Source organism: Eupeodes corollae, chromosome 3 (assembly GCF_945859685.1).
Source record: "Eupeodes corollae chromosome 3, idEupCoro1.1, whole genome shotgun sequence".
In the NCBI taxonomy this organism is placed as follows: domain Eukaryota; kingdom Metazoa; phylum Arthropoda; class Insecta; order Diptera; family Syrphidae; genus Eupeodes; species Eupeodes corollae.
Window position 1 is genome coordinate 100,011,110 of NC_079149.1, and position 144,179 is coordinate 100,155,288.

The 144,179-nt window shown below is 35.2% G+C and overlaps 4 protein-coding genes across 5 annotated transcripts in view; all 4 read right to left on the bottom strand.

Annotated features, from left to right (window-relative positions):
- Positions 1-52,865: 52,865 nt before the first annotated feature.
- LOC129951407 (odorant receptor 22c-like) lies at positions 52,866-54,547 on the bottom strand. 2 transcript variants are annotated; one of them, XM_056063532.1, is made up of 7 exons: positions 54,185-54,547; positions 53,929-54,121; positions 53,665-53,870; positions 53,477-53,610; positions 53,271-53,369; positions 53,046-53,198; positions 52,866-52,983 (listed from the first exon to the last, which is right to left on the bottom strand). In XM_056063532.1, exons 1-7 carry the CDS (start codon positions 54,522-54,524, stop codon positions 52,933-52,935), a joined length of 1,176 nt encoding a protein of 391 aa, XP_055919507.1. In that variant the 5' UTR covers positions 54,525-54,547; the 3' UTR covers positions 52,866-52,932. The 2 variants fall into 2 exon arrangements, with proteins under 2 accessions (XP_055919507.1, XP_055919506.1); XM_056063531.1 differs by having other exon boundaries at positions 53,435-53,610.
- A 26,302-nt stretch (positions 54,548-80,849) lies between these two features.
- Positions 80,850-82,929, bottom strand: LOC129951427 (odorant receptor 22c-like). Its single transcript, XM_056063563.1, has 7 exons — positions 82,581-82,929; positions 82,333-82,525; positions 82,067-82,269; positions 81,606-81,775; positions 81,446-81,544; positions 81,232-81,384; positions 80,850-81,137 (listed from the first exon to the last, which is right to left on the bottom strand). Exons 1-7 carry the CDS (start codon positions 82,918-82,920, stop codon positions 81,087-81,089), a joined length of 1,209 nt encoding a protein of 402 aa, XP_055919538.1. The 5' UTR covers positions 82,921-82,929; the 3' UTR covers positions 80,850-81,086.
- A 10,815-nt stretch (positions 82,930-93,744) lies between these two features.
- Positions 93,745-102,063, bottom strand: LOC129951369 (odorant receptor 22c-like). Its single transcript, XM_056063480.1, has 7 exons — positions 101,628-102,063; positions 101,370-101,553; positions 94,920-95,110; positions 94,581-94,762; positions 94,359-94,457; positions 94,071-94,223; positions 93,745-93,927 (listed from the first exon to the last, which is right to left on the bottom strand). The coding sequence occupies exons 1-7, from the start codon at positions 101,962-101,964 to the stop codon at positions 93,877-93,879; spliced, it is 1,197 nt and encodes a 398-aa protein (XP_055919455.1). The 5' UTR covers positions 101,965-102,063; the 3' UTR covers positions 93,745-93,876.
- A 24,008-nt stretch (positions 102,064-126,071) lies between these two features.
- Positions 126,072-144,179, bottom strand: part of LOC129952449 (zwei Ig domain protein zig-8-like) — a 180,068-nt gene continuing 161,960 nt past the window's right edge. Inside the window, exons 5-7 of the mRNA XM_056065032.1 lie at positions 126,690-126,936; positions 126,484-126,581; positions 126,072-126,372 (exon numbers count right to left, since the gene is read on the bottom strand). Of these exons, the coding sequence (XP_055921007.1) occupies positions 126,245-126,372; positions 126,484-126,581; positions 126,690-126,936 (473 nt within the window). The 3' untranslated portion in view covers positions 126,072-126,244. The remainder of the gene's footprint in view (positions 126,373-126,483; positions 126,582-126,689; positions 126,937-144,179) is intronic.

Below are 144,179 nucleotides of genomic sequence, written 5' to 3' on the forward strand. Positions count from 1 at the left end.
ATATTTTTGTAGAAGTTATTAAAGGAGGGTGATATTTAAATTTTTAATAACTACTCTTGTACACAACACACATCATCAGGCACCCAGCAACCAGCACCCTTTATAGCATCAACAACCCTTGCACATTTTGCAAACTTACCCTAAAGTCTGAAGTCTAAAGGCTTGCAATGGCAATCTAGAAGGATATAACATCTCACATTATTTTTGTAAACAAATTTGAATAATTTAACTTGCTTATTTTACGCTAATTAAGGTTTTAGTATTTATTCTGTGGCTGATGTGTGCCTCCGAAAAATGCTATATGTGAGTGGAAAAGTTGAAATTCGCTGTGTCTGAAAAATATGGCTTACCAAAGATATGAACGAAGGATTTTGTAGGTATCGGATGGTGGGAAAATATACGAAAACTCTACAATATGCCTGAGCTTATGCCTTTTCTTGTGCCTGGGCCTGATGCTTATGCCTTTTGGATTCATGTGATTTTATAACAAATGGGAAAAGTTCGTTTCAAGAGAAAGTTTTAGCCAAGTTATTATTATATTGTTAATCATAAAACAACAATAACAGCAACCGAACATATAGAAAGAAAAGTTAAGTTAGACTCGAAAAAGCAAGAATTGTATAAGACTCCATGATGCAATATTTTGCTTTTGTTACTGTTAGTTCTCTTTGTTGATGTTGTTATTTTGTGGAGTTAAAGTACTTTATTAGGAGTTTCAAATTATTTGTAAGGATAAATAAAAATAATTGAAATGATTTTGCATCGACAATTTGTCAAGGGCCTTATACTTTATTGTTACAGGTATATGAATGTGCTTTGTATTCAAAACCTTTTAAAACAGTTTGATCAATGGAAATAGAACTTGAGTCAATAGTGTGGTTGATATAACTTTGTGTTTGAAGATTAATTCATGCAAATATTGGCCGGCGGAGTGCCTCAAATGGTCCATCGACTTAGCCCATTTTTGACAAAAAATCTTTATTAAATTTCAGCCGGTATCACGCGATTAAATACTTCATTCTTGGCTTCCAGTCCATCAAACGAAGCAGGCTTGTTGCTATAGACATGAAGCTTAACATAGCCCCATACAAAATAGAAGACTGTCAAGTTAGAACTATATTTTTTGGAATTTAAAAAACTCTTGGAAGATATAGTTTAGAGGCGTTAAATCGCACGATCTAGACATCCAATTGACCCAGTCCTAACGCGAAATAAACTATTCTACGAGCCCGTCTCTAAATTGGTCAGTTGTTAATCGAGGTGCTGTAGGTATCATAGGTGACACCGTTTTTGGAAACCGTCATCAAGTTTTTTCAGAAAATAAGTTTTAAGAGAAGAAATAGGCAAACAAAAGTGGTATGTACGTTCCCAAGTATCAGAAAATGTTAAAAAAGTTATTTTGAAAAGCAATCCAGAAGTCAACTTAGCATATAAGTCCAATCAGACAGTTGTTTCCCTATTTACCCGACTAAAGACGAAAATGGAAAAGGATCGCCGCTCAGAAATACAAAAAACAAAACAACTTCTACGACAAATAATGTCCAACCACAAGTCAGACATTTGTTTGAAAAACTCTTAGAGAATATCACTGGCGTGCTACATTGTCGGTTTGATGACCCACCAGACTTTGAAATAGTGCAAATTCTTGAAACAACCAGGGCTGCAAAGTGTTACCAATTTTGTTCTTACTTGTTATCGGCTTGTAAATGGATCAAAGATAGACCATTGACACTAACACCTTGGCTGGAACAATAGGACCTGTATCACACACCACGCCTTTGTCTCTACGGGTAAAATCCTCAGAGTAACGTAGACCACTGATAAAGAGACAAAGGCACGGTTACCATGTGTTCCAAAGTTGTATTACTAAACCTTATTAACTAGTTGAAAATAGAATTTTCCGCTACGGTGGACTTAAAATGTCGAGAAATGTCAACATTTTTAATCGGAAGTTAAAAATATCTAAAGCCTGTTTTTAGCAGAGTTTAAATGTCAACAAACAAAATTGTCAATTTTAGGATGACAAAATCTTAAAGTAGTTACTATTTGGTTAGGATTTTCAGCTCGAAGTGTCATCAGTCCATATTTAATTGATATTGTTGGAACCTTCGTTGGATTACTAACATCAACGGTACGCACGATTGTAGGTTAGATGATTTTGAGATCCAAAACGTTTTGCTTATGATAAGTGATACATTGCACGCAGCTTTGACAAGTTGCGGAGGGATCCAATGGATTTTAACAACTTATTTAAGGCACTCGAATTACGCGGACGATATTCTATGCCTCTATCAAATACCAACAAGTGTGGAGACAGAAGCAGAAATCATGCAACTAAAAATTAATTCCGGCAAAATATAATTGAAATTCCCTCGAAACCCGGAGAAAGTGAAGAACTTTCAATACCTTGGAAGAATTTTTTCCATCGAAGACGGAACCAAACACGACGTCAACCACAGCATCGGCAAAACAAAATTGGCGTTCTACCGAATTTGCTGTCGGAAATTTGGAAGAATAACTCTATCAGCTTAAAAACGAAGCTACTCGTACACGGTTTCTTTATGGGTGCAGTACCTGGAAGGTTATATAAGCCATAAAAAGGAAGCTTCAAACCTTTGTGAATAGATGACTTCGCAACATCCTAAAGATTTTCTGGCCAAACCGAATAACTTATGAGTTTCTTCATAATAGGACAAATCAGGATCAGGCATAAGTGGCAATGGATTGGACACACGCTTCGAAAAGGCAACGACTGCTTTGCAGGCTAAGCAAAGCATTGGAATTCGCTTACACATGGAGGAAAAAGAGCTGGAGAGCTGAGAAGCACATGCGTCACTAAGGAAAAGTTGGATGTTCTAAAACATATCTCCAGAAACCACATACAATGGCGCGTTGAAGTAGTAGAGGCCCTATGCCCCTTAAGGGGTCCCCAACGCACTTAAGAGGTTTGAGAACCTAAGTAAGTTAAATAAGTAACCGTCAATGACTACTAACATCAAGCTTAATTAGGAATAGTGGGCAATCGATTCGGAAGAATTTCTGAATTTTGTCCTTTACAGAATGATCACAATATTCGACATTATCAAATATTTCTGCAATTTTTAAGTTACTTTTAGGAAATACTGCTGAAATTTCCGTCGTAACACGCTAGAATACAGTGATATTACATCAATGAATTTTTCGATTTCTAAGTGAATGTTTCAGTCCTGGTCCTGATGAAATACCATAATTTATTTTGAAAACATTGATTCTTCTTTTTAACGAGTATCAGAAATGTTTTCAATTCTCTGATCTTTGGAAATATTCATACGTAACGCCAGTAAACAGCAACTACCGTCCGATTTGTAAATTGTCGTGTATTCCAATACTTTTCGAGAAATTGATATATGAAAAACTAACATTTCTAGTTAAGGAACACATTTCATCGCTACAACATGGTTTCGTTGCAGGAAGATTAACAACGACTAATCTTTCTATTTTCTCCAATTTCATTTTAAAGAATCTCAAAGAAGGACTCAAATTGATGTAATTTATACCGACTTTTGAAAGGTGTTTGATAGAGTAAGTCACTCAATTTTAATTAAGAAACCAAAAAACTTTGGAGTTTTTGAAATGGTTGGAATCTTATCTCAAAACCAATTTTGGTTTCATCTGGTGTACCCCAAGGTAGCCATCTTGGACCCCTTCCTTTTCTAATTTTTATAAATGACTTACCTAAAATCTATTTATCACTGTCATCTCTTACAAGACGATTTTTCGAAACTATAGCAATGGTGCAAGAAAAACCAATTATATTTTTCTTTTTGTCGCAACTTTTCTGAAATCATCTTTGCATACAAAATTGAGAATCAAGTTCTAGAAAGAGTAAGTGAGAGGAAGTTTTTGGTGTAGTTTTTGACATTAAACTTAACTTTGATAATCACATTGAATTTAGTGTAACCAAAGCAAATTCCATGTTCGGTTTTATCAAACGCAAAAGCATAGACTTTAATGCACCATCACCTCCGGAAGAGGAGTGCAAAATCATAACCGAAGCTAAAATCAAAAAATCAAACCTTCTGAATGGAGGCGACGCAAATGCTCGGCATACTCTTTGGGGAAGTTCTGAGATCAACGAACGAGGTGAGTCACTTTTTCATTTTATTATTGAATATAATATGACCATTTGTAACAGAGGCAATACTCCCACTTTTGTCTTTCCGAGCTTGATGTTACTTTAGTAAACAACCGTAATTTATTAGTGGAGAATTGGAGAGTTTCCCCTTTGAATTCGTTTTCGGATCATAAGTGGATTCTTTTTCAAATTAATTTCGAGTCGAAAAACACTCCACCTTATACAAATCCCAAAAGAACTGACTGGAAGAAATTCAGTCAAATTGCTAATTCCAAACGAAGCAAACTACCGAATCTAACTGAATCGATAGGAGACCTTGAATCAAAGGTGAAAACCTTTGAAACTTCTATAAGTACAGATTTAAGAGTCTCTTGCCCAGTTAAATATAGCCGTAAAACCCTTCCTTCTTGGTGAATTGAAGAACTGTCCAGTCTTAGGAAAATGAGGAGGACAATTTTCAATATCCGCCACAAACATTAGTTTTACCAACCGTATAAAGACTCCCTTAAAACTTACAAGCAAGCCCTGTCATCAGCCAAAAGAAAAGGCTGGAGAGAATACTGTCAATCAATCGAAGACATAAAATACTCCGCAAGGTTCAGCAAAGTTTTATCTAAGCAACAGTGTAATCCTTCATTTCTAAAAAAGCCTGATGGAACCTGGACAGCCTCTTCAGCCGAATCTCTTGAGCTACTGATGAAGACGCACTTTCCGGGTTGCGAGAGTGATAACCCCGAACCGGTTGAAACCACAGATCTAAACGTAGCTCATGTGGAGCAAGTCAATTCCGTTATAACCATATTTTAAGGGCAAATCTACGGAGACTGCCCTCCATGAGGTAGTGCGTACTGTAGAACAAACAATCCATTATAAAGAATTTACTCTTGCCACCTTCCTAGACATAGAAGGTGCTTTTAACAAGGTCCTTACCGAATCCATAGAAGAATCGCTCGTTAAGTTCGGTGTAGAAGACTTCATTCGAGAATGGATTATTTCCATGCTCAGTGGTAGGAAGATTCAAGCCACTCTAGGCAATACAATCGCATCAAAACTCGTCAGTAGGGGAACACCCCAGGGTGGTGTCCTTTCGCCTCTTCTATGGCTTCTGATCATGGATACAATTCTCGTTAAATTAGAGAGATGTGGAGGGAAGGCGGGAGCCTATATGCGGATGATTTGGTGCTATTGGTGTCAGAAAAGTACACCTCTGTGATTAGTTAAATCACGGAGTCAGCTTTGAAGAAAGTTAGCAGCTGTACCACCAGTTGTGAACTAGGAGTTAACCAAAGTAACACTGAACTGTTGCTCTTTACCACCAAAACTAAAGTACCGCCCTTCACGCTACCTCGACTCAACGTTCAAATCCTATCATTGTCTTCCAGTGCAAAATACTTGTCAGTAATACTCGACCCTAAACTGAACTGGAAACTAAATATTGAAGTACGGGTCAAGAAGGCCTGTGTTGCCTTCTACGCCTGCAGCAAAACTTTCGGAAAAAAATGAGAACTTTAGTCGAAGATGATTTTATGGACGTACACAGCCGTCCATTCCATTAAAGTCCATTCTGGTGTACCTCAAGGGAGTCACCTTGGTCCATTGCTGTTTATTTTGTTTATTAATGACTTACATTCTCTTTTAATTTATTGTATACCTATTGCGAATCTTTTTAGACGATTTAGAGAGAGATAGACGAGACTCCATCAAGGATTGTAAAGAAGTTTTGGTAATTGTGCAATAAAAATCGTTAGATTTTAAATGTCGACAAATGTAAGACGTTGAGTTTTACACTTAAAAGTAGTTATAACGAATTATGATTATATTAGAATTCGTCACGTTTGAATAGAGAATCCAGGTTAAGATTTATTTACATGAGTATTGCATACTTTATATAATACAATACTTAAACTTCCAGAAACGCACAATACTTTACTAAAGCTAGTTTTTGAACTGTACAGAGATTCTTTTTTAAGCAAAACATCAAGAATGTGGAACGTTCTATCAAATCTTGTTTTCGCTCTTATTTTGTTACAACAAAACTTTAAGGCATCTTCTCTTAAATCTTTTCTTGTTTTTCTAACACCTACAATATGCGAGCCTTTAAAAGTAAATATGGGAGTCCAAGTCAGAACCTCTTAAGTATGCTTAAAATAAAAGGAAATTAATTTTGGTAAAATGTGATAAATCGAATTTATATAACGTTTTAATAAAACAAAGTTGACCTCAGGTTTATTGGCTTTTGTAGCAACCTCAAGTAACCTTTGTCACTTTGCAGTTGTAATTAATTGCATGTCAATTCAATTTTCAAAATCTCATTCCAAAAGATCGATTGGAATTTTATTTATTTTCATTGTAATTGTTTTCTTGTTACATATGCACAATTTTTTGTTGGTTTTTGAAAAAAGCAACAAATTATTTATTTAATCCAACTTGATGCAAAACCAATTTTATCCTGTTTTACAAAATTAATCAGTCCTAACAATAAATCATTTGGCATAAGCAAAGCTCATCTGCTTCAGCCACCTGTCGCACATAAAATGATAAACTTCCAAGAGTGCCCTTGTGGAATTCCTGATGATGATGGAAATGGTGTTTTGTTCTTTGTGCTCTTACCACAATCCTGCCCTACACAGTTTTAACAATTTTTGTGTGTTTTTTTTTTTTTAAATTTTTGGTGTGAGCTTTCTAAGGAGGAGATTCTGGGAATTCTGAAACACATTCAAACAAACAATTGAAAAACCTTAAGACCTATTTGAATTTTCACCTGTGTAATAAATTATCCAATTAGATTTTTCTACTTCACTCAAAATGCCCCCAAAAGCCACGCGAAGCGTATACAACTTGCGTCGTCATCATAGTCTTGTTGTCGTCGTTGTCTCGTTTTTCTTCTAATAACACTCCCCCCACGCCCACCAAAAATTTTGCTCTTAAGATGAAGGCAATATAAATTCTCACTAAACTAATGGGAGGAATGAATGAGGAGTATTTGTTGGTGGGAATAAAAGACCAAATGCCACACACAATTTATACCGTTGTAATTCTAGTGGAATGCGTGCGTCAAGGAAAAAGAACAAGGATATCTTTTTATTTGGAGTGTCCTTGGAAGCTGTTGCTAGTTTACCTTTCTTCTCTGTTTTTGTGTGTCTGTTTTATTTTTTTATTTTGTGTACCAATCTACTTATAAATTTAAAATTTAAATTCATCTGCGATACCGTATGTTGCGAGTCCTTAAATAATTTTCTTTCCCACACTAATTCACAAAAATAGCATCCTAAATAAAATGAAATAAATACAAAAAAAAGGAAGCTTAAATTAAATAAATAAAATTATGCAAAAGAGGGCTGCTGCTGGTGGCGGGCGCCCGGTGATCCGTTTTATTAGTTTTTTTAATTTTTTTGTTTTAACTTAAATTATTTTTTTACATAAAAACAAAATTTAAAGTCTTTCATTAAGATGCCGGACAAAATAAATTAATTAAAGGATTTTTTCGTCTAAAATTATTATGTGGCTTTGAGTTCGGAAAGAGCCTTTTTCACATGAAAAGATCTTTTTCACTTGTCTCTCTTTGCAGAATCTAATGTTGGTGATAAAGTAGCTGATAAAGCTTTCACATTCTCTTGACCTTTGAGGACCCTGATTTTTGTTTAAAACGTATACCTGTTAAAAATACTTCTGAGTTATCAGTGTTTCTTTGAAACCTCAAGGAATGTTCATAACTTTACCTTTGATAATAATCTTAAACGTTTTGTCAAGTAGAGAGTTTCTTTTTTAACTGCACATCGAGAATGTGGAATACTTTAATTCTGTCATCTACTCCTTTGATATGATGTTCAAAACCTTAAGATCAATGTGCACTGGTATTTCTTCATTAATTCTTTCCTATTTTCTTAAAAAGCGTTTGCTGCACATTCTTAATGTTTATTGTTATTTCAAATTTTTTTTAAATAATTATTGTGTCCGGTCATTAATAATCATGATATGCGTTGACATTGAAAATGGTATTTTTTGTTATTAGGCTTTTCAAGTGGAATATGGAAAAAGGTGAAATCTGCAGAAGCTGAGAATCACGCGTTGTTTATCGTAAAACTTCTTCTACTTTGAACGTCAAACTTGTCGAGTTGTAAAAGCTGAGTAAGGTCAATGATTCTCGAGAATTTTCTCCAAACGAGTCCTGAAACTACCTTTCCAAAATCATCAGCCCCTCCCACATAAACAAGGCATACAAACCAACGCTTATGTCACCCAATCTTATCCCACCTCCCACGTTGAAATTGTGAAAAAGTTAGACAGCGCTCCTCTTCCTAGGTAACCTAGCTCAATTGCTGTTTACCAATCCTAATCATTTCCTAACATATCAACATGATGTTCTTAACATCAACTGACTCCTTACCTTATCTCTATCTCTTCCTCGGGACCAAGAATGAATAACAAAAAAGATAAAAAATTATGAGACCGGTATCTTTTCAAGCCTGTTGCCAACAAAGAAAAGGGAGGAGTGGCAATCGATGGACCCCCTTCTGCTGTTGGCAGCAACGAGGGTAGGAAGGTAGCGACACCTAATTCCAGTAGTAGCAGGGTTGTGAAGAGGGTCTTTATAGGAGCGCCATTGTGGTACTCAATAAAGAATCCTTGGCTCCTTTAGCCCTAAACGAGGGCTCCATAAACTATGGCTTCGAAACCATTAAAATTCGAATTTATAAAAAAGGTGAGGCCTCCAAAAACTACCGGAGGTGAACTTGCGGTTGGTGAACCTGGGACGTTGTCTTCTCTCCTAACAGAGGCTGACGATGCACCCTCTCCAATCGCGACTGCACCCTCTACAAAAGTCGTAGACAGTCCATCCTTAATGGAGACTGAGGACGACCTTAACATGATCCTTCTGAGCGAGGACGAACTTTTGGGTTCATCCTCAGACTCAGAGGATCAGAACAAAACGGTGGTGGAGGTTGAGACATTGTCCTGATCCATGGATTGTAGCATCCGTTGTTTGAGGACTCAGGACTCCTGGATACTACACACTTTGTGTGACAGATAAAGGTGAACCTAGATCTTCCATACTAGTGAAACGTAGCATTAATGTATTTTTACTCCATCGTTTCAGTGACAAAGATACCACCGTAGCTAGGCTGGAAACAACCAAAGGAAGTTTCTGGCCTTTATCGGCGTATCCTGGGCATAACCACCTTGGCCCTCTCCCTGGAAAAACCCTGGAGAAAGTCGTCGCTGAAGCGGAAAGGCAAAGGATCCGCCTAATTATTTGGAGCGATGCTAACGCTCATCATACTGTATGGGGGAGTTAACCTCTTAGTAAGTAATGTTGGTAATGAACCAACCTTCATAACTAAGACTCGACAAGAAGTCTTAGACATAACTCTTGTCTCAGATAGTATACACCATATGATCTTGGACTGGAAAGTATCCAAAGAACACTCGTTCTCTGATCATAGATATAGCCAGTTCAATATAAATGTGGATGATAACCCGAGTCCATTGACTTTTCGAAACTATCGGAAAACTGACTGGGCTTTATACAGGAACTCATTTCAGAGTTTACTAGAACCTGGACTATCTAGTCCTTCCTCTAACGCTAACGAACTTGACAACAAAGTCAATGACCTTACCTCAGCTATGAACACATCGCTAGAAATTGCTTGTCCACTTATACACATAAGAGGAAAGAGGAAACCACAATGGTGGGCCTCAGAGCTTGACTCGCTCAGGAAGGAATGCAGGAAACTTTTCAACCGGGCCAAAGCTGCAAGACTAGCCTCTCATTGGGACTCTTACCTAGAATACCTAAGAATCTACAAGAAGGCACTAAGGAAATCCAAGCGATCTTCTTGGCGATCCTTCTGTGGCATGATAGAGGAAACTTCTGAAGCCTCTAGGTTACGGAAAATTCTTTCAACTAATCCAGCTATGCCAAGCTGCTTGAAAAATACAGACGGCTCCTGGAAAATTTCAAGTAATGAATCGCTGAACTTACTATTGGACACTCACGTTCCTGGTAGTTCTCTTACCGAAACTTGCAACAGTTTTATACGTTCAAGTTCAAATACAACATATCCACAAGGTCTGATCACAAAAGATAAGCTACAATGGGCTCTCAACAGCTTCAAACCATTTAAAGCTGCAGGACCAGATGATATAATACCAGCCGAATTACAAAAGGCTTCTGATATAATTGCACCAATCCTTGAGGCAATTTTTACCAGCTGTCTTTACCTGGTCCATGTTCCCTCGGCATGGAGAGAAATTAAAGTTGTTTTTATACCTAAAGCAGGTAAATGCTCCCAAGTCAATCCTAAAGATCTACGACCTATCAGAATCAAGCATTTGCATACACATCGGTAATTAGACCGATTTTAATGTGTGGCAGTATGGTGGATTGCTTAAGAAAAAGCCATAAACCGTGACAAATTAAATAAATTTCAACGTTCAGCTTGTCTATGTATCTGCGGCACTGGACACCTTACTCTACCTAGCCCCTCTTGATATATTTAGCAAACAAACAGGTGCAAGTTCTGCTATTCGCCTCAAAGCTTCGTCGCAGTGGACTAACAACAACATTGGCCACTCCGTAATTCTTATGTTATTAGAATCAATCCCAAAGCACGCAGACTACACCATCCCCCAACTGCAATTCGACAGAAACTTCCCGCAAGTTGAAAATATAAAGATTCTAAAACTTTTTAGTATAACATACGGAATTTGGGTAGAAACAATTGTAGTTCTTCAAGTATCTATTTCATTTCCGTTCCTTGTCAACATATATGAACATGATTTGTACTTCTTCATTATGCCTCTCTAGGTAGAGCAAAACGATGGCTTCACTCTTTAATAGCCATTGAACAATAATAAGTTCCCAGGAAGTGATGACATTTCCGTTGCAATATCTTTCACATTTTTATAACACCTTACACGATAGCTCTTGGATTCCAACGAGTTTTAATAAAGCTTTTCTATTTTCAATATTTAAGAGAGGTGATCCTAGCTTACCTTAAAGTTATACAGGAGTTTTAATATTTAACCCCTATATCCTAGACTTATCAGTTGGGTAGAAGGGTTTTCAAAGATTGACTATATTTTTACTTTATCGAGTATAGTTTAAAAAATTCTGCTTTAAAGAAAAAGAAGATGTATGCTTGCTTCATTGACTTTAAACCTGCAATTGATGTTGTAATAGATAATCTCTTATCCATAAAATGCCCTTACTTTGATTATATAGAAAGTTTCTAAATAGCTACGAAAAGATGGGATGGGTCAGAGATTTCAAATTGGTTACAAACGGCTTAGCGTGGTGTTCCCCAAGGATGTATACTCAGCCCAGTGTTGTTTGGTTTATGATATATCTGATAAATTTGTAGGTGGATTTTTTTCGATATTTATATAAATTTACTTCTTTTTACGGATAGCCCATTTTTCGTCAGCTTTAAATGTATAGAAATTAACAATCTGCAATATCTGTAGTACCCGTGGCATGATGGTTAGTGCGTTGGACTGTCATGCAAGGGGTCTTGGGTTCAATCCCTGCCTGTGCCACCTTAATTTAAAAAAAAAAATAATTTTCGCGGGTACTGCCTCTTGCGAGGAATTGACAATTCCTTCAAGAGTAATTCTTGTCATGAAAAAGTGCTTTCTCAAATTAGCCGTTCGGATTCGGCCTTAAATTGTAGGTCCCTTCCATTCCTGACAACAGTACTCGCACACAGGAATGGTTGAGAGTTGTAAGTCACTAGGCCCTGGTTCACAACGGACTGTTGCGCCACCCCATTTGATTTGAATATCTGGGACCTTAAAATAAACTCGGAGAAAAAAAATATGATGGTGTCTGAGGCTAGGAGTTGTAAAAGGCTGTAGCCTTAATAAACACGTTCAGCATAAAAATTAACAAGATAATAAAATGTAGCCAAATTTTTTTTGGAAACCAAAATATACAATTATTATTTTAATACCGGGCTTTCTAAGCAACCGTTAATACTTGGTTGTCCGACAGTCTTCAAATATCTGCACAAAGCTTCTTCAAAGTATTGGAATTCATACATACAACACCTTTTTTAAAAAAGATTATTTTGATTGCCTACAGTTTTTTTCCGGTTGTCTTTTCCTTTGACGTATCTCATTACCATTGTCTTCGTTTTCTTGACCCTAATATCTAGATTCCAAGCTTTGTAATATGTTCAAAGTTATTTACTTGGAGTTAAAGTCAAAATTGGTTGTGAGAGCACCTCAGTGAGATTTTCACCAAAAATTATTTCACCAGGAAGATTATCCCAAATATCATCAATAAAAAGTGAAAAAGTAAAGGACTAAGAAAGCACCCCTGTGGAACACATTCAGATTAAAATTAGGGCTTTCAAGAGACTGGATAATGCATAGTCTTAAATAACAACAGGGTTGAAGAATTATAAAGTGATGATTTTGACTAGTTCGTCGCTGTTTTGAAAAATTCAACTGGATCTTTTCTAATTTAAGATCGAAAGTTGGTGAGAACATATATTTTCATATATTTAACTAGAGCATCATCATCGTCGATAAGGGAAATTTATAGAAATTGTTGACACTCCTTAAATACTTAAACCATAAATTATTTAAATAATTGACTTTCTGTGAAGTTTGCTTTTCTCACAAAGGAAGGTTAAGTAAACACGACAATCTAAGGTAAGACAATTAGTTGCATTGACTTATCATAGGGACCTTTGTATGTCAATTCGTTCTCAAGTTAAGTGGGAATCTTTTTCGTTAAAGTCGAGTCGGGAAGTTTTAGCCTTTTAATGTAATATTTCAAATATTTATTGTAGGCAACCGCCGGGATAAGAGCATTGATTGCAAAGAAATATAACACAACTTTCGTATATTTTGAAGTTTGGATGTTTAATCTCAGTTTAAAAACAAATAAATAACAAGTGTTTGAAAAAGTAAAATAAAATACTTAATATTTTAGCAAATTTCGGTAGGCGGCTTCTGCTCCTGTCGGCGTTTATACAAAAAGTGCAAAATTATGGTAAGCTAAAGTAGTACCACGTAAAAGTAAAAACTAAAAGATGTAGTCCGCGCGCCAATTTATCTGACAGTTGAAAAGATCTGTTTGACCGAACGAAGCAGAACTACCTTCCGAACCATAAAGATCTGTTTACATGTACAATTATTTAACAATTATCTTTTATCTTGTGATATATGCCCTTTGAATGCTTTGTAGTGCTCTTAAAAACCTAGCAAATAAAGGTTGTACGTGTAAAACAAAAAATTTTACGTTAAGTATGTTTTCCTGTTTTTAAAGTATACGTAAGGTACAAGTGTCTTCTTACGTACATTTTTTATGGCAACGTAATGAAATTCCTGTTTTTTTTTTAAATGTTTGTAATTAAATTTTAACTCTAACTTTAATCAAATTTAATCTACACTTTTCAACAAAATGGTTGTGTTAAAAATAATGTTTAACAATCACTTTTAAATAACATAACAAATTAAGTAGTATTTTGACACTGACAGTTGATTTAGAAATATGACAGAAAGTCTGTGCAATGACGTATTGCGTTTTTAAAATGTTTCGGTCGAAATAAAGCACCTACCACATTTTTATTGGAATTTAGGATAACTTTCAAAACCCATGAAATAAATAATACGTGCTATAAAATTTAGTTTTAAACTCAGTTTTAATTACTTTCAAACAAAATCATATTTCTTAGGAACCATACCAAAAACAGAATTATAATCAATTTCAACCTTCAAATCTTTACAAAAATGTTTGCAATAATGTAAAATATGATCCAGATGTTTGTATAATCTGAAAGTAAACATAAATTAAAAATTTAGTGGTTTTGAAATCAATTTCTTACCGAAGAAAAAAGTGGTAATGATGGTGGAAAAAATGGCACACTCATCAAACTTCCCCTTTGACTTTCAAGTAATACAAAATTAATCAAAGATTTTACCCTCTTATCGTATCTATACCAATCGCAAAAGTATAAAGTCTCAGATATCTGTAAATACTTTTAAAAAGGAAAACATCGTGTTAAGTCAATAATGAAAAGTGCACAAAATCAAAATAACAGAGTAAAAGGATAAAAAGGATGCAATTGATATCAAGTCAAAATAATCAAAATATTTTAAAATACACTTTAACGTTAATGGAGATCGAAATGGTAGACAATGCAACTTTCCCTTAAAGTTCTTAATCTCAAAATAAGAGGAAAACATAATTAAAAACTTTCACATTCTTGATGTGCTGCTGAAGAGAGAATCTCTTAAATATGAGTGTACGTCCAAGTTAAAGCTCAAGTTTTACTAAAGAGTATTCCTGGAAATTCGAAAGAGTTAGGTACAGAATTTTACATTCTTGATGTGTGGTTAAAAAAAAAATCTCTATATTTCTGGAAATACAAATATAACGGTTACTGGCTACTACGTTGGACAATAAACATTGTGGTGGTTTTTAAGCGATGTTCTAAAAGTTTCAATTAGGTGTTGATCACAGAGGTTTTGAAGCACTTAATTCTATGCTCTTACATTTGTATTTACATGTTCCGCTCCATAACAATAAGTGTATAGTTGAGTACAAGCTCCAAAAACAAAAGTAATATTTACTATTTTTGTCATTCCAGTTGTCTAAAATTATAGTTTTTATTAATAAATAAATATATTTTTACAATAATAAAAATAAACAATTATTTACCAATTGCACATTCATTAAAACAATTCCCATATTTATGCTGGCAAATAGAAAATGTCCAAAAATCATAAATTTATAAACATGATTAAGACTATTGAACATTTTTATAACATTTTGTTGTCTTTTAACAATAGCACTTAATTTTCCATAAACTATATTATTTATTTTTACATTTATTTCTGAAAAACAAAATTTACAAAAATTAATATGAATGATTTTGAAAGTATATCGTAGCCTTATACCAACCAGCTTGACTGTAATCCTTAAAAGTCTTCTTAAAATCCTCTTGTAAACATTGATAGCAATTCGAAATATACATACACATGGACATGAACATTCCATCAGCTCCGGGAAATCCAAAAATTGTAACATTTCCCGAATGTACCAAAAAGATATAAACAATTGAGTACAAAAATTTGCTATCGAGTTGAGTCATATCCGAATATGGTAAACTTTAAAGAAAGTACAAAAGAAATACAAATTTTAAGTATTTTTTCAAAAATGAAAATATATTTGTTTTAAAATAATAATTACGCAGCTTGAAAAGGTAGAGAAATCCATTTATCGTTGATTCCATTGATAAACCGATGATACGTCCAAATAATAATGGGCTTAAAAACGTAGAGACAATTTACAGAAATTCCAAAAAAATACAAAATCATCCACCAAATGTGTATTAAAAATGTAACCCTGGTAATCATGGAGTTTTTAAGTTTGTCCTTGGTATCTTTAAGAAAGTTAGATAAATTATTGAAAAAAATTAATTGATTTTCTATTGGTTTATCAATTCATGGTAAATTAAAAAAACTGCACGACTGGATCGCACGAACCTGCTCCTATATGCAAAGGGTCTAAGATTTAAAAATGTAAATGTAAAATAAGTTTGTCTTCAAAGATATAAATGCCATTTGATTTGTCAAAAACACCTCCATTTTTCAACTTTTATAAAGGTACAAATTTTCCATTTTTCTGGACGAATTATCATCATACATATTATTTCGTTAGCATGTCTCCCTTTTTCGGCTCTCATACGGAGCTAATTTTAACAAATAAGGTGTCAAAACAAAGAGAATTTTCCGAAGACTATGCGAAAAGCATGTTATTGAATATTATTTTATAATTTGTTGAAAAAACTTTACTTTTTATTATAATAAAAATATTAAATAATCGGAAAATATTGTGTTAAGGGAAATGGTTTGTGTATTGGGCATGAACTTATCGAATACACACCATATTTTGTCGGTAAGCTAGTTTCATCCCAAGACACACTCATCCTAGGACAACTCATCCCGGAAATGAAATATGCTTGTAAGCATAATTAACGAAAACAATTGTTTGTGTATTCAACTAATTCGTTCAAAGCTTTTTCCTTTGGATAGCTTTATTTTAATTTTATATTGAAAGAACCAGGATAGAAAATAAATTATCTGAAGAAAGGAAAGAGAAAGAAAATAAATGTTTTAATTATAAAGCCTTTTGGTTGTGTAGTAAGGTAGGTGTCTAAAACGAATTAAGAATAGTTTCTTGGCGTGCTCAGCTTTATGCAGAAAGATAGATAAAGACATGTTTATGATGATAATGAAGGAATGTTATTAGGTAGAAGGTACTTAATACAATTTAATTTCAGCGCATACATGGAGTTATTACGTTTAGTTTATTTTTGCATCAATTTGGTTAAGAGAAAAAAGACTCATGCACTCATGCTCTACATTTGAATTTCGTAAAAAAAATTGAACCGTTTTTGAGAGCGTAAATGATTCTATGGGACGAATCTTCTCTCGCACTCGTGCAGTTGCAAGAGTACTGAAAGACCTTGACATACACAAATCCGCTAGCCCGGATAGTATCTCCCCAATTGTTCTGAAGAGGTGTTCTTCATCGCTGGCAAAACCACTGCGTAAACTTTTCCATCTTTCCTACTCTACAGGTCTCTTTCCGAGCGGATGGAAAATAGCATTTGTCAAGACTGTCCCTAAAAAAGGCGGAAACGCTGATAACTTATCAGCTCAAGAAATATCTCGAAGAACGGAAGCTTCTAAATGACCGACGGTATGGTTTTCGTATCAATAGGTCCACTGGTGATCTCATGGTTTATCTCACCGAACAGTGGAACAAATCTTTAGATCGTTTTGGAGAGAGTAAGATTATTGCACTTGATATTTCGAAAGCATTTGATAGAGTTTGGCACCAAGCTCTCTTATAGAAAATGCGTGCTTTTTGTATTGATGAATCACTTCTTCGTTGGATTAGAAATTACCTTTCTAACCGTTCAATACAAGTTGTATTGGATGGTTACAAGTCTGAATCTCATAAAATAAAAGCTGGTGTTCCCCAGGGCTCCGTTTTGTCTCCGACTCTCTTTCTTATATTCATAAATGATCTTATGTCTGCCACTTCTAATCCATTAACCTGTTTCGCCAACAACAGTACCCTCAGCTTCTCATACTCGTTTATAGATGCACATCCTTGTTGTTCGGATGTGGAACTTAAACGCAGCGTATGATAAGCTCATTAAATTCTGATCTTGACATGATTGTACAATGGGGAATCAAAAAGCGTGTAAAATTTAATGCTTCGAAAACTTAATGCTGTCTCCTGTCGTTAAAGCGTAACAAACCCCCGATGCCACTATCTATGCGTGGCACTTGCATCCAAGAAACTAATCAACTGTCAATACTTGGTATGTGTATCACAGATCACCTCTTATGAAATGATCACATATTTGATATTGCCAAAAATGCTGCCAGGTGCTTAGGATTTCTCCAACGGAGCCAGAAATATTTCACCCCTTCTAATCTTGCTGTAACTTACAAAGCCTTCATCCGTCCAAAGCTTGAATATAATTCGCATATCTGGGCAGGTGCCCCTAAAACAAGTTTAAATCTCTTGGATATAATACAAAAAAGGGCTTTAAAAATGATTAAATGATTAGAACACGGCAGCAATGTTTCATGCCTTTTGTTGTTTTATCGATATTAGCCATCAGTTTACCCTTGAGCTCAATTTCGGGCGTACTGTCAAGTATAGAGATCCTTTCTTAAATCACACATCGAGAATGTGGAATGCTTTGGCTAACTCTGTTTTTCCCTCCCATTTCGATGTTCAGAACTTTAAGACCAAATCCTTCCCTATTTTCCTAATGCTCGCACTGTGTTTAAAGATAAATATATAAAGGGTACCTACTAATAACCACTTGAGTGCCTTTAAATTATAAAAAAAAAAGTATTTTTTTTTTACATCCAAACAAAAAAAAATTGTACTTTTGATAATCAAATATTGTTATATAGCTTGTTCAAAAAAAAGTTATTGAAATCAGTTCATAAGTTGCTGCGAAAATTAAAAAAAAAAAAACGGTTCTATGAGTGGTACCTTTCCGGAGCAATACAAAAATATGTATTGTATATGTAGGAGCGTGGACAGACAGGCAGTACAGACGGACGGAATCGCGGGACCCACTTTTTCGACTTCTCTACAATCGTAATATCATGTTTGATTAAAATCTCAAGTTCAAAATTTTGCACGAATGAAAAACTTGCCATATATGAAGTTCCTATGTGTCGCAAGTAAAAAGTACGTATACGCCTCAGTGTACCATCATAATTTTTGTATGGGTGAATACATTAAAGCCCGGTTTAATCATAGATTTTTGGTTTTAGTCCACTCATTTTATCTATTTTAGAACCCAATCTTCGGAAAAATTCCTAGTGAACTGAATTCACCTTCATATACACCTTTATTACGGCATTGTAATGAAGAGGTGAAAAATCGACATTGATATCGTGTCGGCTAAAAAAGTTATAGAGGTCAATAGGTCACGAAAATCAGTTTTTGGCAAATATCTCGCTATCTATTGCTCAGAGGTCAATAAAGGTCATAATAAAAATTGTTTGTCGTGAAATTGTCTACAAAAAATGTCTTATGCATTCTTCTGTAGAATTAACCGTTTTTGGAGGAGAGTAGAATGCACTCACATACGGTATTGTATATCAAGGCGTACACCCTATTGCTTTTTATTCATGTTTGTAAGTGTGTTGTTAGGCGTGGTTTTCAGGTATTTTTAATATTTTGATACTGTGACTTTTGTAAGTGTTCAAAACAATTGTCGTAAAAATTATACTAACACGACGCTAAGAAGAACCGAATAAATCAATATCTCCACGTAAGAAAAGAATCAGCTCTTTTGATTTCAAAAAATTACATTTGTTTTGTGGAGAAGAAGCGAGCATTGTATATTAATTTGAATAGTACTATTATGAGATGTTCAAATGGTAGACATGTGCATTCAAGAGGACACAAGCGTCCACAGGTTTTTCTCAAAACCCACCTCTGTCTATCAACTCCTACCCTCACCTCCCCGCGGTGAACATCGGGTGCCTAGTACCTCAACTGGAGATTGGGTTCCAACCCCAGTGGAAAGTTGTTGGGGGCAGCAAACGAGAGAGGGGGGGAGAGGTGTTTCCACTAAGGCACCTCTCCTTATCCAGGCGGCAGCGGACGAATTCTCGAGATAGAATCAACGGTGGCGTCTACAGTTCCAGTAAGGTCGAACTACTTAGTGAACACCTTATAGGGCTTCTTCGACATATTCGGAGCCCAGGCCTATAAGGAGCGGTTCATCCGGCTCCCCTTCCTTGGAGTTATACTAAGGATCTGGCCCTCCAGGTTGGGGGTTGTGCCGTCGGGGTGACTTCCTGGCCACGTAAAAACATCATAGTTTCGAAGCAACAACAAGCCTCGGATACGGACGGATTCACTGTTGACAACCCACGCAAACGAAATAAGGACAACGAACTTCGGATATGTACGTGGAATGTTAGGTCCCTTAACAGACCACGTGCAGCCGAACAATTAGCGGAAGCCCTAAACTGCTGCAAGGCAGATATTACAGCCATCCAAGAAGTGCGATGGGATGGACCGGGTAAACGCAAACTAAAAGACTGCGATATCTACTACGGCGACTGCTACCGAGAACAAAGACAGCGTCTATTTGGGTGTGGATTTGTTGTTGGAACTAGGCTCAGGCAAAAAGTCTTGAGTTTCAACAGTGTGAGCGAGCGCATCACGACAATCCGCATCAAGGCTAAATTCGCCAACATAAGCCTAATATGCGCGCATGCCCCAACAGAGGAGAAAGATGAAGACACCAAAGATATGTTCTTCGAGCTCTTGGACAAGACATATGAGCAGTGCCCTGGCTATGACATTAAAATTGTCTTAGGAGATTTTAATGCCAAGCTAGGAAGAGAAGACATCTTTGGTGGCATAATCGGGAGATACAGCCTGCACGACACCACCTCCGACAACGGATTCAGGCTGGTCGATTTCGCTGCGGGGCGAGACGTTCTGGTAGCTAGTACGCAGTTCACGCATCTTAATATCCACAAGGGGACATGGAAATCTCCTGATCAATCAACCGTCAACCAGATTGACCACATTGCGATCGACGCACGACACTTCTCCAGTATCCAGGATATCCGAACATTCCGAGAGGCCAACATTGACTCGGACCACTACCTCGTTGTAGCCAAGGTACGGCTACGGATATCCCGATCCAAGCCAAAACAAGGAGGTACTGTGAGAAGATTCGACGTTAGACGGCTACAATCGCAAGAGACTGCCATGTCCTTTTCCGATCGAGTCTCTAGTAACCTCCTAAGGAGTCCTATGCTTCCTGCATTAAGCATTGAAAACCAGTGGCAACATTGCCTTGCAGCCATCAGAGATGCCGCCTCTGAAGTGCTAGGTTTCACACGGCCACCACAGCGAAACCCCTGGTTTGACGACGAATGCCGGCAAGCGCACGCAGCGAAACAAGAGGCATACAAAACGGCGCTGCACAAAAGGACTAGAGCTGCTCGCGAGCTCTACGAGCAGAAGAGGAGAGAGGAACACCGGCTTCTTAGACGAAAAAAAAGAGAGCATGAGAAGCGCGCGATCGAGGAGATAGAGGGATGTCACAACAGGAATGAGGTTCGTAAGTTTTACCAAAAGGTAAAAAAAACCTCCCAAGGGTACCAGCCACGAACCGAAGCCTGTAAAGACGATCAAGGGAACATCGTAGTAGAACCACAGTCGATGCTGAGAATATGGAAAGATCACTTCTCCAAATTATATAACGGCGATGACGAACCGAACTCCGCTGTAAGGGAGATAGAACCACTCAACCTCGGCGACGCAGATCAACAATTCCGCCTACCCGACCTTGACGAAGTGAAGATAGCTATATCTAAACTTAAGTCAAACAAAGCTGCTGGAGCTGACGGCATCACCGCCGAACTATTCAAAGCAGCAGGCGATGACTTGGTAGGGAGCATGCACCAACTCATCTGCAAAATTTGGTCGGAAGAAAGCATGCCCGATGAGTGGAATCTCAGCATAGTGTGCCCGATACATAAGAAAGGAGACCCTCTAAACTGCGCCAACTACAGAGGCATCAGTCTCCTTAACATTGCGTATAAGATCCTCTCTGCCGTATTATGTGAACGTCTGAAGCCATTCGTCAACAACCTGATTGGTCCTTATCAGTGTGGCTTCAGACCAGGAAAGTCCACTATCGACCAAATATTCACAATACGGCAGATCTTGGAAAAAACCCAGGAGCTTCAAATCGATACCCACCATCTCTTTATCGATTTTAAAGCCGCGTATGACAGCATCTATAGGGAAGAGCTCTACCGAGCAATGTCTAGTTTTGGCATCCCTGTCAAACTTATCCGTTTGTGCAGAATGACGATGGAGAATGCACGCTGCTCTATCAAGGTCGGAAAAGATCTTACCGATGCATTTGATGTCAAAAAAGGTTTTAGACAAGGCGATGCACTGTCATGCGACTTCTTCAACATCGTTCTGGAAAGAATTGTGCAAAACTCAACCGTAAACACTAGAGGCACAATCTTCCAAAGATCCATCCAATTACTCGGATACGCAGATGATATTGACATAATTGGAAGATCAAAGCGTGATGTCAGTGGAGCGTTTTTGAGCATTGCGAAGGAAGCGAAGAAGATGGGTTTAGTGGTCAATGAGGGCAAGACCAAGTATATGCTGTCATCAAAAAAGGACACTGAACGACGACGTCTTGGACAAAACGTCACCATGGACAGCTATAACTTTGAGGTAGTTAAGGACTTTGTCTACCTAGGCACCGCTATTAATGCAGACAACAACGCCAGCGCTGAAATCAAACGAAGAATAACTCTTGGAAATCGCTGCTTCTTTGGACTGTTTTAGAAGGCAATTGAGAAGTAAAGTCCTCTCTCGAGCATGTAAAATCACCATCTATAAGACACTCATCATCCCGGTTCTCATTTATGGCGCTAAGGCCTGGACCCTGTCAAAGAAAGATGAGAGCGTCCTAGGATGCTTCGAGAGAAAAATTCTTCGGGCTATTTTTGGTCCCGTACGCATAGATGGAGAATGGAGGAGAAGATATAACGACGAGCTGTACGGGCTGTACAGCGACACTGACCTAGTTAGCAGAATCAAAGTCCAACGGCTTAGATGGCTAGGTCATGTAGAGCGGATGGACATCAACGCTCCAGCCCGGAAGGTCTTCGAATCCAAACCCGAGGGACGGCGCAGTGGAGGAAGACCGCGACTCAGGTGGCGCACCCAGGTGGGAGAGGACCTCAACCAACTTGGCGTGCGAAACTGGAGACAGCTAGCTAGGGACCGAGCTGGCTGGAGACGCTTGTTGGTTGAGGCCCAGGTCCGCCCCGGACTGTAGCGCCACCTTAAGTAAGTAAGTAAGTAAGTACTATTATGAAACACAATATTTTGGTACGAAAGGTGTACCATGGGGGCGCTGCCTGTACCAAAATTAAGTGTGGAATCTAAGAGCGACTGGAATTATAAAAATATAGAAATAAATAAATTACTCAAATGTAAACAAAAATCAGTCGTTGCTAACGTTACCTGAGATTTGTTTTATTCATACTTATCAATGTATAGAAGATATGCATATACAATACATTTAGTTGTATGTGTTTTAGATTTGTTAGCAGAAAATTGTATTCCTTTGATTTAAGATTTTCTATTTTTGTGAAATCTGAAAATTTAAAAGCAACGTTTTTAAATTTAAGTTTTGATACAATGCTTCGTTGCCATATTTTGAATTTTTCCACAGCAAATACATTCGATGTAGGTATTTTTTAAAATTTGTTTTTTTTTGTATTGTAATGTGGGTAGGTATGTAGAATAGTAAGTATTATGGAGGTTGGTGTGTATTAAGCTGAATTGTAAAGACTTAAATCGTTTCGTAAATGGAGTGAAGTCATGACTCAAGCTAGAATTAAACAATCAACTTAAAGGGCCAACGTTTACAGCGTCAATGCTTAAGATGTTGACTATCCTACGATAAAACAAAATAATATATATTTTTTTCATATTAGGGTGTGAAAGAATGTTAAAATGGCTCCCGGAAGTTACGCCAGAAATTTTTTTTTTGAAAAAACGCCAGAAAATGTTTTCTGCTTCAAATTGGAAAAAGAAGCAGAATTTTTTGTGGAAAATAAGCCAGAAACATTGGAAATTGTGCCAGAAATAAATAGAAACAGAAACCAAAATTAAAATTAGGCCAGAAAACCAATTGATATATTCTGGCCTAATTTCCTAATATCAATTTGGAAAAAAGCCAGAAAATGTTTTACATTTTAAAGTGGCTCCCTGAAATTACGCCATAGGAAATTACGCCAAAAACTGTTTTGGAAAAAAAGCCCAAACAATTTTGGCGTAAAAAATAGGAAAAAGCGCCCAAAAACAAAAAGGAAAATACGCCAAAAAGTGTGGAAATTACGCCAAACTTTTGGAAAAAGAGCCAAAATACTAAAATGGAAAAAACGCCAAAAAAATAAGAACTTTTTGGTGTAATTTCCAAATTAGTATTGGAAATTAAGCCTTTAAAGAATGAACAGAGCCTTTTCTGGATTAATTTCCAAAATTAATTTGGAATTAAAGCCCAAAAAGTCTATAAAAGAATCTGAACGTACGACGTAACATGGAGCGGCGCGGTGCAACCCGCCGCAACGCGCCGCAACGGCGAACGCGACGCGTACGCGCTGCCTCCCCCGCCGTTGATTATATCATAGGTACTTGTGCATTTGTTTTGTAGAACACATTTTCTTATAACTTTGTTTATTTCAATTTGTCAATTTTTGTATAGGTATTAAATGTAAACCTGAAGGACATCTGCCACATTTTCCCGACAACACGGACATTGGTCAATGAAGTTCTTTGATTTTACACACAATCCATCACTTTTTACTTTCATTTTAGCACCACAATTGTTAATAAATATAACAAATGTAAAGAACATCTTTTTTATACACACATTTTTTTTTTGTGTATTTGTTTTTGTTCTGTTACGTACAAAAGTTTGCTATTTTTTTGTTTACCACTTATAATTTCATAATCAAAACTTTCCATTTTGACCATCGCTTTATCAAAATGCTCTTCTAGTAACGGTATGGAAACAACAAACTATCAATCACTACTGATCACGTTAAAAAATTTAACAAAATATGCTCTTCAAAATTCGTGAAAAACATGTAAAATACTGTTATTTGCCGTTATATAATTTTGTATACCATATGAATACATTCGACAAACATGTACTTTTTTGTTTTTGATTTCGAAGAATAAACGGTTAATTTTCTGACTTTTTATCCTTATTTGATTAGGAAAAAAGCCAAAAAGTTTGTATTGTGGCGTTTTTTGCTTTAAGATTTGGAAAAAAACTAAAAAGTTTATTTTTGGTCGTTTTTTTCCTTTTTTGTTTGGAAAAAAAGTCCAAAAGCAAATTTTTGGCGTTTTTTCCAAACAAAAATTGTTTTTCCTTTTTTCATTATTCTAAAAGGAAAAAACGCCAAGAAATTTTCGGAAAATATAGCCAAAAAATCCGGAATTAACACCAAACTCTTTGAGTTCTTTTTCCTAGGAAAAAAAGCCAAAAAATTGTATGGAGAATTTTTGGCGTTTTTTCCATTTTATTTTTTTGGCGTAATTTCCTATGGCGTAATTTCAGGGAGCCTTTAAAGTCGCTACTTGGTCAATATTGTAGACATTTTATCACACCAAAAAAAAACAGCCCCTATCATGCACCGGCGGGGGGGGAGAGCGGAAAAAAGTCTGTAAAATCTGAACGGTTCAACGGATTTAAATAAAATTTGGCATACATGTTAAGATTAGTCTTATACATATTTGGTCAAAATTTGGTTGAAAAAACAAAATTATAAACAAAGTTATTGACATTTTTCTAAAATTTGAGGGTTTTTGATTTTTGTATGGGAGAGCGGAAAAATTTTTGTAAAATCTGAACTATTAAACGAATTTTAATGAAATTTTTAAATCATTTTAAGATTAGTCTTATAGATGTTTGGTCAAAATTTGGTCAAGAAGAAATTATTAGAAAAAAAGTTATTGGCATTTTTCTAAAATTTGAGGGTTTTTGATTTTTGTATGGGAGAGCGGAAAAAAGTCTGTAAAATCTGAACTTCTAAACGAATTTTAATGAAATTTTAAACACATGTTAAGATTAGTCTTATACATGCTTGGTCAAAATTTGGTCAAGAAAAAATTATTAGAAAAAAAGTTATTGACATTTTTCTAAAATTTGAGGCTTTTGATGTTATATTTAAATAAAAGTTTTTTTTTAGTAAAATCTTAACTTTTTATTTTGAACAAAATATTATTACTAACTATGTATATTATAAAATTAAATAAATAAATAGATAAATACATACAAAAAATAAATAAAAAACAATTATGAAGTAGTAATTTTATGACGCTAAAATGAGATTTTTAGCGTCTGCGCTGATTGGAAGTATTTTCTTTTTTGCCTGTGGCCTTAAGCCTGTTATTATTGGATCTGAGGATATGAGTATGTGATGCATCACATCTTCATTCGTCGCAATTCTGCTGCATTTTCTCGAATGAAACCTGCGGTAGGCTTTATAATCCTTATTTCGGCATTCTTGGGCTTCCTCGGAGAGCGATCCAACAGGAAATGCAAAGCTTTTAAATATTTCTTCTCCATGGATCAAAATCTTATGTACGGTTGCTGGCATATTGTACCATTTATATTTCTCAACAAACAGTTCAGCAGTTTCCCACATGTAAGCTGCACTTTTTTTTAAATCTAATTTTTCATTCGACGTTATTACTTCAAGGACAACAGCAAACCGCCGAATTAGGGATTCACTAACTCCAGTGATTTCTGAAGTCATGGTTGGATTTGCAAAAAATCTTCTGGAGGTGTTGCCGTCATTACTTGTCCCCGTACCTTGTTTTACAAGATCGACAATGATGCCCAGTTTTTCACGAAACTCCTGCTGAATTTTTGTTCTTCTGAGCATCTCTAATATGGCGGGTCTCATTGTTGGTTCTCCATGCTTTAAATGGCAAATTGTAGGCAACATGGAGGATACACTCCATAAATTTTATCCGAGCGTGAAGAGGAGACATTCCCATTTTCAAAGCTTCCCTGTTTACAGCTTTGGTTCTTATATTTGTCAATTTATTCATTCCAGAAGTTGTAGTTCCACATATGAAACAGGAAGAAGCTGCAGGAGTTTCTGTTATAGATTGAGCTGTCTTCCCGTCCAGCATTGTGAACATGAGTTCGTGTTTGATTGTAAACTGACGTTCGCCTATTTGAATTATCGTCTGAGTTAAATTACTGATTTCCGTATCTATTCTTTGTTTCTCGTTTCGTATGATTTCTGCAGTTTCTTTAACAAAAGAAAATTGGATGGCTCTGCAGTATCTTGTAGAGGATGGTCGATCGTTGTTCCATACAATAATATCCCTGTTATCCTCCATAGCCATTTGCATTGGTATCAAAGATGTCATAAACATATTAGCGTCCGAAGTTTCTTCATTGTCAAATGTTTGACTGTATTGTGGTTGTCCAGAGGCATAATCACATCCCCATTTAATGTACAATGTTAAAGACTGTCCTTCAATTCTGGTTATCTCCTCTGATGTCTTTCCTTCTAATAACCTTGTTGCAGTGTGGTCTAACAATTTTTGTAGTGGCACACTTGCTGAGCTTTCCGTAATGCTTATATCTAAAGGATAGCACTTTTTTTTTGCTTCCAGTAATTTGATATAAGGTGGAAAAACATCATGTCCTTCATCTTTTAGGGCATGTCTTAATACTTCATATTGGCGTTTCGACAATTCTGCTTGTATAAATAATGCAAGAGCCTTATCCGGATCAAATTGTGAGCAGGAAAAGCTCTCTGATGTTGCTGCATAGTTTATCTCTTCTTGAGGAAATATATTTCTAATTTCGTCCCTCTTATACCTTTTAGCTCGATCACAGCATTCGTCAAAACTCTTTCGTGGTCTTCCCATATTAGTTGACGTTTCGGCCAATACACTTTGGGGTAGTTCTACTTCGAAAACTCCTTAGAGCCAATGAGTGTATTTTTTTTCAAAATGACTTTTTTTTCTATGAACTGCGTTAAATCGACTCAAAAAATGAGGCACAAAACGTTTATTTAATTCTGACAGCACAGTTTCTATTTGCTCAGAAATTAAGTTGGGGTATTCCCTTTCAAAATATGGTAGAAGATTTTGAACATCATGTCCATTAGTGATAAGTTCACTACACAACACCGAATAAGGAATTTCGATTGAATGCATTTTAATGTATTGAATTCACTATTCACTATATGTATATTTGTTATTATATTTCACTTCACTTTCACTTATTGATTGATCAGAGTAAACATTTTTCTTAAACAACTTGCACAAATGGTCAATAACTCAATACTGACTTTTTTTAAATTAATCCTTTATATATATAGATTTAAGTAAGAGATTTTATTCTAATAAGACAGGTAATACAAAATTACGCAATACACAACAAAAACAAAGCAATAAAACTTTAAAAATAACACCTTTTTTATTTCTACCTGCCCTACTTTTAGCAAAAAACTAAAAAAATAAAGGATTATCCCTAATCCTTTTCTTTATTTTTTTTAAGCTCTATCATATAATTTAAAATATCATAAAACTATATTGCTTTTCGTGTGTTCTTTCCAAGAAAATTGAGTTCAAAGTTGAAAAAATTTTCCGGGCAGAAATAAATGGTTTCGCAAAAATCGAAATTCTCAGACCTGTGTCAATGTATTAATTTTGTTTTATTTTTAAAAAAAAGTTTGACATTTTTTCTTAAAATAATGGGCTTAAACAGTTCATTCTGACAATTAATAACGAAGAAATCAAACTTTTTGGTAAACACCACCGTCAAAACGCAGTTTTTTGAAATCCGATTCAGTGAAACATTTTTGATCATAACTTCCACATCTGCACGTATCTGCAGCTGATTTTTTCTGTGCTTTTACATAAATGCATGGAGCATATGCTGGCATACTTACTTTCTTGGAGTCTTTTGGAGCTTTTTTTTTAAATCAAAAAGTTTAAAAAAAACACATTTTTTCCTAGTACTTAAGCTTCAGACTACTTATAGAAGGTATCTTTTATAAATAATCATTTTTTTTATTTTAGATAATCGAAAATAGACCAATTAAATTATTTAAGAAGCTAGAGAATTTATTTAAAGGAACTTCGGAAAAAAACATCTCAAAATTTGTTGAAAATACGGTTCGCGATTTGAGTAAAATTATTTTTCAACTTTGAGGGCTTGTAAATCAGAACATACAATATATATGTTGAAAAATACTTTTAAATCATACGCTCGGGTTATATAAGAGTACTTAAACATAAAATTTAAAAGGATAAATATAACTTCTTAAAAAGACTTTTTTCCGCTCTCGCACCACTGTGCGGCGTGGCTGCCACGCAAAAAATTACTAAAGTTTTCAATAATTATTTTTATTTGTAACAATTTATTTAACAAAATAGAAAAGAACAAACTATTTTTACAAAATGTAAACTTGCAAAGTGTCTGCTACGATTTCCCGGCATGCAGCATGGACATTTGTAATTTTCGTTTCAATCAGCAACTGCTTGAGCTTGCAACTTTAAGTTGCACTCCAAGCTTATTTTCATATGTCACACACAACATTTATTGGAAGGAAATGACATATAATACATAATATTACATTTGATTCTTTAACGTCTTCAGGATGTTCCTTTGCTTCTTCTTCCTCGTCAGAGTAAACGATGATAGAGACAAAGAATGTGTAATAAAACTGTTTATTTATTACAACAATTTATACAAAATACAGTTTTCTGGCGTTTTTTTCCTAAACATGAAAGGAAAAAACGTCAGAAATTTTATTTATGGCTTTTTTCCAAATATTTTTTTTGCCTTATTTTTCCATTTCTGTAAATGGAAAAAACGCCAGACAATTTTTAGGAAAAAATGCCTGAAATTCCGAAATTTTGCCAGAAAAATTTGAGATTTTTTCCTAGGAAAAAAAGTCAGAATTTTGTATGAAGAATTTTCTGGCGTTTTTTCCAAAAAAAATTCTGGGCTAATTTCTTATGGTGTAATTTCCGGGATCCAAAAAGAGTTTTTAAATAAGTGACCATTAAAGCTGTTATTTGATCATGAATATATTTTCAATATTGCGGCTGTGATGCAACCCACACTGATAACTTCCAATTCCGATTAATTACTTAACTGTTGGATTTTAATAAAAATTAGGTAAATGTCGCAAATACTATTTTCTGTGATATAAAATTGGTTTGAAGCCAATGTTTTTAAATTTTGAAAAGGTATTTCAGTTAAAAGTACATTTTTATCAAGTTTTAGTATTGTTTTTTTTTTTTTAATTTTTTTTTACAAAAACTGTCAATTTAATTTTTCTCATAATTTTACCAGATGTAAAAAACGATATTTTTCGTTACATAAAATCATTTTTTTTTGTAAGTTTTCTGGGTGAAAAATATTTTGTTTTTCAGTTTTTTTGATTTATAAAAAAACCGTTAATTGGAATTTTTCCAAGAAATTTATTTGTTTGATATAGTTCGTGAGATATATAGGGTTAACCAAAATGTTCACCTTTTTTTTAAACTGCTATGGTAAAAAAACCACCCACGCATTTTTCTTGAGAGCCCTTTTTAAATTTATTTGCATTGAAGTCGATATCTCTACTGGTTCTTAAGCTGTGGACGACGAAAAAACGTCGTACACACACGTTCCCAGAAATATTTCTAAAAATATTTTATTTCGACTCTAGGGACCTTGAAACGTCGAGAAATGTCACAACTTTCAATTCGACAAATCGGACCTATTACAATAACTTTTTATTGGAAGTTAAAAAACCCACATTGTGAAAATAAACCCGTTTTTTAAAAACTCTGTATACAAGACGCTTCAATTAGTTTATTTTGAATTAAGTTTAAAAACAAAACATCTTCTTTTTGAATTTGTTTTTAAATTTTAACTCGACAGTAATAAAGCTGAAAATGATAGTCTCTACAAGAGGTTTTTGCTTTTTTTGTGCTCTTGTTTTGAAATCCAAATTTTCTTTATTAACTTATTCAAATTAACAACATTTTCTAATAATTCCAATGAAAAAGATTGTAATATGTATTTTATATAAACTCACCTTCCTTAATATGTTTCAAAAAATCATTCAATAATATAGCCAATTCCTTTCTATAGATCAAAAAACACACTAACTTCAGCCATGTTACCAGTTTTGTTAAACACGGACAAAGTGCATCGAGTGCTTCAAGCAAATCATCTCGTATTATCCATGAAAAACGGAGTTCTCCAATTATTGCAGTTAACAAAACAATTAAATTAATTATAATTTTCAAAATTGTTAATCGATTCAAAGGATCTAATGGCCAAAAACCAATGAATCCTAAAACCCATTTGGCCATTCGAAAATAAACTTCAACTAAATTATCCGATAAATCACTAGAAGTCATTTTTATTTTTTTTTATTTTCGGTATTAACGTTATTTTAATGATGCTTATACCAACCCTAGCTGCCGCCGATATGTAAGCCTTTTTATATGCAAGATTCTGATATAAAATATAATCGAAATTTAATAAGTATACTTGAGCAGGAAAAAAACGGAATAAAAATTGCACCTATTATACGTGTAATTAGGATTAAATATGAATATGATTTTATCAGGCTTCAATGCACTCGATTATGGGTTATGAGGATTATGTATCATAGCCCGTCTACAACAAAATGGATAACCTATAAAATATTAAAACGTGTAAAAGTAGTTTTTAGCCAAAAATCGTGATTGATGGTTGGTGTGGTTATTTTTTTGTTCGTAATTTTGTTGTCACAAAAATGTGTTTTTTAAGCATGCATAAATTCATGCCTTGCAGCTTGCTTGCAAATACCAGGTAGCCATGGAATAGAGCAGGTGATATATCAAAAAACAACAGTTTAGAAAATCGTTCAAATCCTTGCAATGTGTTAGAAGGTAGGACATATAAAAAAGATCAGCGATTCAGTAGAAATTGGAGTTCAAATATATGGAAAAACGAAAAACAAGTATGGAAAATATCTAAGGTTTAAAAATTCAATTTCTAAAATTCGAGCACCATTTTGTGAAAGATTATTACCCGTGGCGTGATGGGTAGTGCATAGAGCTGTCATGCCAGAGGTCTTACGTTCAATCTTTGGCACGGCACAGGTAGCGCGGGTACAGCTTCTGGCGAAGAATTGACTTTTTAGAGTACAGTACCCCTAAAATTACTCGAAGAAGTTGGTGTACCAGAAGGAAGTGTAATAGGACCAACCTTTTATCTTTTATATACAAGACATAGTATATTGAATTTCAATAATGCAATATGGGTGCAAAATAGATCAACAAGGGCTTTATAAAAATTGAATTATGAAGTCCATAAAGATAGCGTTTGAACGAAAAAAATTTAGCTGTGTCATGTGACTAGAGAACATTTCTGGACATTCGTTAAAAACGTGCAAAATCGTGCACCATTTTGTGTAAGATAATTAACCGTGGCGTGATGGTTAGTGCATAGGGCTATCATGCCAGAGGGCTTAGGTTTACGGCAGCACGGGTACAGCCTCTGTCGAAGAATTGACAAATCCTCTAATAGTAATTCTTGTCATGAAAAGTGCTTTCTCAAATTAGCCGTGCAGACTCGACTTTAAGCTGTAGAACCCCTCCATCCCTAAAAACTTTACTCGAACACAGATAGCATTCTACATTCGTGTAGTGCGGCTTAGGAAAGAATATTATCTTCCTATAGGAAGTTTTTGTAATGGGTCCGATTTGTCGAATTGAAAATTTTTACATTTATCAACGGTTCAAGGTCCTCAGAGTCCTCAAATACATTTTTTTTAGAAAGATGACTGTGCGTGTGTTACGTTCGCGACGGTTTTTTCGTCGTCCATAGCTCAATAACAAGAAGAGATATTGACTTCAAATAAATTTTGTTACACAGATAATAATGCAGACAAAAACAAAAAGGGCTTTCAAGAAAATTACGTAGGTGGTTACAACCGTTTATACCAAAGCAGTTTAGAAAAAATGTGAACATTTTGGTTAACCCTAAATATCTCATGAACCCATGACGCTAGAGACTTAGATTAAATTTTATATTAAATATTGTAACGTGATACCAAACAAGTATATTATTTGAAAAAAAATCCAATTAATGGTTTTTTTATAAATCAAAAACACTGAAAAAAAAAAATTGTCACCTCGAAAATTTTACCAAAGCAATATGGTTTTATCTCCAAAACAATTTTGTGCAACGAAAAATAACGTTTTTAAGTAAAATTTGGAGAAAAATCGAATTGACAGTTTTTTTTAATAAAAAATAAAACCATAAAAAAAAACATTACTCAAAGTTGGTGAAAATTGATTTTCGACTTTAATATCATTGCCTCTATGTCTTTATCCATGTTAGTCCACCAATAATATCCACGAGCAAGAGATTTCATTTTGGTCATACCGAAATGCGGAGAATGTAGCTCGTTAAGAACTCGATTTCTTAAAGTTGGTGGTATGTAAACTCTTATGTTTCTCATCGAACAGCCCCTCTGTAGTGCAAATTCGGTTTGTTCGATTCCAAAACGATCTCTCGTTTCGCATTCTTGACCAAAGACAATAGCATAGGCTTCACGATCGATTTGACTGTATCGTTGTTGAAGTTCGGATAATGTCTGTGACGCGTATTGTATTGGACGTTCTGATCCATCACTAAAAATGTGACTTAAGACTGCACCCACTCCATATGGACTTGCGTCCGTAGCTAGTACTAATGGCAGTTGTGGGTCATAATGTACCAATACTACATCGGATTGCATTTGTCGCTTGACTTCTAAAAACGCACGTTCACTTTGCTGCACCAGATAAACTTTGTATTGTTTTTTAGCAAATTATTTATTGGATATAAAATTGTACTCAAATTTTGTAGGAAACGGCCATAATAATTTATGAGTCCAATAAATGATCGCACTCCTTATTTTCAGGTTTTTTCATGTCTTCCTTGTTTTTAGGTTGTTTCATGTCTTCTATGTCTTCAATTTATTTTTTCATCTTTTTAATTCCGTGACAATCGATGACATAACCACAATACTCAATCTGGTCAACCATGAACTCGGATTTGTCTAAATTTATCCGCATAACGGTGTAACCTTTGTAAAACTTAATCCAAACGAGTTAAATGTATGGCATCATTCGGTGCCGTAATCGTTATGTCATCCAAAAATACCGTAACTCCATCCATGTCACTCAAAATCTGTTCCATCAGACGTTGCCATTTCGCAGGTGCGGATGCAATACCGAACATTATTCATTTCGGCATATAGAGTCTCTTTTGAGTGTTCAATGTTAACAAAATTTGGTCGTCCGGATGAATTTCAAGTTAAAGATATGCTTTTGAAAGATATATTTTAGTAAATTTCTTACCTCCAGATATTGAGGCGAACAACTCGTCGATTGAAGGTAGTGGGTACTTATCGATAAACAAACAAGGATTTAACGTGATCTTGTAATCTCCGCAAATTCGGATTTTATTATTACTTTTTCTTACGGCAACAATCGGTGTTGCCCATTCGCATGTTTCGACTTTTACCAAAACATCTTCTTGAACCAACTTGTCTAGCTCATCTTCAACAGCTTGCATTAGTGAAAACGGTATACAGGTTTCACATTTTCCTTAAGTGTAATCGAGCTTGCAATTCGAAAATCTTTCCCGTAGATTTCGAGAACACCTTCTCATATTTTTGAAGCAATTTCTTAATTTCATCCTTAGCATCAAGCCTCACCATTTTTTCTAACTGCATTACCTCATTCAGTTTATCATCCAAAATCTTTTTTCAATCTATCCTAATTTGATGTAACCATTCTCGTCCAACTAATGGATTCAAGTTTGTTTTGTTGCCACAATAACTGACGAGTTCAATGTCACTTTTCTCAACTCGAAGATTGCCAAAATGTCTTCGCGCATCTGCCAAGCCAACCACGGTCAAGGGTGATCTGGTATCTATTTCAAAAGTAAAGGGAAAATCATTAATGAAGAGTTCAAAAAGAATTTTGGAACGACAAGTTATTGGTGATGCTTCTCCAATTTGATATATCTCTTCCAGATATGCCAGTTCATCAAGCTGTACTGTTTCATCTTCTTCTTCCAAGGGATTCGTGGTTCCAACACCCGACCTCTTCGCTCTAAAACAGACCTTCTTCAGATGTCCTTTTTGGCCACAACCATGCCACACTGAGTCTCCAAATCTAAATTTATTCGCCAAATGACTTGTATGTATATCCACATCGAAAGCATTTTCTTACAAATTTGGTATTAGCTGGAGTTTTTCTTTTGGTTTTTCTATTTGAAGAAGTTAACATCGGCTTCCTTCACCGATGTAAAATGCTGTCAAGGTTCAGACGATTTCTTCGTATGCCTTCTCCAATGATTTTGCAGGTGAAAGTTTGTCGCACAATGTGTTGTTAGCATCGTTTCCCATATAGTGTAAAATGAGGTGAACTTTTTTATTTGTAGCGTTGTCAAACAGAGCGATAGCCGTTTCGAATCTATTCACCCATCGGTTCCATTTAATGTTTTGAGGCTCGAATGGTTCAATCGAAAATGCTGTTTGTAAGCTCTGCATGATTTGATTATGTAATTAAGCAAAAAAAAATTTCTTTTTCTATCGTATATGTATGTAGTGTACACGTTCCACGTTTATTCTCAAATATTGGGTTAACCGTGCTCGTCGCCAATTATTGTATTGTAAGAAATAAAGAAAATCCTTCGTTTACAAAATAATTAAATTGCTTTATTTAAGATACGTGTTTTTTCTTTCACGTTTGTACAAAAAGTGATTATTAGTGAAGAATATAAATCAGAGTGACAATTAAAAATATATACATAGTTTGCTAACTTGATTGAGAAATGTACTGTATAACATACTGAAGAGTATTAGATACTAATAGTTCCTTGTTCAGATACCACAAATTGGACTATCTGTGGAATATTAAAGATGGAAAAGAGTGCGAAAGCATATTCGTTTCGTTGAATCGTTTACGCTTTTAAGTACAGGAGCTGTCATGTCACTCATTGGCAGCTTCAAATTATAGCAAACTATGCTCAAGAAAATTGGCTTTACCAATCGGGCTTACAAGAGGAGTGTCATTGAAAACGAGCACAGGAGCTGACGATGACGTAGTGTTACACACGTTTTTATCAAATGTCCAGAAATGACTTTACCTTTTGGGCATTGCAGCATATTTTCATCATTTCTGGTAATGCAAAAACCCCATGAGTCAAATATAAATATCTGTTACATGTCTTTGCACCTTGTTTAAACTTGCTGCGGTTTTCCTCAGTAGGTTTGGTTTTATAAATTTGAAAACTTACATCTTTGATCCGATGCAAAACTTTAAAAGACACTCGGTAAAAATCGAGCCAACTGGTTTTTGTCAGGTCCAAGCTGCTGAAAGATCGACAAATGATTTTTCTTTCTTAATTTATAATTAGCTTCAAAGGAGTTTATAGTTGTTGTAATACTTTTCATAGCTTTTATACCATCACCTCTTCATTCTTTTCAATCTCAAAAGATTGTCTAGTTTATTTAAAAAAAAGTCTCCAATTCGGAGTTTTTATGGCTCTGCAGGCTCTGATCATAATGATACAGAGTAATTTTCAAACACTATGTTTATGGACTTCATTTTTTAATTTGTATATAGCCTTTGTTACGGATCTTCCTTACACCCATATTGCAGTATCAAAAGCAATGGTGATCGTAATAGAGTTGAAATTCACTATATTATGTCTTGAATATAAAAGATAAAAGGTTGGTCCTAGGACACTTTCTTGTGGTACACCAACTTCTAACCGAGTAATTTGGGTGATACGGTACTTTAAAAAATCGGTTTAAAACATATGATTTAAGAATTTCGAAGTACTGTCTGGTACGGTCCCTACGAAGTTTGTACTCAAGTCCCTTGAGCCAAACCTTGTAAAAGTTTTGAGCAACATTTACGAATTTAGCAGAACATTATAGATATGCTTTTCTTCAAGTGCCTTTCCCACCGCGTCTATAATTCGATGGTGTTAGTCTAGAGCGGAATGTTTATTCCTGAATTCAAGCTTATTTGCTGAACCTTTTCAGTAGATTTTTTTTAAACTATTGCCATAATTAGTATAAGCAATATTAGTCTTCAAGATGTTACTTCAGATGGGTAGCAGACCTTGTTTAGGTATAACAGTGATTTCTGCAATTTTCCAAGGATTTGCTGTAATAGTTAAATGTTAATTTTGTTTTGTATTTTATGCGTGTGTTAGGCTATAATTGTATTATTTTTTACTAACAACTTGACGCTTGCTATAAGCTTACTACTTTCTGAAAATCTGAAGTGTATATATCTTAGCATTTCTTCTATAACTTGTGTATCTAGTGACAAGATCATACCCTGGTGATTTTTCAGAAGATAGCTTATGTTGACTTATGCTCGTAGCTTCTTAATTTTTACAGCGTGAAAAAATTGAATTTCAGAAACTGTAAGGAATCTGTACATGTATTTTCTGGTAATGGTTCAAAAATAATTGCCCAATCTTCAGACAAAAGTTCAGCTTTTATTGGGTTCGGGTTTTGCGTCTAAGGTCTTTTTAGATACCTTACTGCTGTTCATAATAATTATTTGGTAGAAGCATTTATGATCAGGCTTTTGAGAAATCTACTAAGTGATTCATTTTTAAACTAGCCTATTCTTTTCTTTTTAGTTCCTTGTTTAGATGGTTAAAAACTGTCTTATCATCTAGAAACCTTGGAGCTCGCCGTGTTAAAAAAAAAACCTTCAATTCAAAATGTTGGTGGCAGTATCATTTCAGTGCGCAAAACAGTCGAAGTGATAAATATTTTGTCTATGTTGCTGTTGCTGTTTCGTAACTCGATCTTAATTTTTGTAAGTATGAAACATAGGCTTAAGTCAGTATTCCATTGACACTGTCACAGACCGTCGCTGTTAATGTTAACATTTTCAATTAAAAAATCAACCCGAACCACGACGAACGAAGCAATAACGTTAAATAGAAATAAAGTTGCATGCAACTTAGATGATAGTTTCAACATAAAAGATCGTCAACCAATGTGAGCCCTCCATTTAAGCAATGTTATGGTTTGAGTGAACACCCACCATTAGAATCCATACATTACTAGAGAAAGAAAAGTAGAAACCCCTTTGACAATCACCGAACGCCGCCATTGTGTTTCTCAACTCTCATCTCAATTGATATTTCTATTTCACTTTTCTCCACAACCATTTCTCCTATCTCTTTTTTGTCACAGAGAGAAAATCAAAACAAAATCGAGTGGATTAGTTCTGTACAAGATTAAACAAGTTCATCAACTCAACAGTTGCTGTTGATTCTCCCGCTGTGTTAGTTCGTTCCGCGATCGAATTTTTAGAAAATATTTTATATAATCGTTTAAATTAAATTTTGTGAATATTTAAGTAAAGAAATTTGTTAATGAAGTGATAATTTTACTTTGAAAATGTTTTAATTATAAAATAACAATCGATTGAAAGTGATATTGTGTTTTTTTTCTTATATAATTTTAATCTTTGAATAGAACAAATTTTCACCATTTTAATTTTAAAAGTGTCGGTATTGGCGGTTTCGGTAGAGTAGAACTAACACGAAAGTTATTTTGAATTAAAAAGTGTGAGTTATGAAAATAAACATCTATTTGGTGAGTAATTTTTCAGATGTTTTCTGTTTAATAATTTAATTTTGAATGTACCAAACAATATGATTTTTTATTTACCATTCAATTTTAAACCATCGGTCTTTTAAGTACATTTCTTACCCCACAAATATAAGGCTTTCCAATAAGATGTATCATTTGGATATTTAAAAAAAACTGGGTATTTTTTTAAAAACCATTGTCACTTATGTATTTCATTGTAAAGAAGAAAACCATTTATATTATTTTAGATTTTTGTTTAAATACTTACTTACTTAAGGTGGCGCTACAGTCCGGCCTGGACCTGGGCCTCAACCAACATGCGTCTCCAGCCAGCTCGGTCTCTAGCTAGCTGTCTTTAATTTCGCACTTCAAGTTGGTTGAGGTCTTCCATTGTCTACCATTCTCCATCTATGCATACGGGACCAAAAATCACACGAAGAATTTTTCTCTCGAAGCAGAAGACGTTCTCATCTTTCTTTGACAGGGTCCAGACCTCAGCGCCATAAATGAGAACTGGGATGATGAATGCCTTATAGATGGTGATTTAAAATGCTCGAGAGAGGACTTTAATTCTCAATTGCCTTTTATGTCCAAAGAAGCATCGATTTGCTAGAGCTATTCTTCGTTTGATTTCAGCGCTAGTGTCGTTGTCGGTGTTAATAGCGGTGCCTAGGTAGACAAAGTCCTTAACTACCTCGAAGTTATAGGTGTCCTTGGTGACATTTTCTCCAAAACGTCGTTGCTCAATGTCCTTTTTTGATGACAGCATATACTTGGTCTTACCCTCATTGACCACTAAACCCATCTTCTTTGCTTCCTTCGCAATCTTCCAATTATGTAAATATCATCTGCATATCGGAGTAATGGGATGGACCTTTGGAAGATTGTGCCTCTATGCTGTTGACAGTTGAGTTTGGCAAAATTCTTTCCACAACGATGTTGCAGAAGTCGCATGACATTCTCCACAAACGGATAAGTTTGACAGGGACGCCAAAACTAGACATTGCTCTGTAGAGCTCTTCCCTATTGATTCTGTCGTACGCGGCTTTAAAATCGATAAAGAGATGGTGGGTATCGATTTGAAGTTCCCCGTTTTTTCCAAGATCTGCCGTAGTGTGAATATTTGGTTGAAAGTTGACTTTGCTGGTCTGAAGCCACACTGAAAAGGACCTTTTCTGGTTGTTGACGAACGTCTTCAAACGTTCACATAATACGGCAGAGAGGATCTCATATGCAATGCTTAGGAGACTAATGCCTCTGTAGTTGGCGGAATTTAGAGGGTCTCCTTTTTTCTGTACCGGGCAACTTTGCTAATTTATATAATTTGGAGAAGTGGTCTTTCCAATACTTTTTAAAATTTACCCTATATCTATTTTTTTCAATAAATGATATTTTCAAATTTTTTTGACATTGTAACTCAAAGAACAATTATACGATGGGCTTGAAATTTTAACTAATTATTCTTGATATTGATTACCCTTGTCGATAACGAAGACGAAGGAACTTTTTCGTCGCAGCAGCACTTTTAAAGAGAATTTTCTTGAAATGCGTCAGACCTCTTTAAAATCTTTTAAGGTAGTGGCCGTGGCGTGATGGTTCGGTTTGAGGAAACAGCTGTTTTACAGCATATAGTTTGACCCTAGAGTAAAGGTAATTTGCTTCATGACCCTTACAAGGCCGATTATCGTTTATGGTTATCCTGTTTGGTTCAACGTTGCCCCTTCCCAGATGGGGAAGTTTCGGGTTTGTTTTTGAAAAGTCTAATCTGGCCCTCAGTAGTACCCGTGGCATGATGGTTAGTGCGTTGGACTGTCATGCAAGGGGTCTTGGGTTCAATCCCTGCCTGTGCCACCTTAATTTAAAAAAAATAATTTTCGCGGGTACTGCCTCTTGCGAGGAATTGACAAATCCTTCAAGAGTAATTCTTGTCATGTAAAGTGCTTTCTCCAACTAGCCGTTCGGATTCGGCTTAAAATTGTAGGTCCCTTCCATTCCTGACAACAGTACTCGCACACAGGAATGGTTGAGAGTTGTAAGTCACTAGGCCCTGGTTCACAACGGACTGTTGCGCCACCCCATTTGATTTTTGAATCTGGCTCTCAAGATTTTTTTTGAAACTAGTGGCTTTCGCTGATGATATGTTTTGATGCTATGTTGACATCATAATTTTCTTTCAGTTCGTTGCGGATGGCACTGAAATGATAAATAACATTGTCTTCTTTTGTGGGCATCTTTTTACGAGGACATTGCTCGACGTTCTGAATGGTTCCAAATGGTTCAAAATGACGAAATGCGTTGAAAACCATTTTTCTTGAGAACTCCAACAGCTTGGATATGTCAGAAACTGTCATTTATTTGTCTTTTATCTGCAAAATTATTTTTCGTTTATATTCTGAACACCATGACTATTTTAGTACATTTTGATTTATTTAATAAGTTGAGACCAATAAATACCGGATTACCTCAAAAAGTGCATTTTTATTCAACTAGGCGGCTTAAAAAATGTATTAGGACTAAAATGTGCTAAATTTTTGTCCAGCTAAAAATAGCTTGAATCACAAACTTATGCAGTTTTCTCAAAACCTAAACCTAATAGGTGTTTCCTCGTTCTTCTGGATATTTTCAACCATACATTTCTTCTTTGAATGGCTTTCATGGCTATAATTTTGGGAAGTCTTTCATCTCAAGAACTTTCAGTATGTAATCTACGTGGAACTTCAAAGTCTGGCATCTCAAGAACTTTCAGTATGTAATCTACGTGGAGCTGGCCTGTTTCGATTATTATCAGCATATGTTGTCTCAGGATTTTCTCTACGGTTTCATGTTGACTGTGTCCCCAAGATTGTGCAGCATAAAGCATCACCGATTCCATTACTCCAACGAAAACTTTGTATTTAACGGTATGGTCAACGGATTTATTAACTTCCCATAGGAAGTTATTGTAATGGGTCCGATTTGTCAAATTGAAAATTTTGACGTTTCTCGGCGTTTCAAGGCCCTAGAGTCGAAATAAAAGATTTTTAGAAAGATGTTTGTGCGTGCGTGTGTACGTACGTTCGTACGTTCGTACGTTCGCGACGTTTTTTTCGTCGTCCATAGCTCAAGAACCAGAAGAGATATCGACTTCAAATAAATTTTGTTATACAGAAAATAAGGCAGAAAGATGCAGAAAGGGTTCTCAAGAAAATTGCGTGGGTGGTTTTTTTTACCATAGCACACAGTGCGTTGACCAGTGGACAAAAATAAAAAAATTAAAAATGCAATTTTGTTCTATTAGGCTTTGATTCGGGTCTAGCACATGTTGAATAACTATTATTTTTAGTTTTTTTGTTGTTTGCTTTTTTTATATGATAAATTAGCGGACTTGTTTAAGACATAATAAGGTAATTATAGTCAGCCTTGTTGTGAAACGCGATTTTGTGCAAAGTGATTTAGCTGGTGAAAGAAAAGTAATAGAAGCAACATTTTTTTGGATAGTGGATATTAATAATGGGTTCATTTAGAGCTGGTATGACTTATTATATTTGCCTTTTGAAATAATTTGTAAGTTAGGTGAATTATTAAAAAAAAAAAGTTATTTTTAAGGCATTTTTTCACTTTGGTTAAGCTTTTGAAAAGACTGTAGCAAGCTGTAGCAGAATTTTTAGCGTTATTGCATTGCCCTATTATTCTTCTATGCAAAAATGCAAAGCTTTTTTGCTAATCTTTGCTAACCTTTAAAATATTCAACTTTTTACAGGACCAGAACAAATCTTTAAAAATCAGTAAATTCATGAAAAATTGATTTCTTTTGATAAAAAATCACGAATTAAAAATATTTTAACATTTATTTTAAATGAAGTGAAGATAAACAAATGTTCTTAAGACATAAAAATGTATTTAAAGTCCAAAACTAAGTTTTTTACTCAAACCTTAAAGACGATGCACAGTGCGTTGACCAGTGAACAAAAACAAAAAAATCAAGTCCGTTATATGAAGAAAAAATGCTAGCTATCTTCAAAGGCTTATATTAGACATATATTATGACCTATTTTTGCATTGTTTACAGTTTGTAATGTTTTAGCGGTTTTTTTCCAGATGTTAAGGTCATTAGAGTTTCAGGTCTCGTTCTAATCAGATTAAACTGATGAATCATTCAGCGTGTGAATAAAAGTTAAATTATTAAATATATTTTTTTTTTGTGAATTATAAAAATGGATACTTCTAGATCTGGAGCGTATGTTTTTTTATTTATTTTTGAGTGAAAAAAGTGTTCAACAAATTAAAATCAAATGTTTACCTTTTTGAGACGTAAAAACTCTCTTTTGGTGTTGTTTAAATTAGACTGTAGGAAGCTGTAGCAATTTTTTTTTTAATTTTATTTTTTTGAATTTTTCTATTTTCCAAAAGTGTTGAGTTTTTTTTTACTAATACTTGCAAACCTTCAAACATTTAACTTTTTAGCACCAAGTCCCATATTAAAAAATAAACACATTTTCGAAAAATGGGCTTCAATTGGAAAAATTCCCAAGATTGAGGATCTTATTGACTTTGTTTTAGTAGATATAGTAAAAATTGATTGCTGCTCAAATTTAATTAGAAATGATTTAACTAAAAAAATTAGAAATTTTGATTGCAATGTGACTAGGCGATGGAAACAATGCTCCCGAAACCACGCTATGTTTGTCAAGCGTCATAATGATTGGTTGAACTGTGAGTTTTTACTTCCCCAAGGCTTGAAACTTTCAAACAAAACCAACTTTGAAGGAAATAATCGCGGACGACCTAAAAAGACATTTGGGGAATCATCTATAAAAACAAAGAAACGAAAAGTTGAAGATCTGTTGGCCTCGAAAACCAGCGAAGAGCTACAATATGCAGCTGAGCTTTCTAAGCGTTTATCTGATGCAGGTGGAGTGGGTCCAAGCTCAAATCGAATTTCAATTTTAACTCCTGTAAAGGCTCTGGCTTTGTATTTAGATTTAGATCTTTCGGAAAGAAAGTATAAACTATTAAGAACAGTCGTTAATGCTCTACACAACGATTTTTTTCCCAGTTTATATAAACTTAAGAAGTTGAAAAAAAAAAATGCTTCCTGTTAACCGAGAGGCAACAGAAACAACAGCATCTGTTGATCTCCAAGAGCTTCTCAATAAAACTGGTGAAAGCGTAGTTGAAATTTCGAACATACATACATCAAAATACATCTGCTACATTAGTGTGTAAATGGGGCTTCGACGGAAGCTCTGGCCATAGCCAGTATAAACAGTGTTTCACTGATTCAGAAAACACTGATGAATTTTTATTTTTGATTGCAATGTGTCCCTTAAAGTTGGTTGAAGATAGTACTGGTACAGAGTTATGGAATACTCCCCGTTCTTCTTCAACAATGTATCGCAGGCCAATAAAATTTGTATTTATGAAAGAAAATTCAACCCTTGTTCAAGAAGAAGAAGCCAGATTGAATGAAATGATAGTTCATCTCTCTAAGCATTGTTTTCAAAAGAATGGGTTTAGCATAGAAATTTCTTTTAAAATGTTATTTACAATGATCGATGGAAGTGTTTGTAACATTTTATCGAAGACAAATGCTGCAGCAAAATGTTACATATGCGGTGCAACTCAAAAACAAATGAATAGGGAAGCTATTTATGAAAAGTCATCAAATGTGGAAAATTATCGGTTCGGACTATCAACCTTACATTGCTGGATAAGGTGCTTCGAGTGCTTGTTGCATATTTCATATAGGCTTCCTTTTAAATCTTGGCAAGTACGTGATCCGCAAAACAAAATAACCTTCGCAAACAGAAAGAAAGAAATACAAAACTCTTTCAAAACTAGAATGGGTCTCACAGTGGATAAACCAAAACCAGGATTTGGTTCATCTAATGATGGCAACACTGCAAGGCGGTTCTTCGCGAATCCAAAAGAAGCTGCAGAAATAACGGGGGTTTCTGAAAATCTTATACAAAAATTTTCTATTATTTTACGAGTGATCGCTTCTGGAAAACATATAAACATACCAACATTTTCTATATTATTAAGCGAAACGAGTGAGCTTTACCTTCAACTTTATAGTTGGTATTACATGCCAACTAGTGTCCACAAGCTTTTGGTTCATGGACCAGATATAATTTCTTTCTTTGAAATTCCGATTGGGCAGCTATCAGAGGAAGCGTTAGAAGCGAGTCACAAGGAATTTCGGAGAAATCGTCTTAATCACACCAGAAAAGCCTCTCGCATATATACGAACATAGATTTGATGACCGTTTTATTACTTAAGTCTGATCCTAAACTTTCGCAACATAGACACACAGGTAAGTATTCAAAATACTTTAACTCAGTGTTAAATCTGACTTTTATGAGTTGGTATTTCAAAACGAAATATGGTTAATATTCCAAACCTAGAATAACACAGAATAATGAGAATTAGAACTAGGCTAAAACTTTTTGCATTCCATCCACAGTTTCAAAAAAAATTGCAGAGAACGATGATGAACTTAATTTTTATTTCTTGGAATCCGAAAATTTAGAACAAGATTTTCGAGAAAATGTGATTGAAGACAACGATGAAACTAATTAAATGAAATATAATAACTGTTTTTTTTTTTTTGGAAAATATATTTCTATTTTTAATTTTATATATATATATACATACATCTATTTTTATTTTGTAACAAGGAAAAATTATCAAACAAAAGTGTTCTTTATTAAATCTTAAAATAAAAATAGAAAATAGATGGTCTTTTTTTAAGTTGTAAGAAGCATTTATTACTTTAATTTAACAGAATTAAATCCTAATTTGTGTTTCCCAAGCTCATTCTATGCAAAAACAACAAATTTCCTAGCATTCTGATTTTTGTCCAGCACCCCCATACAATCGACGCACTGTGTAGCAGTTTGAAAAAAGGGTGAACATTTTGGTTAACTGTAAATATCTTACGAACTAAAAACTCTAGAGACTTAAATTAAATTTTATATAATATATTGTAAAGTAATATCAAAGAAGTATATTTTTTAAAAATAATCAAAAAAAAAATAAAAAAAATTGTCACCACCAAAATTTTACGACTAAAATATGATATCATCTCCAAAACAATTTTGCAATTTTGCGCAACGAAGAATAACGTTTTTGACATCTGATAAAATTTTGAGAAAAATCGAATTGACAATTTTTTTTTTATAAAAAATAATAATCTAAAAAAAACATTATTCAAAGTTGGTAAAAATTGAATATCGATTCAAATATCTTTTTAAAACTTTAAATTTAGGCTTCAAACTTATTTTATCTTATAAGAAATATTGTTTTCGACATTCAATAAAATTTTGAAAAAAAAAAAACAATTGAAAGTTACAATTGAAAATTTAGAATGAAACAACAACAACTTGTGTGTGCTGCCACCAAGTTCATAAGCTGGAGTTATAGCTATTTCACGGGGACCAACCCGATCATCAGACTTCTTTAGTGGTGCTTAATCGCTTTATGTTCAATTTAATTTTTGAAGAACTTTTGCCCGAACTGGGCTTGAACAAGCGATCTAACGTGTGATGAGCTAGTGCACTTTTTTTTCAAATTCATTTTTATTTATTCAAGCTTAAACCTATCTTAAAGCTAGACAAAAATTCATAAAACTAGCCTAATTATCCATAACTTACAACTAACTTAATGGTCCCATACGGACACTATAAGTTAAACTATAACAATTAAAACTAATGCCTTTCGGCCCTAAGATCTATTTTACTTCAATTTATATTTTATTTATTTCTGTATTTATTAGAAAATTTTGAAAAAAAAACTAATATCAAGATCCTTTTTTTTTTACTTAAAAACTACTTAAAATAAGGTCCTTAATATAAAACTTAAAACTAACTTAAACTACCTATTCTACCTATAAGCTACTTAAAACTAGAACAACCACAGCAGCAACTGAACCGAAGGAGCTCCGCTCCGACTTGTGCCATGACGTCCCGACTGTACGGGAGTCGCATATATACGGTTCTTCGTATGACGTGGTAGATTAACGGAACTGCCAATCTATCCTGTATCAGACCGCATTTGTCTAAAAAGAGGAATGCCTCTGGTGGAATGAACCCGCTCAAGCGTGCACTTTCAAAATACTCGTCGTTCGGATAGAACGCCCCGAAAATTAAATTGTTGGTCGAAGACATAGCTCTTGCGAACGAGTTTTATCACGAAATTGTCAATTCTGTTGATTGTTGGATCTGTTGGAATAGTAATGCATATAAGAAGATTCGGCCGTTCGATATAAGCCGGTACAGCGTCGTAAATACTGCCGCTCGAACACCCGAAACTTCTCCATCTGTGTAGCAAATTACCTTCACTCTGGGGTCAAGCCGACTGCTAAAAAACAGCCGTTTCATCAGAACGAAGGCTCCTCTGGCCCTGGTCAGAGCAGCATTTACATGTCTGTCGAAATATAAATACTGATCTAACCAGATACCGAGGTACTTTACTACACTTTTGCTCGCTAATGGCTGCCCGTGAAGATCAACGATGACCATCTTGCGCCAATTCTTGCACGTATCCCTCGTGGCCCCGTCCGGAACAGAATTGTCTCTGTTTCCAGTCGTCGCAATATCGCTGAATCTTGTCGAAATCACGCTGCAAGATAACTCTAATAACCTCAACCTTTCGGGCCGTTCTGTACGCAATTAGATCTTCGGCGTACGCAATTGCCTTTGTAAGACTACCTATCAGATCGCTGGTGTAAATGCTGAAGAGAATCATCGAATTCACCGCTCCCTGTTGAAGACCATTTTTGGAGCTAGTGCACTACGCACTACGCCACCGCACCCACATGAAAGTTGTAAGCCAATTACAGGTTTTTTCGTTCTATCGAACTATAATGAACCGATAAGCATTTTTCTAAGCACACACAAGTAATTCTACAAAAAATAAAACTCTAACAAAAAACAATACTAAAACATGGTAAAAATTTACTTTCGACTCAAATAGCTGTTCAAAAATTAAAAATATTGGCTTCAAACTTATCTTATTTCACATAAAATATTATTTTCGATATTCGGTAATTTTTATATAAAAATCCAACAGTCCGTTTTTTTTTCATAAAAAATAGTTTGCAAATGTGGTAAAAATTGATACGAGTACGTATAGACAAACTTTTAAGCAAGACAAATCGACGACGGGATGGGAAGTTATCAGTGTGGGTCGCATCCCAGCCTCTTTTTTGAAAAACATATTTTCCATGCAGCACATATTGCAATTTTTGCTTTTATACAAGTTTATCCTTTAAATGTAACTCCATGTTGAGATTACTAGTAATCGTCATACCAAGGTATTTGTAGTTTTTTACAACTTCAATTGGTTCTCCATTGAAATACCATTGCTCGTTTCTGCATATTCTACCACCTTCTTTTTTGAAAACCATCACCTTTGAATTTCCAAGGTTAACCGTTAAATTCCAAGTTCGACAGTACATATAAAGGCGGTTTATCATCAGCTGTAATGATTGTACGTCAAGACAGTCTATGAGGTCATTGATAAACAACGAAAACAGGTAAGGACTTAAGGAACAGCCTTGTCTTACTCCCATATTTGTTGCGAACCACTCCGAAGTCTCAGTTCAAGTACCCTTCCAAAATTATTATTCATTCCAGTATTGTAGAGCTCTTCGATCGATGTTATCAAAGGCTGCCTTGAAATCAATGAAAAGGCGAATAATTTCTTTTTTTGTTCTAAGAATGTGCCAGCAATGTTCTGAAGCACAAAAATGTTGTCTAAGGTTGAGTAACCATTACGGAAACCAGCTTGATTTTCATGAATAAGTTTTTGACTCTCAATCCACTGTACCATTCTTTTATTCAAGAGTTTTATAAATATCTTATAGGATACATTAAGAAGGGATATTCCTTTATAATTAGCTGGCTCGGCTATATTTCCTTTTTTATGTATGGGGTATATTATTGCTTCTTTATGAAATGCCTTAAGGAGGTTGCGCTTTTGCAATGACACAAGTTGAGATCTTGGCTAAGACTAAAGTTCTTTATTTTATAAAAGTTCTTAAAACTAACAAGAACTTAAATTCTAAGAGAAAGAGAATGAGTGTTTTATGTAGTTTACAGAAACACATACATACATATCATTTCCTCCCCCTTTTAAAAAATGGTATTAGAACACGTAGAAAATAAAAATTTTATAGATATCTATTACATATGAAAAATAATATAATTCTAAATGATAATTATATAAATAACAAATTTAATTTGAATTTGAAAATATATATGCATCTTTCATATTTTATAATCTAATAAATATATAAATATAAATATCAACCAAAAAAAACACAATATATTTACAATGCATCATTTATTGTAGATATCGCTTTTCATATAGGTTTTCTTTAACTTTTTAGTTTTACTTCTTGTCATATGCGATTTTATAATATCTTCACTATCGTCATAATGACGTCTCTTTTTATTAGTATTTGTTAAGATAATTGGACCAGATAAAAATCTTACTTGTTTAATTTTTTTTCTTTTAATCTGATCGATATGTGCCTGTTTATTATCCATTAACATGAACTAAGTATCTATAATTACTGAGTTTTTTAATTATTTTCCCTGGTATCCATTTTACATAACTTGAAAAAATATTTCGATACAATATGGTTTCACCTACTTTAAAAATTTCGATAACCGGCTTGTGTGACTGTGGATTTGAAATATGATCTATAGCTTTTGTTTCTTTATTTGCTAAATTACTATCTCTTTGGTGAGGTACAATCAAAAAATCAAGCAATGTTTTAGGTTTAAATTTGAACAACATATTGGCAGGTGATAACTTTGTAACGGTGCAAGGAGTATTTCTATACTTGATTAAAAAATTATTTAATTTTAAATTCCAATCCAATTTTTGCATTTTTGGATCTACTAACATTTTTCTAATGGAGCTTTTAAATGTTTGAACGGCACGCTCCGCAATGCCATTGGACTGTGGGTGATAAGGTGGTGACTTTAAGACTTCAATCCCATTTGATGAACAAAACAAAATAAATTCTTTTGAATTGAAAGGCGGTCCATTGTCGCTAACAATGAATGTTGGTAATCCAAAAGTACTGAAAACAGATCTAAGTCGTTCAATTAAACTTTTGGCTGAAGTAGTGGTCATAGGAAATGCTTCTATCCATTTCGAGAATGTGTCAACTAGGATCAAAACTGTCATTCTATCAACTGTGCAAAAATCTAAATGGATCCTTTCAAATGGAAAACTAGACACAGGCCATTTACTCAAATTACTCTTTTTAGAGTTTTGTGTTACTTGACACACTTCACATTGCAAAACGAACTTTTCAACATCATTATCAATGTTGGGCCACCACACATATGAGCGAGCTAACGACTTTGCGTGGACTACCCCGATATGTCCATCATGTACCAGCTCTAATACCTTATTTACCAAGATTTTTGGTACAACAATTCGTTCACCATAAAATATGCACTCGGATTCCGTTGCTAGTGAATTCCTTTTCAAAAAATAAGGTCTCACATCTATCGAAATGTTATCTGGCCAACCACTTATGACATATTTGTAGACCTCTGCTAACACCTTATCCCTCTTCGTTTCTTTGCGTACATCATCAAGCTTGAGTGGAAAATCAGAAATGTTTAAAGAATTAATGCTATCATCCTCAACTTCAGTGCTTGCCAAAAGCGGCAATCTCGATAATGCGTCTGCATTTCCCATCTGCGAAGCTTTCCTGTACTTAATAGAGTACTTATACATGGACAACATAATGGCCCATCGTTGCAGCCTATTTGCTGCCACTGCCGGAATATCTTTTTTGTCTCCAAAGATAGCTTGTAGTGGTTGGTGGTCACTATAAATTGTGAAGCTTAGCCCATAAATATATTTGTGAAATTTTTTAATTGCAAACACAATTGCTAACGCTTCCCTATGTAATTGCGAGTAGTTTCTCTCAGACACACTAAGTGTGCTAGACACAAACATCACTGGTCGTTCTTCTCCATCGATCAAAGGGGACAAAACTGCACCTACCCCATATGGACTAGCATCTGCTGCAATAATAATTGGTTTTCTAGGATCGTAGGGCGTCAAAACATCAATTGCTAACACTAAATCTTTACTTTTCTCAAACACATTTTTAAGATTTTCATTCCAAATCCATGGCTTGTTAACTGAAGTCAACTCATACAAAGCTACAAGCTTACCCGACAAATTTGCACTTGTTATAATAATTGATTATTCCTAGGTATGACTTTAACTGAGTTTTATTCACTGGTTCCGGTGCTTTTAAAACTGCTTCCAACTTTTTGGTACTTGGTTTGATACCTAACGCACCAATGCAATATCCTAAGTACTCTATCTCCTCCTTGAAAAACTCGCATTTATTCAAGTTTACCTTAACGTTAAATTCAAGAAGCCTATTTAACACCGATAATAAATTATTCATACAGTCTTCTCTATCTTTACCACCCACCAGTATGTCATCAAAATATATATGAACCATCTCGATTCCCTTCAAAATTTCATTAATAATACTCGAGAATATTTGAGGAGCTGTTTTCAGCCCAAAAACCAGCCTTGTAAATTTGAACAATCCAATGTGTGTGTTTACTGTCATCAATTCTTGTGATCGTTCTGATAATGGTACCTGCAAATATGCACCTGTCAGATCTAACTTGCAAAAAAACTTCCAACCAGCCAACCCTGCCAAAATATCGTCAATTCTGGGAATAACAGTGTGTTCCATCTCTACAAACCTATTAACCGTCTTTTTACAATTTACACACAGCCTGATTGACCCATCACCTTTATTTACGATCACTAACGGACTTGCCCATTTACTCCTCTTTACTGGTACTAAAACACCTTCCCCACACAATCTTTCTATTTCTTCCCTAACCTTGTCTCTTAATCCAAAAGGAACAGTGTATGCTTTACAGAAAATTGGATAAGCATCATCGACAAGATCAATTTCTGCCTTAAAGTGTTTAACCACCGATTCATTGGTTTTCGAAAAAATTAACGCATACTTACTAATAATGCTTTCTGGCAAACCATTTGATGTATCAATCTTACATACCATTCCACACTTCGCAAAAAAATAGTTTCTCCATTCCGGATAAATAATCTCTATCCAATTTCTTCCTAATAGAGCCCTAAAAACATGCTTACTCTTAATAATAACTAAATCAAGGTCATGTATTTCTTCATCAATTTTAACATGCACAAAAATTTTCCCAGCCACAACCACGTTATCACCTGATAAAAGCTTCAAAGGTATATTTTCTTTCACCATTTCACAGTGTTTAAAATACTTTAAATAATCGGATTCATGACACACAGTAACACAAGCTCCGGTATCAATTTCCATTTCAAACATTACATTTTCGACACATATATCAATTACTAAAGGCTTTTTCCCACCATATTCCATAACATTTAAATAACGTAAGTCAAATGCATTTATTTCACAATCATCGATGTTATTTACATTATTTGTTGTTTTATTTTTATTTTGAAAGCAATATCTAGCATAATGTTCTATTTTACCACAATAAAAACATTTAACACCCTTTCTACTGCTGCTTTTATCCCGCCAGTTATGTGCTGTCTTTTGCTTGGTTTGCCTATGGATCTGTGGTGAATTTCTTCGATCTGCATGGTGTGAAGAACTAGGTCTACTGAGGCGGTTGTTGCTGTTGCTGTTCCTTTGTTGGTGATTTGTCACATAATTGACACTACTCCCTCTCATCATATCCATATTGTTATTGCTCATTTCCATACATAGAGCAATTTCGGCTGCTTTGTCTAATGTTTTTAGTCCAGTTTCATTTAAGAGTCGGTTTTGAATTTTTGAGTCACTTAGCCCACACACAAATTGTATCAATAGTGCCCTCTCCAAAAAACTCTCAAATTCGCACTCATTAGACAATTGTTTCAATTCAACTATGTAGTCACTGATATTTTCACTCTGGTTTTGTTTTCTCTTGAAAAATTTAAAGCTCTCTACTAAACTGTTCTTTTTAGGCGCGAAATGTAATTTAAGCTTTTCTATCAATTTCACATATGTATAATCAGTTTCTAATTTTGGCGCAATTAAAGACATTAGGATTTTATACAAATTTGGACCTCCGAGGCTTACAAGAAATGACACTTTCTCTGAATCAATTGAAACTTTATTTAACGAAAGCAAATGATCCAATCGACGTGCATATAACCTGAAATCTTCGCCTAATGTGAACGATTCAATTGTACCCATAAATAGTTTTGCACTTTCCGTCATTTTGCCACTTAACTTTATTTAATTATAGTTCGATACGAATTATAAAAATATTGCGTCCGATTTATTCCTAATTTTTTTTTTTTTTTAATTAAATGCCGAACTCGACCACGCGCTATTAATTAATTTTCCTCGTCACCACTGAAATGCCTTAAGGAGGTTGCGCTTTTGCAATGAAACAAGTTGAGATCTTGGCTAAGACTAAAGTTCTTTATTTTATAAAAGTTCTTAAAACTAACAAGAACTTAAATTCTAAGAGAAAGAGAATGAGTGTTTTATGTAGTTTACAGAAACACATACATACATATCACTTTAAACTGTGGTGGTATAACTCCCGTATCCTTAGTGCAACTGCTTTTTCAGGTTAGTTTTTAGCTTTGTTTTCTACTCTGTTACTTCTTTGATTACAAAACTAGTTCTTTTGTGACTGTTAAGCTTCTAATCTATTTCTTAAGATTACTTTTTTTTTCATTTCTTCGTTAAACATTGTTTGTAGCCCGATTTATTAAAAGAGGTAACACACAAAATTGCTATCAATGTAAATCCAGTTTTAACTAAGACAATTTTTTGAATCTCTGCTGCTGGAGTCTGAATCTTTTTTATCTATTGTCTCCTCATTTCTACTAAAAACATCAAATAATCTAAAAAAATAAAACAAGATCAAAAAATAATTCTTTTTTATGTATTTCGTTAATTTATAAATAATTTATAAAGCTTCATTAGTTGCATTTGAAAAGTACAAGTTTCGATATTGCAATCTTAGAAATGTCTCCTTTTTTATAAAAAAGTTTGTAGTATTGTTAAATAAGACACAGATTTTTGGATGATCTAAAAATAAATAAAACTTTCAGGTTAGAACATTTTATATAAATCAAAAAACTAAAACCTACCGAAGAGAAAAGAATTAAGGACGGTGAGAAAAATGGTGCTTCCAATGGACTTCCTTTTTGAGAATTTCTCAAAACAAAAAGTATCAATAATTTGACCCTCTGATTACTTTTATACCAATCACAAAAATACAAAGCTTCAGATAACTGTAAACACTAAACAAATTAAAACATTTTTTTTAAATATTCTCTAAAATTGAAACCAAAGGAAAAGAAAGAAAATTTTACATTTTGATTAACCCTTTCAGCTCCATAGCAAAACGTAAACAATTGTATTGCTGTACCAAAGGCATAATTTAAATAAATCAATTTCGATATTCCAGGAATCTAAAAATATTCAAAAAAAAAAGACTATAAAGGCTTCATAATGGTTACATTTGAGAATTATGTACCAATAGAAAATTGACCAAAACAATTGCCAAAATGATACTTGCCGATCCAAAATGAATGAAAATCATGAACTTGAAAATTCGATTGAAGCTTTTAAATATCTCCATAATATTTTGCTGTCGTTTTACAAGCTCTGTTAATTCATTATAGAGCACATCATTTCTTACAGCTTTCAAATCTTTAGAAAGTTTGTTATCTTATAAATGTTTCAAAATGAACACCATGAATTTACCTCTTGACATATGCTTGTTGAAAAAGGTTTTGAAGTCTTCTTGAAGACATTGATACGAAATCGAAATGTACATGCAGAAGCAGAATAAGGTTCCATCACAGCCAGTTATTCCGAATACTGTAATAGTTCCTGAATGTGCCAGGATACAGTAGATAATCGAATACCAGGCTTTATTGTTGATCTGAGTCATGTCTTTATAGGGTAAACTTTAGAGGAAGAACTTTGTTTAAATCAATTTAGTTCTAACAAATGTTGTGTACTTACGCAGCTTGAAATGGTAACGCAACCCAATTTCCTCTATGTCCTGTTACATAAAAGTGATAACTCCATACTAAAAGAGGTTTCAGCGAATACAAGAAGCTTACAATGAAGGCATTTATATAAAGAAGCAGACACCAAATTGATGTATTAAAAGAAGTTTTAGAAATCATAGTCCTTTTTGTTAAGTTATTTGTATCTATAAATGATATCGCCTTTTAAGTCTTTGTTTTTTTGAAGATCTATAAATATAGACACTTACCTGTCTTGCAATGTTCGAAGAGACTTTTCAAAATAATGCTCAGATCCTTTCGATAAATAAAAAAAGTAACTAATTTCATCCAGGTTACGGTTTTTGTAAGACACGGACAAAAGGCATCAAGAGCTTTAAGTGGTTCTTCTCGAATAAACCAAGCAAATCGAAGCTCTCCAATACAAGCCGTTATTAAAAGTATTAAATTGAAAATGATATTGATTATGATTAAACGGTTCAATGAGTCCAAAGGCCAGAAGCCAAGAAATCGTAGAATCCATCTGGTTACACGACAAAATGATACCTCAAATGAATCCGAACAAATGAATTGGAGAAGTTTAGGAGCCATTTTCTTAGTTTTTTTTTAAATTCAAAAACTTGATGAAGAGTCCTTTATATGCAAAAGAAAACTGAATAAATTTTAAAATCTATGTAATTTGCATTGAAAGTTTTAAGAACCAATTAGAAACTAATAGATTATTATTATTATTATGCTTTAACGTTTAAATAATTAAACATACAAAGTTTTGTGACAATGCAAGGTTTCATTATTATACTCGTAGAATTCTGTAATGAACTTAGAAACTTTGTCCTTATTGATAAGGATATGTGATGTATGCAGAAGTGACCTCCACATACAGTGTCGGCCAGAATTAAAACAACTTAATTTGTTATTTTTATTTTAGTTGTTTTATTTCTCAGAAATGTGACTAGTGACTAACAACTCTCAACCATTCGTGTGTGTGCGAGTAATGTTGTCAGGGATGTAAGGGACCTACAGTTTATATGCCGAATCTGAACGGCTAATTTGAGGAAGCACTTTTTCATGACAAGAATTACTCTTGGAGGAATTGTCAATTCCTCGCAAGAGTCAGCACCCATAAATAAAGTTAGGTGGTGCAGGCAGGTTTTGAGCCCAAGACCCCTTGCATGACAGTCCAACACACTAACTATCACGCTACGGGTAGAATGGTAATACATCCCAGAAACTTGTTGTAAAAAAAAACAATTAAACATTTAGCTACTCAATCAATGTTGAATAAATGAGGAACATTTCCAATGTTTGTTTAAGGATCTTCTTAGTCTCCTAATAGTGACCATGGTCACTCATACGAAGAAAATAGTTGATCTGGTTGCTTAGGCATATACGTACCGTTTTCTATAAGCTCAATTAACAAATTTAAGTAATTTTAGAAATTTAAACTTAGTATTGAATCCCTTTTTGTTGAATTACGACCTATTTTCAACTATTTATTTTCTCAAAACAACACAGTCTTGCTAGTGTAGCTATTTGATGAGGAAAAATTGCAATATTGTTGATTTGAATAAAAAACAACTATAAAAATTCAAGTTATTTTGTATTAATTAAGTTTCTATGGCATAGTACAGGTTTTTCCATTAAAACCGGGTCAATTTTAAACTTGAAAAAGTTCCTGGTATGCGACCCACATTGATAACTTCACATCCCGTCTGTCGATTTGTCTTGTTGGGTTAAAAAAGTTGTCAGTTGAATTATTATATTCTTATAAATTTTAAAATTACCAACAATATTTTTCATATAGAGAAATAGTTTAGTTTGAAGATCTATTTTTGGTAAAAACATTTTTAGTCGAAAACAAATTTTTACCAAATTTGCGTACTATTTTTTGTAGGTTTTATTTTTTTATGAAAAAACCAACTGTTGGATTTTTGACGGGATCTTCGGAATGAGAACTTCCTCACCTTTGAATTTTCCTATCATTATCGTAGCGTAAATTACATTGTTCATCAATTTACTAACTACCAAACGCGTACCATTGCACAGTTTTGGTTGGTTTATGTTTCGAAGCATGATTACTACGGAGCCAACCTTTAGGCGTAAATTGTGCGGTGGTAAGCCAGGCACGTCCAAAGAGTTTAAAAATTCAATTGGATAGTTGGTGGCTTCATCTTCATTTGTGACGCAGTCAATAGATTTGAATGAATGCATTGTTCCAATGATCTTATTTTGAATTATGTAGTTCAGGTCATCTACATCTTTATTCTTAGCCGCTAAAATTGCTCGCTCACTCAACCATTCATTATTTTTGTAGTTAGAAATAATATTTGGAAATACATTGTTGATAAGATCGTCTTTTGATGAGACAAAATTACAGAAATTATTTGGAAATGATATTAATCCGCTCGATTCATCGACAGGTACTTGACCATTACCGATAGTCAGCAATTGCTCCGAGAAGTCTTCAGCAGATGTATCATTAAGCAATGTAACTCTCATGTTTGTTGTCAGCTGCAGTTTCTTCACATAGCGCCATAGATTTGACGATTTGAGGCAATCGTTTATTTCATCGGCAGCCGTAGATCTTGGAATTACTGGCAGTATTTGGCGGAAATCGCCAAACAGTAAAATCATTGCTCCTCCAAAACATCTCGAGTCATTGCGTAAATCTTTTAATGTTCGGTTAAGTGCTTCTAATGCACGTTTATGCGCCATTGTGCATTCGTCCCAGATGATGATTTTCGATGCCGCTAAAACTTTGGCCATTGCTGAGTGTTTTGCAATATTACACGTTGGTTCTTCAATAGTTTGAAGATTTAACGATAATTTGAATGCTGAATGAGCCGTATGGCATCCTTCTAACAATGTGGCTGCTATTCCAGAAGAAGCAACTGCAACCGCTAAGTTGGATCTCGCCCGAACAGTTGCTAAAACTAATGACATAAGGAATGTCTTGCCAGTTCCACCAGGGGCATCTAGGAAATATAAACCACCATTTTCATCAGCGATTGCCTTCATTAAAGTATCATAAACTTCCTATTGTTGGTAATTCAACAGGCGTACATTCCTTTGAACTACTACATCTAATTCCTGGTGATCATATTCACGTTCCCGTTCCAATTCTCGATTAAATGCGTCATTCATTTCACGATTTGGTGCTGGCATTCAACCTGATTAATAAATTACCGCATATGAGGTAACACATATCTTTGATCAAGAGTAAAGCACGATTTTGTGTCTCCTCATTCATCTCAATATCGTGATTTCTGGAACTGACACGACTTTGATGTAAAATATCTTCTGACATACTATCTTTATATTTGTGCCACAGGTTACATGGGTTTGATGGAAAACATGTCGAAATTATGATAGCGAATAATGTGCGTATCTGACTTGGAGATGCAGAGATAGTGGCTTCAGCGATTGTCGTATCCCAATGGGTATCGTTTTCTAATAAGTTCAATTCTTCACATGCAGCACGATATGTTGGGAATATTACACCATTAACAGTTCGTAGTGTCTCAAATGAAGTTGGACCACGCACATTTACCAGCAACAACCGCAAATAGAAACATTCATCATTCTTTGGATGAACTGTATACATACGACCAAGAGCATCAGTAGAACGCACATCTGGATACCCAGGAAAATTCTTGGATGAAGCATTCCAAGTATAATAACGTGGCATCTCCGAGTAAAGCAAAGTTCGTGCAAACTGATCGCTTTGGCAGATTGCAAAAAAACTGGTCAATGTAGTTGCTGGAGGTGTTTCACCACGTTGCGTAGCATTCGAAGCCGTGAAATATACTCGTTGACCATTCTCCAGATGCACCGCCAAATGTATAACAGTAGGATGACGTTCGTGAATTGGAAATGCGAATATACGTCAAATCGCTTCATTACAGTTCACATAACGACCAACTTGATAGCGTGAAATTTCATCGTTGGTATTTGAGGATTGCAATCCAAAAACCGCCATATCACTGCCTTTCGTGACATATTTGCAAATATATTTTATGGACTTAACTGAATTGCAGTATTCAACGTTGCAATGTGTCTTGAACGTTTTAGAAATAAGTGGCGAATATGGAACAATCCAACTGTTGTCGACAACGAAATCCATTCTTTTCACTTTTGTTGTGACAGTTCTTACAGTTTTACAATAAAGTTCATCAGGGACCGAATTTTTTGCCTGGATATACGTGCTGTTATGTCGTGTCTATCATTTGATGTTTGTCCGGTAAGCAGCAATTGAGTAATTTCTATCCATTTTGGATTACAGGTAAAAGTAATAGAGATCTGGCCGGCCGTAATGGCGAACATATGTCATTGCATCTTGTGCATATTCATGCATATGACGTGGGCTACCAATGTACGTCGCCGGCAGAATAGTTAATCGACCAATATTAGCTGCATGGATGTACTCCTCAGAACGAAGTTTGGCTTGGTTCAACCTAATAAATGTTAAACGTTCCGTTTCTATTTTTACATGCATGTCAACGCAATACTGCTGAAATAATCGACGAAACCGCAACAAATAGTTGTCAGAATTTTGACGAATCATTGAGCTAACTTTCTTTGTAGTTTCTTTACCTGAAATTAAAAATTTGATAATTAACCATTTCAAAGACAAATAATACAGACATTAAGCATTATTAAGATACTGATACTTTACCATTCAATGGATTTATCATTTATCATCAGTGGGTATTGCAATGCGTCATATGATCGATGAGTTTCAGATATTTGTTGCAGTTGCGTAGTATCGCGACGTGTAAGCACAATATCGCGTTTTTCCAATTGTTCACCAACAATCAGGATGGCAACTTCGTCTACTGTTTGAGCATTAAATGTGCGTTCGTGTGTTTCAGATGGTCGTTTATCTGCTTTGATGACAACTTTATAGTCATCATTTGGCATGCGCTCTAAAGCACTCTTAAACAACCTGACCAACTCATGATGTTCATGAAGCAGACACTGCAAGTCTTGAATAATTGCTCGCTTCATTCCTGCATTGATCTCTAGGCGTCGATCAAGTTGTTCTTCCATGTTGCCCATGAAATATATTTGTAAAAATTTATTCTGTGTATCTTCGAAAGGTAGTAATGATCCAATTCGATGGTGAATCTGTCTTTGTATCTACAAAATAAAAACCAGACAGTATTAACTGAGTTATAAACACTTTTTCTGTGGGAGAGTAGAGTTCAGTATTAGCAAATATAATACATACCAATAGATAAAGTAAGTTATTCTTTAGCTACATTCTATGTGAGTACAAAAATAAATACCTTAAATGTCGGATTAAATCCTCCTTCTTCGATAATGTCAGCCCCAAACGAAGTCATTTGGAAACAACTATTGTATTTTCAAGTATTTGCAAGAAAGTGGCGTGATTCTTGTGTTTCGCCACAAAGCAATGAATACAATGGCTCATGTGGTGGAGTCAACACTGGCAATTTCACTTTATCATTAAGGCAGCATAATCCAGGCGTTTTTCCGGAAAACTTTAATGCACCACAATACTCGCAAACAACGTCCATTTGCCCAATGCAAACGCTATGATGCAAGCTGTAATCATTGCTGCAATCGTATCGAAACGCTGCTCGATTCAAATCACCTAAGTATCTTGTTCTGCGTCGCAAATTATCTATTTGTTGCCTTCTGTTGTTCGCTCGACGATTCTGCATTGCCAACCGAGCTGTTTCATGGGCTGCTTCACTTTGCTCTCGTGATTGAGAAGCACGAAGTCGAGTCATACTATCGCGGCGCTGTTCACGTGCAATTTCTTGTTCTTCTTCAGTCCTTTCATTTGCAGTATTTTGTATTCTTCTTGCATTACGGCTTTGTCGGGAAAGATTCGATCGTCTTGGTCGCGGCATTATTAATTAAACTTCACTTCACTTTTAATTAAACTTCACTTCACTTCAATCCACTTCTTAATTATTTATTTAATAGAAATAGTTTGAATATTGATTTCTTACAAATATCAAATTGTCATCCATACGTCACGTTTTATAGTGACTGACATTTCATGTCAAGTCACACGGGAACGCTGTCGAACGGGATAAAAAGTATCCTATGTCCGTCTCCTGGCTCTAAGCTACCTCCCTACCAATTTTCAGCCAAATCTGTTCTGCCGTTCTTGAGTTATAAGTGGTGTAACTAACACATTTGCAACCTTCCCACTTAAACTTTATTTTATAAAATCTAAATAATCTCCATTATTTCGAAAATTTAATATTTTTTGCAGGAGCTAAAGATTTAGTACAAATGTCTACAATCATATTGTTATGTATCTATTGTCCTTAAAGTGATTTGCTTATTAATAATTGTTTCTCTTACAAAATGATGACGAACTTGAATGTGTTTTGTACGTTGTCTATTAGATATAGGTATTCATAGCAAGATAAATCGCTCCTCGATTATCACAACAAAAAAGGTTGGTTGCATTTAGATTTGTATTACAAATTTCTTCTTCAAGACCTCTTAACCACAACGCTTCTTGTACTGAGGATCCTAAAGCCATATACTTAGCTTCGCAGGTCAATTATTCTGTAGTTGTTTGTTTTTTAGATCCCCAAGAAATCGCTCCACCTTTACTGAGAAACACGTAATATGTGATTGACTATCTCTTATCTGGATCATTGGCATAGTCGGCATCACAGAAACCTTTTACAATAAATTCTTCTGAGTTGAAATAGTTCAATTTGTATTAAATTTTTACTTTTAGGTACCACAACACACGTTTAGCTGCCTTCCAATGTTCATGTCCGGGGTTATTGTTGAAACGACTGAGTAGATTTACTGCATAACAAATATCGGGACGAGTTAACTGTGCAGCAAACAGCGAACTTCCAAATAACTCTTGGTAGGGAATATTAGCCATTTCTTCTTCTTTTGTTGATGGACTTTGTTCTTTGCTCAATTTCACATTGGAATTTAAGGGTGTACTAACTGGATTACATGATTGCTAAAACGTTATATATATTTTTCTTAATGTATTCTAAATTTAGTCCCAAAAAATACTTTGCTGGTCCAAGCACTTTCAATTTGAAGTTTTCTTCAAGATGTTGTACTAATTTATTTCTTGAAACTTCATTTTACCCAGGTATAAAAATGTCATCTACATTACCATCAATATTCAAAAATCTTCAGAACCGTCGTCAAAAACATAAATACATTGATCTGTTTTCAACTGCTTGAATCCAAATAATTTCAATATTTCAGTTAACTTCTTGTTCCACATTCTTGATAATTGTTTAAGTTCGTAAATTGGCTTGTGAAGTTTTAAGACTTTACCTTCTGGTTTATCAAGATCTTCTGGAGCTTTTAAATAAATCTCCTCTTCAAGATCATCTTGCAAAAAAGCTGTTACTGCATCTAAGTGATCAATATGTAAGCCTTTGTTCTGACAAAAGATAACGCATCGCGTTGTATCTAATAACTCGTGAATAAACCTCTTGATGTACCTACTTAGTGAATCTAATCTAACAGAATCACGATTTCCTTCTTTTTCATAACAGTTTGTCACTAAATCTTGATTTTTTGCAGTTTGTTCTCGGTTGAATTTTTCAGATTTTTCTGTTGCTGGGAAATACATTTCATTTTCAATAAAAGTAACATCACGTCTCTTGATTTTGTTATATAATATATAGGCTTTAATTGTTTCGGAATATCCCATCATAATACACTTTGAGGATTTCAAATCTCATTTCTTGCGTTTTTCTTTAGGCGCTAAAACAATTGCAATACATCCAAAAACGCGCAAATGCTTGTTTTTAACTGTTTTATACAAATCCGTCATTAAGTTTTGTCGCCTGAGTTATCGTACTCTCACACAGAAATGTCATAATTTTCAATTCGACAACTTCCAATGGGAAGTTGAAAATCAACCCCTTTAATTCGAAATATTGATGGTAATATCATTTCAGTTCGCAAAATATTCAAGGTGATAACTATTTTGGCTATGCTTTTGCTGCTCTTTTGTAACTCAACCTTCATTTTTTGTTTTATCATCATATGACACATGGGCTTAAGTTAGTACTCCATTGACACGGCCACACCCCGTCGCTTAATGTAAAAATGTTCAATAGGATAAATCAACCCGAACACGACGAACGAAGCAATAACGTTAAATAGAAATAAAGTTGCACGAAACTTAGATGATAGTTTCAACATAAAAGATCGTCAACCAATGTGAGCCCTCCATTTAAGAAATGTTATGGTTTGAGTGAACACCCACCAATATAATCCATACAACACTACACTATTGATAGAAAAGTAGAAACCCCTTCGACAATCACCGAACGCCGCAACGCCGCCATTGTGTTTCTCAACTCTCATCTCAATTGATATTTCTATTTCACTTTTCTCCACCACCATTTTTCCTATCTCTTTTTCATCAAAGAGACAAAATCAAAACAAAATGGAGTGGATTAGTGTTATACAAGATTAAACAAGTTCATCAACTCAACAGTTCCAGTTGATTCTCCCGCTGCGTTAGTTCGTTCCGCGATCGAATTTTTAGAAAATATTTTATATAATCGTTTAAATTAAATGTTGGGAATATTAAAGTAAATACATTTGTTAATGAAGTGATAATTGTATTTTAAAAGTGTTATAATTATAAAATAACAATCGATTGAAAGTGATACTGTGTTTTTTTTCTTATATAATTTTAATCTTTGAATAGAACAAATTTTCACCGGTTTAATTTATTGTATTGTCGGTCTCGGTATGGTAGTGCGTATAACCAAGTGAAATTTGTAGCATGCTTTTTGGTGGTAGAATTAAGGCTAAAGTAATTCTGAATTGAAAAGTGTGAGTTATGAAAACGAAGATCAATGTGGTGAGTAATTTTTTAGATGTTTGCTGTTTAACAATTTAATTTTGAATGTAACAAGCAACATAATTTTTACCTGCGATATATTGGAACTATATGGCAAGTTTTGCATTCGTAAAAATGTCGAACTCGAGATTTTAATGAAACATGGTATTACGATGGTAGAGAAGTCGAAACAGTGGGTCCCGCGATTAGGTCCGGTCAGTCCTGTCTGTCTGTCCACGCTCCTACAGCCTAAATTATTTGGTCGATTAAATTCAAACTTTGAACCTTAGGTTTTGAGCAAATTCCCGTTAGGCATTTTTTTTTATTTTTTGGGTCAAAACACGAAAATTCGAATTTTCTCGAAAACAAACCGATAGATCTTTTTTTAAATTTTCACTTAAATTTTATTTTTTAACTTGGATTTTTTTAATAAGACAAAAGTCTACGTACGACCCCATCTAGGTAGTTGGAAACCAATTTAAGCAAATGTAATGATACACAAAAAAACATGTGAGTTCATTATAAACTTAAAATTTTATTTACAAAAAATACAAAAAAAATGATTAACAAAAGTCTATGTACGATAAACTAACATCAAAATGATCTTCAAGTCTTTAATTTTAAAAAAAATCAATATTTTGTTGGGCCACCACGAGCATCTATAACTGCCAGTAGTCGTCTGAGCATCTAAGAAACTAATTTTTCGAGCTCAGTGGATGTTATGTTTTGCCATTCTTCCTGGAGCATCTCCTTTAGAATTGCTAATATTATGTTTTCGGATTTTTTGCTGTATCACGTACGTGCTCAATAACATTCAAGTCCGGGCTTTGAGGCGGTGTGTACAGAAGCCAATCTTTCACAATCTGAGCCGTGTGCTTGGAATCGTTATCTTGTTGAAAGATCCTACTCTGCCCAAGACTTGAAGCATCAACTGATGGTTTCAAATTGTGTTCTAAAATGGATTTGTACTCAAAGCGATCCATGTTATCCTCAATAAACACTAATTTTCCTACTCCAGACCCAGCGACAGCACCCCAAAACAATGACGTTGCCTGCACCATGCTTAACAGTAGAGACTAAGTTCTTCGGATCCATGGCTGTGTTTTGTTTTCGCCACACTTTTTCTCTCCCATCATTTCCAAATATGTTGTACTTCAATTCATCAGTGAACGAAACTCGCTTCCAGAAGTCCATGTCCTTTTCAATATGCTTTTGGGCGAATTCCAAACGCAGTTTTCGTTTTTTATCGCTTATTAAGGGTTTTTTCAAAAGAGTTCTGCTATGGTAACCGTTTTTATTTAAGGTTCTTTGAATAGTGCGTGGATGCACAATAGTTTACGATCTTGTTGCGAGGTATTGGGCCAATGTTGTGGCATTAACTTTTGGATTTTTCTTAACTTCTTTTAATATGAAGCTTATTTCTCTTTATTGATTAAGCTTTTTCGGGCGTCCACTACTCGGCTTGTTTTCAACAGTACCAACTTTAGACTTACTTAAATTTAATAGCTTTGCTACATCACAATTTTCCTTTGTTTCTATGTTTTATAACCAAATTTCGGACATTAATTAAAATTTCTTTGTGAGAAACCATTATGGAAATTAAAAATTTGTTGAAACTGTTAAAACTTCGACTATATACTACTTTTTACAATGCTTTGGTACAGTTAAGAACCAAACAAGAAAATAAATAAATAACGGTACTTTTCATTTAGTAGTCAACAACAAAAACAGTGCTGTCGGTCGTATGTAAATTTTTGTCAGTGTTTTTTATTTAATTGTTTTTAGTTAAAATATTTTAAAGTAAAAAATCCAAGAAAGTTTTTTTCGTGTAGCAATAATAAAAATAGATTTAAAAACAAATTGTATCATTATTTTTATATTTAAAGCTTTTGTTTTTATAAAATGGCAAAAAATTGTTCGTACGTAGACTTCTGTCGGCTTTACAATTTAAACATACTGTTCTTCATAAAAATAGCAGTGCTGGTCACATTTTAAACAAAAATTAAATAAAGGGGCGGAGGGAAAAACCTACCAAAATATTCAAGACATCCTGCTCATCAAAAATGGTCAATAACGCCTTATAATGGCAAAATAAACAGAAAACGCGAGGCTCAAAAAGGATGCCTACTGAAAGAACTGACTGAAAAATTGTTCAGCTAGCAAAACAGATCCCTACCATAGGCTCTTGGAAAATAAGAAATGGACTTCAACTGTCTGTTACCGCTGCCACAATACGAAGACGTCCTTTGAAGTGAAGTTACCATCCCGAACTCCACGCAATGTACCATTCTTGACGAAAGGGCATGTGGCAAAGAGAATGGAGTTTGTTAAAGTGCATAGAGAATGGGCAAACGAGAAATAGAGCAACGTTCTGTGGAGCGATGAAAGAAAAGTTGTCCTTTTTGGTTCCAAGGGTCGTCAAGAATATGTGAGAAGACCCCAAAATGCAGGAAACGTTTCACGGCACACTATAAAAACCTAGAAGCATGGTGGAGGAAAAATTATGATTTGGGCTTGTTTCTCATACTACGGGGTTGGGCCTATTTATCCCATGAGGGTATAATTGATGCAACCGAGTATGTGAAAATTATCGAGGAGGTTATGTTACCCTATGCTGAAGAGAAATGCCGTTGGTTTAGGTATACCAACAAGACTATTGCCCAAAGCATACGTCAAAAAATACAAAATCATGATTTGAGCAGAAGAAGTTATCCGTTATGAAGTGGCCCGCTCAATCCCCCGACAATAACCCCTTCGAAAATTTGTGGAGGGATGTTAAGAACGCAGTTCATAAATTAAAACTCAAGAATTCGAAAGAATTGTGGGAAGCAGTGCGTGATTCGTGGAACGCAATACCAGTCGAGAGGTGTCAGGTTTTAGTTGACTCGATGATACGTAGATGCGAAGCAGTCATAAAAAACAATGGTTATTCAACAAAGCACTAATTCTAAGCTAACAGTATTTGTATACTTTCTTATAACTTATTACAGTTTTTCTTACTTCTTACGTAATAGATCCAGTACTTTGTCATGCACTGCTATTTTTATGAACAACCATATATTTAAAAAGCGGTTTTTACTGTGGCAAAGCTAATGGTAAAAAATCGATAATACTTATTTTCTGTTATTATGAATAAAATATTTTAGTTTGTCATTAGAAGTTTAATAAAACATTTTATAACGATGATATTGAAGGCCTTTTTTTTATTTGGAGGGCACTGCTATTTTTATGAACACAACTGCACATGTTCTGCCTCTTTCTTATCCTCAGATAATTTATTTTCCATCCCTGTTCTTCTAATATGAAATTAAAATAAAGCTATCCAAAAGAAAAAGCTTTGAACAAACTAGTTGAATACACAAACAATTGTTTTCGTTAAGTATGCTTACAAGTATTTTTCATTTGCGGGATGAGTTGTCCTAGGATAAGTTGTGTCTTGGGATGACACTAGCTTACCGACAAAATACGGTGTGTATTCGATAAGTTCATTCAAATACACAAACCGTTTCCCTCAACATAATATTTTCCTAGTATTTCATATTTTTATTTTAATAAAAAGTTAAGTTTTTTCAACAAGCATAGTCTACTTTTACAAGTTTATTTTTAAATCTTATATAGGCATTATTTAAACAGGCTCTTTGCATACAGGAGAAGGTCGTGCGACCCAGTCGTGCATTTTATTTCTTTACTAGTTCCTTGTGTTTCAACAATTTTTTTGAGCTTTTCAATCTTTTCAGAGAAAATGCCTACCTTTTTGTCAGTCTTTCTATTACTCTTTTTGATAATAGAAATGGTTACCACTAATACACTTTTAAAGACTTAAAAAATAGGTTTAAATTGCTTTTTCAATAACATTTCAAAAACAGAACTAAATAATTCGTTTGTTGATATTTTAAAAGGTGTATCAATGTTTAAGAAAAGAAAACAAATTTAGACATTTCCTTTTAAATTCAAATATTTTATTTCTTAAACATTTCCTTATGTTCTTTTATATTCCTCAAAAGTTTATAAATTTATAATACTGCTTGTAAGATTGTTAAATAGGATCCCGACCTCTGAATGATCTGAAAATAGAATATTAAAGACAAATTTATGTTTATAAATTAAAAAATAGTACACATTTTTTAATCGGTCCAATACTTTATGAGAATTAAATTAAAACTTTTTTCTATTGAACATTACAACAAAATCGAGGTTTTTCATATAAAAAAGTGTGTAAAATAAACCAATACTTTAAAAAAATATAAATAATACATAAAATAAAAAACAACAATTCATACCAATGCAAAAAGTTGCAATGACGGTTGAAAAAATGGCGCTCTCAAAGGACTTCCTCGTTGTGATTTAATTAAAGTAAAGAGAATCAATAATTTAACTCTTCTATTGCATTTATACCAATCACAAAAGTACAAAACTTCAGATAATTTTACACACTATAAAATAATTAAATATTGTATACATGAATGTGGGTCAAAATGTATAATAATTGAATTAAAAAAAAATTAATTTTACATTTTTTGTGACGTATTCGGCACCATAGCAATATGTAAATAATTGAATTCCCGCCCCAAAAGCATAAGTTAAATAAATTAATTTAGATATTCCTGAAATCTAAAAAAAGAATTATTTATGCAATATGATTGTTAATTGATAGAAAACTGAATTACCAATAAAAGATTAGCCAAAACAATTGCCAATATAATACTTGCCGAAGCAAAATGGATAAAAATCATAAACTTATAGATGCGGTTGAAACTTTTAAATATCTCAATAATATTTTGCTGACGTCTTATAAGTTGTGTAAGTTCTTTGTAAAAGATATCCTGACTTGAAGAATCTAAATCTTTACAAAATTTATTATAAACAATTGAGTAATTAATTATTCGATAGTTTAATAAGAATTGAAGTTACCTTTTGATGTATGCTTCTTAAAAGCGGTTTTGAAGTCTTCTTGGAGACATTGATAGGAAACTGATATGTACATGCAGAAGCAGAAGAATGTCCCATCAGTTCCAGATATTCCGAATATTGTAATAGTTCCGGAATGTGCCAGAAAGCAGTATATAATCGAATATAAGGTCTTATTGTTTATCAGAGTCATGTCCTGATATGGCAAGCTTAAAAAAAGACAAACAAAATACATGAAGAAAATGAGATGAAAATGCTTCGTTTTATGATAGAACGGAGTTGAAAAATATGAATTATTTTCGAAGTGAGTGTTGAGTATTCCAAACCGTTTCTTTAAAAAAAAAGAAAGATAGATAGATAGTTTCTTTATAGATTTGTGGAAGATCAGTTCGATGTGGCATAGAGTTAAGATTCAGTATTTCGACTTGGGCTCTAAAAATGTAACTAATAGCCTCGAAAGAAAACTCGTTACTGAAATAATTAGCCTGTGATATTATTTGGTAGTTGAGGCTTCTATACACATCTCTTGATAATGTTGTTGAGGCTCTTAAAAGATGTTCACTTAATGTATGTTCATCAGTTCTAGCGACCAAATTGGACTCCAAAAAGAATAGATTACTGCCATTTGATGAAGCTATCTGGTTCCATTCCTTAAACGGGAAGGCATTTGTTTGCATAAGACTTGTCATATTGGATTTGTGAAGGCTTCTTTCATCAATCCTTATAACTTTCAAAATGTAGTCTGAGATGGTTTTAAGGTTTGTAATATAAAGAGGTGTTATGCCAGACTGTATAGCATAATTGGGTATTGAAGAGGGCAATCTGCACAAGCATTTGAAGAAATACCTTTGCACGGCTTCAAGCTCCTCGAGTTGTAAATAAAAAAAAAACTTGGGTACCATAGCACAGCAGTTCACGGTTGCTTGAAAAAGCACGATATTTGAATTTAAGAAAATTTAGGCCACATCAAGTTTAGAGCTACTTTGGCTCGTTGCTTTTTTCTTTCACATGTTTCGAAACATTGAGATAATAAGACAGCAAAACTCTAAGATATTTGAAATAATGAACAATCTCAATAGGCGTTGTTCAGGGTCCAGTTTTTTATGCTACTTTCTTCACTAACGTGATTCAAAAATCATTATTATTGTCTTCTTGGTATTGACACAAAGACTGCAGGATTCACAAAATGTATTAAGGTTGTTGATTTTCATCTGAAGGGTAGATGAATTTTCAGCCAGTAAAACTAAATAGTCAACGTAGAGCATAACTTTGATTTTTATACCGGCAGAGTGTATTCCACTCGGAAGTACATCACAAAAGTCATCAATAAACAAGGCGAATAATATCGGGCTACATATACACCCTTGGGGGACACCTGATGTTATTTCAAACCATTCAGAGAATTTAGTTCCCTGCAACACTGATGCAGTATATGAGGCAAGAAAGTTGAAATAAAACATAAAGAATTTACGTGAAATTCCTAAGGATGACAATTTGTACATCAAGGCATTTCTATTTTCCAAAGGCAGCTTCAAAATCCACAAAACAGGCATAACATTTCTTTTTCTGCTTAATCGATCTCCTGGCAATACTCGTCAGAGCGAATTATATGGTCTTGCGTTGTGAAACGTGATCGAAATCCTGCCTTGAACATGGTTAGTCTGTTGTTCTTCTCAATCCATTATTTCAACCTTTCAAAAAGAATTGAAGTTAGAATCTTTCTTAGCAAGTTGAGCTGATTGGTATCTCCTTCTTTTTTGTAAGTTTTCGAATATAACCGCTTTGTTGAAATTTTTCCGAACAAAAGAATTTTCATAAGTTTGTATGCCAGAAGGTGATTTTGAAACGGTTCCGTACTATTCTTGTGAATTCTCCCAAAGCGTCATGTTTAGAGGCTCCATTCATCACGGATAGTCCGAAGTTTTCACTTTCACTTAAAGGTGTTATTTTTTTACTTTCTGGTAGGATTGAGGCTGTTGTGCGAGATTGCGTTCAGGGCAGAAGAATTTTGATAGTTCCCGATTCTAGTATTTAAATATGAAATATGGCGGCGGTTCGAGCGATGTAAAACTTTTGGCTCTAGTTTTATCTCCTATCATAAGAACACAAATGAGAAAGTTATATTCAAGTTGTGGACTATGGTTTTGAAAATTACCACCAAACCAGAAGTGAAGTGGTGAAAAATGTCTTTAATGTTCTTTTGAAAAATCCTGAGCACCTAAAACATAGCAGGTGGGTTAAACTTTAAATTTTTAAAGCATCAAATTCTTTACAGTTCATTTCTCTTATGGTGGAAGCTGGTGAAATCGGAAATTTAATGAGCTTTCATCCGAAAGATAAGGATGTGAGTTTAGAAACTCATTTTAGAAACATTTCAATACATCTTGTTTTGAACGGTTAAAAGGGTTGGTTTCGAATAAAACGAATACGAGGAGAAGGATTCATTTTTTTAGCAACAGGCTGAATAAATTCTGTTTTTCATCCCCCCAGAAAGAGAGCTGTAGAAAACTGGTATTATAGTCCTGTGTGAACTAGGGCCTCACCCAACAAACTTCTCCATCTAGCTCGGTCCCTAGCTAGATGTCTCCAGTTTCACGCTCCAAATTGGGTGAGGTCACTTTCCACTTGTGAGCGCCACCTCATCCACGGTCTTCCTCTACTGTGCTGTCCTGTGGGTGTGGATTCGAAAACTTTCCTGGTCGAAGCATTGGTTTCCATGTGCTCTACGTGACACAGCCATCTTAGTCGTTGGACTTTTACAATTCTGGCTAAGTCTACGTTGCTGTACAGCCCGTAGAGCTCGTGGTTCCATCTCCTCCCCCACTTCCCTATGCATAAATCATACGAAGAACTTTTCTCGAACGACCCAAAGTACTTTTATCCGCTTTTGTCATAGTCCATGCTTCTGCAATGTATAGCAGGACGGTGATGATAAAGGTCTTATATAGCGACACTTAGAGGGCTTTGCCACTCAATTGCTTTCTTATCCCAAGGAAACAGCGGTTAACAAGAGTTTATCTTCGTTTGATATCAGCTCTGGTGTTGTTATTTGCGTTTATAGCGGAGCCTAGGTAGACGAAGTCCTTGACTACCTCAAAGTAAAGTCTGTCGATAGTCACGTTTTGACCAAGACGTCGGTGTTATAGATCTTTTCTTGACGACAGCATGTACTTTGTTTTGCCCTCATTAACCGTTAAACCCATTTTTGCCGCCTCTGCCTCAATACTCAAAAAAGCCATATTGACATCACTCTGAGTTCTTCCGATTATGTCAATGTCATCAGCATATGCCAGTAATTGGACAGAATTTGGAAAGATAGTGCCTCTAGTGTTGACGTGTGAGCTCTACACTATTCTTTCAAGCATGATGTTAAAAAAATCACATGCCAGCGCATCACCTTGTCTAAAACCTTTTTTTTGACATTAAAAGGTTCTGTTAAGTTGTTTCCAACTTTTACAGAGCAGCGTGAATTCTCCATGGTCATCCTGCTTAAACGGGCAAATTTGGCAGGGTTTCCAAAACTAGACATGACTCTATACAGCTCCTCCCTCTATATGCTGTCATATGCGGCCTTGAAATCGGATGGTGGGTGTTGATTTTGTGTTCATGGGTTTTTTCCAGGATCTGCCGTAATGTGAATATTTGATCGACTTTGGACTTTCCTGGTCTAAGACCACACTGATAAAGACCTATCAGGTTGTTGACGATGGATTTTAGACGTTCTCATATTGAACAATACTGAGGCTCCATTCATCGGGCATGCTTTCTTCCGACCATATCTTACAGATAAGTTGTTGCATTCTCCTAACCAACTTATCTCCAGCTGCTTCAAAGAGCTCGGCATTCAAGCCATCTGCTCCAGCGGCTTTTTTAAACTTCAGCTTAGATATGGCAATCTTTACTTCGTCTTAGTCGGGAGGACAGGATTGTTGGCTTTCGTCGTCTATGTTGAATGGATCATCCTGCCTGACAGCGGAATTCGGGTCGTAGTAGCCGTTATATGGTCCTTCCATACCCTCAGTATTGACTGCGATTCCACTATGATATTTCCACTTTCATCCTTGCAGCCTTCGGTTCTGGGTTTATGGACTTTTGAATTCCGTTTCAGCTGCTCATACAAATTTGGATCTTTTTGAACCTCTCAACATCTTCGACCGCACGCTTCTCTTCCTTTCTCTTTTGCCTTCTTAGAAGTCGGTGTTTCTCTCTCCTCTTCTGCTCATAGATCTCATGAGCAGCTCTCGTCCTTTTATGCAGCTCTGCTTTGCGTGCCTGTTTTTTGGCTGTATTTACCTGCCAACATTCCTCATCAAACCAGGGATTCCTTGTTGGTGGTTGCTTGAAACCATGCACGTCAGAGGCGGCTTCTCTGATTGCATCTTGGCAATGTTTACACAGTTTTTTCATACATTGTTTTGGCGGCAGAAAACTTCGAGAGAGGTTATTTGTAACTCAATCGAAGATGGATTTGGCGATCTCTTGGGATTGTAGCAGTTCGATGTTGTACCTTCTTTCATCGTCTCCATGTTTTGCGTTGGGTCTGGAAACCCGAAGTTCTACCTTAGCTCCTCGGATAGTTCACACATCCATGATACTGGAAGCGTGTCTGGCGTCGACCGCATATTGGTCAATCTGATTGACGGAAGATTGATCTGGACAACTCCAAGATCCTTTGTGAATGTTGAGGTGTGGAAAACGCGTACTGACTACCATGACGTTTATCCCCGCAGCAAAATCTGAGCCTGAATCCGCTGTCGGTAGTATTGTCGTGCAGGCTGTTTTCCCCGATTTTTTCACCAAAGATGTCTTCCCTTCCTAGCTTGGCATTAAAATCACCAAGGACTATTTCAATATCGTTGCTAGGACACTGATTATATGTTTTGTCTAGGAGCTCGAAGAACATATCTTTGGTGTTGTCATCCTTCTCTTCTGCGGTGGCATGCGCGCATAACAGGCTAATGTTGCCGAATTTAGCCTTGATGGGGACTTCTTGCCTAAGTCTGGCTCCAATGACAAAGCCGTATCCAAATAAGAGCTGTTGGTTTTTGGTAGCAGGCACCATAGTAAATATCTGAGTTTTGTGTCCTCTTTTTGCCCAGCCCATCCCATTGTATTTCCTGGATGGCGGTGATGTCAGCTTTATAGCAGTCTAGGGCCTCCGCTAATTTTTCGGCTGCATGTAGTCTGTTAAGGAACCGAACATACCCCGTACATATCCGAACTTCGTTGTCCTTAACTCGTTTTCGTAGGTTCACAACAGTAAATCTGTCACTATCCGAAGCATGTTGGTGTTTCGCAACTAGGGTATTTGTACGTGGTCAGGAAGTCACCCCGATGGCACAACCCCCAACCTGAAGGCCAGATGTCGTAGAAGCCCTATAAGGTGTTCACTAAGTAGTTCAGCCTTACTGAAACTGTAGACGACACCGTTGATTCGATTTTGGGAATTCCTCCGCTGTCGTAGAATAGGAAAGATAAAAGAGCTACGCATTGGTTTTGCCAGCATTAAGGAATAGATAATCATTTAGATAGTAGGGTTATTACTCTTTCAGTTTTCAGTAGTCAAGAAACTAGACGACTGCAACTACACGTTACCAAATGAATCTCGTATGAGTTATTTTGTCAACTTTTTTTTTGGAATGATAAATGTCAAGATATGGTCTTATGTGCCAAGAAGAAATAGAATATAAGCTAAATTCGAGTTGACTCGTTGATAAGCTGAGTTGATTGATTTAACTCAGCAAGGACGGGAGTTTTCTGGCAAAATAATTGAAACCAATATAAGTTGTCTACATTGAAAATGCTCGCGATGACAATCTTAGCGTGAGAAATGTTGGCAATAATTCTTTGAATAAAGTTCGACAGGTTATCAAATTCGGTAAAAGTTAAATTTCTGTCCAGGTTTGGGCTTTGATGAAGAAAACACGAGGGGATGAAGTACTGGTGATGTGATTTTTAAAGTGAGCTTTATTCCTTTAGTAAATGTCAACTAATTCTGATAGCTGGTAAATATTATGAACAGTACGTTATTTGTTTGTTAATTTCAAGATTCCCTTACTTTGAAATCCATTGTTTCATTTATCGAACTACATTTCAACTGTCATAGGTCAAAAGGTTCAATTATTAATTAATTATGTCTACACTTTTCCTACACAAATTACATCAGATTTAGAATTTTGTTGAATTTTTGCGTATAAAAAAATACTCAAGCTAGACTTCTAATTCTACTCACTCTTGCTTTCGAATGAATTGCTCACTTAACCGAATTCCGCATAAAACTGATAAAATGTTAAATTTTGAACTTACGCAACTTGAAATGGCAGCGAAACCCAACTGTCTTTATTCCCGTTCACGAGAAACTGATAACTCCAAATAATAAGAGGCTTAGCAGCAAACAAAATGCTTGTTGAGAAGGCGTTAACATAAACCACTATACACCAAACAGAGGCGAAATATGATACCTTGGATATCATATTCCTTTTCGTTGAGGTATTTGCATCTGAAATATTAGTTCTTGTTTAAATATCTTTAGCACACACTTTAACTACCTTCTCCTCTTATCCTCTTACCCTTTTGACAATGTTCGAAGAGACATTTCAAAATATGTCCCAAGTCCTTTCGATAAATTAAAAAGCAAATCAATTTCATCCAAGTTACCATCTTTGTCAAATACGGACAAACAACATTGAGAGCATTTAATGGATCCCTTCGTAGAAACCAAGCAAATCGAATTTCTCCAACAATAGCCGTTAGCAAAAGGGTTAAATTGAAAATGATTTTAATTTTAGTTAATCGATTCATAGAATCCAAAGGCCAGAAGCCAAGAAATCCTAGAATCCATTTGCTTACACGAAAAAATCCTATCTCAAGTGAATCCGAACGAGAGAACTGAAACAATCCGGAAGCCATGTGTATTATTTTTCAACTTTATGCTTTGCTTATCAACTACATGAATGTAAATGCAACAATAAGGGCTATAATGTTTGGTGAGTCTTTTATGAACTAAAAAAATAGGATATTCAATGGCCAATTTGTAGGATTGTAATTAAACTTTACCAGCAACATAGTAATTACAAAAGTATGTAGATGTAGGCTATATTATTCACTGATATAGGGTTTTTTTTTATTCTCTACTCTTTCATTGTCAGGAAAAGTAAAGAAGAGTTAAAAATTAATAACATTTCATTTTTATAATAAAAAAGTTTTGATGAAATGACAAAACAAAAACAAAACAAAAAAATGAAAAGCAATTTAAAAAATTTTCACTGGGAAATAAAAAGTTTATTTTTAGGCAACAGATGTTTTTTAGTTGGTCTTTTTTAAATTATAAATGAAAGTCGTGGAGGATATTTATTTATTTAATTACATTTATTGCAATAATAAATTTAAAAAAATAGGTTAATTATAAAAACCTTGTAAAGAAAATAACAACTGTATGTGAGTTTTTTGTTGTTTGTTTTAGAAAGAAATTACAAAACTAGTTCCATGCCAGCAAATTCAAATTGTCAAGTTGAAAATGTTAGCAGGGTTCATGTTACCTCAAAACTACATTTTGAAAAAAATGCTTTGATATCAGTGAAGAATGATGTTTATCGAAAGACTAGGACCGTGCGTTGGTGACTTTGGTTATGGTCTTTTCAAAGTCTCATTTGGGACTATATTTGAGATTATCGAGCATTAAAATGTGATTTCTGCCATATTGAGTCACGGAAATATAAGAATGTGTTTCGTTTAACTTTTTAAGTTTTTTTTTAATTTAGTTTCAATCCATATTCCTTATTGAAAGTTAACCAAGTTTGCTATTTAACATTCGGCATCAAATTTTCTAGATAAATAAATTTACTTTATGTTTAAAAGTCTGTAAAATCTGAATAAAATATTTTTAGAAAGCTTTATTTGTGTGCATGGTTATGTTTGATTCTACGTCTGTATGTTCGAAATACCTTTTTCGTCATTCATACCTTAAGAACTCGCTTTTGAGTGAATCCGTTAAGCATTCATAAAAATGGAAAATTTTGTTGACCCCAAATATCTCTCGAACCAATAAGGCTACCGGCATCTATTAAATTTCATATTACATTTTGTGACGTGATGCCAAATTGATAAAAGAATGGTCCTTTACACTGATAACTTCCCATCCCGCTTTCGATTTGCCTTGCTTAAGACTTCAACAAAAGATTCATTTAAAAATGTAAGTAAGATAAATATTTTGAAGTCAAAATCTCTCTTTATTCTCCTAACACTTAGTCTAAAAGCCATTTGTGTTCAGTTTTTTTGTTGGTGTTCCTGTTTTCTATTTTTTCAAGTTGTCAGTTGAATTTTTTAAAAAAATTACCAACAATATTTTGTATATGATGAAATAGTTTGATCTCTATTGATCTAATTTTTGACCTCGTTTTCAAGTCATATCGGCAGTTAAAAGGGTTATATATGATTTCGGAATCAGTAGTATATAACTGTCTGTATATTGGCCGAATTTAAACCGATTATTTTTATGATTTTAGTAGTACCCAATGCTGATATTGATGTAAATTCAGCCAATACCCTACTTGTCGAGGAAGACCGACATCACCCAGCATTAGACCTATCTTTTAATTTAAGTGTATGTAATGTTCCCAATTGCTCCAAAGAAAATCTTGAATTTAACTTTAAAAAGTGCAGACTTAATGAACTTTTTAACCTGTTATGTTATGTTAACTGGAATCATTTGTTTGAGAACTGTGACATTAATGCTATGTGCTATAAATTCTACTGTGTTCTCCTTAACTTTTTTTATGAGACCACACCATTGCGAAAATCGCTCAATATTTCTAAATCTCCTCCATGGTTTGACTCTTGCTTAAAAAACTTAAAAAATAAAAGAAATAATGCCTGGATTAAATACAATAAAACAAAAGCTGATAATTACTTGGAAATATACTCGTAAAATGAGCTCAGAAATATGTTTATTGACTATTCAGATATTCTTTATAATGACTTTATTTTAAATACTCGAACCGACATACATAAAAAACAACAACAAACACTGACGGGTATTCAAACTGCATGTTTTTCAACAGCGAACTTTCGAAGTAGCGAACTCCTATCAAACACAAGAGTCATTGGCCCTCTCATAAAATGTCTTTGGATCTCTGAAGATGAAATAGTTCGCTAAGCTTCAGAACTTGACGTTTGTTATAGCCCTGGTTCAGATGGTGTACCTTCTTATATTTTGAAAAAATGTGCATCCTATTTATTCTATCTTCTTCAAATTCTTTTTAATGAATCACTTAAATCTTTAAATTTTCCTGAAATTTGGAAAACTTTGTTCATAACACCGAAACATAGAAAGGGTAGTAAAAATGAAATACAAAACGATCGTCCCGTTGCAAGACTGTCGTCTTCCCTAAGTTATTTGAGTCCATTATTTGCAAAGTCATATCGTTTAATTTTAAGTCTATAATTTGTTACTAACCTCTTTCATATCATTTCTTTTTGTTTAGATTCGTTTGAAAAACGGAAACAAGTTGACTGTGTCTTCACAGACTTCAGTAAGGCCTTTGATAGATTATGCAATAAAACGTTAACTTCCAAACTTAAATTCCAAGGCTTTAACGATAAATTTGTTTGATGGGTTTCGTCGTACTTACATATATAATAGATCATACAGCGTAGTTTTTAACAATGAGCCGTCATCATATTTTTATACCAACTTTGGCGTACCACAAGATAGCCACTTAGGACCTCTACTACTTATTTTGTACGTTAACGACTTACCTTCTATTATAAAACACTCATCTGTTTGAATTTACGCTGATGAGATTTAAATTTTCTAGCGTATTGACTTAATTGACGACTCTTTACTCCTAAAAGATGATCTAAATAGTTTTCACGAAATTTATTAATAAGCTTTTACTAAACATCGACAAATGTAAGCCAATGTGTTTTACACGCAAACAAAATGTTTTGACTTTCAATTATCAATTAGACTCTTCTTATTTCACTAAACTCTCTACTTTATCTGACCTAGGTATTATTTTTGACTCAAAACTAACTTTTACAAATTATTATGACTATAAATAAATAACTTAGGTGGCGCAACAGTCCGTGGAGAACCAGGGCCTAGTGACTTACAACTCTCTATCATTCCTGTGTGCGAGTAATTGCAGGGATGGAGGGGACCTACAGTTTATATGCCGAATCCGACCGGCTAATTTGAGAAAGCACTCTTTCATGACCAGAATTACTCTTGGAGAATTTGTCAATTCCTCGCAAGAGGCAGACAGTACCTGTCAAAAAAGACTTTTTTCCGAATGCCACTGGTGTACCACTAGGTTAAATACTGGGTCCTTTCTTGTTTTCTTCTTATGTAAATAAACTTACATCTTACTTACTTAAGGTGGCGCTACAGTCCTGTGTGAACTAGGGCCTCACCCAACAAATTTCTCCATCTAGCTCGGTCCCTAGCTAGATGTCTCCAGTTTCGCGCTCCAAGTTGGGTGAGGTCACTTTCCACTTGTGCGCGCCACCTGATCCGCGGTCTTCCTCTACTGCGCTGTCCTGTGGGTGCGGATTCGAAGACTTTCCGGGCCGGAACATTGGGTTCCATGCGCTCTACGTGACCCAGCCATCTTAGTCGTTGGATTTTTAACCTTCTGGCTAAGACTACGTCGCTGTACAGCCCGTGCAGCTCGTTGTTCCATCTTCTCCTCCACTCCCCTTCGATGCATACGGGACAGTAGATCACACGAAGAACTTTTCTCTCGAAGCGACCCAAGGTGCTTTCATCCGCTTTTGTCATGGTCCATGCTTCTGCACCGTATAGCAGGACGGGGATGATAAGGGTCTTATATAGCAACACTTTGGTCCCTCGAGAGAGGACAATACCACTCAATTGCTTTCTTAGTCCAAAGAAACAGCGGTTAGCATGAGTTATTCTGCGTTTGATCTCAGCGCTGGTGTTGTTTTCTGCGTTTACAGCGGAGCCTAGGTAGACGAAGTCCTTGACTACCTCAAAGTTACGTCTGTCGATTGTGACGTTTTGACCAAAACGTCGGTGTTGTATGTCCTTTCTTGACGACAGCATGTACTTTGTTTTGCCCTCATTAACCGTTAAACCCATTTTTGCCGCCTTTGCCTCAATACTCACAAAAGCCCCATTGACATCACGCTGAGTTCTTCCGATTATGTCAATGTCATCAGCATATGCCAGTAATTGGACAGACTTTTGAAAGATAGTGCCTCTAGTGTTGACGTGTGAGCTCTGCACTATTCTTTCAAGCACGATGTTAAAAAAATCGGATGACAGCACATCACCTTGTCTAAAACCTTTTTTGACATCAAAAGGTTCTGTTAAGTTGTTTCCAACCTTTATGGAGCAGCGTGAATTCTCCATGGTCATGCTGCACAAACGGACGAGGTTGGCAGGGATGCCAAAACTAGACATGGCTCTATACAGCTCGTCCCTGTAGATGCTGTCATATGAGGCCTTGAAATCGATGAAGAGATGGTGGGTGTCTTGGTGTTCTTGAGTTTTTTCCAGGATCTGCCGTAATGTGAATATTTGATCAACTGTGGACTTTCCTGGTCTAAAACCACACTGATAAGGACCTATCAGGTTGTTGACGATGGGCTTTAGACGTTCACATATTACGGCAGAGAAGATTTTGTAGGCGATGTTATGTAGACTGATTCCTCTATAGTTGGTGCAGTTTAGAGGGTCTCTTTTTTTCAGGATCGGGCAAACAATACTAAGGTTCCATTCATTGGGCATTTTTTCTTCCGATCACATCTTACAGATAAGTTGGTGCATGCTCCTAACCAACTTATCTTCACATGCTTTAAAGAGCTCGGCATTCTAGCCATCTGCTCCAGTGGCTTTTTTAAACTTCAGCTTAGATATGGCAATCTTTACTTCGTCTAAGTCGGGAGGACGGGATTGTTGGTTTCCGTCGTCTATGTTGAATGGATCATCCTGCCTGACAGCGGAATTCGGGTCGTAGTCGCCGTTATACGGTCCTTCCATATCCTCAGTATTGACTGTATCATTCTTGCAGCATTCGGATCTAGGTTTATGGACTTCTGAATTCCGTTTCACCAGCTCATAAAACTTTGGATCTTTTTGAACCTCTCAACATCTTCGACCGCACGCTTCTCTTCCTTTCTCTTTTTCCTTCTTGGAAGTCGGTGTTCCTCTCTCCTCTTTTGCTCATCTTTGCTGCTTTGCGTGCCTGTTTTTTTGGCTGTATTTACTTGCTGAAATTCCTCATCAAACCAAGGGTTCCTTGTTGGTGGTTGCTTGAAGCCCAGCACGTCAGAGGCGGCTTCTTTGATTGCATCTTGGCAATATTTCCACTGGTTTTCAATACATTGTGTTGGCGGCAGAGAACTTCGAGAGACGTTACTTGTAACTCAATCGGAAAAGGATTTGGCTTTCTCCTGCGATTGTAGCCGCATGACGTAGTACCTTCTCCCAGCACCTCCCTGTTTTGCCCAGCCTATCCCATCGTATTTCCTGGGTGCCAGTGATGTCTGCTTTATAGCAGTCTAGGGCCTCTCCTAATTCTTCGGTCGCAAGTGTTCTGTTAAGGGACCTTACATTGGATATCCGAAGTTTGTTGTCCTTATTTCGTTTGCGTTGGTTTTCAACAGTAAATCCGTTCGTATCCGAGGCTTGTTGGTGCCCCCCCCCCAACCCCATCCTGGAGGGCCAGATCCTTAGTATAACTCCAAGGATGGGGAGCCGGATAAAACTGTTACTTATAGGTCTGGGCTCCGATTAAGTCGAAGAAGCCCTATAAGGTGTTTACTAATTAGTTTAAGCTTACTGGAATTGTAGACGCCACCGTTGATTCCATCTCGGGAATTCCTCCGCTGCCGTCTGGATAAGGAAAGGTGCCGTAATGGAAACAATCCTCCCCCCTCTCTCGTTTGCTGCCCCAACAACTCTTCACTGGGGTTGGAACCCAATTTCCAGTTGAGGTACTAGGCACCCGATGTTCACAACTGGGAGGTGAGAGTAGGAGTTGATAGGCAGATTGATTGTGTCCTCTTGAATGCACATGTCTACAATTTGATCATTTGAATTTAAATATTTGACTTAATTTATACCTGAAATAAAAATTAAAAGATTTTTCTTTTAAATTAAAAAAAAACATTGTATGTCAAAGTTTTAAAAGTCTACGAAGAATATTTATTTTAAAAAACTCAACATCTTAAAAATCTGTATAGATATGTGTATTCATTCAAAATCACAAGTTCATATGCATACAATTATGAACAGCAAAGTTTTATTTCTGAATGTTCCCAAATTGACCTTAAAATAGTTGAACTGATTTTGATGAAATTCAGCAAAATATAAACCAGATGTTTCTCATTTGTAAAGTTAAGTCACCAGCTTCAAGCCCTTCATTTTAAATTAAATGGATCTTCATCTTTGCTTATAATACTGTTTGTAGAATAGTAAAATAAGATATAGTGGTCTGGATGATCTGAAAGTGCAAGTTTATTTTCTTTTAGGAGTGACAAGGTGTCAGAAACACAATTATTTCAGAAATGTTACCAACATTTTTAAATTGTCCTTACCGATGCAAAAAGTTGTAATGATGGCGAAAAAAATGGTGCTTTCATTGGACTTCCTTTTTGTAATTTAACCAATGCAAAAAGTATCAGCTTTTTAACTTTTCTATCACAATTATACCAATCACAAAAGTATACAACTTCAGATAGTTTTAAACACTAGAAAAAAGACGTATAAATAAAAAAAATATACATAACTGCAAATATTTTAAAATTTTACATTTTTGTTAACACTTTCCGCTCCAAAGCAACAAGCGAAAAGATGATTTGTTATACCAAGAACATAGAGTAAATAAATAGTTTTGAAAACTCCAGAAGCCTAAAAAAAACATTAAAAATAGAATTTAATTTGCAAAAGTAAATAAATATTTTATATTTGCCAATAGAAGATTAATAGAAAGCAATGCCAAAAGGATGCTTGCAGATACAAAATGTATAAATATCATAAACGTATAAACTCGATTGAAGCTATTAAATATTTCAATAATTTTCTGCTGACGTCTTATAAGTGCTGAGAGGTCGTTGTAGAGGATTTTACTTCTTTTAGGATCTAATTTAAAACAAAGAATATACTCAAGTTGATTATTTCACGGGAAATAACTTCAAGTCATTTAGAAACTAAAGAAACTTCACTTAAATGTGAATTAGATGATATCGAAATATGAGATTATTTCCACAACCAGTACGGAAGTGACTGATTCAAAATAATTTGATTTATTTCCCACCACAGCGATGAATGCATTTAATGTGTGAAATTATTTCCCGTATGGATTTATTTCCAATGTGATGTTATTTCCCTAGAATTCGTATTAAATTATGTTTGTATAGATCTTATACCCACCATTTGCTGCATGAACTCTAAAAGTGCTTTTGAAGTCTTCTTGCAAGCACTGATAGGCTACAGATATGTACATGCAGAAGCATAAGAATGTTCCATCAGTTCCAGACACTGCAAATGTTGTTACTAACCCAGAATAAGCCAAAAAGCAGTACATAAATGAATACATCGGCTTATTCATTTCAGTCATGTCTTCATATGGAAGGCTTTACAAAAAAACAGTCTTATTTGAAAAAATAACCTTCATAGTAAAATGCTCTTTAACTTACGCTGCTTTATAGGGTAAATCCACCCAAGTATTTCGTTTCTCATTTACAAAGTATTGATAGGCCCAAACTACTATTGGCTTAAAACCAAATGAGACACTTGTTGTTATAGCATTTATGTAAAGCACACTGCAGCACATGTTGTTAAAATAAGAAATTTTCCTAATAAGGTAGTTTTTCCTACTGTCTTTTGTATCTATGGAAATTCAAATATTAGAAAGATAAAGTGTTTTTCTACCTTGTACTCTCACCTGTTTTACAATGTTCCAATAGGCTGTTCAAAATAAGTTCAAGATCCTTACGATAAATTAGAAAACAAACTAATTTAATCCAAGTGACCAACTTAGTTACACCCGGTGAGAGTGCATCGATAGCCTCTAGGAGGCTTTTTCGTAACAACCAAGAAGATCGAATCTCTCCCAAAGCTGCTGTCAGTAAAATTGTTAAATGTAGAACCAATTTGATTTTAGTAATCCGATTTAAACGGTCCAAAGGCCAGCACTGTAGAAGACCTAAAATCCACCTGCTGATACGAAAAAATGAATCTTCTATTGGATCCAAACGGGAGAAATTAAAAACACCGGGAGACATTTTGTTTTAATTTTTCGAATAATAACTGAAACCGTAACCGGTGGAAGGAAGCTTTTATAAGGACAACAAAGTAACAGTGCATTAGAAAAGTTGCAATTAGTTGGGAGTTAACGAATCGATTTATTTTTATATCATAAGCTTTTATCTTGGAATTAAATTGGTTAATTTGAGAATTTAAAATTAAAATTTAATTTTGTTAACATTAAATATTTATATTGATTATTAGGTGGTTTTGAAATATTTTTCAAGTTGTTTCTATTTTTAGGATTATTGTCTTAAGCTATTAAACGTCAATAGCGAAATAGTTGTTACTTTATTTAATAATTCTTTATGCAATTGTTGGATCATATTATAAACATTGGTATAGAAGTAGTGATGAATATCTGAGCATAAACACTTTAGAAAGCGAAGAGAAGCACGAAGGCCATCATAAGACAGAAAAGACCCGTAGCTTCGGAAAGGCGAAACCCAAGATAGCGTATAAGAACAACTGTTGCTTGATGGATGGATTCCTGGCATAACCGACAATGAGAACCGAATATTGTTCCGATACCAGCACCGGAACCTGATACAATGGTTGCAGTGGTTGCAGCACAAGCACCAATTAATTTGGCAGCCCAATCAATGTCACGGGTGACTGGAGTGCTCTGGAATGACCTGACTTGTGGCATTAAGAATACAAGGGTTGTGTTCTGGGCAGCCAATGTTTGGCTTTGGCTGATAACTACGCTGCTGATTGGTCGCTAGTAAGCCTTGGATCCTGGATGTGGAGCAAGTCAATTTCGTTATAACCAGAGAAAATATTTTGTGGGCCATCAATACTTTTTCTCCATATAAATCCCCAGGCATGGAACAAATTTTCAAAGGATGTCTTCTTCTCAAACTTGTGCCCATGTCGTGCAGACAGGTCAAAGTAGTTTTTATCCCGAAAGTGGGTAGGCGAGGTCATGCACCCGCGAAGGATTTCAGACCAATAAGCTTAACATCTTTTGTGCTTAAAACCTTGGAGCGCATTCTTGATTACCATATTCGAATTGTATCGAACTTTGGATTAGACGTGTCTCTCCCTCGGCTAGCAATTTTAATCAATTTCGAGTTAAATTTACGCAAGTTTCTTTTTTAAGTTGTGTGCCATTTCTATGCCAATGAAGTTTTCTGAACAATAAGACCCGAAAAAATATAAAAAGTGATCAAATTGGATAGAATTAAACAAGTAAACCAATATATTGTGAAGATCATTGAAAGTTAAAACTTTGTTATTTTTGTATTTCTTTGTTTGATTTATCATACCGAACATTGAGTGTTTTAATTTAAATCTTACCGTGCATACATGTCCAGGCAAAAACGGGGTAGAACGAATTCCACAATTGATGATCAAAATATTAAAAACTCACCTCGAACATCAATTGATTCTCCTTACCAACTGAGTAAAAAAATGGCCGTGGACGATAAAAGCTTATTTAACAAAATGAACCAAAATACGAAAAAACAAAGTGAGTTAATTATTTCACAACTCTCAAATAAAATTGAAGAAAATCACCAAGACCTCACGCAAAAAATTGACCATAAATTTGATGAGCTTCAAAAATCTATTGATTTAATAAACACTAAAATCGCGCAACTCGAAAAACAACAGACCGCGGCATATATTGACATAAGTTTGCTTAAAAATGAACTCAAAGAAATAAACACAAGACTTTCAAACACAAACATTGATCTAACAAACAAGCTTTCCGAGCTATCATCTTTGAGTAGTGAACTAGCCCAAATAAAATTAACGCAAGAAAATATTGATAATAAAAACGTTTCGTGTGATGCTGTTCTTTTCGGAATACCATATTTAGAAAATGAAAACATCAAAACGTATATCAATCACTTATGCCACGACTTAAATATTCTACCACCAAAATTAATCAACTCGTTTCGAATACGCACTTCACAAAACGTCAACTCTTCGATAATCCTAAAATTTCAGTCCGCATACGATGGAAACTTTATTTTGACATCTATTGCACGTTACCGAAAGCAACATAAAAAGCAATTAAATTTGAGTAATTTCGGACTAGATTCTGAAACGACTGTGTACTTACGCGAATGTCTGACAAAAAAAAATAATAACATTCTCCATGCCGCACTACATCTCAAGAAACAAAAACAACTTTTCTCCGTGTTTACAATGCGTGGATTGGTATATATTAAACGTCACTCAAATGATGCACCAGCCAAGGTTGAGAACATTGGTGAATTGAATAGCATTGCCAGCCTCCAAACATGATTGCAGCTTTAACAAACCAAACTATTTTCGAACATTGTTATTTAAATTTTAATATTTTTTTCCTTTATTTTGAATTGTCTATGTTGAATTTCCTTATTATTAAAACACTTTGCTTTTTAAATTTATAATAATATTTCTTATTTTAATTTAATTTCAAATTTTCTTCATAAACTTTTGTCGGTCTATTTATTTGAATTTTCTTTTTTTCAGTTTTGTTGTGTATAATGAATAACTCAAGTAATTTGCATTCTATGGTTAGGGTCCTGAGTAAGCAGAAATGTGGTCTTAGGGTTTGTCATATAAATGCTCAAAGTTTGTTACCGAAAATTGACGAGTTTCGTGACATTTTTATTAATTCAGATGTAGATGTTATTTGTGTTACTGAAACATGGTTAAGAGATGATATTGGTGACGAGTTGTGTTTTGTTGGGGGCTACCGCATTTTTAGGAACAATAGAGCAGATCGTGTTGGTGGTGGTGTGGCAATATATATAAAATCTTCTATAAAATCTAAACTAAAGTTTTCTTCTGAGAGAGGTAGTCCTATTGAATATTTATTCGGTGAGGTTTTTGGAAGCGAAAGCAATCTACTTTTAGGAGCAATTTATAGGCCAAATAAGCATATAGAACTTTCACAATTTTCTGAACTTTTAGAAGAAATCTCTCTGGGCTTTCCAAATATAGTTTTATGTGGAGATTTTAATTGCAATCTACTAAGCCCAAACATTTTAATTCATAACATGCGTGCACTCAATCTTATCCCAGTTAATACTGTGACTCCGACTCACTTCTTTGAGGGGGGCGCGACACTGCTTGACTTATTTTTGGTTAGTGAGATTAGGGATGTGGTTTTGTATGATCAACTTTCCGCACCGGCTTTTTCAAGGCATGACTTAATATTTTTGACAATAAAGTTTAATCTTATATATGCCGTCAAACAGATTTCATATCGTGATTTTAAGAATATTAATGTTCTGCACTTGGAGGAAGATACAAGAGCCATTAATTGGGATAACATTTTTTACATGCCTTCTTCCAATGAACAAGTTCAATTCTTAACGAACAAGATAAATCTTCTCTACGACACTCATGTTCCCTTGAAAACAAAAATTTTGAAACAAATTGATAAGCCCTGGTTTACAAATAATATAAGATCGTTAATGCAAAAACGGGATCATGTTACGAGTTACGACTCGCATTTTGTTCTCTTCGGAACAGAGTTATTGCAGAAATTCGTACAGCTAAATCTCAAATTTTCTCTAAGCATTTAAATGTTTCACTGAATGGGTGACAACTATGGAGAAACTTGCGAAACGTTGGCATTGGAAAGTTGAGAAATGCGACTGCTGTAGGTCTTGATGTAAACACACTTAACGAAGCATTTGCCTCACGACCGTCACTTTCGCCTTTGCCAATCACTTCTGGGGGTGTCTCGTTTGCGGAAGACTCAGATCATCCTGGTTTCGGTTTTCGAGCAGTAGATTCTACTGATGTTGTAGAAAGCTTACTCTCAATCAAGTCTAATGCTATTGGTCTGGACGGAATTGATCCAAAATTTATAAAAATGATTCTGCCATTTTTGCTGCCCTACATCACGTTTACATTTAACTCCATTTTAATGTCTGGAGTTTATCCTGACATTTGGTAGGTGGCAAAAATCTTACTACTTCCTAAAAATGCTAAAGGAACCGAATTCAGACCTATTTCAATTCTTTCTTATTTATCTAAAGTTTTTGAGAAAATTTTGCAGAAACAAATCAACGCTTTTCTTACGACTAACTCCATGCTTACCTCGCAACAATCTGGTTTCCGCAAAAAGCACAGTTGTATAACTGCGCTTTTGAACGTAACTGAAGACATAAGGCAATCGTTGGATAAGGATGATGTAACTTTTTTGGTTTTACTTGATTTCTTCAAGGCATTTGACACAGTTAATCATGTCATACTTTGTAACAAGCTTATGCAGCAGTTTAATTTTTCAACAGGCGCCACAAAGCTCATATATTCATATTTAAACAATAGAAAGCAAGCAGTCCAAGCTGGTGACAGTTTGTCCAATTTTCTACCAACGTTATCTGGCGTTCCTCAAGGATCGATACTGGGTCCTTTACTTTTCTCAATGTACGTAAATGAACTACCATCTTTGTTCTATAATAGTTCCTGCCACTTGTATGCCGATGACGTCCAACTATATCTAAGCTGCCCCTCGGACTTATTGACAATGGAGTCTCCAATGTCAATGAGGACCTTGAGAAAATTTTAAATTGGTCCCATTTAAATGGTCTTTTTTTGAATCCGAAGAAATCTAAATGCTTAGTTATCTCAAGAAAGAACTTAGATCTTGTTTACTTTCCTCAAATTATGTTAAGTAATGGTCCAATCGAATACGTACAGACTGCAAAGAACCTTGGCGTTACATTTAATCGATATTTGACTTGGGACGATCACATAAACGGACTTGTCGGCAAAATGTATGGTGCTCTACGTACACTTTGGGTAACCCAGTATTTTACGCCAGTAAAAACACGAATACTGCTAGCAAAGACCTTGCTTATACCTATTTTGATTTATGGATGTGAGTTATATTGCAACTGTAGATATGATAGTAAACGCAAACTTAATACTGCTTTTAATAATATCGTTCGCTATGCTTTTGGTTTACGTAGGTATGACAGAATATCTAATTATTCTTCCCTGTTATTAAATATGCCCTTGGAAAATTATGTAAAACTTCGTTGTTTAATCCTCCTCTCCGATATATTGCACACACAACAACCACAATATTGTTTTGACAGAATATGTTTCCCCACCTCTAACAGGACTCGTCAACTAGTTCACCCTCGCTATACATGCTTAACTTCTGAGCGTCAATTTTTTGTAAATTCAGTTCGCCTCTGGAACTCCCTTCCACGCTTTATTAAAGAAAATTAAAACACAACAAGACTTAAAAAGGACTTAATAAATTACTTTTCAATTTAAAATTATATTACATACTTACATAGACCGTATAAAAAGTTATTAAACTTTTCATATTATAATAATAATCATAATATAAATAATTGAAATGTCATTTAATTATAATAATTACATTGTCATTCTCATTTATAAGCTTGTTACTACCTTATAAGATATTGTATCTTACAGTTACTAAGCGTTCAAAATAAAATAAATAAAATAAAAATAAATAAATAAATATTAGAGAAATCCTAGTTGGACGACCTCTCGAAAGCTCTCAGCATGCTTATCTTAAGGGCAAATCTACGGAGACTGCCCTCCATGAGGTAGTGCGTACTGTAGAACAAACAATCCATTATAAAACATTTACTCTTGCCACCTTCCTAGACATAGAAGATGCTTTTTACAACGTCCTTACAGAATCCATAGAAGAATCGCTCGTTAAGTTCGGTGTAGAAGACGTCATTCGAGAATGGAATATTTCCATGCTCAGTGGTAGGAAGATTAAAGCCACTCTAGGCAATACAATAGTAACAAAACACGTGAGTAGGGGAACACCTCAGGGTGGTGTCCTTTCGCCTCTTTTATGGCTTCTGGTCATGGATACAATTCTCGTTAAATTAGAGCGATGTGGAGTGAAGGCGGTAGCCTATGCGGATGATTTGGTGCTATTGGTCTCAGGAAAGTACACCTCTGTGATTAGTGAAATCACGGAGTAAGCTTTGAAGAAAGTTAGCAACTTGGCCACGAGTTGTGGACTAGGAGTTAACCAAAGTAAAACTGAACTGTTGCTTTTTACCATCAAAACTAAAGTACCGCCCTTCACGATACCTCGACTCAACGGTCAAATCCTATCATTGTCTTCCAGTGCAAAATATTTGGGAGTTATACTCGACCCTAAACTAAACTGGAAACTAAATATTGAAGTACGGGTTAAGAAGGCCTGTGTTGCCTTCTACGCCTGCACCAAACTTTCGGCAAAAAGTGGAGACTTCAGTCGAAGATGATTTCATGGACGTATACAGCCGTAGTACGTTCAATCTTAACATATGGTTCGATTGTGTGGTGGCCTTCTCTTAGCAAAGCATATACATAATATTGATAAGCTAAAGAAGGTTCAGAGAACAGCTTGCGTGGGCACCTTCTTCTAGCAATTGACCTTTTTATTAAATACGTAGTTTCCTGCAGCGATATTAGGCTGAAGGAATCAAACAGCTGGTTGTCAAAACCTTATGGTCACAGCAACACAACGAAATTGATTCCCTCGGATATTTTCTCGGTAGACACTGACTACTGCACTCCTACTTTGAGCCTTAGTAAGGCTTTTAAGGTTATTTTTCCATCCAGAGAAAATTGGGAGGATGACATCGTGTCGATAGGTTTCGACACAACCATCTTTACTGACGGCTCAAAGATGGAGTGCGGAGTTGGTTCTAGGATCTTTTCCGAATCCCTAAATGTAGCTAAATCCTTCAGCCTTTCTCACTTTGCTAGTGTTTTTCATGCTGAACTGCTGGCAATAAGGGAGGCATGTAAGATACTTAAACTAAGCCCAAACCAAAACCGAAATGCGATTATTTTCACAGACAGCTGTCAAAGCCATTAACTCGGCCAAATCCTCATCTTAGTTGGTCCAGCAATGTCGCGATGAGCTAGCGAACCTGAATATTAACCTCGGTGTCACCCTAAACTGGTTTCCAGGCCATAGTGGTATCGTGGGAAATGAACGGGCTAGCCAGGCAAGGATCAGCCCTTCATAGCTCACTTGCGGAAATGGTTAACATTCCTCTTGGTGCTACGAAGGGTAAAATCTTTTCTATCTACCAAACTGAAACAAACCGAAGGTAAAGCAATTTACCCAACTGCATTATATCTAGAAGATATGGCCCACCTTTAATAAAACCCGTACAAACGATCTTCCATGCAGGCCAAGGCAAGATATAGCCAGGATTGTTGCGGTTTGTAGCGGACATTTGCCTATATCTATCTCCTACAACACCTTTTGAAGTTGTAGTGACCAAAGATAAAGTGAAACGATAAACCATTTCCTCTGCAAATGTCCTGCGTTGGCAAACACTAGAATGAAATGCTTTGGAAAAGCATTCTTTCACGAACTTGATGAGCTATTTGAGACAAAGATTAGAGACCTAATCTTTTTTCTCAATGGGATAAAATGGCTCTAACATAATCGCTATAAAGCTTCTCTATAAATCTATCCCTTTCAATCAAAGGTCAAACAGGTTTTCGGTATCAAAACGGAGCACTACAGCACTAATTGTATCTGAGGCTAGGAAATAAGTTGGTGATATATGTATGTATTGTAATTATTTTCAAAGACAAAAAGAGTTTTCCTTTTTAACTTCCCATACAATATTATATATTGTAACGTTGTACCAAACAGGTATATTTTTCGATGAAAATCCAATTAACGATTTTTTTATAAATCAAAAAAATGTCTTACCTAGAAAATTTTACGACTACAATATGATTTCATCTTTAACACAATTTGTGCAACGAAGAATAATGTTTTTGACTTTTGATAAAATTCGAAATGGCTGTTTTTTTTTACAAAAACTAAACCACCTAAATGGTAAACATTGATTTTCGACTGAAATATTTTTTCAAAAATTTGAGATTATAGCTTTTGTTGTGCCGTAATGTTTTATAACTTAATTGCGTATTTACATCTAGATTGATAAAACTTTGACAAGTTTGTTTAGCTTGACTATCCCTGTTAGTTTTCTCATCTGGGGGCAAATACAATGCAACAGTGTTTTCATGCGATTTGGTAATAAAGTTATCAATTTAAAAAAAATAAAGTTGTCATATGATAAAATAAGATGTCAATATCAGTTTTTGTTCGCGAGATATTTTAGTAAAAACAATCTTTACCAGAATTTTGAAGGCTTTTAAAGATTTGAAGGTTTTTTTGTTTAGGAAATATTTGCAGAGAAGAAAAAGATACAAAGTTGTCCCTAAAAAAAAATAAGACAAATTGATGTTCGTCGAACGAGACATCCTTTATTATACCAATTTAATGCTAGACGAAAAAAGATTCATCAAAATATTTCAAAGATTGGAAAACCGTTGGAATGAAGACTTTTCATCTTGTTAATGATTGAAAACTAAAGTTTCACTTTAAGAACTTCAAAAAGTATTTCATCATAATATTTGAGACACCATCGACATTTTTGCAAAGACTCTTGTCTTAGTGACAGAGGACTGAGGATACTAAAAAATGTTAACGTTTTCAAGAATAAATCTTGTACCACTTTTTTACTATTTTACTTAAAAAAATTAATTTTTATAAAAATTGAATACGGGTATTCTTTTTAGACGTGTAGTGTTCAAACTGAACCACTTTTTTTTTTGGAGTTGGTCTTTTTGACATCTTTTGACTCTTGATTTAAGCTCAGTTTGGTTTGCGATTATTTATTCTTTTATAAACGTTTTTTTATTAAAATAATGTTTCGGTTATCGTGAAGTCTCATCTCGCGGCCTTATCGTACGATTCAACAATACTTGACTATTTTTCTTGGGTTATGTAAAGTCTTTTGCAGGGGTGATTGACATTTTATTTTATTTTTATTTCATCAAAATCTTTTAACTATCTTGAAGCTAGACAAAAATTCTTAAAAACTAGTGTAAATTTCAAAAACTTAAACAAAATATCTTACTGGCCCTATGCGGGTGCTCAAATAATAATAGTTATCCATTATCCGTGGCATGATGGTAAGTGCGTTGGACTGTCATGCCAGAGGTCTAGGGTTCGATTCCTGCCTTTCCCATTTAAAGTCTTTTCACGGGTTCTTCTGCCTCTTGCGTGGAATTGACAAATTCTCCAAGAATAACTCTTTTCATGAAAAAGTGCTTTCTCAAATCAGCCGTTCGGATTGGCATATAAACTGTAGTTATTGTAAGAGTGTTGAGAGTTGTAAGTGACTAGGCCCTAGCTCTTAACGGACTTTTGCGGCACCCAATTTTTTTATTTAATCCATTATCTTATAAATACTGTCGTTCGGCTTAAGAATAATTTTAATACTAAGCTTAAGCTTTTTTTGTGTTTGTGTTTTCTTTTTTAAATAATTTTTTCTGGTGCTACCCCGACTGTCCGTAACCTAATCCTTAAACCTTTGTAATCAGGCCAAGACCAAATGCCCTAGACAATTTTAAATGACATTCTCAATTTAAAGCCACCAAAACTAGTTCTCCTGCCTCACCCTATCTCTTCGGTCCCTATCGGAAACAGTCCTACTGAACCGAAGGCGCTTGGCTCAGTCCAGTGCGAGGAGGTCTCGACTGTAAAGGAGTCGCCTATCTACAGTTTTATGACTGACGTGGTAGATTAGTGGAACCACCTCCCTATCCTGTATCAGCCCTCGATTATCTAAATAGAGAAAAGCTTCCTGTGGAAAGTTTCCACTTAAACGTGCACTTTTGCAGTTCTCATTGTTGGGGTAGTAAGCCCCAAAAATTAAGCTGTTATTCGACGACTTCACTCTCGCAATGAGACCCCTACCAAAAAACACCAGAATCTTTTCCATTTGAGATGGGCAATGATGAACCATACCGGGCTCCCATAAGCAATCATTGGCCGGATAAGGGTCATGTAGCAAATCACCTTCACCCTCCTGCCAAAACGGCTACTAAAAAACAACCGTTTTGTCAAGGCAAAGGCTCCCCTAGCTCTGGCCGTTTGTCTATCAAAATACAAGTATTGATCCAACCAAATGCCAAGGTACTTTACTACACTTTTATTCGCCAGTGACTGTCGATTTGGTCCTACGATCACTAGATTTTTCCAGTTCTTTCTCGTATTCCTTGAGGCTCCATACAGCAAAGTCCTGAACAGAATAGTTTCTCATTTCTGAAAGTTGATTTTCAACTTCCAGTCATCGCAATATTGCTGAATCTTGTCGAAGCCACACTGCAAAAGTCTTTTGATAACCTCAATTTTTAAGGCCGCCCTGTACGCAATTAGGTCGTCGGCGAACGCTATTACCTGAGTCAGACTTGCTTTCAGATCACATGTGTAAAAGCTGAAATGCGCTCCTGTTGAACACTATTTTTAATATCAGACAATTTTGACAATGAACATTAAGAATGTCATAAAACATATACAACAGTGATTTACTTATGCCAAGTCTGGTTAACTTTAGATATAGATCCTCTAACCATATGGTGTAGAAGGCCTTCTCCAAGTCAACCAGACAAGTACCCATACATTGCCTTTTAGATTTGTTCCACTGGATATCAGAAACAAGCTTAGATGCAGCTTGAATAGTGCGAGGTGTTTAACATCTTGGACAAAACATTACTGACATACAGCCATAATTGCTGAAAAAAGTGGTCGAAAATTGGGCTGGAATTTCTTGAAGTAAGTCACTTTCCCAAATCGTTTTGAAAACACAATGACAAGCCCTTACAATTATAATAAGGCTTTATTCTTGGAGTGTAATGGCCATGCGTGCGTTTTATTTCTTCCTGCATGTCTCCCGTTTAAAAAAACACATTTCTGACATAACAGTTTTATTTCTTCTTGTAAACTTCAAAAACAAACGACTTATACGAGGAGATATTTGCATTCAAACTTTGTAAGAGATATATTTTCCATTATTGTTATTTATATTTATTTTTCTTTTCATTACAAAATTATTTCGAAAAGCAATAATTAAGAATTGTTTTTAAAGACTTGAAGCCATCACAAATATTTTATCTTTATCAGCTCACAAAAACGACTTCATCAAAGCAATATACGATCCCGTAGTGCTGAGAATCTGAAAAAAATATATTATATCTATAGTTGTTTAAAAAAACAACGTATTAACATTTACATAAGTAAATATTAAAATCATATCCTTTTGTATTAAAAAATCAATGAAATAAAATAAAAAATACACGAAATGATAAACAAACTCACGCCCATAAATGTTGGCAAGGATGGCGTAAAAAACGGCACATTGATTGTTGCCGGCCTTTGGGCACGAATCAATATCATGAGGATCATTCTGCGTGTTTCCGCATCGCATTTATACCATTCAACCAGATACACCGAATCGCATATTTCCAAACTCTGAAAAATATACGCGCAAAGCATATTTTAATCGTGTGTTGTGAAAACCTTTTTTTCCTTTTTCCGGTGCAACAAAATACCAAATTAAAAATTTAACCAAAAATTAAAAAAAAAATGAAAAAAATAAATTATTACGCTGTCGTTCACATAAGTCCCACCGATGCAATATAAAAATAATTGCGAAAGTGCTGCTATGCTATAGCAGACGTACAACACCAATCCGATGCCTGTATTCTGCAAAAGATACACGCGACATACACAAAAGTGTATGTTGTTAAATTATTTACACGAAAGCTTGTTTAATATAATTAATTTAAATGATTGAAGAAAAATATAGGAGGATAGGGATATACGAACATATAAGAGATCAATGACGCTGAAGCACACGACAAGCGACGCTGACAGGAAATGCCCCATGATGATGGTCGTGAAAATGTCCTTAAATTCATTGCACAAATCGATGACCTCATTGTGCCGGCGAATAATTACCTTCAATTCTTGGCGCATTATTTGATTGTCCCGTCTGCCTGCTTTTTCATCTGATTATTATTTATCAAAAAAAAAAAATATAATAATAAATAAATAAATGAGCAAAAGTTGATTGAATTAATGTTTTTTTTCTGTTGATTCACATTTTGTATTAATTTTGAATTTATTGGATTTTATATAAGAATTGATGAACTGCGATAAACTTACGATATTGCAAATGGCCAAAAAGTTCCTGGATATCGTATTGTATCATTCGGAATAAGGCACTGATGTAGAAACAGAGGCCGACGAAACAACCATCGACTCCACAGAATGTAAATACTGTCATGACGCCAGAGTAGGACATGGAAATGTATGTCAGAGGATATACCGGATAGTGGGTGAGGACATTGGGAAGTCTGTGGAAGAAAGTTATAAAGATTCAATTTATTTGTAAATAAATTTCCAAGGGCATGGTTCCTTAAGGGTTACTGATGATGGGCTACTGACGATTTATGACTTTTTTAAGAATTGTGCGAAATTGTAAATCACATTTATGTTTATTAATTATTTATAACCTTAAATTTAAATAAAGGGTATCCTTGGCAAAGTCTTTGAACTGGTTGTTGTTGGTAGGTTTTACACGATCAATTGAATGTAGAGGTTAGTCAAGTAAAGTTCTCAGTTTGAAGTTTATGACACTTAAAAACTAAATAGCTTCTTGGTCAAAAAAAATGTTTTCAAAGAAAGCATCAGTTGAAGTCCCTTATGTTGTCTCAATCTGCCTAATGTCAAACGCTTGTCTTTTTGATAAAACTAGATTCTTGGGCATGACATTAAAGTATGATATCAGTATTTGAAAGAGAGTAACTGCCTAGGATAAGTCTTCTTATTTTTTCAACATCGCACATCGTCCAACGAAATGAAAAACATGCTCGCGCTTCTTCAAGTTGCACAGGTTGCATAAAATTAGTAAGTCCTCGTAGTGAGGAATGTAGTTCAGACTTAGGAGTTCTCCTCTTAGCCGGAACATGCACGAAATTTGTTCGATGGTATATTTTTCGTGGAAGTAGTTTCTTTCTCGGAAATCGTAGTTTAGTCTACTGTAAATAATGCGGTGCAGTGAGCTTTTGGCTTGCTTCGCTTATTGCATTCTTGAGGCTTCATCCAGACGAGCTATTAGACAATATAAAGTTGGCTTCCAAGAGGCAAGGATACAAAACCTTAGGTCAACATCCACCTATTCGGCTGGAACTATCCACTTAGGGATTGAATTGTTTGAAGAACTACTTTCTTTTGGAGACAATAAATTGGCATATCCAAAACTTGAGGCTGTAATCGACCTGCAGCTTCAGTTTTTTTTTATAAATAAAGGCGATAGAACAGACGTTTGCAGCATGATCATGTAGTTTGGCGTTTTTCCACTTGTTCATATTTATTACCTCCCCAAACTTGCGCCGCATAAAACATTACTGATTCCGATACAGCTTTAAAATTTATTGGTATGCGTAATTTCCTTATTATTAAAGCATTGCTTCCATGCTACGTTAAAAACTGTTTTCACCTTAACAAGTTTGTAAGTGAGATGTTTTTCCATGCTTAAGTTCTTAGTAAAGCAGAGTCCCAGATATTTGTATTCTTTCACCAAATCTACTCTTTCACCATTATAGTGCCATTTCTCACTTGCACCCAACTTTCATCGCCATTCTTTAAAACCTTCACTTTGGATGTACTTAAATTTACCACTAGGTTCCACCTTTTTCAATATTCAGCAAGCTTATTTATCATTAGCTGAAGAGACTGCGAGCAGGAAAATGTCGTCAGCGAAAAGAAGAGGTAACGCCTGCGTACTCGATTTCTGCTAGTACTGCTTCGACGATATCATCAATGAAAAGTACAAACAAGCTTAGACTGAGTGAACAGCCCTGTCTAACTCCTGATTTTGTGTGGAACCATTCTGATAAGCATTAGCCATTCCACACTGTTGCTTTGGTAGTCTTGTATAAATGTTGCAATAGTGCAACGAATTTAAGCGACATTCCCATTTGAAAAAACTTGTAAAATAGGCCACGGTGTCGAAAGCAGCTTTGAAATCAATGAAAAATGTAAAAAGTTTCTATTTCTCGATAAAACGAGTCAGCAATCGAGGGGAGTACGAAAATGTGATCGACGGTGCAGTATTCCGATATCAAGCCAGCTTGGAACTCGCTAAGCAGATTATTAGAATGTATCCATTCACTTTGGAATTGAACAACATTTGTAGATCTTCTAGGGACATTCACACCAGTCCCCCAACAAGTGTTGTGATAAGTAATGCGAGACATCTTCTAAAGAAAAACAAAGCAGCTGGTCTTGATGGTATTCCCGCAGAATTCCTAAAAGCAGACCCTGAAGCAGCTTCCCGTATTTTACTTAAACTCGTGCAGGCTGTGTGGGAGAGTGAAACTTACCCATGGGACTGGAAGATGGAGTTATTGTAAAGTTACCAAAGAAAGGAAACCTCAAAAATTGTAATAACTGGCGCGGTATCATAGTTCTGTCTGTTTTAACGAAGTTAATGGCAACTATTGTTCTGGAGAAATTTAAGTCCACGATTGAGTATACCCTCAATAGGGACCAAACGGGGTTTCACAGTGGCCGATCGTGCATCGACCACATCAACACCTTGCAAATCACACTCGAACAATCATCTGAGTACCAATCACCGCTGTATCTAACGTTTGCAGATTTTGAGAAGGCGTTTGATGGGGTCAATCGTGAATGCATCTGAAGATCGCTTATTGCGCGAGGAATCCCTGAGAAAATTGTCGCTGTTATTATAAAATCGTACAACAACGCAAGGTGTTTTGTGTTGCACAATGGACAGCCTTCTGAATCTTTCGATGTGTGTCAAGGAGTAAGACAAGGAGATGTCTTGTCACCAATTCTGTTTTTGCTGGTGATTGACGATGTAATGACAGCCACTGTGGGTACAAATAAAAGACATAGTATACAATGGAGTCTGCTTAACAAGCTTAGCCACATAGGTTATGCTGACGATATATGTTTCATGGCAAACAACATGGCAGGCTTAGATCAGATGTATCATTCGCTGCAATTGAATGAAGAGATGGCTGGCTTAAGGATTAACACAAATAAGACCAAATTTATGATCACGGGCCAAAGCACACAAGTTATTCTAGGGCAGTGGACCATAGAGGAAGTCAAGAAGTGTAATTATCTGGGAATTTGTATAGCTCTCGATGGCGGAACGGACCTGGATGCTTACTTACTTACTTAAGGTGGTGCTACAGTCCAGGGCGGACTTAAGCCTCAACCAACAAGCGTCTCCAGCCAGCTCGGTCCCTAGCTAGCTGTCTCCAGTTTCACACGCCAAGTTGGTTGAGGTCCTTTCCCACCTGAGTGCGCCACCTGAGTCGCGGTCTTCCTCTACTGCGCCGTCCCTCGGGATTGTATTCGAAGACCTTCCGGGCTGCAACGTTGATGTCCATCCGCTTTACATGACCCAACCATCTAAGCCGTTGGACTTTAATTCTGCTAAGTAGGTCAGTGTCGCTGTACAGCCCGTACAGTTCGTCGTTATATCTTCTCCTCCATTCTCCATCTATGCACACGGGACCAAAAATCACCCGAAGAATTATTTTCTCGAAGCATCCTAAGACTCTCTCGTCTTTCTTTGACAGGGTCCAGGCCTCAGCGCCATAAATGAGAACCGGGATGATGAGTGTCCTATAGATGGTGATTTTACATGCTCGAGAGAGGACTTTACTTCTCAATTGCCTTCTAAGTCCAAAGAAGCCTAGGTAGACAAAGTCCTTAACTACCTCAAAGTTATAGCTGTCCATGGTGACGTTTTGTCCAAGACATCGTCGTTCAGTGTCCTTTTTTGATGACAGCATATACTTGGTCTTGCACTCATTGACCACTAAACCCATCTTCTTCGCTTCCGTCGTAATGCTCAAACACGCTCCACTGACATCACGCTTTGATCTTCCAATTATGTCAATATCATCTGCGTATCCGAGTAATTGGATGGACCTTTGGAAGATTGTGCCTCTAGTATTGACGGTTGAGTTTTGCACAATTCTTTCCAGAACGATATTGAAGAAGTCGCCTTGTCTTAAACCTTGATAGAGCAGCGTGAATTCTCCATCGTCATTCTGCACAAATGGATAAGTTTGACAGGGATGCCAAAACTAGACATTGCTCTGTAGAGCTCTTCTCTATAGATGCTGTCATACTCGGCTTTAAAATCGATAAAGAGATATCGATTTGAAGTTCCTGGGTTTTTTCCAAGATCTGCCGTAGTGTGAATATTTAGTCGATAGTGGACTTTCCTGGTCTGAAGCCACACTGAGAAGGATTTATCAGTTTGTTGATGAACGGCTTCAGACGTTTACATAATACAATCGAGAGGATCTTATATGCATTGTCAAGACCAGGTAGGCGGAATTGTTGATGTGCGTCGCCGAGATTGAGTGGTTCTATCTCCCTTACAGCGGAATTCGGTTCGTCATCGCCGTTATATAATTTGGAGAAGTAATCTTTCCATATTCTCAGCATCGACTGCGGTTCTACTACGATGTTCCCGTGATCGTCTTTACAGGCTTCGGTTCGTTGCTGGTACCCTTGGGAGGTTTTTTTACCTTTTGGTCAAAATTACGAACCTTATTCCTATGGGGACATCCCTCTATCTCCTCGATCGCGCGCTTCTCATGCTCTCTTTTTTTCCATCTAAGAAGCCGGTGTTCCTCTCTCCTCTTCTGCTCGTAGAGCTTGCTAGCAGCTCTAGTCCTTTTGTGCAGCGCCGTTTTGTATGCCTCTTGTTTCGCTGCGTGCGCTTGCCGGCATTCGTCGTCAAACCAGGGGTTTCGCTGTGGTGGCCGTGTGAAACCTAGCACTTCAGAGGCGGCATCTCTGATGGCTGCAAGGCAATGTTGCCACTGGTTTTCAATGCTTAATGCAGGAAGTGGTCCGAGTCAATGTTGGCCTCTCGGAATGTTCGGATATCCTGGATACTTGAGAAGTGTCGTGCGTCGACCGCAATGTGGCCAATCTGGTTGACGGTTGATTGATCAGGAGATTTTCATGTGTCTTGTGGATATTGAGATGTGTGAACTGCATACTAGCTACCAGAACGTCTAGCCTCACATCGAAATCGATCAGTCTGAATCCTTTGTTGGAGGTGGTGTCGTGTAGGCTGTATCTCCCGATTATGCCACCAAAGATGTCTTCTCTTCCTAGCTTGGCATTAAAATCTCCTAAGACAATTTTAATGTCACAGCCAGGGCACTGCTCACATGTCTTGTCCAAGAGCTCGAAGAATATGTCTTTGGAAGGGGAGCCGGATAAACCGCTCCTTACAGGCCTGGGCTCCGAATATTTCGAAGAAGCCCTATAAGGTGTTCACTAAGTAGATCAACCTTACTGGAACTGTAGACGCCACAGTTGATTCCATCTCGAGAATTCGTCCGCTGTCGTCTGGATAAGAAGAGGTGCCTTAGTGGAAACACCTCTAGCCCCCTCTCTCGTTTTCTGCCCTCAACAACTTTACACTGCATTTAGAACCCAATCTCTAGTTGAGGTACTAGGCACCCGACGTTCACCGCGAGAAGGTGAGAGTATGAGTTGATAGACAAAAGTCTGTTTTAAGAAAAACCTGTGGACGCTTGTGTCCTCTTAATTGCACATGGGTTTCATTTGAACATCGTATATTAGCTTACTTTTTTGAAAAATTTACCTTCCCGCCTTAAAAGAGGAAAAAGACCTCCCTTGACATGTTTTTTTTTTGTTATTCTGTTGGTCCATCTTCTCACTTCAGAGCTATGGCAAACTTACAAATTTTGATAATTTATTCGTCGATAGTTGATCAAAAACGTATTTTAGCTGATTTTTGAACAACTGTATTCTGAAAACCCTTACATATACCGTCACAACTTTAGGCCCAAATTATGTGAGATGAAAAATAGTATATTTTAACAGGTCTCTCTTTAAATGCTATTCATTTTGAAACTGTCATATTTTGACATTTATAGCAGAAGTTCGACAGTGGTTAAAGAGAGCATGGTCTATTAGACAAAGACTTTCCTTTAAATCATCTTGAAATTGTGACTAAAGCAGGTATTCGCCGAACAATGGGATGATAAGATTTGAGCAGAATGTCAATTTATAAAGGGAAAGAAATGCGACAGAAAACAGAACACGACTTCAAGCCTAACGTAGAAGAACGGCCGAGACTAAAAAGCCCAACTTGAAAAGCGTCTTAAACAAAGTGCAATGAAGATTATCTTGTTACGTGGCTCCTTGATTCACTAAAATCTGCACGAAGGTCTACAGCTGTAGCTTTGAATTCCTAGCGCAAGAATTGGATTTTTCCCCATCAATTAAAAATTGATAATTGTAGAAGCAGACTTCCTTTAAAAATATTGTTCTCCATGTTATTCTAATAAAGGGTATTAAAAAAAGATATTGATATTGTATATGTTGCATGAGTCCAATTGTTCTAAATTGTTTTTGGGACATTCTTGATGTTGCAGTTTAAAAATAACAATTAAGAAAAAGGTGTTTCAGCGTTTTTCAAAAAAAAATATAATACACTTTTCCAACTTCAATTTGGCCGGGAATTGGCTTCTTCTTATCGTGCTATCCACAACTTTTAGGAACTTAATTTTTACTCACATCATTTTAAATGGTAGATCCAGGGTTGCGTTTTTTCCATTCGATATACGAATTATATTATTGATTAACGGCCTGGTGTTGAAAAATAAATTAGTCGAATTTGCACTCACAAAAAGTATAACTGTCAAAATTGATGCTATGACAGAAAGTTTTTGTGCTATTTTCTTTTTATCCTCATTGGAATCTAAAAAAAATATCAAAAAGATTAAAAATAGTAATAAAAAATAACTTCACCACATTTTTGCTTGTTTCTCTCACCTGCTGTCAAAAGTTGTTCAATCCTTTCGATCATCGAATACAACTTTTCGCGGTGCACAAAAAATATCCACATTTTGAAGAGTGAAATCTGTTTGGTCACTCCAGGACACCAAGCTTCCATGGTTTCTAGAATTTGATTCAGTGTCAAAGCTCCCGCAATACATTCACCAAATGCTCCAAATGCCACCGCAGAACTACTTGCCAGAAAATGCAAAATACCAATAAAAGTTGGTACTTTCCTTTGAGGCCAACATCCCACAACTCGGAGGGAAAATCTTGGAATCAGCAAATAGGATTCCTTGATTGGCGTATCAGGTGATAAAAAACGAAATTTCATGGTCCAGATAAAAATTTGATTGAAACCAGGAATTCAGTTCGCCACAATAACGAACAAAACGACTTTTTAATTCTAGAACTTCTAAATGGCACTCCGTCCACAAAATGACATTGTCACTAGACAAGTCCTGATTTATATATAAAAAATATCACATTCGTAAATTTTTGATGAAGTTTTCTTTATCGAAAACCATAACTAAAATTAATGCTACTTTTGAAAACCACAACAACCCTCATTTGTGGGAGTTTTGTATTCCGATTTGAAAGTTTTTTAATTGTTTTGAAAACAATACCTAATGTTCAGATTAATTATACGAGTATGATAAAAGTTTTTCATGTGTTTTCTTTTTCTTTTTCTATTCTATTCGTTTTGATTTTGTTTCTGTTATCGTTTGTTGTTAGTGTTAAAAGAAAATAGACAGAAAAAAAGATTTAATTGGGGAAAATATTTAACAAACATTCAATTAGATAGTTTGAATATTTATTTGAAATTAATATTGTGAGTTCTTGAGAAGTGATGGGGTAGATGGTAAAGTTTCAAAAAGTTTAAATAAAAGTTAAATATTTTGCATATTAGTGGAAAGTCAGGCGAGAAATTGCATTATTTTGACTTAAGTCGGTATTTTGACTTAAGTCCCAATCAAAAAGTAGTTTCAATAACATTTCTTAACGAAATTTAAATCTGTTCCAACATCAAACAAAATGAAATGTCAACTTAACAATGATGTAATTTCTCTTATTCTTTCCTTAATTGACGCTACAGCGCATTGTGCTCCTGGGCCTCAAGTAATAACTTTCTTCAGCTTACTCGATCTATAGCTCGCTGCCTCCAGTTTCGAATACCAAGTTGACGTGCGTGGGCCTCAACTTGATCACTCCACCGGAGATGAGGCCTGCCTCTGCTTCTTGTTCCCTCAGGCTTGGTGTTGAATTCCTTAACTTCGATGTTCATTCAATCGACATGACCAGTGGCAAGTCGTTGTACAGCTCGTATATCTTATGATTATAATATCTTCTCCGCCAGAAGTTATTTGCCTATCGACACAAACCGGATCATAGATCGTACGCAGAACCTTCTTCTCGAAGATACCAAGAGATCTTTCATCCGCCTGGGAGAGGGTCCATGCTTCTGCACCATACAGCAAAACTGGGATCATTAAGGCTTTGTAAAGTGTGTCTTTGGTACTTCGTGATAGGGCCTTATTCCTCAACTGCTTTCTTAAGCCAAAGAAACAGTGCTTATCAATGTTAATTCTACGTTTCATCTCCACACTGATGTCATTTGCAGAATTAGTAGCAGAGCCCAGATAAACAACCTCGAAGTTATACCTGTCAATTTGCATGCTTTGACCAAGTCTACGGAGTGAATCGACTCTATTTGACGACATTAATTACTTCGTTTTGTCTTCGTTAATGTTAAAATTAAGACCCATTTTCTTTGCCTCAAACTCGATATTAGAGAAGGCACTCTCTGCTCTTTTGGTTCTTCCCATAATGTCGATGTCATCTGCATATCCAAGATATTGTGTGTGTTTTTGAAAGATTGTGCCACTTGTATTGGCGTTGGTGTTGCACACCACTCTTTCAAGAACAATATTGAAGCAACTACATGATAGCGCATCACCTTATCGAAGTCCTATGGTGATTTCGAAGGTTTCGGTTGAGTCTCTTCTAATTTTGACGCAGCAACTAGCATTTTCCATCGTAATCCTGATAAGTCGTATCAGTTTGGTAAGGATACCAAAACTCATCATGGCACAGTATAATTCGTTAATGTCTACATTGTCAAAAGCTGCTTTAAAATCGATGAAATCACGATGTGTTTCGATGTTATGTTTTTGGGTCTTTACAAGGATTTGGCGTAGGGTGAAAATTTGGTCGATGGTAGATTTTCCAGGCCTAAAACCACACTGGTAAGGGCCAATTAGCTCGTCAGTAAACGGCTTCCAGCGTTCACATGCTCGCTGGCGGAATCGTTGACTTCATCACCATTAAGCAGCTGGTTGAAATGATCTCTCCAGATTTTTAGCATTGACTGCGTCTCGACTACGGTATTCCCCTCCTTATCTTTGCAGGCTCCAGGGCAGCTCTTGACTCTTCTATAAAAGCTCCTCACCTGTTTCCTTCCCTTTTCTTGTCGAAGTATAGCTGGCGGGAAGATCGTGTCCTCCTTTGCTGCCACAATCTGTATGCCTCCGTTTTGGCTTTGTTTGCCTGAGCACATTTTGAGTCAAACAATTGCTTCCTCGGTGGCCGCTGTGAGAAATTTAGCACCTCTTCCGCAGCATTCTTGATAGATTGTTTGCAATGCTGCCAGTGGGTTTTTGGGCACATTTCGTCTGTTGAAGGGTTTCTCGCAAGGTTTAGGGATACTCGGTCGGCAAAGGCATTGGCGGTTTCCTCCTGCTGCAGTCTTCCAACGTTGAATCTTCTTTTGGTGATTGTTGTTCGCTTAAGAGCTTCCATGGATATTGTTACGCGCAGTATAGCACAAACTAAGTAGTGGTCGGAATCTATGTTCGATTTGGTTGTATGGTGTTTTTCTCGGCTAGGAAGTCTATAAGTCTAAACCCGTTTCCAGATGTGATGTCGTGTAGGCTATGTCTTCCGATTGAATTAAAATCTCCCAGTAAAAATTGGAAAGGGCATCGGCAAGCTGCTCTGATTTGCGTGGCTTAGTGAGTTTTCGTACGTTCCACTTACATACACGTATATCGTAGTCCGTTTTTCTTTTGCGGGGTGGGGGGGGGGGGTTTGTTGATGTTGTCAACATTATCAGTCCGTTTATACGAGGCTATTACTCGTGGTTTCATCACACTTTAAAATTTCCTTTCATGGCCGGCTTGTAAGGCCTGTGCATGACTGAGATCATTGGAGCTGGTTCTTCAGAGCGATTTTAATTTCTCTGTTTGGGGTATTTTTAACTCCGTTTAAATGAGTTTTGTTAATCATGACAGTATTAATAAACAAATTGTGTAACGATATTACAAATTCAGACCTTAAGTCTTCACTTAACTTAGCATTGCTTTAAACTTTAAGTGACTCTGAGAAGGAAATATCGGTCTATGTTTTGTATGGTCCTGTGTAGGAAGGGTCTTAAGACAAATTGTTGTTAACTAGCTAGACTAGTGTTATTTAAAGCGCTCATGTTTAAAATATTTTGGAACAGTTTAAATGGGTAGCATGTAGCACTCCTAGATTTGTTATGAAATTAAATTTTGCTCAAACATTTACAGATTTTCTTTAAAAATGCCAAACAACTTAGTTCCAGTGAGAAAATATGATCCAAATAATATGATAAAAGCATTTCAGGCAATCCAATGTTCCAAAATTTGATGTTCCAAAATCAACCTTACAACGGATGGTACGGAGTGGTGAGACAATAAGTGAACTTTTATCTACATCCTTGGGCAGAAACCTGTTTTTAATAAGGAAATAGAAGAAGAACTGGTGCAATGTTTGTATGAAATGAAAAATTTGGGGTCTTACTAGATATGATATACGGAGCCTCATTCCAAATCGCTGAAAAAACAACATCCCCAATAAATTTTCATTACTACATAAGACCGCACTAAAAGATTGGCTATACGGCTTTTTCAAACGGCATAAACATGAAACAAGCTTGCCCACAAGAACTTCAATTGACAGAGCCAAAGGCTTTGCACCAGAAAATGTGAATACATTTTTCAATATTTTGGAGGGATTATATGAAAAATATAACTTCCCGGATCCAGAATATGGAACCATGATGATACCGGTTTAAGTAGGGTTTGGCAAAAAAAGGCAAAACGGCAAATAGGAGCTTTAACTTCAGCAGCACGTGTCGATCTTGTCACAGTTGGTACTTGCATGAGCGCTGGGGGGAATTTTATACTACCCTAATTTATATTTCCGAGAAAAATAAATAATCCACTAATTATGAAAAATGCGCGCGTAGATTCCAAGGCCAGTTTTCACAGCTCTGGCTGGATTCAAGCTTCAACATTTTTAGAAAGGTTTCATCACTAGAACTCCCCGTTCTTTTAATTTTAGATGACCACTGAAGCCACACAAGAAACGTCGAGGTTATCGAACTTGCTCGTAAAAATTTTGTAGTTATTGTGTCTCTTCCTCCACATTGCACCCACAAGATGAAGTTTTTAGATAGCACCTTTATGGGACCTTTAAAAAAATGATACAATGAAGAAATTAGGCAATTTATGAGAGAAAAATCACGAAAAGTCGGGTTGGGTGACGTTGCTCAGTTATATAAAAAAGCTTACCTGAAAGTTTTAACTGGTCAAGTCGCAGTAAGTGGCTTCAAATGTTTTGGAATATTTCCATTTAACAGACATATTTTCTCGGAGGCTGATTTCTGAGCAGGTGAGACTGAATCAGAGAAGTCACATGTGGTAGAACCTCAAGGCCTTAAAAATCAGATAAACTAAGAAGATCACGTTACTCCATGGGAAATTTATCCTCCCCCAAAATTAAAGAGGACACCTAAATCTAACAGAGGAAGAAAATGTGAACCACAGGCTTTGAAATCTTCCTCTTATAAAAACCAGCTACTGGAGCAAATTGAGAAAGCTGAAAAATCCACGAAAACAAAAATAGTGATAAAAGCTACAAAGAAGCTATAAAACCTTACAGAGCTGATCGAACTCACTGTGGTGTGAAAAACGTTATTCTTGTTAGATTGTTATATGTTTTAGTCAGCTATCTGTCTCAGTGTTTTCATATCATGATCTGGTTTCTGCAACCTTTGATTTATATCTTGAAAACGAATCTCCGCAATACTTCGAGTATCGTGATTTTCATAACATAAATGTCGAATCTTTATTTAGTGATTGTTCATCTATTGAATAGTACTCAATTTTTGCAACATCAAACGTTGATTTTCAAATTGAATGTCTTACTGTTGCAATAACTTACCTTTTTAATAAACACGTTCCCACTAAAACTCGTCAAATAAGATCGCGTAGTTGTCCCTGGCTTTCTCTTGAGATCATTAATGTTATGAAAGCAAGAGACGTTTCATACCGACGACGTTGGAAACGATTTAACTAAATTAACTAAATTAATAAAATCAGCTAAATACAGTTTTTATAACAACAGGTTCAACTCAAATCAAAAGAAGTCAAGAGTATTGGTTTAAAAGGAGATTCTTCTTTTTCCGATGACAACATTGATTTAGAGGAGTTGAATTGAAAGTTCTCTACTCCCTCAACCCAATTCCCAACTGGCAATCTTGTGTTTCGGAAAACGATAGAGTCGATGCTTTTTCTGTTTGTTCAGTAGATGAATATCAAGTAGGTAAAGCCATATTTTCTATTAAATCCAAATCGACTGGACTTGAAAACATACACCCAGACTTTTTAAAAATCCTTCTTCCTTTCATACTTCCTCACATAACCAACATTTTTAACGCCATCATAATGACCACCATCTATCCCACCTCCTGGAAAAAATCTAAAGTTAAACCCATCCCTAAACTAGGAAAGAAAATGGAATACAGACCAATAGCTATCCTTTCTTTAATAAGGCTTTTGAAACTATCTTAAGTAACCAGATCAAAAATTATATTGAAGATTCACATCTTTTTAACCCTCTCAAGTCGGGATTTAGATCTGGATATAGCTGCATCTCAGCCTTTTTAAAAGTTTTTGAAGATATAAAACAAGATTTAGACTCTAATTATAAACGGTGATTTTTTAAGAGCTTGAAAACTTTTTTTAAAAAAAACGCATACAATTTGCAAAATCTCATCGATTCTTTATTTGAAACGTTAGATTGTTCCATGATATTTACTTTTTGAAGATAATTTCATTTAAATGTTGACCGCGGCTGCGTCTTAGGTGGTCCATTCGGAAAGTCCAATTTTGGGTAACTTTTTCGAGCATTTCGGCCGGAATAGCCCGAATTTCTTCGGAAATGTTGTCTTCCAAAGCTGGAATAGTTGCTGCCACAAAAAATAGTCTAAAGGCGTCAAATCGCATGATCTTGGTGGCCAACTTACCGGTCCATTCCTTGAGATGAATTATTCTCCGAAGTTTTCCCTCAAAATGGCCATAGAATCGCGAGCTGTGTGGCATGTAGCGCCATCTTGTTGAAACCACATGTCAACCAAGTTCAGTTCTTCCATTTTTGGCAACAAAAAGTTTGTTAGCATTGAACGATAGCGATCGCCATTCACCGTAACGTTGCGTCCAACAGCATCTTTGAAAAAATACGGTCCAATGATTCCACCAGCGTACAAACCACACCAAACAGTGCATTTTTTGGAATGCATGGGCAGCTCTTGAACGGCTTCTGGTTGCTCTTCACTCCAAATGCGGCAATTTTGCTTATTTACGTAGCCATTCAACCAGAAATGAGCCTCATCGCTGAACAAAATTTGAACATTTGAACATTTCGAACCGAACACTGATTTTGGTAATAAAATTCAATGATTTGCAAGCGTTGCTCGTTAGTAAGTCTATTCATGATGAAATGTCAAAGCATATTGAGCATCTTTCTCTTTGACACCATGTCTGAAATTCCTCGTGATCTGTCAAATACTAATGCATAAAAATCGTAACCTCAAAAAAATCATCCTTTACAACTGTGATAACCCTACTTGACTTTTCCAAAGCATTCGATTGCGTTAACTCTAGCCTTCTCTGTGTTAAACTGACGACTTATTTCAATTTTTCGGACACAACCAAAAATCTTATTTATTCGTACTTGACTAATCGCATGCAAGTCGTATCGTGTAAAGGTAAAATGTCTTCGTTTCTTCCTGTCAATATAGGTGTTCCTCAAGGATCTATCCTTGGTCCTTTACTGTTCTCTATGTTTATTAATGATTTGCCATCTGTTTTATCTTACTGCCAGTTTCACATCTACGCTGATGATGTACAATTATATATAAGCTTTCCTATCGGTATGATTGAAGATGCGATAGAAAAAATGAACATTGATTTATGCTCAATATTCGATTGGTCAACTCGCAATGAACTTGTACCTAATCCAGAGAAAAACAAAAGCTCTCTCAATATGTATATAGACCCATGGGTTCACATTACTCGGCACTTTTCAGAAGGGCCAATTTTACAACTTTTCCAAACTTTTGTAAATATTATATAAAACAATTAAAAATCAAGTACACGAGTGGGTAAATTTGGTGGCCAACTCTCCACACAAAAATAAAACCTTGAAATGATATGACTGAAAATATTTAGGGTACTCCACATTATCCGAACTTACTCTATGTATTTTAGACTGGGCTAAAATGCATGTATTTTTGACTTCCCATAGAAAGTTATTGTAATGTGTCCGATTTGTCAAATTGAAAATGTTGACATTTCTCGACGTTTCAAGGTCCCTAGAGTCGAAATAAAAGATTTTTAGAAAGTTATTTTTGTGTGCGTGTATCAACGTTCGTTGGTCCGTACGTTCAACATAAACTGAATTCATTTTAATTGGAGTAAATTTAAGGGAATGCCTGGGACTAAATTTTGTTTAAAAGTTTAAAAAATTTAAAAATTCGAAGTTCTTTTTGTCTTTTATAAAGTAAAAATATTCCATTTTAATTTTATGCAATTACTTACCGTTTTCGGCTTTTTACTGTTTAAATTGTGGAAACCAAAAATTACCACTGTACTGGTTTTATCACAAAACAATTTGTCTACACTGAACATAAATCAAAGCACTCAACATTCAGGGCCTTGTATCACCTGGCTTAACGGCCCTAAAAGCGTTATTTAACGCTAAAAAAGAACTCATCCCAAATAATATGAAACACTGGGAAGGAAATGGTTTGTGCATTCGATTAGTTCGTTCAAATACACACACCATTTGACATATTATTTTCCCAGTATTTTAAGTTATCATTAGAGTGATTCTTTAAAAGCTGTATTAAAGTTTTTTCGAAAAAAAAAACACATACAAGAAAAATGCATAAAATCTTTAATTGAATCGATAGTATTTGTTAAAATTAGTTGAGTGTGAGCGCCGGAAAAGGTAGCCTTAAAACTAAATGCCCATTTTTGGCTCACTAAATTTCAAAAGCATCATAAAAAAATGAATATGACAGATTGACGGCTGATGTTTTGTTTTGTAAAATTTGTATTCTCAATATTTGGAGGTACAGAATGAATAGGTAAACAAATTCAATTCATTACTATTTATAATATCATTTTTATGATTTCAATTATTAATTAGAATATTAGATTGGTCATCTTCATCTGACGAAGAAGAAGAACATATAGTTATTCGCGGTTCAAGAGTATTCCGCGTTCACAAGAATCCATTTTCAGACTATGACGATATTGACTTCAAAATGAGGTTCCGACTTTCCAAAGCATCTGTAGAGTTGTTGAGTTTGTTTGGTCATCATTTGGAGCATAAACCTAAGCGAAATAAACCCATCAGTGCCTTAAATCAAGTGCTTATTACTTTACGATTTTATGCCACAGGATCTTTCCAAATCTGCCTAGGAGATATGTTTAATAGCATCGTACGAAAAGTAACCCACCATATAGCATTGATTAGACCGCAATTTATTACACTTCCTACTGATCGTCATGATATGATGAACGTTCAAAAAAAATTCTACGGCTTGGCTAGATATCCGAAAGTTATTGGTGCAATGCTTTCTCTGTTTTTCTCACACAATTCGGTTAATAGAAAGAAAAAAGGAGTTTTATTTTTACAGGGTTGGGAAGAGGACTCTATTTTAACAAAAATATCCCTGAAATTTCCCATTTTAAGCTTGGTGAAACTGACAAAATTTAAAGGCCTGATTAAATTTTAAAAGCTTTTAGTGTTTCTTTATGAAATCGGGCATAAGTGTTTCCGAAAAGAATTATATACTTACCCCACTCGGCTCATTTTTGTTTTGCACACTGTTTACCTAATAATCTCTATCAGGAAAAATAGTTACGAGCCCTTACCGCAAAATTATCGTAAGCGACAAAAATCAAATTTTACAGGGAAGGTTTTTTTTTAAATAAACAAAATAATTATGAATAATAAAAAAAAATAATAATGAGGTCAATCAGACTATGTACTAGGTATACTTTACTTATATAAAAGTAAGAAACATATTAATTTTCTCTATCCGAATCATCTTCGTCCGTTTCAGCTAGGGCATCACGTATGGTTCCATCATGCCTCATACTTAAATACTCTTGATGGTATCTGTTGGGTATTATACTTTTATTGCATAGCTCCTGTAAATCTTTGTATTTAGCTGCTGAAATTTTGAGCTCTTCTACGTATAAAGGTGTGGGTCCTTTTTAGACCGTAGCAATGTTTGCTCTCGACCTGGTCATGGAATCCATATTAATTTCGTAATTGTCACTGTCTTTAAGAAAACCGTATTTAAATTTAATAATGGAATCATTTTTATGAAATTGCACAATTCTTAGTGCATTACAATTTATTTTAAATTTAGCTGGCAATACAAATTGTGAATAGACTTCCAATCCATGAAGTCTCCATAATTTAAAACATTTACAATATAGCTTTTTGGATTATGTCTGGCATTTGTAATCATAGTTGGCCATTCAGAAGGAGCCCATATGGTTTTATTGGGAACGAAACTTTCAATTGTGCTATGAACCGAGTCAACAGGCATCATGGTGTGTCCAGGTAAAAGATAAGTGACCTTTATTTCTGTAATTGTTGTTGCAGTTTTCAAGAAAAGAATTAACATTGATATCATTGCACGGTTTCTATTTTGCCCAGCACAGCTATCAGAATATAGATTAACAACAGTATGAGTACCTTTTTGATCTAACATATTCAAATACTTAAAAATAACTATAACTATTTCATTACAACCCCTTTTTCCTTGGAATTCGCCCCACACGTAACAATATCCATCCTTTGTGCCACTTTCATATATACTTTCATTGTAATATGCGTATTTTCTCGAATAATATAAGGTCACACTTTTACCATGTGGAGTACTGAGGACTTTTTCCAAATCAAAACTTACGCATAAGGAGTTAGAATCAGCTACCTTGCTAAGTTTTTGGTCTTCTAAAAAGAGTTTCTTGCATTTTTCTTTATCCAGAATGTGATTTTTGTATTCAGTGGTTTGCTGAAAAATATTTTTGTTTTCAGGTGATACATTTTTGCACTTCTCACAAAAAGTACATTTATCTTTTTTAGGCAAGTGGAATCCAATATTAAAATCTGTTTTGAAAATGTTGCGAAATACTCTTTTTTGATAATACTGATGATTCTAGATTCTTTTCCTTTAAGTGATCAACATAGTGTGTATACAAAAACGATATGTTCTGAAATTCTTGAGGTAAATATACTTTAGTGCTTTTATTGCGACAATAGTGGGATGGAACAGCAGGCAACATCTGAATGAACGATTTTAACTGTGCGATTTTTACTTCATCAGATTTGTTATGAGGATGATGAGTTTTTATGCCTTCTCGAACGGTGTTCAGAATTCTATTGGAATTTTAGATGGTGTATCTCAAAGACATTTGGGATATGTTTAGGGTCTTAAGTAAAAATTGTGGGATCATGACGAAATCTAGAATGCCAAAAATCTCGAATGCCGAAAATCTCGAAAATAAAAAAAAAATATCTAGAACGCAAAAATATCGAATCCACAAAAATCCAGAATTAACAAAAATCTCGAAAGACTCTATCTAGAAAAAATATAAATACGAGATTTTTTTTGTGTTTTTAACAGTTAAAAGTCAATAAAACACAAATACATCAGTTTACCCAATATTTTATTTTCTGATCAAGAAAAAAAATATTGCAAACAATAAGAAAGGGGCATGTGTAGCAATGTGCAATTGTATGATTGATAACAAACTTTACTTGTCAACTTTAAGTTTGTTAAGGAAAAGTTAGTTATCCAGAATGTATGTTTGATTTTTTGAGGCAATGTTTCAAATTCGCGCGAATTTTAAACACTACCTCAAAAATTCAAACATGCATTCTGGATTTTTGCATTCGAGATTTTTTTTTTCTAGATTTTGGCATTTCGAGATTTTATTTTCTAGATTTTTGTTTTCGAGATTTTTTCCATTCCAGATTTTTGTTTTCGAGATTTTCATATTCGAGATTTTTACTTTCTAGATAATTAATTTCTAGATATCGTGGTAGACCCAAAAATTGTTGACATACTTTAATATTCTGCCCATTGTAGCTTATAAAATAATCGTATGATTTTTTGCGAATATTACTATTAGCTCTTTTTCTGCCAATCGGTTTTTCTTTAGCACATGACAGCAGGAAATCTTTTCGTCTTTTATCACACCCTAATCCCCAATAGTTTTCTAAAATATTATTCCGATCATCTTCAGTTACTTTATTTGCACACGAGGTTTCCACATCTTTTATTCATGCATTGGTTAGGTTGCACAGATTTCCCAACAGCACGGTTATTTTTTGATAAAAGACGTTTTGGTATTGGTTTTATTTTCCTGTATCCTCTTTTACCAACACACATTTCTTCATCTATTTTTTGAGCTGACTCATCTTCATCTGAATCACTGGATGATGAGGCTGGCTTCCATGAATCTTCACTATCAATACAGGCATTGTTGTCTTGGAACTCCAAGGACTTCCTGGACACGTTTTGTTCTTGTTGGTCAAACAGTGAACTGGTGCTCGGCTGTATTAATTGATTAATGAAAACTGGAATAGTAGGATTGCCTATATTAGTATGATCATTATTATTTGTGAAGTCTAAATGTGATATTTTATTTTGGTTATCTAAATCCATTAAAGTGTAAGAATTGTCAGTATCAGAATCACTGTAATCAACAAGTGAAGTCACAGGTAATGGTGCATGTGGGTTGGTAATTTGCTCAGAATTTAAATCGATCAAAGATGGTGATGTGGTATCAATTAATATTGGGTCCATGTTAATATCGTTGTTGCTGTCTTTTAGTAACAATGAATGTAGAACTAAAACCTCCGTGTCTTGCTGTATATTCTCGGAAAAAGCAGTTTCGTGATTACACTCTTTTTGGTAAGGGGAGTGGTGATATTAACTGCGTAATTTTCTTCATTCGTGACTATAACAAACAAATAATAAATTTAAATTTTACTAGACTAATTTATTGTTTTGATCAATACTAATTAAACGCACCAATAATTTAAATGGGAGAATATTACACTTCAATTACCAAAATTAAAATACAATACATACCTTACTGCTGGGGTCAACTTTATTGTTTTATTTGATAATTGTCGAGTATCTACAATCAATACAATGAATACACAATGATATACAGTAATTTGAACGGTTTTTAGGGTGAAACTACTTTTAAACCAATAATTCAATAAGAACGATATTTTAGCATCATAACTTTCGTGGAAATAAACAAGGCACCACAGGTCACACCTGTACACACCGATAACAAGTAGGGTCGGTTGCGCTACAAAAAAGCAATTGCAGGCATGTAAGATAAATTTAGTTGTTGTCGCTTACGTTAAAGCTTTACAAATAAATGTAGTCACGATAAATTTAGCAAACGCTATATCTTTATAACGGTTTTTTTTTGTGAGCGAAACATTAATCTGGATGGGCCCGTTATGGCTTAAAATAGTAGTTTTGATAAAAAACGCATTTTTGACAAAAGTGTCGCTTACGATAATTTGGCGGTAAGGGCTCGGTTAGTTGTAAGGGGTTTATTGAAGTTCAGAAATGTTGTCATTTAGTCTATCATCACATTGTTCGCTACATGTATTTCTTTGAAATTCGTGCTGTAGTGGTTTCTTGTTGATATCAGTCCAGGGGAAATAAATTGAGTATTGCTTCTAAACCTGCAAATGGGGTGATTGTCATCGCCCCCCTTGTACCTATACTTACCATTCTTTGTACCTTTATAAGGATTTTAAGATTTTTAGCCTTTTCCAGAGCCTTATTCCATACCATGTTACCATGACTAAGCACTATCTTGATTTCATGCATGACAAAAATCCAGAGAAGTGGTAAAAGTACCCGTATTTGAGGCTTTCTTCTTGGATGATGTTACTTTAATCTCCGTACCGCCTTGTTCGCTGTTGCCCTCTTCTCAATCATAATCTCAAAAACGAATGCAGTATCCTGTTAAATATGCTCGTAAAATTCAAAACTCATTTTAAAATATAAACTGTGTTTTCTACTAAGTTCGAATACGATGTAACATATTAATAATGATTGTTTTTACAAAAGACTCTACTTTTGTCCTTCATCCTAAAATAGCCTTAAGATTGTTATTTTCGTCTTTTGACATGATCATTTATTATATATCAGTCAACACCCCAAGGGGTTTTCAGTTAATATAAAACAAACTCATTGAATATGATATTTATTATTTGTGCATCATTCTTATAAAACATTAATCAACTTACATACATAACATTTATTAATTTATGTATTTGAAACAATTTAAATTGGGATATGATTAACACTTAATTCATTTCACTGCAGGCACTTTATATGTTACTGATGCACATAAAAATTGTTTTTAACACCATTTAACGATTAAACAATAATTACAATTCAGGTGTCAATTTCATTCTTGCAATTTAAAAAAAAAAATACAATAATAAAATTAATTTAAAATACAAAAAAAGAATAAAACTTATCAAAGATAATTATGCTAGACAAATAAAAAAGATATCATACACACGAATACTCATATCCACATTTAAACAATAGCAAAATGATGCAACGAATTGAATGAGGACAATTCGCAAGCAAATTTAAAAGCGCTCATTTAATTATATCTTCATTTCCACAATTGAAATTATGTATTTCAGAAAATTCGTGTAGGTGAAATATATAATTTCAATTCAACTGCGTGGTGTAGACTGACATTGACCAATCATTAATGGGCTTGCTGCCGTGTTATGAAATATAATTTATAGATAGCTTCTCCAAAATTGAATACAATGGTTTTGTTTTACAAATTTAAAATGTCCCATTGAGTTATGGAAATTGCAAACTTTTTCACGTGCTTAAATGAAAATATTGATACAAAATTATTGCGAACAACAATGCACATCACAGAATAATTTGTTGCACTAAAATAATTTTAATTTAAAAAATGGTTAAACTTTGGTTCAAAGGTAAAATTCTGGAGCAGCATTGCCCTGCATAGGTTTTTAAAAACGGTGCTCAAGTACAACACCTTGAATCTCAATATTACCTACATGAAATTTTTGAGCCATTCTTTTAAATGCAAACAAAAATTGTACTATATTTCTAATAGTTTCGGTAAATGAGGTATTGTTCGATAGATCGAATTTAGCTTTGAAGTCCCTCAAGGCAGTCATATAGGCCCCATTCTTTTTTATTTTATTTACACAACACTTAATGGCATTGAATTCTAAGGGTAGCCCATGTTACTCCTTATATACCATTCCAAATACTTGTGACTTTTAAGAATTCCTGTGCGATTGGAACTCGTTATTGATGGGTGTGTTCGTAAAATTACGAGCCTTACAAGAAAGCTTTCTGTTACTCCTTTTCATTAATAACTTGATGAATGTACCAAAATCGAGATTCCAATTTAAGATTAAATTAAGTTGGTGGTTTGCAAAAGATTATATCAAAAGTCACACTAGCTATATTTTATTGAAGATTTTGATGTCATTAGGCCTAAGACTCGATAGATTATGCATTCAGTTCAACATTTCTTTAACCAATTTTTTAATACGTTTATGAAGTCTGAATATTCAAGTCAAGGTTCTGAGAACAATGACAAATAAAGGTACCAAAATGTTAAAAAATAAATTAGGTGGCGCAACAGTCCCCTGAGAACTATGGCCTAGTGACTTAAAGCTCTCAACCATTTCTACCTAAAGTACCTACCTAGGTAGGTAGGTAGAAATGGCGATCTCAAGGCAATCTAGCCCGAGATCCAATTAGCGCTGTAGTGCGCTGTTTTGATACCAAAAACTCGTTTGACATTTGATTGAAAGGGAAAGATTGATAGAGAAGCTTCATAGCGATTATGTTAGAGCCATTTTGTCGCATTCAGAAAAAAGATTAGGTTTCTAATCTTTGTCTCAGATAGCTCATCAAGTTCTTGAAAGAATGCTTTTCCAAAGTATTTCATTCAAGTGTTTGCCAAAGCAGGACATTTGCAGAGGAAATGGATTATCGGCAAAAGGTGTTGTAGGAGATACCAAACTTCTCCGCATGAACTCCTATTGGCCAATGTCCGGTACAAACCGCAACAATCCTGGCTATGTCTTGCCTTCGCCTGCATAGAAGATCGTTTGTACGGGTTTTGTTATAGGTCTACCATATCTTTCTAGATATAATGCAGTTGGGTAAATTGCTCCACCTTCGGTTTGATTCAGTTCGGTAGATAGAAAAGATTTTACCCTTCATACCACCAAGAGGAATGTTAACCATTTCCGCAAGTGAGCTATGAAGGGCCGATCCTTGCCTAGCTAGCTCGTCAGCGCGTTCATTTCCCACGATACCACAATGGCCCGGAACCCAGATCAGGGTGACACCGAGGTTAATATTCAGGCTCGCAAGCTCATCGCGACATTGCTGAACCAACTTAGATGAGGATGTGGCTGAGCTAATGGCTTTGACAGCTGCCTGACTGTCTGTGAAGAAAGCCGCATTTCGGTTTTGGTTTGGGTTTTGTTTAAGTATCTTACATGCCTCCCTTATTGCCAGCAGTTCAGCCTGAAAAATGCTAGCAAAGTCGGGAAGCCTAAAGGATTTAGCTACATTTAGGGACTCAGAAAATATCCCAGAACCAACTCCACACTCCATATTTGAGCCGTCAGTAAAGGTGGTTGTGTCGAGACCTATCGACACGATGTCATCCTCCCAATCTTCTCTCGATGGAAAAATAGCCTTAAAACCCTTACTAAGGTTTATAGTAGGAGTGCAGTAGTCAGTGCCTACCGAGATAATATCTGAGGGAATCAATTTCGTTGTGTTGCTGTGACCATAAGGTTTTGACAACCAGCTGTTTGATTCCTTCAGCCTAATAGCGCTGCAGGAAACTATGTATTTAATATAAAGGTCGATTGGTAGAAGATCCAAAATAATATTTAAGGCGTCCGTTGGGCAAGTACGCATGGCCCCTGTGGTGCCCACGCAAGCTGAACCTTCTTTAGCTTATCAATATAATAGTCTTTGCTAAGAGCAGGCCACCACACAATCGACCCATATGTTAAGATTAGACGTACTACGGCTGTGTAGGTCCATAAAATCATCTTCGATTGAAGTCCCCACTTTTTGCCTAACGTTCTGCTGCAGGCGTAGAAGGCAACACAGGCCTTCTTAACCCGTACTTCAATATTTAGTTTCCAGTTTAGTTTAGATTGGAGTATAACTCCCAAATATTTTGCACTGTAAGACAATGATAGGATTTGACCGTTGAGTCGAGGTAGCGTGAAGGGCGGTACTTTAGTTTTGGTGGTAAAGAGCAACAGTTCGGTTTTACTTTGGTTAACTCCTAGTCCACAACTCGTGACCTAGCTGATAACTTTCTTCAAAACTGACTCCTTGATTTCACTAATCACAGAGGTGTACTTTTCTGACACCAATAGCACCAAATCATCTGCATAGGCTACCGCCTTCACTCCACATCTCTCTAATTTAACGAGAATTGTATCCATGACGAGAAGCCATAGAAGAGCCAAAAGGCGTTCCCCTACTCACGTGTTTTGTTGCGATTGTATTGCCTAGAGTGGCTCGAATCTTCCTACCACTGAGCATGGAAATAATCCATTCTCGAACGAGTCTTCTACACCAAACTTAACGAGCGATTCTTCTATGGATTCTGTAAGGACGTTGTTAAAAGTACCTTCTATGTGTAGGAAGGTGGCAAGAGTAAATTTTTTATAATGGATTGTTTTTTCTACAGTACGCACTACCTCATGGAGGGCAGTCTGCGTAGATTTACCCTTAAGATAAGCATGCTGAGAGCTTTCGAGAGGTCGTCCAACTAGGATTTCTCTAATATGGTAATCAAGAATGCGCTCCAAGGTTTTAAGCACAAAAGATGTTAAGCTTATTGGTCTGAAATCCTTCGCTGATTCGTGACCTCGCCTACCCACTTTCGGGATAAAACTACTTTGACCTGTCTCCACCACATTTGCACATGTTTGAGAAGGAGGCATTCTTTGAAAATTCGTTCCAGCCATGGAGCTGCCACATCATGCAACTTTTGAAGCATAACTGGCAGTATGCCTGGGGATTTATATATTTTCTCTGGTTATGACGGAATTGACTTGCTATATGTAAACTACGTTTAGCTCTGTGGTTTCAAGCGATTCGGTGTTATCCAGGTTTGATCAGGCTTTTTTTAGAAATGAATGATTACAATGTTCCTTCGATAAAACTTTGCTGAGCCTAGCGGAGTCCTTTATGTCTTCGATTGATTGACAGTATTCTCTCCAGCCTTGTCTTTTGGCTTATGACAGGGCTTGCTTGTAAATTTTACAGTATCTACCTACCTTAGATGAATCCGAACGGCTAATTTGATAAAGCACTTTTCATTACAAGTATTACTCTTGGAGGACTTGTCAATTCCTCGCAAGAGGCGATACCCGTGAAAAAACTTTAGATGGCATAGGCAGCGATCGAACCCAAGATCTCTTGCATGACAATCAAAGGCACTAATCATCACAGGGTACTACCGCTTTGATAGTTAATACAGAATAATTTTTACGATCTTTCTCAGATTTCGATAGTTGAACTGAAATTTAATCGTTCGTTTTCCAAGTTTAGTATTTATTTAAAATTTCAGGTTAGATAAAAGAATAGAACCCGGTGTTTTATGAATTAAAATTGGGAACTTAAAATTCTGGAATTTCAGAAGGAACTTACTTAGCCCCTATTTTGTATCTTTATATTACTTTTCGCAAAAGTTGAAACATTTTAAGTGCAAAATATGAAGTAAAATTTACATTTTTAAATGTTCTTCAATATTTTTTAGTACAGAATTGAACTTATTGAAATACCGAGTCTTGGAAACAGGAGTTCTTATGTATACATATGTATTGCCCTTCCTTGCACTAAATGTTTAGATATATTCCTCCAATCAAACTATCTCCTTTAAATAAATGTTGCTTATTATGAAACATTACAATAGTCAGTAAATCAGTACAAGGTTATAGTTTAAGAGCCAGTGACAAACTTAGACATAACTTGTTAAAAAATATTGTCAGTTTTTTTGTACGTGGTTTTCGAACAAAGGTCAATTATCGGATACAAAATGATGCTGGGATTCACCCACACTGTCCGTCCATTCCTGTCGGTCGAAATTTCTAAAAGTCGTAAACAATACTAGTTACAGCAAAATCTTTCTTTGTTTTCAACAAAACCACTTTTTATCGGTTCTTAGCTTAAGCGCTAACCCTTGGTTAGTTTTTTTAAGGGTACTGCCTCTTATGAGGAATTGGCAAGCCATCTAAGACTAATTGTTGTCATAAAAAAAATCTTTCTCAGATTATCCGTTCGGATTTGGCATAAAAACTTAAGGTCTCCTCCATCCCTGACATTACTCTCTCACAGAAATTGTTGAGAGTTGTACTCAATTATAATATTTCGCTTTATATTAAATCGCTGTTCAGGTTAACATTACTTATATTAATTATGCCTGGATGATCACTTAAATTCCGTTCCACAGAGACTTGAGTTGATACAACTGCAAGAATTGTACGTGCTTGTTTTCTTCAGAGTGCTTCTAATATATAGGATACATTTCCCAAAACATTATTAAACATTATTTACTTAAAGTTATGAGCTTACCAATACAACTTTCTGTAACTACTTTTACGTGTGTATTTACTTGAGTATGTATCATTATCTCGAGTAAACAGTATGCATGTCGTTGGTGTTTCATTTGATGTCAAACTTAAATTCCTACAGGAAATGACTATGCATCCTCTGTCTTAAAATAACACTTCAATATTCCCTAAATTTTATACATCCGAATTTTGTATGCATGTGATTGTATATGATGAAGGAAAATTTAAAATATCAAAATTAAAAAATTCGTGTTTCAACAACTTCGTAACACTGTCCAGCGTTTTTGGCCTTGTAGCAGCTGTTTCAAGTCCTACATATATGAGATCTGAGATTATAAATGTTTTACATCTTTCTGCTACAAGCCTTGAAGCTTTGAGTTCAGAGAACGAATAGGTGGCAGGGTGCACCAACTTGTTTAAAATATTGTTTTTTCAATAAGGGCGGGCAGATGTTGTGTGTAGATGTCGTGAAGTATGCTGACACGTAGTGCTGTCCTGCTGAAACCACACGTCGTCTAGGTCCATATGGTTCAATTAGGGCCATAAGAAATAAGTTATCATCGTTATGTAGCCCTCGCTGTAGACGGTGACCACCTCACTAACTTCGTTTTCAAAAAAGTACGGACCAATTACGTTACGATGCCTCCGCCGGCTCAAAATCCACACCAAACGGTAACTTTTTGAGGATGCAGTATCACCTGGTGAATCTCGAGTGGGTTGGTGTCGTTCCATATACGGCAATTTTGCTTGTTAACTCGTCAATAAAGATTATTTTTAGACCAAAATTGGGGTCCTCTTCCAAACGATTCGAAGCCCAGTCAGCGAACAAACGGCGTTGTTCATGTTGGGTCTACTACGGGCGTAGGCTCAATTTCCGACGCAAACTTCGTCAAGTTAAGGTCTGCGAAAGGCGCGGCAATGTCCTCGGCCGATCTGGCATTACTTGAACGTGCGGATGTTGGCTGTTCGGTTACTGAATTAATCGTCTCAAATTTGGTCACCAAACGTTGAAGAATCGAACTGTGAAGGGCTACCACGTCTACCTTTGAAAGGGCGCAACACTTGCAACGTTTGCGTTAACGAACACTCATTTTGATAATAAAGTTTTATTATTTGAACGTGATGTTCAATCGTAAAACATTTGATAGGTGTCACCAAAACGAAATGAACGCCTTTAGGCGCCAACATTTACCCGTGCCAAAAAAAGCCTATACAGGGTTTTCAATCTTTTTCTGCTTTTCTGAACGAACTAAGTGAGCAAATAACCAAAAGGAAGCTTTTATCATTGATAGGCTCGCCAACTTTGATTGGGCTCCCCAAAGTTGAAGTAATAAGTCCCGATGATGGTCTTGGGTACACCCCCTGCCAAATAGTTACTTTCTGGTGGTTCAGTTGTGATTAATGAGGACTTGTCTTTTATGTATGACTTTTATATACATATCTATCTTACATTATTTAGCTGTAGAGTTTGTTTTTGTTTGTTTTTTTGTTTGGAGGCACTAATCTCAGGAACTACAAGCCCGATTTAAAAAATTCTTTCTGTGTTACATATTCCATTTATTGAAGAAGGCTATTTTTGAGAGCGGGAACGGTTGCAGTTCTACACATGACATAATTTTTTAACTTTAATCTTAATATATAAAAATCCAGTGTCATATGTATGTTCCCAGTGAACTCTTCACCAAGTCAACCGATTTCGATGAAAGTTGGCATTTTATGTGTAATTTGGTCTAACTTAAGATAAAGGATAGTTTATATTTCGAGTAATGGTCTTAATTGTTTACATATACGTTGCAAATGAAAAACACTTAATATAAAATCTACTGTTCTAATTATATATGATCATTATGTTTTCGGAAATATATTTTGACTTTGAAATAAAACTCAGCTGATCCCAAAGTTACCATCGGTGAGATGGACAAAATTTGTAAGTATTGCCAAGATTTAAAATTTCGCAATGAAACACCTGGTATGTGTTGTGCATCAGCAAAAGTTGTATTGCCATTACTTCCTACTCCACCTGAACCCTTGAAATCATTACTTTCTGGCATTTCAAATGATTCAAAATTATTTTTGCGTAAGACACGAAAGTTTAATTCTTGCTTTCAAATGACATCATTTGGAGCATCTAAAATTTGCGATCTCTCATCTGATTTTCGTAATTTTGAAACAACATTTAAAATACAATGCCAAGTGTACCATAAAATTGGATCATCGATGCCAATGCCAAATGAAGATATTAAATTTCTCCAAATCTGCTTCATGGGCAGTTGTGAAGAACGTGTGCCAACCAGGGATGAGAATGCTAAGCAAGAAAAGTGAAACATTTTGCCCAAAAAACGAAGTAGATTTGTAAAATATGTAGCAGATAATGAAAAAAAACACAAAATACACCACCTAGTCTTACTTAGACGTAAAAATTGTATGTATTTGAAGGTTAAATGCTTCTTGAAATTCACAAAATTCAGTTTGTGGTTTAGAGCTGTGAGAAAAATAAAAATAAACATCTTGTAAGCATGTCTCAATTTGAAATTCAATTTTCTTTATTGCCGCTGATGCACATAAATGCAGCGAATGACAGGCACAATGAATCAATTCAACACATCTTAAATGAAATTTTGTGCGTTAGACAAAATTTTAAAACGAAGCAGAAATAAGTTGCTACGTAGCAGATACATACAAATAAATTAATGAAGTAGATCTGCTACATATGAAGTAAATACTCATCTCTGGTGCCAACTCGATAATTATAATTTTATTGAACAAGCAGAAGAGAGAGCAATTGTAGTATTGTTGGAAATATTTTTAGAGAACCGTAATCATCTGGATCAACTGTTCAAAAGAGTATTACCACAATTGAAAAATGACAATTATCAAATTGTCATCAAAGCTGACAAAGTACCATCAGGAGAGCACGCTGGCAGATTCAATGCGCCAACCGTAGATGAAGTTGCTATTATTATGGTCGGTGATCCAGTTGTGATACAGTGAGTAGAATTTCAGATATACACCGTTTGTAGGACGCACTCCAATACCCATTGATATTCTGGTAAGGACAAGATGAATATCACATCAATATCAAACAGTGTGATCCAATCAATGGTAATGTTGTATCATCAATACGTTGTAGATATGTTTGCTAAGATTGAAAGCGAACGTTTGCGATTTATTCACATTCACTTACGAGATGCTTTTGTTGGAAAATCGATGGAAGCTTAAACACCAATGAAATTGGCAGTGCAGTTATTTTACCTTCAAGCTACATCGGTAGTCCACGAAACATGCAAGAATACATTCATCTTGACGACATGTTTTCCAACACAGTCATCTATACTGTTGGAAAAATATAAAAAATACATGACTGAAGATATACCATACCGACTTAAACAAACAAACCAATGTCCAAATCTAGATTTCTCACCAGATATGTTTAATGAAGCATTGATATTAATTGAAAACTTATGTATTATGATCTCAAATTCATCACTTAGTCATTATGGTATGCTATCACCTAAGCGTCCAGCTATAGACTTAGTGAATAGCGATTTGCAGCGAGAAGAACAACTTAATAATCTTGATTAAGCTACAATTGTTGCTAATAATGAACCATTATTTACTGACGAACAAATAAATGTATACAATCGGATTATGTTTGCTGTTGATGCTAAACAAAGTGGTTTCTTTTGGATGCACCAGGTGGAACCGGGAAAACATTTTTGATATCGTTGATCCTTGCGAAAGTACGGTCACAAAATAAAATTGCATTAGCTATTGCATCATCAGGCATAGCTGCTACTTTGTTAGATGGTGGTCGAACAGCACATTCTGCTTTTAAGTTACCATTAGATGTCCATAAAAATCCAAATGCTATGTGTAACATTAACAAAAGGAGTGGAATGGCTACAGTGTTACAAAGGAGTTCAATCATAATTTAGGATGAGTGTACAATGGCTCATAAACATTCACTCGAAGCATTAAATAGAACTTTGCAGGATTTAAACAGTAATGACAGACTTTTTGGTGGAGCTATTCTACTATTATCTGGTGAATTTCAGCAAACATTGCCAATGATTCCTCGCTCTACTTTTGCTGATGAAATCAATGCATGTTTAAAACAATCATTTTTATGGAGAAACGTTGAAACACTAAGGTTAACAAAAAACATGCGACTACAATTCCAAAATGATCCGACAGCACGAGTATTTTCTCAGCAACTATTAGATATTGGAAACGGTGAAGTGGAATTTAATCAAGATACCCAATGCATAAGATTGCCAGACAATTTCTGTACTGTTATTGAAACTAAAAATGATCTGATGGAGAATGTCTTCCCAGATATAATAAATAACTATCTAAATCACAATTTTCTCAGTAATCGTGGTATTTTGGCAGCAAAAAATGTTGATGTAGATCTAATTAACTACCAGATACAACAATTATTACCAGGCGATATAATGTCGTTTCAGTCAATCGACGCTTCTGTCGTTGAAGACGATATAATGAATTTTCCAATTGAATTTTTGAATTCTTTAGACATATCAGGAATCCCACCACACAATCTTCGGTTAAAAATCTGATCACCGATTATTTTTCTGCGTAATTTGAACCATCCTAAACTATGCAACAGTACACGTTTGGTAATCAAAAAAATCACCGGAAATGTTCTCGAAACAACTATTTTGACAGGAAAGTTTAAAGGAGAAATCGTTCTGTTACCACGCATTCCAATGATACCGTCAGATTCGGCAATACCTTTCAAAAGACTGCAATTTTCTATCCGTTTAGCTTTCGCGATGACTATTAACAAATCACAAGGGAAAACAATGTCTATTTGCGGCTTAGACTTAGAGAATCCATGTTTCTCTCATGGGAGACCATCGAGTTTATTTGTGTTGACAAAAATATTGTTCATCGATTGGCACTTCAGTAAACTTTAACTGTGATTTTATTTAATTTATGTTACGCATAGTATTTATTAATAAAATTAAATTAAAGATGTTATGTAAATTAGTGTTCAATTTTGTCTATTAAGTCCTTCCTTAATTACTCAGCCACAGCAACGCGTGGTCGGGTCTGCTAGTAGTTCTATAAAATTTAGCCATATGTCTATTTTTAAAAGCCTGCTTACGATGACTTTTTTGTATACTACAACGTGGGGCCAAGGTAATTTTAAGTAATATAAATTACAGAATGTTAAATTTTGAATTCAATATTTAGTAAAACGTAATTTCTGTCGAAAATAGTCTTTGGCTCAAAATCAAAGTAAAAATCGTATCTATTTATGAGAAGCTTTATATTAATACTTACTTTTGCTCCGTTTCAATAATTGGCGTCCTTATATTTATAACTCAGGTTAAAATAAAAAAAAATTAATAAAATAAATAAATTAATTTAAATTTCATTTAATTTTTATTTGTACAAATTCTTAAAGTCATAAATTAGTTTAAATTTTCTTTTTTGTTTATTATAATTTCCCTACTCCTTATAATAGTGTTTTTCTTTTCTTCTTGCTTCGAATTTTTAAATTTTGTTAAGATTTAACAAGGTACAGTACAGTTACACTATAACACAAAGCAAATTAATAATTCGATGATATTAATAATATTGGCCAATGACGACAATGACGATGACGACCATAAATTCCACAGGCTGTTTCCTTTGCTCTTCTGCATTGCTGCTGGTTTTTCATCTGAAATTTGAGTTTTGAATATTATTAATTAATTAAAAAAAAGGAAGGTAGATTTTAAAAAACATTGAAAAACAATGTAATAACTGATAAGAAATCTGTACGTATAAATACCATTAATCACATGAACCATTACGCTGGCACTATTCGCTGTCGTCGGTGAGCAAGTATAATTCCCTGTATCCAATGTCTGGGCATTTGATATCCTTAGCCTGGCGAGATGATAATTAAATTATAATTACTTGGGTCGTAAATTTATTTTAAAATTAACTTTGGACTGCAGGGTGGGACAACCGACATCAGGGATGACGTAAAATTACCTTGATTTAAGTGTATCTCCTAATTGTGACTCCATTGAGATCCTTTGGGATAGGTTGGCAAATGCTTCGTTTGGATGGCTGTTAAAGGGTGTAAGGATTGCTTCGCCTCGGTACCAATGGATCTGCCCGGCCAATTTCGTTGATATGAGGGGTTGTTTAACAATGCAGGTTAAGATAATAGAGCTGCCAACTTTGAAATGCAGGTCAGGTGGGCCGGCAATAACAGCTTTTGCATGGGGTGGTGTAACTGTAAATATATATTAAGAATATATATAAATGTCATATTTATAGCACATATGCAGCTATATAAATGTGTAAAAGGTAGAAGCAAAAAGTTAATACCTGCTTCTTTTAACTTGGGCATAAGGAGGACAAGCATCACAGAAGGTGGAAATTCTTTTGTCATACATTCAAGAATTTTATCTCGAGACTGTTGTTCTTGCATGAAGAAATGTAGGTATATTACGCTTGTTTAAAAATAAAGATTGATGGAAGTAACCCACATGGGTTTCGTTTCGTTTTGTTTTATTTTTAAAAGATCTATTATCATAATTATTTCGAGAAAAACATATTTTTTTGTCAAGAAGATTATTTATACCAACATTAACATCACGTATGTTGTGCAGAAATTTAAAAAATAGCTGACATTTAAAACTAGGACACCGATTTAAATATAAACTTTCCTTTTTCTTGTTTAAGATTATTTTTAGACACAAGTTGTTGAAAGGATTTTTCTTACTTTCTACATGACACTTGACACTTCTTGTCTGAACAATATTAAGAAAAGAAACATATCTAATTCTCCAGCCAAAAAAGGCATTTCATCCAAAACTCACAAGTGAAGATAACAGGATATTAAGGTTGTTTCGAAAATCAACCTTTTCACCTAAACTTTGTACAAATTCTTGTAAAAACATACTTCTTCGGTATTCTTGAACAACTCGAAATCTTGGGAGGAAACAGTCTCTTAAGTTTTATCAAAGCTTCTAAGTGACTGGAAAATGACAACAGCTAGAATCATAGGTTATACACTCACTTTTCAGGGAAGTCATAAAACTTTTAGGGTAACTCCAGGGATCTACAATAATCTGTGATAATAACTAAATGAATTTCCAGCCCATGTATAACTTACCCAGATTTTGTAGACCATTAGATGTACTACAAAATGCCTGAAGCAAGCACTCTCCAAAACAATTTTGGGCAACGAAAAAAAATGTTTTTAACGTCTTGTTAAATTTTGAGAAAAATGGAATTTTCAGTTTTTTTTATAAAAAATAAAACCTTAAAAAAACATTACTTAAAGTTAGTAAAAATTGAACTTCGACTCAAATATCTTTTTAAAAACTTGAGATTATGGCTTTAATTTAATTTTTAATTATAAGAAATATTGTTTTCAACATTCAATAATATTTTGAGAAACATTGAATTGACAGTTTTTTTTTAATTAACGGGTTGGAGTTGTCCTTTCCCTTTTTCGGGAGAGGATGAAATACAGCGGTCTTCTAATGCACTGGATAATATGCATTATATAGTGTATTTTTAAAGAGTGTGGTATAAATGTCAATTCCCTCCATCGGTAAATGTCTTGGTACAATGTTGGATATACCATCAACACCTGCTGACTTTTTGTTTTTTATTGAGTTGAAGATGAGCTGAAGCTCAACCTTCGTCTCTTACTAGGGACTTGGTCCCGTTTGCTGGGCGATTATGGCATTTGCCAATGAGTCGTCATTGAACCGCATGAAACCGCGGTTCTCAGATTACAATTTGTGTCATATTATTTCGAAATTAAAAGTGATTAAGTTGGACTCTGTTTTCCAGGTCGTGGTTGGGGCGAATGCTAACATTCACCTTGTACACTTGCTGGAAAGCAGCTCCCACCGCCTCCACTTTTTCCTTCGGATCTTCAATTATGTAAAAGTCATCGTCAAAGATGACTTCTGTTCTCTTCGGTTCTTTGGAGTTTCAGACTCGGAAGGTCATTGTCGTTCTTTTTCCTGAATATTTTGTTGATTTTCGGAAACATACTAGTGTCACTCGAATTAACTGACCGAATCTTGCGGTACTTGTTAATTGATAACCTGCAGTCCTCTTTAATGAACAGATTGACAGTCTTACTCACTAACCATCACGCTACGGGTACTACTTGTCGTGTCTGGTGTTCCAATGATATTTTATAGCTTGTTTGTTCATTAAGTAAGTGGCTACAAACGAGGGTTAGAATTTATGTCCAAACAAGCAATACCATCATAAAAAAATATTTCGAAGCACCAACAATCCTTGGGTAAGGCAGCATTTACTGGTGTTAATTTTATGTAGAGTGTTAGGTCCTTCTTTAATAGAACACCAGTGGAATAATTCGAGGAAGCCCTAAAATGCTTGAAAGAAGATATTACCGCCATCCAAGAAGTGCAATAGAATGAATCGTGGCGACATTGCCCAGCAGCCATCAGAAATGCTACCTCTGAAATACTAGGTTTCCTAATTTGACAAGGACTGCCTCGCGAGCTCTACGAGCAATGGAGGAGAGAGGAACACTGGCCTCTTAGAAAGAAAGTATACGGAGTATAAGAAGCTATGAGAACTATCTAGGAGATAGAGGGATGTCACAATTTTACCAAAAGGTACAAAACCTCCCAATAGTACCAGCCACGAACCAAAGCCTGTAAAGAAGGTCAAGGCAAAATCGAAGTAGAAACGCAGTCTATGTTAAAAATATAAAAAAAAATCACTGCTTCAATCTATATAACGGCGATGACGAAACGAATTCCGCTGCATGGGAGTAAGAAAATTAATTCCGCCTAACCAACCTCATCTCATCATCATCTCACCGAACAGTGAAACAGATCTTTACATCGTTTTAGAGAAAGTAAGATTATTGCACTTGATATTTCAAAGGCATTTGATAAAGTTTGGCATCTTGCTCTCTTATCGAAAATGCGTGCTTTCGGTATCGACAAATCTCTTCTTCGTTGGATTAGAAATTTTCTTTCGAACCGTTCAATACAAGTTGTTTTGGACGGATTCAAGTCTGAAACTCATAAAATAAACGATGGTGCGCCCCAGGGCTCCGTTTTGTCTCCGACCCTCGTCCTCATTTTTATAAATGGTCTCCTGTCTGCTACTTCTAATCCAATACATTGTTTCGCTGACGATAGAACTCTTAGCTTTTGATTTTCGTTTTCAGACTCACATCCCTCTTCTTCGGATGTGGAACTGCAACGGCAAAATATGATTAGCTCATTAAATTCCGACCTACACAGCATTGTACAATGGGGAATACAAAATCGTGTGGAATTTAATGCTTCGAAAACCCAATGCTGTCTTGCATCGTTAAAGCGAGATAAACCGTCTTTGCCACTATCTATGATTGGCACTTGCATCAACGAAACAGAAAATCTTGACATCCTCGGAATATGCATCAGCAACCACCTTTTGTGGAGCGATCACATACGCGTTGTTGCCAAAAACGCCGCAAGATGTCTAGGTTTTTTGAGACGTTGCAAGAAATTTTTGTCTCCGTCTGATCTGGCTACAATCTACAAAACCTATATACGTCCGAAACTTGAATATAACTCTTATCTCTGGGCTGGTGCTCCAGTAACTTATTTAAGCCTCTTGGACAGTATTCAAAAAAGAGCTTTTAAAATGATTGGTGACATTAACATCATCAACTCGTTTACGTTACTCGAACATCGACGCAAGGTTTCTTGCCTCACCCTTTTTTACCGTTATTAGTGAAATAGCCAGTTGCATTCCTCCCCTTAAACAATTTAACCGTAATACCCGCGCTTCTAGGAATGCCCATCAGTTTACCCTTGAGCCCAACTTCGTACGTACTATGAAGTACAGAGATTCGTGATTTAGCCGTACTACGCTCTATCTTTCCCTGTCATTGCAATGTTCAGAAATTTAAAACCAATGTACACCAACACCTCCTATCCAACCCTTCCCTCTTTTCCTAATGCTCACACTGTGTCTTTGGCATATTAAAGGTATAAAAAACCCTTTTAGTGTTTGCTAATTATAAAAAAAAATACCTCAACAAAGTGAACATAGTCATATCGACTCTGAAGTACAATAAAGCTACTGGAGCTAACGACATCGGTGCCAATATATTCAAAGCACCAGGTAATGATGACTTGGTAAGGAATATACAACAACATCTGTAAAACGTGGTCCGAAAAAAGCAGTGGAATTATAGAATAGTTTACCCAATACTTAAGAAAGGAGACAGATATAGACATGCTTAACGTGAACACCTTCCGTTTAGGACTTATTTTACGGTGGGCCTACCCACAATAGAGGGACCAAGAAAAGTGTTGGTCAACACTCTAGTTCAGTACAAGTACTACCCCAGTATAATTTTACAGTAAAATAGAACCCTTAGAACACCGCATACGGTAAACACAGCCACCACGATACTCCCACTAGGAGGCCTACTCTTAGACATGCTGAGCCAAGTCAACCAGTGTCAATTAGACACCAGAACCGGCAAGACTTCGTGGCTCCTGTCTCCCGTGGCATTCGAATATAGCTTCAGGTCGAGCTTTGCAACCGTAAACGTAACTTCCAGATGGACTCCTTACAGTCCAAGGGCTGGCAGCCTTCATATTACTGGTAGTAATGCAGAGCAACATCACAAATATGCTGGACCGCACGAAAACCAGTTCAAGCAACTGGTAGTGGTGCAAGCCATTATATACAGCAAGCCAGGAACATCTCATCATGACACCAACCGAGGAATGTCCAGTGAAGTAGTTGATTAACCTATCTAACACCCTCCTACGTTCAAAAACTTGTTTTGCACAAATACCTAGGTTCCCAGCAGTTTCTCTATACTAAGGGTTCCACTGAAGATCCAGTTATCTTCGTTTCTAATGACACACATACCATATAGATGTCTCTAATATCTGCACAGTGAGGACAGTCTACGATGACGTGTAGCCAATTCTCACTAGGCCCTACACAGGAACACTCCCTTGTTCTGGAAAGTGTCATCTTGTGCAAGAATGAATTAATGGACCCGTGTCCTGTGAGTAAATTAAGAAAGGAGACCCTCTGAACTGCGCCAACTGCAGAGGCATCAGTCTCCTGAACATTTCGTATAAAATTCTTTCAGCTGTGTTATATGAACGTCAGCCTTTCATCAACAACTTGATAGGACCAAATCGTATGGCCTTAGACCAGAAGAGCCCCCCATTGATCAAATATTGACATTACATCTTGAAAAAAAACACCATCTTTTTATGAATTTTAAGGCCGCGTATTACATCGTCTATAAAAAAACGAGCTTTACAGAGCAATGCCTGTTCCTGTCAAACTTGTCCGTTTCCAAGGTCGGAAAATATCTCGCTGACGCTTTTAATGTCAAATGAGGTTGTAGACAAGATGCACTGTCATGCAATTTTTTCAACATTTATTCTAAAAAGGATTGTGTAAAACTTAATCTTCATTACTAGGGGAACAATCTTCTAAAGGTTCATCTAAATATTGATACGTTCTAAATGTTGACATATAATTAGAAGATCAAAGCGTGATGGCAGTAGCACGTTTCTGAACAATGTGACGCAAGATTAGAAGATGGATTTTGTGGTCAATATTGAGTGTTTTAGTGAGGTAATTTGGATGAGATCTAAGCTCTGGAACATAGACACAAATAAGAAATGGAAAACACAAAACAAGTTGAAGCCTAAAGTTCAATTTTTTTTGTTATAGAACGTTTTATTCATTTTAATTGTGTTAAGGTATTGAAGTAATAATAAAAAAATCAAGATTTTATAAGAAAATCGGTAAGTTATAAGCTTTTTTTGGTCGACTTCGAAAAATTAGTGAAACTGATATTCAAGTAAGGTTTACAAAAAAATCCTAAAAACACCTATATAATTTTTTTTATATTTTGTTGCCTCAAACTAAGCTTGATGTTGGCAACATGTTATTTGCGTCTATTTGCTTTTTTCGTGAGACATTCGTTTTGGTTTTGTACAGCATTTCAGGTAGCTTGTTTCGAGAAATGGACCGAGAAATGCCGGTCCAAAGTCAAGAGTACAACCGTTTTCGATTTTGTTTTGGATTTTTAAAACTAGATGATGCTCCAGATGCTATTAAAATAAGTATACTTTACAAATGTTTAGTTATTGGAGGTCAACAGGAAGAAATATCAAACAATTTAATACAAAATATTGTGTTTATTTAAAGCCTTTTAAGATGTATGAAGATGTTTCAAATTTTTTAGAAAATAGAGCAGCAGATATTCAAAGTCCCAATTGAGGTAGATCACGCAAAGATTTTGAAGACCTTCATCTCTTGTCGAAAAAAACGAAGAGTGGCGGATTTACTTCATGACAGAGATTACAATGATATCAAATTTGCTGGAACTGTATCAAGTAAAAAGGATGATATGAAAAAGTCTCTATCACCCTTAGACGCTTTAGCTATGGTCATCGAACTTGATTACATATTGATCATATGAAAGGCTTGGAAAGGTTATAAATAACATTCACCCTGATACATTCCCAAGTTACTATTCCATGATGAAAACCAAAAAGGATTTACTACCTCAGAATCACTACTGATGAAACAAATGCAGAAGTAAATCTACAAGAGCTTTTACATAAAACGGCTTCATCTATAATTCAATCAAGCGAAGAAATTCATTTCAATCCTTCTGCACCCCTTAAACTTATCTGTATGTAAGGTTCGTAGTACCCGTGGCATGATGGTTAGTGCGTTGGACTGTCATGCAAGGGGTCTTGGGTTCAATCCCTGCCTGTGCCACCTTAATTTAAAAAAAATAATTTTCGCGGGTACTGCCTCTTGCGAGGAATTGACAAATCCTTCAAGAGTAATTCTTGTCATGAAAAATTGCTTTCTCAAACTAGCCGTTCGGAGTCGGCCCAAAATTGTAGGTCCCTTCCATTCCTGACAACAGTACTCGCACACAGGAATGGTTGAGAGTTGTAAGTCACTAGGCCCTGTTGCGCCACCCCATTTGATTGATTTGATTTTTTGTATGTAAGGTTCGATAGTTCTTTGGGTCATAGCAACTATAAGCAATTATTTTCGGATTCAAATTTAACAGATGAGTTTTTGCTCATCACCGCCTTTAGCCCTCTTAAATTAGTTGAATCAAATACCGATATGGTTAATAACACTGCACCGTCTTCTACCTTTTTCTGTTTACCTATTCGTTTGCATTTTATCAAAAAATCTTAAGATTAATGAGTTGACCAGAATGAACTGAACTCGTTCGACACAAACCTGCTACATATGTGGTGCAACACCAAAATTCATGAACCAACAAAATGTTGGCGATCTTCAACCAAATGGACAAACTTATAAATATGTGTTATCGACCCTACACAATTGGATTAGAAGTTTTGAGTGTAGACTTCATATTGGGTATAGATTGTCCTTAAAGTGTTGGAAAGTACGTGGATCTTCGAAAAGGGACATTTTTTTATCAAATTAAAAAAGGATTCGAAGGGAATTCAAAGAAAAAATGGGTCTTCTGATTGACCAACCTAAGCCTGGATACGGTTCTCCGAACGATGGCAACACCGCTCGCACATTTTTTCGACAGGAAAATCTTAGCTCTGAGTTAACCGGGGTAAGCGAAGATTTGATTTACAACTTTTTTAAGCTTAATAGAGTTTTGTCTATTGGCATAAACATTAATATAGAAAATTTTAAAAAACTAACGAATGAAACAAAGCTTTTATATTTAAATTCTTATTTGTGTTACATACCTTTTGAACAATTATCCGGAGATGCCTTAGAAGGAAAACATATGGAGTCAAGAAAGTTAAAGGAAAATCATACCAGAAAGTCTTCCTTCTACGAATATAGTATATTCGATGACTACGATGCTTACAACGTCAGATCCTTTAATTTCAAGTATTCGAAATATGTAAATTAAGAAACTTTCAACCAAAAATTATAAAAAGAGGCTGGGATGCGACCCACACTGATAACTTCCCAACCCGTCTGTCGATTTGTCTTGCTTAAAAGTTTGTTTATATGTACTCGTATCAATTTATACCAAATTTGCGTACTATTTTTTGTAGATTTTATTTTTTTTTATGAAAAAAACGGACTGTTGAATTTTTATATAAAAATTACTGAATATCGAAAACAATATTTTCTGTAAAATAAAATAAGTTTGAAGCCAATATTGTAAATTTTTGAAAAGATATTTGAGTCGAAAATCATTTTTTACCAACTTTTGTTAATTTTTTTTCGGTTTTTAATTTTTTGTAAAAAAACTGTCCATTCGATTTTTTTGAAAATTTTGCAGAATGTTGACAACAATATTTTTTTTAAGATAAAAGTAAATTAAAGCCAATATCTCAAAGTTTTAAAAAAATATTTGAGTCGAAAATCAATTTTTACCAACTTTTATTCATTTTTTTGTAGGTTTTTATTTTTTGTAAAAAAAACTGTCAATTCGATTTTTCTTAAAATTTTATGAGATGTCAAAAACATTATTCTTCGTTGCACAATATTGTTTTGGAGATGAAATCATATTTAAGTCGTAAAATTTTGGAGGTGACAAATTTTTTTTTTCAGTTTTTTTGATTTATAAAAAAAACCGTTAAAAGGATTTTTTCCAAAAAATTTCTTCTTTGATATTACGTTACAATATATTATATAAAATTTAATTCAAGTCTCTAGCGTTTTTGGTTCGTAAGATATTTAGAGTTAACCAAAGTTTTCAACTTTTTTTCAAACTGCTATGGTAAAAAAAACCGCACACGCAATTTTCTTGAGAGCCCTTTTTGCATCTTTCTGCCTTATTATCTGTATAACAAAATTAATTTGAAATCGATATCTCTTCTGGTTCTTGAGCTATGAAAGACAATAAAAAACGTCGCGAACGTACGGACGTGCAGACATACAGACGTAGGAACGTACGAACGTACGTACACACGCACGCACAGACATCTTTCTAAAAATCTTTTATTTCGACTCTACTGTCCTTGAAAAGTCGAGAAATGTCAAAATTTTCAATTTGACAAATCGGACCTATTACAATAACTTCCTATGGAAAGTTAATAAAGGGAGTATGAGAAGCTTACTATCGAGGAGATATTGGGTGCCAAAATATTCAAAGCAGCGGGTGATGCCTTGGTAAAGAGTATACACCAATTCATCTGCAAAACGTGATCGGAACAGAGCATGCCCGATGAGTGGAATCATTGCATAGTTTGCCCAATACATAAGAAAGGAGACCTTCTGAACTACGCCAACTGCAGAGGCATCAGTTTCCTTAACATTAATCACATGATACTTTCTGCTAAATTGTGTGAACGTCTGAAGCCATTCGTCAACAACCTGATAGGTGTATAGTAGTGTGATTTCATACCAGGCAAGTCCATCATTCACCTGATCTTCATATTATAGCAGTTCTTGGAAAAAACCACAAGGACTTCAACCCACTATCTCTTTATCGCGTTCAAGGCCGCTTACGATAGTACCTAGAGAAAAGAACATTACAGGGCAATGCCTGTTTTTGGCATCACTGAAAAATTGGCCCGTTTATTCAAAACGACGATGTAGAAGGCAGCCTGCTTTATTAAGGTCGATGCATTTAATATTAAATGAGGTTGAAGGATGAAGGCGACTGTCATGTGACTTCTTCAACAATTGTTCTGAAAACAGTTGTGCAAAACTTAATCTTCAACAGTCTAAAGATCTGTCCAATCACTCGGATACGTTGTTGATATTGACATGTGGTGCGATTTTGAATATTGACACGAAAACTTAGAAGATGAATTCAGTGGCCAATATTGAGTGTTTTAATATTTGAACAAGTTATTTTTAACTTACTTAGTTGAAGGTTTGAATAAAGTTTTTACTACTGTACATTTACATTTCAATTTAATATTTGATGCAAGGTTAGTTAAAAATATGGTTTTAAAATCACTTGAAAAGTCAATTGATTTTGAGGCAAGGTTTCTCGTAAGAAATGCGACACTTTTTGAAAGTTATCGCGTCTGTAGCTGCAGTTTTTGAATAATTGAAATTACTACTTTCAGAACTCTATTGTGTTCAGTCGATAAGCATGCAGTCAAGCAGTAGAACTTCATGTGTTTTTGTTGATTTAAATTGTCATATAAATATTATAATATTTCAATATGCAAGAAAAGACAGTTAACAGCAAAAGCCATTGTTATTATTATTTATTGACTCTAGAATTTATGCAATCGTATAAATTGAATAGAAATTGTGTCATCAAAACAAAATTTCTATAAAAATAAATTCCATTTTTGTAAAGGTATGAAACGTAAAGGTATGAAAAGTAAAGGTTTTGAAAAGTAAAGGTATATAATTTAACTTTATATGTACATCTTTCCAAAGGCATCACACGTTCAACAATAAAGTTAAAGTAGGTGGGAGCTATAGTAGAAGTTGGTAGCTCTTATATAGAGGTTTATAAGGTACATACTACATATGTATATACACTGAATTTCTTATAGAATAATATTACATAAAATATTTCCGCCATCATGATGAAGCCATTCAATTCAAAAATACTTGGCAATACGTGCCAACATCTGTTACACTAAATTAAATCTGAACTCATGCGAAAAGGTGACATCGTTTCACGTCAATTTTATTTTTTTTCTTCTTCTTTTTCTTCGTTTTTTTGTTGTTATTTCTGTTGTTGGAAAATTCAACACGTTACTTTTTTAAGTAAACTGAAAAAAACATTTTCGACATAATATCTATCCACCATAGAGGGTTTTTGTGGCGGTGAAAGTTTAGGCCGTCATCGTGTCATAACCTAGGTACATCAACTTGTAAGTTGTTTTTTCTTCCTTAGGAACACCTTAAGTGTTATCTCATCATATTAGCAGAAATGATGGTGGTTTTTTAAAACTTTTTCATTCGAGAATTTAGATATATAGAAAAGCTAGCACCCTTTTTTTAAAAAAAAAAAACAAACTAACTTTCGTAATATGGGTTTGTGTAAAGGGACCGGAAATTAGCACATTAACACTTAGGGTGAATACTTGATTTAGGTTTAAATATTTTTAGTATGCAGGGTATGAGAAAATCCTGTTAGTAATTTTTAACTCATGTTTTGTTTTAACTTTTGAGACTTTAAGTTATATTTGAAATAAAGGTTGAACACATAAATAACATAAAACAATAGGAAACAATCCTTTTGTTCTGTTTTCCGTTAGGAAATGTACAAATTTTCTACTTCGAAAAGTCTACCCCAAGTATCCGTACTTCCTTATTTTGGTTATGATGATTCCGTTCGTTTTTTAGTATAGCTTCTAATTGTGTTTGAAATGTGAAATTTAACACACTATTTATTTTTGATTTAATTAGGTTAGGTTAGGTTAGGTTATAGTGGCTGTCCAAGGTGGAACGGACACACTTAGGCCAGTTTAATGGCCCATTGTGATACCACATGAATCTTGAGGCTTCCTCCTAAGCTCAATGGAACCAGTTAGAGTCTCTTACGAAACGTGAGAGGCTGATTATCCCGATATTATTTAGATCGTTTAGATCGTTAAAGAAAAATTCTCCTAGGTAATTCTTGCGTTTTCGAGCTAGAGCAGGGCATGTGCAGAGAAGATGAAGAACCGTTTCTTCCTCTTCCTCGTCCATACAGCTTCTGCAAAATTCATTTGAGAATACGCCTAGTCTCATGGCGTGCTTTCCTATTAGACAGTGTCCGGTTATGACACCTATTATCGAGCTTATATGCGATCTGCTTACAGAGAGCAAGCACCTTAAACGTTTTAAATCCAGTGTTGGCCAGATGTTTTAAAAGATATGGAAATTATTATAGTTGACGGAAAGTTTCGCCAGTCCACTAATCTTACCAATCCTCACCAGAAAGTTACTTTTTATGTAGTATTTTGTTGATTCCTATGACTACGTTTTTTTTATTTTATTTTATTTTCAAAGGATACAATACAGATAAATTTACATTGTCCGGCTTAAAATGGCGGGGTATACTATGCCTATATGGAGGTTACTGATAATGGATTTTTCTTAAGGTTTATATATTAATATTTCAAATACATTCATATATTTATAATAATAATAATTTAAAGAGATGCGATTTTTGACTTCACATAGGAAGTTATTGTAATGGGTCCGATTTGTCAAATTGAAAATTTTGACATTTCTTGACGTTTCAAGGTCCCTAGAGTCGAAATAAAAGATTTTTAGAAAGATGTCTGTGCGTGCGTGTGTTCGTACGTTCGTACGTCCGTACGTCCGTACGTCCGTACGTTCGCGACGTTTTTTTCGTCGTCCATAGCTCAAGAACCAGAAGAGATATCGACTTCAAATAAATTTTGTTATACAGATAAAAAGGCAGAAAGATGCAGAAAGGGCTCTCAAGAAAATTGCGTAGGTGGTTTTTTTACCATAGCAGTTTGAAAAAAAGGTGAAAATTTTGGTTAACCCTAAATATCTTACGAACCAAAAACTTAAATTAAATTTTATATAATAGATTGTAACGTGATACCAAACAAGTATATTTTTTGAAAAAAAATCAATATAACGGTTTTTTTTTAAACAATAAAACTGAAAAAAAAATTTGTCACCTCCAAAATTTTACGACTGAAATATGATTTTATCTCTAAAACAATTTTGTGCAACGAAGAATAATGTTTTTGACATCTCATAAAATTTTGAGAAAAATCTAATTGACAGTTTTTTTTATAAAAAATAAAAATCTAAAAAAAACATTACTCAAAGTTTGTAAAAATTGAATATCGATTCAAATATCTTTTCAAAAACATTAAATTTAGGCTTCAAACTTATTTTATCTTATAAGAAATATTGTTTTCAACATTCTGAAAAATTTTGAGAAAAATCGAATTGACAGTTTTTTTTACAAAAAATAAAAACCTAAAAAAAAATTTATAAAAGTTTGTAAAAATGGATTTTCGACTCGAAAAAATTTTCAAAACTTTGAGATATTGGCTTTAATTTACTTTTATCTTTCAAAAAATCTTGTTGTCAACATTCAGTTAAAGTTTGAAAAAAATCAAATTGACAGTTTTTTTTACAAAAAATAAAAACCTAAAAAAAAAAATTATAAAACTTGGTAAAAATTGATTTTCGACTTAAATATCTTTTCAAAACTTAGAGATATTGGATTTTATTTACTTTTATCTTTCAAAAAATATTGTTGTCAACATTCAGTTAAAGTTTGAAAATAATCGAATTGACAGTTTTTTTTACAAAAAATAAAAACCTAAAAAAAATGTATAAAAGTCTCTTTAAAAATTTTAAGTATTGGCTTTAAAGTAATTTTATCTCATAAGAAATATTGTTTGTAAAATTTAAAAAAATCGAATTGACAGTTTTTGTTACAAAAAATAAAACTAAAAAAAAAAACAATACTAAAACTTCGTAAAAATTTACTTTCGACTCAAATAGCTTTTCAAAACTTAAACAAACGAGTACATAAAGACAAACTTTTAAGCAAGACAAATCGACAGACGGGATGGGAAGTTATCAGTGTGGGTCGCATCCCAGCCTCTTTTTTAAACATGGTCTAGTCTCAATCGTAAAATTTGTACTGCTTGATATCTTTGTTATAGGTTATAGGTGATAAATTTGGCTTATGTGTTCTCAGAAATGATTTTGATTGATTCCAATGATTCTCTTATTCCTCTTAAACAAGCTTGAATGAATAAATCAACATCGAGTTTGCAAATGGAGGTATTTTTTATTCTTGAGGCATTATATGCACTAGAGTCTGCTTTTTCATTCCCTGGAATACCTAAATATCCTATGTGACCATATTAAATGAATACGTGGACATTCTAAGCAGAGATGGGCCCTTGAAACTTTAATGAATGGCACCTGGTTTTTGTTGTATTTAATAGCCAGAATTGCGCTGAGAGAGTCACTGCAGATAGCTGTTTTGACAGTTGAATTTAGGGCATATTTGAACGCTTCCACTAATGCCATTACCTCACCATAGTATATGAATTTTGATAAGGGGTGATAAGTTGTTGAAGTGAAGCTTTTTTGTTGGTACTGTCAAGCATATAAACGCAGTATCCGGCTACACCATTACACACTTTATACGATGCAACTAAAATTGCCAATTTCTATGAATTCAGCAAACTTTTGTATAATAACCTCATTTGGTGTGCATTTGAGACGAGTAAAGTTCGATGGGAGTTGAAGGTAATGCTCCTGAAGCACATAATTTATTTTTACTTGCACCTTCTGCTCGTTTTGCTTAGTCCAATGAGAGTATACAGTAAAGCCTTGTTGGATAGCTCCTCTTAAAAGTATTTCTGCTTACAATTGTGTTTTCTACAAACATGTAATGCATCCATTTTATTTATTGGAATTTTTGGTCCAGATTCATGACACCATTCAAGTACTTTTGATACTTTCGAGTTTAAAGTGGTTTTGACTTTTTCTGGTTAATCATTGATGCTAAGACGAAAATATTGTCAGCATTGCTCAGATTGACAGAGATTGGTGAACCACGCGGAATTCCATTTTGAATGGAATTAGCAGTTGAAAGGTGTCAGTTTATCTTCACGATGATTGTTCTATTTGACTTAAAAGAAGAAATTACCTGAAGTAATTGCTTGTTGATTCCATAGTTTTTTAATTGATTGATCACTCCATAAGCAGTAACCCTTTCAAACGCTAACTCAAAGGCTAACTCTGCGTGCATTGCATGGTCTAGCATGAGAATCAAAGTGTGGGTGCCTCTTCCTAGTCTAAAGTCGTGTTGACCGCTGTTGAGATGTTTTTCTTGAGTCCATTTAACCTGTTTCTTATAATTTTTTTTCGAATAATTTGGACAGTACTTAAAGAAGGGATATTGGACGGTAGCTGTCTAAAGCTTTTTGGTTGCTATTGGGCTTAGGAATCAGAATTAAATGAGATTTTTTCAATTCATCCAGTTAAACAGCTTCTTTCAAAATATTATTATATAACTTTACTAGCTTGAGTATTACTTTTACGGGTAGATATTTAAGCATTTTGAAAGACATTTTGTCGGCGCCGGGAGTTGTACTTTTGGTTCCGCTTAGTGATTCCATTACATCGTTAATTGTGATCGGTTTTATTATTGTGTCAAGCTCATAGTTAAGTACTTCTTGAACACTCTTTTTTAATCTTAGAACATTATCTATTTTACATGGATCTTAGTCCAAAGAATTTTTGTTATTCAAGAAATAACGGAGAGGCCACAGACAAGATGGGATGACTTTTAATATAAACATTGGCAATATAATAAAAGTGCGTATACGCCCAGTGTACCACATTAATTTTTGTCATATTACCGCCACGGATGTATTCTAAGTTGTAAGTAAGACTTTCGATGACTTTTTTCCAAAATTTGTGGCCGCATATCAGCACTAACGCGGCTAATGATGTCCTCCAAGTTGAAAATTGTTTCAGCCTCATTGATGTAGACTAGCAGCTCCATGTATCAACAAAGAAAACACCCAAGTGACGTTAAATAGCTCGAGGCCAATTCAAGGGGGCCCTAAACGGAAATTAAGCCAAAATTGTAGGTGCAAAGCTCTTTGGTTTCTCTGATATAGGTTATGGAGGTTAGCATTCTTCGTAACTGATAGGGAATTTTTCCTGGACAGAGATTTATTTCTGATATTGCTTTTGAGGACGCTCCTGGATGCATGAAGCGAAAGCCCACAGAACGGTTGATTCTTTTAACTAGAGAGAAAGAGTTAATGCGGTATAAGATTTATAACTTAAGGCTTTGTAAAGTACGATATTTATTAGGATTGATAAAGTATACGTCTCCAACACTTAACACTGCAATTATCTATTCCGGAAAGACACCTAAGAAGCTGAAATTGGGCTGCCGATAGATAAAACAGCTTTAAGACGTCTAATTTCATGGGCACTACTAGGTGGTGGAATTTCCAACTAAACCCTCTACAGCCTAAGAGAAAGAATTCTTTTACAGTTGGAAAAGTGCCGCCTGCAATAGTACAATGAGCGGAGACATCATAATAATAATAAAATTCTTAAGTGCTAAGATTGGCAATAACAACAAAGGGTCAGGCACGTTATGAGAAAGCATGGAATTTTCAGTTGCAACGGTTTGTGAACTTCTACAATACTGATCGTTTTGTAACTCGAGATACATACCAAGTTTGATAACAAGACGGGTCACAAAATGGCCTTGGTGTAGAAAAAAACAAGCTTTTTAAAACTAAAATTAATCACTTCGTGATGTATCGATGCTTTGGAAGCAGTAGTATTGATATTTTTCTTTCACGAAAGAATAGTGTTTCATGTGCAAGTGGGAATCAACAACTGGCTTTCGTAAGAGGTTTGGGCAATAATCAACGAAAGGATGCAATTAACACCCCATTTAGTGTCTGTTGGAAAAGAAGAAAGAAACGATAAAAGAGGTTCAACATGACGTAAGATGTGATAAGATCAAATACACCAACGTTTTGGCTCAAGAAGCAGGAGAAGCTGCAAATATGTGTGACAGCAAAACCCTCTCCATAGGATAACCAAATTCAAATCATTGCCCAAAACAACACCCGGCGAATGATATAAATGGCTTCCTACTGATCTTGGAAGAGGACCAGTTTAGAAGGTGAAAGAAAAATGATGCTTTAGTTTTAGGTACAGCTGACATCTTCTGATTTACTTGATAAAACAAATTCCCTCAATGCTCACAAGCATCGTGGGCACAAAGAGGTATGCATGTTTTGTGAAGCTCTGGACAACTACAAAGAAGTAGGGCTAAAAAGCATTCACTCGGAATTAATGCAATCTGTGCCAAGTTCATTAGCAAGAGTTTCTAAAACCCTCTTACAAGAGTGGACAAAGAAAATAATTTTCAAACTCTTAAAAAAAATGCGAACACTTAAAAGGTATTTGCATTTTAGAACGCTTAAGAGAACACCTCGAAGCTGTTGCTTGCTCTGAACAAGTAAGACTCTGTATTGGATCCTCCTGCATTCATCACATCAATACCTTGCGGCAGTCAGTGCTTTGCAAATCGTTCACAATTTTGCCTGCTGTTAATTTGTTTTGAAAAGGTTTTCGAATAGTTCAACAAACTGTTTATTTGGCTGTGAAGAAAAGGTATCCTGGATGAACTCATTGCTATTATTAAGGCGACTAATGAGCTGTCCAATTGTCACGGAGATAGATTGAAAAGAAGAATTTGAAGTCTCCAAAGTGGAGTCAGACAGAGCTACATACTGTCACCAATTTGATTCATATTGGTCATCATTGATTTGCTGCGGTTAGCCTTGCCAGGAAAAAAACATACCTGAAACATCTACACTACGCAGACAATTTATGCTTACTATCACTTAGGCTAATGAATCTTCATTAAATGAAAACTAGATGCTCAGTCTCATCACACTTATCCTCCCATTGGTCAAGAACCCGTAGAAAAAGTAGATAATTTTAAGTATTTTGGAATTGCAGGCTACGTTCGGAATGTTGTACAATATTTCGAGGAACAAATCTTTAAGTTCAAAGACAAAG

Bases quoted from the DNA above. Each gene is read 5' to 3' on its own strand.
- LOC129951427 (XM_056063563.1), bottom strand. From the start codon at position 82,920: ATGTCTCCCGGTGTTTTTAATTTCTCCCGTTTGGATCCAATAGAAGAT. The intron at 82,526-82,580 runs GTGAGAGTACAA...GAATTTCCATAG, and splicing joins ATTGGAACATTGTAAAACAG to ATACAAAAGACAGTAGGAAA. The intron at 81,138-81,231 runs GTAAGGACAATT...TTGCACTTTCAG, and splicing joins CATTACAACTTTTTGCATCG to ATCATCCAGACCACTATATC.
- LOC129951369 (XM_056063480.1), bottom strand. From the start codon at position 101,964: ATGAAATTTCGTTTTTTATCACCTGATACGCCAATCAAGGAATCCTAT. The intron at 94,224-94,358 runs GTAATAATTTAT...TATATTTTTCAG, and splicing joins GGACTTATGTGAACGACAGC to AGTTTGGAAATATGCGATTC. The intron at 93,928-94,070 runs GTGAGTTTGTTT...TATTTTTTTCAG, and splicing joins CCTTGCCAACATTTATGGGC to ATTCTCAGCACTACGGGATC.
- LOC129951407 (XM_056063531.1), bottom strand. From the start codon at position 54,524: ATGGCTCCTAAACTTCTCCAATTCATTTGTTCGGATTCATTTGAGGTA. The intron at 53,370-53,434 runs GTACATAATTCT...GAATATTTTTAG, and splicing joins TTTTGGTCAATTTTCTATTG to ATTCCTGGAATATCGAAATT. The intron at 52,984-53,045 runs GTAGGTTTTAGT...ATTTATTTTTAG, and splicing joins CCTTAATTCTTTTCTCTTCG to ATCATCCAAAAATCTGTGTC.